At 40.0% G+C, this 144,179-nt stretch overlaps 3 protein-coding genes and 2 non-coding genes across 9 annotated transcripts; 2 read left to right on the top strand and 3 right to left on the bottom strand.

Moving 5' to 3' along the window:
• Positions 1–13,719: 13,719 nt before the first annotated feature.
• CDKL3 (cyclin dependent kinase like 3) lies at positions 13,720–47,242 on the bottom strand. Of its 2 annotated transcripts, none has more exons than XM_065918559.1 (12): positions 47,078–47,242; positions 43,371–43,565; positions 33,064–33,242; positions 31,698–31,810; positions 27,809–27,948; positions 23,245–23,333; positions 21,007–21,160; positions 20,572–20,900; positions 19,102–19,192; positions 17,586–17,748; positions 16,451–16,548; positions 13,720–13,779 (listed from the first exon to the last, which is right to left on the bottom strand). In XM_065918559.1, exons 1-12 carry the CDS (start codon positions 47,240–47,242, stop codon positions 13,720–13,722), a joined length of 1,776 nt encoding a protein of 591 aa, XP_065774631.1. The 2 variants fall into 2 exon arrangements, with proteins under 2 accessions (XP_065774631.1, XP_065774632.1); XM_065918560.1 differs by lacking the exon at positions 13,720–13,779 and adding an exon at positions 14,456–14,509.
• On the bottom strand, positions 43,627–43,734 carry LOC136156736 (U6 spliceosomal RNA). The gene has a single exon (XR_010661220.1). It is a non-coding gene; the product is annotated as a U6 spliceosomal RNA (small nuclear RNA).
• Positions 47,243–48,005: 763 nt separating the features above from the next.
• UBE2B (ubiquitin conjugating enzyme E2 B) lies at positions 48,006–64,895 on the top strand. 2 transcript variants are annotated; one of them, XM_065918555.1, is made up of 6 exons: positions 48,006–48,026; positions 53,592–53,672; positions 55,489–55,514; positions 59,631–59,720; positions 62,218–62,306; positions 63,582–64,895. In XM_065918555.1, the coding sequence occupies exons 2-6, from the start codon at positions 53,647–53,649 to the stop codon at positions 63,708–63,710; spliced, it is 360 nt and encodes a 119-aa protein (XP_065774627.1). In that variant the 5' UTR covers positions 48,006–48,026; positions 53,592–53,646; the 3' UTR covers positions 63,711–64,895. The 2 variants fall into 2 exon arrangements, with proteins under 2 accessions (XP_065774627.1, XP_065774626.1); XM_065918554.1 differs by lacking the exon at positions 48,006–48,026 and adding an exon at positions 51,346–51,505.
• A 7,438-nt stretch (positions 64,896–72,333) lies between these two features.
• CDKN2AIPNL (CDKN2A interacting protein N-terminal like) lies at positions 72,334–78,998 on the bottom strand. Of its 3 annotated transcripts, none has more exons than XM_065918557.1 (3): positions 78,729–78,998; positions 77,330–77,429; positions 72,334–72,696 (listed from the first exon to the last, which is right to left on the bottom strand). In XM_065918557.1, exons 1-3 carry the CDS (start codon positions 78,965–78,967, stop codon positions 72,685–72,687), a joined length of 351 nt encoding a protein of 116 aa, XP_065774629.1. In that variant the 5' UTR covers positions 78,968–78,998; the 3' UTR covers positions 72,334–72,684. The 3 variants fall into 3 exon arrangements, with proteins under 3 accessions (XP_065774629.1, XP_065774630.1, XP_065774628.1); XM_065918556.1 differs by lacking the exon at positions 72,334–72,696 and adding an exon at positions 72,718–73,677; XM_065918558.1 differs by lacking the exon at positions 77,330–77,429.
• Positions 78,999–90,822: 11,824 nt separating this feature from the next.
• Positions 90,823–90,929, top strand: LOC136156662 (U6 spliceosomal RNA). The gene has a single exon (XR_010661152.1). It is a non-coding gene; the product is annotated as a U6 spliceosomal RNA (small nuclear RNA).
• The last annotated feature ends 53,250 nt before the right edge of the window (positions 90,930–144,179 follow it).

Consider the following 144,179-nt stretch of genomic DNA (forward strand, 5'->3'; position numbering starts at 1 on the left):
TCATGTTTTCTTCTATTATCTTAGAAATTGACAGCAATAAAACAAAATCTTTGACTTGTCAGAGTTTAATACAAATTGCTACTATCACTATTTCTCTGATAGTACTAACTGTAAGGAAAGCTGGGAAAACTAGTTTTTATTTCAGGCATTCATGTGCTCAAACTGAAACCTGAGAAAAACTTCAACTAAACACTCCTAAAAGCACATGGAACTGTGAGTGTTCTGAAATTTTAAAGAACTGCAACATGACATCATTAACTACCATCCCAAAATTCTTCTGACAAGCTTGGTCTGTGACATCCATGTCTCATATTCTTACTGATCAGTTTTGACATCATCCATTGATTGTTCAGCAACTCTCCAAACTACCAAGGTCATTTTGAATTTAAATTATTTGTTCCAGACCTATCAAGGTACATAATTATATGAAGGTACTGGGGGTAGGGTGTTCAGGTGCAAAGATATAAATCAAGAGGTAACTAGCATTATAAAGCAGGATGTGAAACATATAAATTTGTTTACATATATGGTATAAGCAATAAAAATGGAAGTCTATTCTTCAAGGTGTTAAATATATCAAGGTGCTTCCTATCGCTGGAATGGTATCCTGTGTTCCTTCTTCCAAATGAAAGGAGATGAGTGCCACACAGCAGCAACCTGCTGAGCTACCAGTTGTAAACCCTTCCATTTATAACAACTCCACTTGGCCAAAAGACTGGAACCAGGATTCCTAATCATCACATGAGTATCTACTCAACAGATTTCAAAACCTGACCTGGTTGACTGCCAATTCAGCTGCCACTGCCTCTGCCTTTCCCACTTCACAGTGACTTTTGGTGGCCACAGAACCAGGTAATGGCAACCCTATCAGCAGAGGCATATATGCCAAGAAGTCAATAAAGTCCTCTCCCTTGTATAGGTGCCTTCCAAGGCCATGAGAACAGCCCTAACAATTTCATAATTGCAAATTTGTATTGTTCTTTTCCCTCAGAAGGGCCTCCAAATCTAAAAACTTCAGGCTTCATAAAACCTTCATCTCTTTATATTAACCCGTAACTCATCTACTCAGCACCCTACCACAGCCACAACTGTAACATCAACTTACCTACGCCCATAATGCACAAAGACTCTGAGAAAATCCAATGTAGGCTCAAAGGAGAAACACTAGAAACTGCAGGTCTTGACTTGGTTTTCCCAGGATAGAACAGAACTGCAATACCCCAGGTGGCTCAGTGGTAAAGAATCTGCCTGCCAATGCAGATTCCTGGGTCAGGAAGATCCCTTGGAGAAGGAAATAACAACTCATTCCAGTATTCTTGCCTGGGAAATCCCATGGACAGAGGAGCCTGGGGGGCACCAGTCCACTGGGTCTCCGAAGGGTCAGACACAACTTAGAAACTAAACAATGATGCTAGTATCTCCCCTGACATGGCAAAACTCTAAACAGTGCTACTGAGTCAGCAGGGACTGACTTTCTTCCTACCTCCAAAAGGTTACACAATTCTCTTTTAAAACTTGAAATGCCATGTTTATTCTTGTATTTAATGTAACATTTTATACATGAAAAGGACCGATGTATTTGTCATCTATGCCAATTTCATATCTAAACAAATGGAGACCAAGGTACAGATCCCCCCATAAATCTCACAGATGGGGCACAATAAGAGTAAGGGGCACTTATAGACCAATTTATTACCAAAGTAAATGAAGTCAGGATAAACTCAGACAACTTGCTCAAAAGAACCACGATTAAAGACCATCATTCTAGGAAATTCCCTGGCAGTCTAGTGGTTAGGACTGGGTACTCTCACTGCTGTGTGCATGTGCTCAGTCACTAAGCTGTGTCTGACTCTGTGACCCCACTGACTGTAGCCTGCCTGGGTTCAATCCCTGGTTGGGGAACTGAGACCCACCCAACCGAGGGTACAGCCAACAAACAAAACCGTAATTCTGCATCTTGGAAGAAGACAACTAAATTTCATCAGTATAGTATAAACTCAATATGCCCTGTGTGTATTAAACCTTATCTTAGTAAGTCCTCACAATATCTCCATGATTTAAGCTTTTCTTGTCTCCATTTTCCAACTGAGGAAAACTGAGGCAACAAAATACCACACACACACTCTGCAGTAAAGAAGTGTGTAAAAGTCCTGATTCTATTTTGGGCAATCAGATGATAATCTGGACTCTGTTATACTATGTGGCTCGTAATAAAAATTGAATATTCATTCAACAAACATGTTTTTAAATGTTTAATTGGAGGGTAATAACTTTACAGTGTTGTGTTGGCTTCTGCTGCATCACAATGTGAATCAGCTACAAATACACACATATCCCCTTCTCTCTTGAGCCTCCCTCCCACCTGCCGCCTCTCCCATCTCCCAGTCTCACCCCTCCAGGTCCTCACAGAGCACCAGCTTGAGCTTCCTGTGTTAGACAGCAACTTCCTACTAGCTATCTGTTTTACACATAGTAATGTATATATTTCAGGGCCACTCTCTCAGTTCATCCCACCCTCTCATTCCCCTGCTATGTCCACCAGTCCATTCTCTACGTCTGTGTCTCTATTTTGGCCCTGCAAATAGGTTTACAAGTACCATTTTCCTAGATTTCACATATATGCATTAACATACAATCTTTGTTTTTCTCTTTCTGACTTACTCCACTCTATATAGGCTCGAGGTTCATCCACCTCACTACAACTGACTAAAAATTCATTTCTTTTTATGGCTGAGTAATATTCCATTTATATATGTACCACAATTTCTTTATCCACTTATCTGTCAATGGACATCTAGGTTGCTTTCATATCCTGGCTATCGTAAATATTGCTGCAATGAACACTGGGGTACTTGTGTCTTTTGAATTATGGTTTTCTCAGGTATACGCCAAATAATGAGATTTCTGGGTCACATGGTAGTTTTATTCCTAGGTTTTTAAATAATCTCCATACTGTTCTCCACAGTGACTGTATCAATTTACATTTCTAGCAACAGTGCATGAGGATTCCCTTTTCTCCACATCCTCTCCAGCATTTATTGTTTGTAGGTTTTTGATAGTGGTGATTCTGACCACGGTGAGGTGATAACTCATTGTAGTTTCAATTTGATTATTTTTCCAACAATGAACGATGTTGGGCATCTTTTCAGGTGTTTTTTGGCCATTTGTATTTCTTCTTTGGAGAAATGTCTGTTTAAGTCTTCTGTCCGTTTTTTGATTGGGTTGTTTGTTTTTCTGATATTGAGGTGCATGAGCAGATTGTATATTTCGGAGATTAATCTTTTCAATATTTTTAAAAAGAGAAAAGCCCCAGGAGTTCATAGATATAGTTTCAGTAAATATTCTGATACCACTGGATATTGTTTGAAGGACAGTAATTAAGGAACCCATTTTCCAAATTCAAATCTATCGAACAACAAATCAAGGGAAACTACTGGTGGCAGAATTTTTTTAAGGTTGATGCTGGGAAAGATTGAGGGCAGGAGGAGACAGGAACAACAGAGGATGAGATGGTTGGATGGCATCACCAACTCAATGGACATGAGTTTGAGTAAGCTCCAGGAGATGGTGAAGGACAGGGAAGTCTGGTGTGCTACAGTCCATGGGGTTGAAAAGAGCTGGATATGAGTTAGTGACTGAACAACAACAAAGGTTTTTCATGAGGCATCAGATACTTTAAACAGTTTAATAATACTGATAAATGTACTATTAGTAACTAAAAAGAAATTACTCAGAGACATCCAAGAGAAGCTGCCTGAAATGTATATAAATAATCAGGCTTGATCTGAAAGGTCTTAAGACTTTGGAGTCATTCATCTGAGGAAACTCAAATCCTAGCATGCATTATTTCTTGCATTTCTCATCCTAGGGAGCAAAAGCCACTGATTTAAGAGCAAAAAGCACTGCCTCATTAGGACCCCATCTTCATACACTAGGTTCAGTCCAACATGGAACTGAATGACTTGTCCTGTTAGACCAGGGTAGACAAAAAGCTCCTGGTCCTGAAAATGATGGCTATTGAGCTCCCTCTGGAGGAGGTTAGGACTAACTGACTTGAAAGAGAACTGGAATCTTTATTTTTTAGCAAACCAGGCAAAAGTCTACATAATAGCCATTGAATGCCTGTAGTCTCTATACTGTTATCCATTAAATAAAACATCAGTTGTAAAGAGCAAGAATCTTAACCCAAAGTTAGTCTGAAAATAAATGTGAGGGACTTCCCTGGTGGATGGGAATCCACCAATGCAGGGGACACAGGTTTGATCCCTGGTTGAGGAACTAAGGTCCCATATGCTGTAGGGCAACTAAACCTGCATGCCACAACTAGAGAGTCTGTGGGCTTCAAAGAAGAGCTGATACAGCCAAATAAATAAATAAACATTCAAAAATAAGAGAAAGTAAATCTGAAGCAAATTTTGTTTTATTTATCCCTTTACGTTATACATCTTGTTTATACTTTCAATACCATCCAATTAAGCAAATAAATCACTTTGCTTGTTCTAAGCCAAGAGTTACTTGAGAGACCTGCATAACACTGAGACAGTACTCACACAATTTTTCACTCTACGGGAAGCACTAAGTATATTAATTTAGGTCTCCTGATACATAGTTACTAGAGAAACAAAAATATGGTCACTTTAGGTGGAAAATCTAAAATTCTGACCCATATACTGTAACTCATATGCATAATTCTGAACCATATACTGTAGAGCATTATTTCTTTTTACCCTTTCACCTGTCTTATCTGAATTTCCTTGTCTCTAAATTTTGAGAAACAATTTTTCTTACTTATCCGAGATTCCTCTGAATTCCGTTCCTAAAAAGCATTCTTCAAGTTTTATCTCTAAAAGTACCTAAGTTTCAATTCCTCCATTAAAATGCTAACAAGCTGGAAGTTTACCTCATCTCCTTCACCTTTAACCTCCATGCTGAATGACTGTTACTCATTCAGCTACTTGACAACGAATAATAACATGATATAGAGAGCCATTCTACCACATCAATAAAATTATCTCATAGTTTATTCTTTGGTTTTTTCAAGTGATTACTATGTAGGTGTTTAATAAATTCATTAATTCATTAATTCACAAGAAAACGTTATTGAGTGTCAATATATGCTAGGCACTATTCTATGCTGGGGAATATAGCAACAAACAAAACATTAATTTCCCTGTTCTCATGTAGTTCATAGTTTATTGGAGGGAGACCATTAATAAATAAATTTTGTCAGATAGGGAATGATATATAAAGAAGTCAAGCAGGAAATGGGAATGAGAATGGGGAAAGTTGTCATCTTAAGTAACCTGATAGAGAAAGCTTCATATATGAGTAAAAGCCAGTAAGGAGATTGTTCTGAACAACAGGAAGGAGTTAACGGATGGACTCTGAGGAAAGATATTTCTCATCAGAGGAAACAGTAAGAACAAAGGTTCTGAGGCAGAAGCACAGCCAGGAACAGCAAGGAAGCCAGTGGGCTTGGAACAGAATGAGTAATAGGAAGAGGAATAGCATCAAAGAGAAGGTAGAGGCAGGCTGTGTAGGGTCCTGGAGGTTGTTGTAACGTCTGCAGCTTTTACTCTGAGTTGATAAGAAACTGAAGGTGGAACAGTGTTAAAGCGGAAAGATCAGGTACCAGAAGACTAGTACAAAATCCAGGCAAGAAATGTTGTAAGTAACAGCAGAGGGAGGAGAGCAGTCACTTCTTAGAAATACTTTAAAGGTAGAGCTGAAAGCATAGGTTACAGATATAGAGATGAAGAGAGAAGTCAAGGATTACTCCAAGATTTTTCTCCTGAGCAACTGGAAGAAACAGAGTTGCCCTTAACCAAAATGAAAAAACATGGAGGAGCAGGTAAGAGGAACACAAGAGTGGGGAAGAGATCAGGACCTTAATTTGGGACATAAGATATCTATTATATGCTTTAGTAGAACTACTGAATGGACAATTGGAAATCTGAATCTGGAGTTAAGAAGTCAAGTCCAGTCTAGAAAGAGAGAATTAAGAGTCATCAATATATAAGTGATATTTAAGGCCATGCACCTAGATGAGCTCACCTAGGGAGTGTAGAGAGAAAAGAGATCTAAGAACAGAGACCAAATGCTTGTTGATTACTTGAACTACATAACTATTATATCCCTCGCTTTCCCTTTGCTTACAGGACTCATTAAGTTATTAATAGACCACAAATAAGTTCATAGTAATTATCTATTGTCCAACTCCTTGGGCAGAGTTGATGAGAGGGATGCAGGCATGGAACAGAAATAAATTAAACACAGAAATCAATACTGTATCTTCTCTGGGCTCCATCTAATGTCATCATTTTCTAGCCACCATGAGACATTTTCAGGGTTTTTTTTTTTTTTTTCAGTTTTGATGGAAGCAACCCATTACCTCAACCAATTGCTTTTTAACAAATGTTTACAAGTTAGATTCATACATGGAAAATGAAAATAGGCCAGAAATACAACTCAAACACACTTGTCTGACTAACATCTTTTGACAAGTATTATCAATCAATAGACTATCCATCCTACCTAACTATATCCACTGCTGAAGTTCCGTTGGCAAACCTCATACTTCAAACTTTCATATTATTGGCAAAGAAATCACAGAATAAATGAGGGTTTCAATAACTGAATAAGAACAACAAAAAGAACAGGCAAGCCGTTACAAATTCCTATCCACATATTCACATCCTTAGGGACAGTCTTAAACTAAAAGAGCACACAATCAATCAGGAACATTTTATATAAGACAGAGCCAGAAATTTTGGTAATGACTCTAAAGGTTATTCCTTATTCACAACTTTGACTAGATCTTCACTTTCAGAATTCTTTAAATTTCTAGTTCCAGGCATCATTGACTAATAGGTATTGGCATTACCTTAAACAATGATAAAACTGGAAAAAAATAAATAAAACAACTGTTTTCACACAATGGACAGCAGAATAAGGTCAATTTCATCAGAAATATAATAGCCCTAAATACACATGCATCTAGTAACAAAGCTTAACATGCAGAAGCCAACCACAACTAGAACTGAAAGGAGAAACAGACAAATCTATCATTACAGTTGAAGATTTTAATAAGCCTCCCTCAGCAATTAATAAACTAGCAGACTGAAGATTAGTAAAGATACCTAAATATCTCATTGGCATAAACTCAGGTATGGGTGAAAGGGGTTTATTATGAATAACAAAAGATGCTCCTCTCCTCAGTCAGGAAATTATAAATGTTTTGGGAGCTCTGTGTCAGGAAAAGGAGACAAAGACCTAGAATTTGTATTTGTTACTATATCACAATATCACAAAGAGCAAATTAAGCCCAAAAGAAGAGCATAAATCAATAAAATAAGAAACAAACAATAGAAATAAAACCAAAAGTTGGTTCTTCAAAAAAAAATTAGGAAAGTTGATAAACCTCTAGGTAGACTTACTAAAAAAATCCCCCACGAATTACCAATACAAGAAATGATAAGCGGGATATCATTTCTTAAATGATAGCAAGGGAGAATGGTAAGCAATGTTATGCCAATAAAAAATCAACAAATTTCATGGAGTAGATAAATTCCTTGAAAGAGGCAAATTACCAAAACTGACACAGGAGAAATAGCAAATCTAGATAGCTCCATATGTATTAAATAAATTTAAGGAAATTGAATCTGCATCTTAAAATCTTTCCACAGAGGAAACTTTAGGCCTTGCTGGCCTCACTGGTGATTTCTAACAAGTATTTAAGGAGAAAGTAAAATAGATCTTGCACAGATTCTTTCAGGAAAGAGGAGGGAAAACTTTCCAACTCATTTATGAAGCACTGTAACACTGATATCAAAGGCAGGCAAAGATAACACAAGAAAAAGAAATGGACTGGTGGGGGGTGGCGCAAAAAAAAAAAAAAAAGAAAGAAAAAGAAATGGACTAAAATCCCTTATTAATGTAGATGCCAATATCTTAATAAAATATCAACAAATTGAATTCAATACAATACATAAAAAGGATCAAGTGGATTTTAACCATAGGAATGTGGGTTGATTTAGCATTAAAACATCAATTAATATAATTCATACTAACAGAAATAAGGAGGAAAAATCATAAATCATCTCAGAAGGTACAAGAAAAACATTTAACAAAATGTAATACCTGCTCATGGTAAGGACACTCAACAAACAGAAACAGAAGGAACCTTCTTCAATCTAATAAAAGTTATCTACATAAAACTTAAAATTAACATCATACTTAATGGGAAAGGCTGAATGTTTTCTCTCTGGTATAGGAAAAAAGGCAAGAATGTCCACTCTCACCACTTCTGCGCAGCACTGTCACACATCATAGAAACACTGGAAAGGAAGAAGTAAAACTATCTTTATCTACAGATGTTATAATTGCTTATATAGGAAATCCTAAGAAATAAACAAAAAAAAAAAGAAGGAAGGAAGGAATGAAGAAAACCTACTAGAATAGGTCGAGTTTAATTTAGCAAGGTCTCAAAACACAAGATCAATATAGAAAGACAAATTGTACCTCTGTACTACTAGTAACAACCACCTAAAAGATATTTTTTAAAATACCATTTATAATTGCATCAAAACCCAAAACACAATGGAGTAAATTTAATGAATGATGTATAAGACTGCTACAAAATACTACAGGAAAAGTTTAAAGATCTAAATAAATGTAGTGCTTATAGCATGCTTATGGATTGGAAGATTCAGTGTTTCTAAAACATCTATTCTCCTCAAATTGATGTATAGATTTTAACACTGCTGCTGCTGCTACTAACTTTAATACAATCCCAGTCAAAATCCCAGCAGGCATTTTTGTAGAAATTGAAGGAAAAAAAAGACAATCCTTTAAGAATCAAACATCTACTTCTGCTTCATTGACTACGCTAAAGCCTTTGTTTAGATCACAATAAATTATGGGTAATTCTTAAAAGAGATGAAAGTACCAGACCACCTTACCTGTCTCCTGAGAAACTTGTATGTGGGACAAGAAGCAATAGTCAGAACTAGACACGGAACATGTGACTGGTTCAAAATTGGGAAAGGAGTATGACAGGCTGTATATTGTCACCCTGTTTATTTAATTCATATGCAGAGTACATCATGCGAAATGCTGGGTTGGATGAATCACAAGCTGGAGTCAGGATTGCCGGGAGAAATATCAACAATCTCAGACATGAAAATGATATCACTCTTAATGGCAGAAAGTGAAGAGGAACTAAAGAGCCTCTTGATGAAGGTGAAAGGGGAGAGTGAAAAATCTGACTTGAAACTCAACATTCAAAAAACTAATATCATGGTATCTGGTCCCACTTCATGGCAGGTAGATGGGAAAAATGGAAGCAGTGACAGATTTTATTTTGGATTGGAAGATTTTATTTATTTGGATTTTGGACTGGACTCCAAAATCACTGTGGATGGTGACTACAGCCAGGGAATTAAAAGATGCTTTCTCCTTGGAAGGAAACCTATGACAAACCTAGATAGTGTATTAAAAAACAGAGACATCACTTTGCTGACAAAAGTCTGTATAATCAAAGCTATGGTTTTTCCAGTAGTCATGCACGGATGTTAAAGTTGGATCGTAAAGAAGGCTGAGTGCCAAAGAATTGATGATTTTGAATTGCGGTGCTGGAGAAGACTCTTGAAAGAACTCTGGACTGCAAAGAGATCAAACCAGTTAATCGTAATGGAATCAACCCTGAATATTCACTGGAAGGTCTGTTGCTGAAGCTGAAGTTCCAACATTTGGCCACCTGATGCACAGCCAACTCATTGGAAAAGACCCTGATGCTGGGAAAGACTGAAGGCAAAAGAAGAAAGGGGCAGCAGAGGATGGGACAATGACTCAATGGACATGAATCTGAGCAAACTCCAGGAGATAGTGGAGGACAGAGGAGCCTGGCATGCTACTGTCCATGAGGTTGCAAAGAGTCGGCCATGACTTAGTGACTGAACAACAAGTAGGCAATAGGCAGACTTATATTTATTGAATCTACCACGGGAATACTTCTTAATTTCTCTGGAGGAGATTAGTTACTAAAGTTAATAGGGAGTCTGTTAGAAAGATACACACACACACACACACACACACATACATATTAATCTCAGCTGTTAATTTTTTTAATCATTTAAAAAAATATATTTATTTATTTGGTTGTGCCAGGTCTTAGTTGTGGCACATGGGATCATTAATTGCACATGTAGAATTTTTAGTTGCCACATGTGGGTTCTAGACAGAATGATCTCTGTTTGTTTCCAAGGCAAACCATTCAACATCACAGTAATCCAAGTCTATGTCCCAACCTGTAATGCTGAAGAAGTTGAAGTTGAACAGTTTTATGAAGACCTATAAGACCTTCTAGAACTAACACCCAAAAAAGATATCCTTTTCATTATAGGGGACTGGAATGCAAAGTAGGAAGTCAAGAGATACCTGGAGTAACAGGCAAATTTGGCTTTGGAGTACAGAATGAAGCAGGGCAAAGGCTAAGCACACACTAGTCCAAGCAAACACCCTCCTCCAACAACACAAGAGAAGACCCTACACATGGACATCACCAGATAGTCAATACCGAAATCAGATTGATTATATTCTTTGCAGCCAAAGATAGAGAAGCTCTATACAGTCAGCAAAATCAAGAACAGGAGCTGACTGTGGTCAGATCATGAACTCCTTATTGCCAAATTCAGACTTAAATTGAGGAAAGTAGGGAAAACCACTAGACCATTCAGGTATGACCTAAGTCAAATCCCTTACGATTATACAGTAGAAGTGACAAAAAGATTCAAGGGATTAGATCTGATAGACAGAGTGCCTGAAGAACTATGGACGGAGGTTTGTGACATTGTACAGAAGGCAGTGATCAAGACCATCCCCAAGAAAAAGAAATGCAAAAAGGCAAAATGGTGGTCGAGGAGGCCTTACAAATAGCTGATACCTTTGCAAACGGCAAAGGAGAAAAGGAAAGATATACCCATTTGAATGCAGAGTTCCAAAGAATAGCAAGGAGAGATAAGAAAGTCTTCCTCCATGATCAATGCAAAGAAATAGAGGAAAACAATAGAATGGGAAAGACTAGAGATCTCTTCAAGAAAATTAGAGATACCAAGGGAACATTACATGCAAAGATGGGCACAACAAAGGACAGAAATGGTATGGACCTAACAGAAGCAAAAGATATTAAGAAGAAGTGGCAAGAATACACAGAAGAACTATACAAAAAAGATCTTCATGACCCAGATAACCATGAGGGTGTGATCACTCATCTAGAGCCAGACATCCTGGAATGTGAAGTCAAGTGGACCTTAGGAAGCATCACTATGAATAAAGCTAGTGGACGTGATGGAAATTCAGTTGAGCTATTTCAAATCCTAAAAGATGATGCTGTGAAAGTGCTACACCTCAATATGCCAGCAAATTCGGAAAACTCAGCTGTGGCCATAGGACTAGAAAAGGTCAGTTTTCATTCCAATCCCAAAGAAAGGCAATGCCAAAGAATGCTCATGCTACCGAACAATTGCTCTCATCTCACATGCTAGCAAACTGATGCTCAAAATTCTCCCAGTGAGGCTTCAACAGTTTGTGAACAGAGAACTTCCAGATGTTCAAGCTGGATTTAGAAAAAGGAGAGGAACCAGAGATCAAATTGTCAGCATCCGTTGGATCACTGAAAAAGCAAGAGAGTTCCAGAAAAACATCTACTTCCGCTTTATTGACTATGCCAAAGCTTTTGACTGTGTGAATCACAACAAACTGTGGAAAATTCTTAAAAAGATGGGAATACCAGATCACCTGACCTGCCTCCTGAGAAATCTGTACTCAGGTCAAGAAGCAACAGTTAGAACTGGACATGAAAAAAAAAAAAAAAAAAGAACTGGACATGGAACAACAGAATGGTTCCAAATCCGGAAAGGAGTATGTCAAGGCTGTACACTGTCACCCTACTTATTTAACTTATATGCAGAGTACATCATGAGAAATGCTGGACTGGATGAAGCATAAGCTGGAATCAAGACTGCCAGGAGAAATATCAATAACATCAGATATGCTGATGACACCACACTTATGGCAGAAAGCGAAGAACTAAAGAGCCTCTTGATGAAAGTGAAACAGGAGAGTGGAAAAGTTGGCTTGAAACTCAACATTCAGAAAACTAAGATCATGGCATCTGGTCCCATCACTTCATGGCAAATAGATAGGGAAACAGTGGAAACAGTGACAGACTTAATTTTGGGGGGTTCCAAAATCACTGCAGATGGTGATTGCAGCCATGAAATTAAAAGACACTTGCTCCTTGGAAGAAAACTTATGACCAACCTAGACAGCATATTAAAAAGCAGAGACATTACTTTGCCAACAAAGGTCCATCTAGTCAAAGCTATGGTTTTTCCAGTAGTCATGTATGGATGTGAGAGTTGGACTATAAAGAAAGTTGAACGCCAAGGAATTGATGCTTTTGAACTGTGGTGTTAGAGAAGACTCTTGAGAGTCCCTTGGACTGCAAGGAGATCCAACCAGTCCGTCCTAAAGGAATCAGTCCTGGGTGTTCATTGGAAGGACTGATGCTGAAGCTGAAATTCCAATACTTTGGCCTCCTGATGCAAAGGGCTGACTCATTGGAAAAGACCCTGATGCTGGGAAAGATTTAAGGTGGGAGGAGAAGGGGACAACAGAGGATGAGATGGTTGGATGGCATCACTGACTCAGTGGACATGAGTTTGAGTAAACTCTGGGAGTTGGTGATGGACAGGGAGGTCTGGCATGCTGCAGTCCAAGGGGTCACACAAAGAGTCGGACACGACTGAGAGACTGAACTGAACTGAACTGAACTGGGATCTAGTTCCTCAAACAGGGATCAAACCTGGGCCCCCTGAATTGGGAGCATGGAGTCTTAGCCACTGGACCACCAGAGAACTCACTGCGAATTTTAATCAACCGTCTAATAAGTCAAAAAGAGATCACTATCATAGAAGAGAAATTATGTTTTCCTTTGTTTTTCTAGTCTATTTGGTAAATACAAATCAGGCAGAGTCTTGGTAAAATACCAAACAATCTCATTTTGCTTTTTGAATAATATGACAACCAAGAATTTTGGTAGTGTTTCTCTTCTGGGTCATACATAAATAGAAAAAGTTTGTACTACATAAAAGGCACTATCAGATTGAACTAGGAAACTGAAAGAGTGCTGGCAGTTGTTTAAAGGAATTAAAAAATTAACATTTAATACCATATAAATTTGACACTTTATAAATATTATAAATGCTTTTATAGCTAACTAACAGGACATATTTTTTAATCATGTAATGGACTACTTTTTAAAAAATGTCAGACATTTCATTAAGAACTCACTTCAGGAAGCTAGAGCATTCTAGAAAAAAACTGACACTTAGATTATATGACTAGCAGAGGGCAGAGATCAGTAGAAATACAGTATGAGTCATATGACAGGATGTGTTACCTACTCAGTAATCATGGCAAGTAAAAAAGCACATAGAGGGGAGATGACTTTATAACTCCAAATCAAAACATCACATCAACAGAATTTTTAGAAGAAAGAAAGAAGAAAACTATGAATGGTTTGCTAACAGAACAAAGTTGGCTGATGCTACTGTGGACTAACTGCTGTTGTAACAGCTCATGTTATGTTCCTGTTGTATATAAAATTAAAGGGAAGACTTGCCAATTTGTATTTTTTAAGATTTAAAAGAAAAGACACTACCAGAAAAAAAGTCTGTTCCTCTTCAAATTCTTCCCCTTACAATGTCCATTTCCATCCTAAAATCAGAAACCAAGCCAACAACCAGGGATAAGAATATAAATACATATTGCCAAAACTTTGATTATATTAATGTTAAATTATACAGAACAATATATTCTATATAAACTACTAAATGACATGCTGGTCAAGCCAAAAGACTTCCTTCAATACTTGACTCAATTTCCATCGTTTTAAACATGTTTCATGATATGTTTAATTAAATACTGCTCCAGAATGTCCAGTATAAAACCAAACCCATGTTTCATGCTTATCAAGTATGCTTGCTTGTTCAGAAATGTCTGGTGCTCCCAGACGTTGGAATCTCACGTTACTACACATTTAGAAATCTTTCTATCTATAAAGTTCTGAACCAAAGCTAAGAATGACCAGTAATCAAACATGACTGAGATAACAGGTCATCAAATAAAATTATATGACCAAACATAAGCTGTAGTTTTACTAGGATGTACCAGTCAGGCAGTTTTTATAAATTAATGTTCAAATTAAGAAAACATGAAAAATTTATAGATTAAAACAAATTTAGATGAGTTTACATGTAACTACACAGGATTTATGATCTATCTGTAGAATTCTCTAGTCAACATTTTTGTGTACGTAATATTAATAAAAAGGATTTTTTTTAATCATACAGTGTGATTCTGGGGTTCCCTGAGTTTTCAGCTGCTGCATTTTCTACTCTACATCTGGCAGGTTCTTCTTCCTTTCAGTTTGTGCATTTCCTGTATTCTAAAAAGTAAATAGAAACAGGACCTTAATTGAGGAAACCGTGAGTCTTTGACTAAGGAAATACAGACACAGATAAGTACTTGTACTTTGCACCTGGGGGCTATTTTATAAGGCACAGGGAGACTATTTAGCAAAGGAGTCCTTATTATCATCGTAAGACAAAACTGAAGGCGGCTTTTCTGTGGACTCTTGTTTCTTGCCTAACTCACTCAGCAGTAATTGGAATTTCTCTCTAGGTCATAGAATCTATTGAATATATGTCTACACTATTAACTGGGAAGTGCCTGGATGTGATTTAGTAAGCCAGAAACAAATCTGTGACGAGAACAAATAAGCTGCCATTCCCTGTCTTAAGTTTTTAAACACATATCATACTCTCTCATGCTCTACATTAACAACCTATCAACTTGAAATTTAGGACATTTTCTTAATTCTAACATTAACTTACTAAAAGCATTTGAACCAACCTCATATGTAATTTCTGTCACTTGTCAGAACTGCATTTGAATGATTAGTGTTGGGTTGGGTTTTTCCTTACCATCTTATGGAAAACCCCAAACTTTTTGACCAATCCGATACATATAAACTACAATTATCATTGATGACTTCTGGATATACAACTGTTTCACTGATATATAACTACAACTACAACTGTTTCACTGTTACTCTTAAAAAGATCATCTTTTTCAGGAGTTCTACATCATATGCACAAAAAGGGATTTTCCCTTCCTATTACGTATTTTTAAAACGTCAAAACTGTCTTAAGAGTTCCTTTCTTCCTGAATTAAAATGTAATTTTAGTTCTGAGGGCTTTCACAGTACAGTAGGACAAAACACATGTAGCACATTACTAGTCTGCCCAAACTCAAGACACTTAACTCATCTAATTATTCAAAAATTGTGCAAATGGTGTGCTGTTCAACATTCTGTGACATCAGTAAGTCACCCAGATTCAAAAGCTTGAAGTTATCTTATTCTTTTTTATAACAAACTAAAAGATGACCATTAATGCCTTCCTTGTTCTATCTAGAAAATATTTCTTCTCTGAAAAACTGATTGTGGCATTGTCAACAAGTTCAAGGCCAGGAATAAGGCATAAATGTCACTGTGAAAATGTATCTAACAGTGTCTGATAATTCTTACCTGAATGTTTTAGAAATTAATAGACTTAGTTAAAAATACCTTCTTACATAGTTTCAGATGATAGTTTCTATTTTTATAAGTTCCTCAAATTTCCTTAATAAGTATGTGCTAATTTTATCACAAATAAAAATGTAGTCAATTTTATTTAGAAAATAAGAAACCTAGATAACAAAGTTGATGACCTCACAGGTGTACAGGATAGAAGGCTGTTAACATAATTTAATTCAGTGAATGCTCAGCACAATTCCTTTCCCTTAAAAGAATACCTTTAAAGAGTATTAATTTATAATAGATACTGATGGTTTCAAGATCCCCAAATAAAATTCAAGATCATCTGATACTTAGCTTAGAGCATATCTTTGTGAAAATAGGACAGTAGTTAGAAAGCAGAGATGGGGGAATAAATTGGAGGAAAAAATAGGAAGAAAAAGGTTAAAGACAAAATATACATGTTCTTGTGGCCAGGATAATCATATGTTTATACCACTATTCCTTTCCTCTGGCATGGTTTACCTACCACCAAGTAGTATACATAACAGACATACTATTTTCTCTGGGTAGTATATATTCAATCACTCAACATTCAAATGAGGGTTCAAATTCACTACCTTCAAAAAGAAAACCTTTTTAAAAACCTTTATAATTATTCTAGGAAAATATAGTTCTGTTTCTAGAGGTCAAAGATTAGAGAATTTTGAAATTTTATCTAACTTTCCAACAGTAATAACTAAAATTATATACTAAGTCAAGTATTCTAAACATCATTACTTAGTAAAAGCTATCAGTAAAAAGTTTTACCTCTTGTTTTTCTTGATATTGATCTGCATTAAGTAAAGTTGGTATTTTAGATGAATCTGCTCTCTTTAATTCCCTCTTCAACACTTTTATCTGTTTCACTTTTGCAAAAATATATATGAGAACTTGTTACTCTTACCTTGAAATTTAACTTTCCTTTTCAAGAGTTTCAAATGGAAATTCTGATATCCACTAAAGTCAGTTTCTCAGTTTATTATAAAGGAGCTAAACAAATCATGAGCTGTAATGGTGTAAAATATCAGCCACAGATGGTTTGTTATATAATTTTACAAATAGCCTACCAGTCTGTCTTCTAAATAAAGAAGACATTTACTTTTAAAATTCTGAGTATTACTGTTAAGTGGATCAGATAATTCCTCTTGAGCTATGCAAGTACTATTTTCTTGCTATTATATTGTCTTTTCACAAGGTGTCACTGTTCTTCAAAGAAATGACTGCAAAAAAATGAGTTTCATTTTATGAGCTCAATACATGTTATAAAATCTTAATCGACTAAATCCTTGAATGCATGAAGCACACATACATCATTCCTGCTATTATATGGGCAAGTTATCACAGAAAAACAAAGGAAACTGCAATTACCCTAGGTCATATACTAAACCAAAAACATCTTCCTCAAATACTATTTCAACAAAATTGAGCTAATAAAACTTTTACTTTTTAAAATTTTCTTAACCCTTCTTTAAAATTATCTCCTTTAAGTCTTGCCCTTTATTTGACTATGGAAAAAAATTTTTTTCATCAGCTGAAAATATTTTGCCTAGCAATATACTCCATCCTGGGGCTTCCCAGGTGGTACTAGTGGTAAAGAACCTGTCTGCCAGTGCAGGAGATGTAAGAGATTTGGGTTCGATCCCTGGATTAGGAAGATCCCCTGGAGAAGGGCATGGAAACTCACTCCAGTATTCTTGCCTGGAGAACCCCATGGAGCCTGGAGGGCTACAGTCCATAGCGTTACATGGAATCGGACACGACTGAAGGGACTGATCATGCACGCACACACACACACATACTTCTTTCTACCTAAATCATATTATAAATGTAAGTTATATTACCAAAAAAGGTTTTTTAAAATATTCTATCTGGAGATCTGTAAAACTATGTGACAAATGTGTACCTTCGATTCCTTTCATCTCCTTTGATTGTATTATGAAAGGCAATTCTGGGAAATGGAATTCTTTCCGGTCAGATCTGGAAAAATTTAGCTTCCTTTTGTTTCCATTTGCCATTTGGTCAGTTTGGCTGGTTTGCTCATTAAACACACACTTCTCCATTTGGCTCTAAAAAAACCCCAAATAAACAAGAGTTAATTTGAAGAAAGGTGTGTAACTACTTACTGGATGAGGAGCCAACAAATTCCACCCTTTTGGATGGTGTAAGATAGGCATAAAAATTAGTCTTTGAATAGGTTATTTTAATAATTAAGAAGTAGAAGAGAGGGCTTTCCCTGGTGGCTCAGTGGTAAAGAATCCGCCTGCCAACGCAGAAGACAAGGGTTCAATCCCTGGTCCGGAAGAGTCCTACATGCCACGGAGCAACTGAGCTGGCGCACCACAACTACTGGGCCTGTGCTCTAGAGCCCAAGAGCCGCAACGACTGAGCCCGCGTGCTCTAGAACCCGTGCTCCACAAGAGGAGCCACTGCAGGGAGAAGCGCTACAACGAGACAGTAGGCCCTGCTCGCCGCAACTGGAGAAAAATCTGGGCAACAGTGCAGTCCCAGCACAGCCAAAGATAAAATAAATCATTTTTTTCAAAAAGAAGTAGAAGAGAGTATCATCAAATATATAAATGGATCAAACGCCAATAAAAATTTCATAAATTTTTTTTAGCTTATTCAATATTCTGAGAATAGCCTTGATCATGAGAACCACAGCCTCAACTTTTAATTTTTTATCCTACTCATTGCACTCTGATTTTGAACAAACTGCTCTGGTTCATTTTATTAATAACTTATTTTTCGATTTACAAAATGATGTACTCTGGACACTGGGAAAATCAAACAGAAAAATTACTTGTGAACTGAGCATTCTGGAAAAACTTTTGTGCTACCTGTTTTTGCTTATTTTACAACAGATGATAGAAACTTTCTTAGGTTAATGAATACTTCCACAATGTAATGCTCAGTATCCCATTATGTGGATATACTCTAACATATTTAACCAGTCACATGTTCTTGGATGGATGTGTTGTTTTCAATGACTTATTATTACAAATAACACTGTTTCAATTATAAAGTAAACTATTTTCCTATGTGAAAAATGGGGAAATGAATGACACCAATTATGTTTTCTTGGGAAAAGTAAGATGTATTTATTTCATAGTTGCTCTTATTCTATAAAGTAAGATTAAAATCATTTTTTAGAAGTAAAAAACCAAAAAGTCTTGTGATTTTTAAAGGAAAATCTTACCTTTTTTCCCCCAAGTCACTCATTAAATACACAAATCATGTTATAAGAAATTAAAACTGTGAAAGCATTAAGGAAATGATGACCTATTTTCACTCCAGGGTAAAAGGGAAAAATAAAAGCACATTAAAAAAAAATGTTAGAGCCCTACAGCAAAGAAAAGGACACAGGGTGAGAGGCTAATGCTGAAAGAGGACGTAATTTAATGATGAGGTTCTTGCCTTACTTGAGTGGAACCTGTATCCTCACGCCTGTTAGATATAACTTGTCCAATAGATTGTGAAGACGTACGTCTCTTTTTGGCTCTTTCAGTTAACCTATTATTTAAAAACAAATGAGAAGTTATTCGAACTCCTCAGAAATACTTGTTTTAGCTTCAATAATGATAAGTTATACCATGGTAGTCTACTGCTTGAATATGTGTCAAAATTCAATTGTTAGTCCTTAAATACTTTGGCCACCTCATGCGAAGAGTTGACTCATTGGAAAAGACCCTGATGCTGGGAGGGATTTGGGGCAGGAGGAGAAGGGGACGAGAGAGGATGAGATGGCTGGATGGCATCACCAACTCGATGGGCATGAGTTTGAGTAAACTCCGGGAATTGGTGATGGACAGGGAGGCCTGGCATGCTGCGATTCATGGGGTCGCAAAGAATTGGACACAACTGAGTGACTGAACTGAACTGGACTGAACTGACTGAAGTACCAACTGCTCTAAGAGGTAAAAACAGGGCACAGAACAACTCACTCATGGCTAACATCAGTGGGGGCACCATGTTGTGGGTGGGGTTACTCGAGCTGGCCTACTTGGTCCTTTCTATCTGTTCTGAACCTGAATCTCTTAACTACTGGGTTCATGAATTTCTGAGCTTTTGAACAAGGCTAGTTTATAATTATGGTTATTACAACCATGGTTTGGGAGTTACCTCAATAAAGACTGACACTTGCTGTCTGTAGTTGCTGTATAGACATGTTCACTTGCCACCTCTACAGACCACTAAGCTTCACAACTTACAGCCCAAACCAGTCTGCTAGGATTGAACTAGTCTTCTAGGACACTGAACCAAGCCTCCTTCTCCATCTAGAGCCATAGCAGTTCCCTAAATTTAGAACTGGCCCTGATGCCTTGCTAGACAGACTCTTGCCATCCATCCATCACACTACCCTTGATTAATCAGGTTCATGGTACCAGTGTCTCAACTCTGTAATAGTAGTTGAATCTAAAATTGATCCAATGTGTTGTTTTTTTCCCAAAATATTTAACCTTGAAAAGCTATCTGACTACATAAGATTATTTTCAATTATCTTTTTTCCATTTAGATAATTTGTTACAATTGGAAAATAAAGCTTACTTTGCTATATGAAGGCACATCAATACCAAAAGTGAGGTCACATTACATTTTTCTCTTCAAATGGGAAGTAATTTTTCTGAGGGCCTTTTTTTCAAAATGAGGTTTTTGCAAACTGCATTAGTGAAAAACCACACACCTAGAGCATAGCCAAGAAAAGTTAATTTCTTCTATTGCATTTATAAGAAGAATTTAGTAATGGCCCATTATGTGATTATAATTTCAGTACATCTTCCAATTCAGTTTATATACAGACATTACAAACTTGCTTCTTTGAAATATCATTATATAAAAACATTATAAAACTTAGGTCCATTTCCTTCTGTTTATTTCCTGTTAAAACTCACCTTGAATTGGAGTGGGAGAGATTTGAATTGGGATTTGAAGCCATCAAGTTGCTGCTAGTTAGATTGATGGGTGGCATCACCATACTACCTCCAGCACATGGATCATCTTTCATGCCTATAGAGTTAGTGCTGGGATTGACAGGGTTTGGTGGCTCACTGACTACAGGTTTTGTACCTTGAGACATAGTATAAACAACTTCAGCTGCAACCTGTTGACAATGTCCACCTTCACACACACTCTTTTTTGGTTCTAAGATACCTCCTTTCCCTCCTTTAACTTTAGCAACTCTGACTTTGATCTCCTTGGGCTTTTTCTCTTTTTCCAATTCCTAGAACAGATACATCCAAAATCTGAGTCAGGAGAACAGTTATTTTTATCACTAGAGTACTAACTATAATACAGTTATATTGGCTAAAAATAAGACCAGTTTTTACCTTTCCCCAAACTGAAGGACTTTGCAGTGTATTGGTATAAATTGTTTTTCTTTCATCTTTCATAAAGTAATTTTCTTTAGAATTCTCTTTTGGTTTTATGAATGAATTGACTTTTGCTTCTTGTAGCAATTTAGCTTTCAGTTCTGGTATGAATCTGATAAAACAAGCAATATCAAATAATTTTATTTATGTAGATAGCATTTTATCTTTAAAAGATCTTTTAATCAATTAATTTACATTTGAGCTACAGCATAAATAAGCTATCAGTAATGCATGCCAAGAGATGGCATAATATTTACCTAATACAGGTTGTTTCCTAGTAAAGATACATCTTTCAACAATTTCTCCATGGTAATTTACTATTAATAAAACTTTCACAAGATAGACATATGAATTATATTTCTTTTGTGATGTAAAGCTTACTTAATAAAAGCATTGCTTTCAATTCTGACAAATGTACTATTTACTTCAAACATGACTCAGGCCACTTTGTCCCTTTTAAGTCCTGTTCTTTTAACAGGACTTAAAAGATGAACTAGTTTCTAAAATCTTGCTCTAGAGAAATATTTTTGAAGTATAATAGAATACATCAATATTGAAGCAAGATTGTTTTGGCTTTAGGTTGGCGTAAAAATATATATTTATTTATTTTTGGCTGTGTTGGGTCTTCATTGCTGCACATGGGCTTTCCCTAGTTACCCTTCTAGTAGAGAGGGGCTACTCTCTAGTTGTGGTATATGGGCTTCTCTCATTGTACTTGCTTCTCTTGTTGTGGAGCATGGCCTCTTGGGCACACAGGCTTCAGCTGTTGTGGCATGGAACATGGGCTCAGTTGCCCTGCGGCATGTGGAATCTTCCTGGACCAGGGGTCAGACCCATGTCCCCTGCACTGGCAGGCAGATTCTTAACCACTGGATCACTAGGGAAGTCCTAGTTTGGCTTTTTAAAAGTCATTTTAATAGACAGTCCAATTTGTATGGCTCAGAACTCCAAAGGTTATACTGAAAAGTCTCCTTTCCACCCTTCTCCCCAAGCTACACAGTTTCCCTTTGTGAAGCAGCTACTGCTACCAGTTTGAGACTGAATAAGTTCTACCATGAATGAATTCTTCCCTAGAATTATAGTAAAAGGGTAAGTGTGAGATGAAGGGAAAAGAAACAGTGTGATTAGTTTGGCTGAATAAGAAAATGGCACATTTCTGTTAAAATTTCCTTGCCTTGTGGAATTCAAGAACTTTCACCCTGTGATAGTAAAATCCTAATAGCTAAATACCCAAGAGAAATCAAATGAGTCTATATAGAATTGACAGGAAGCAACTCTTTTATTCAATAACTGATACTTCTCATCAATGGCACTTTTATTTATTTTTTATTTTTGGCACTTTTAATATATCTTCTCATTTTCTGTTTTAGAATAAAATTCTTGAAATGCTTCAAGTTCTACTTACTCTCAACAATTACCTTTTCTTGGGTTTTTCTACTTCAGTCTATTTTCGAAGGAGGTCCTGGACTTTCCTATGCCCGATCTTAACTCCAACACATTTAAAATTGATATTTATGTTTCTGCTTCATACTCCAAGGCAAACTGAATAATTTTGCAATTAATAAACTTTTCCTGTTTCTTTCAAAGCACAAATAGAAAATGGTGTTTTTTTTAAAGAAGCATGGTTGATTTATGAATCCACATTGTTAACATATATATTTTAGATACAATGTGGGACAGAGAAAGGCTTTAAGAGCCATGGCCCCTGTCTTCAGGGAACTTCCAGTTTGGTGGGGAGAATAAAGCAACAGGAACTGCAACAGATAATAAGTAAAGCAGAGGAAAAAAATCATCTGGGAAATGAATGCTAATTATAATATATAGGTCAGAGATGCTATCAAGAGGAAAAACTGGACTATTCTGAGTTGGGGGTCTAAGTGGAAACAAGGTTAAAAAGTATTGATGGTTTATTTAATGCTATCTCTGCCCTATAGTAAGAATTGAAAAATGCATGTGAAGAGCTTAGCTCACTGTCTAGGACATAGTAACTGTGTAATAAATGTTAACTGCACTATTTTTATTATTAGAATTTTCACCATGACACCTGTAAGTCTACCACATATCAATACAAAAACTCAGTAAGTTTTTGATAAACTTAATTCTTTGGTGTAACATTAACCTATGTAGCAATTTTCATGCTAGTAAAATTTCCTAATACAAAAAACAAAAAAGTCCACACTCACTCAAAATGCTTACTTTTCAATAAATCCATCTCTAGTAAAATACTCATGATGCAAAAGATCCGTAGATGACATCCTCTCAGCAGGATCAATTTGTAAACAAGCCTAGAAAATGAAAAAAGATTCCATGTTAAACAAGCTCTTAACATGTCTCCTTAAGGTAAATGTTAAAATTCACAAATGCAGGTATAATTAATTACCCAGAGCTAAAAGAGTTCTTGAAAAGATAGAATTAGACCTCAGGAATTTCTTTTTTTTTTTTTTAATTTTTCAGTGGGTTTTGTCATACATTGATATGAATCAGCCATAGAGTTACACGAATTCCCCATCCCGGTCTCCCATTATTCCCCATCCCGGTCTCCCATAGGAATTTCTGACAGTGAGTTCTGACCACTTGTTTCCCTAAGAAATTTGTACTTGTAAAACACTACACGTTAAATGTCCTATTTCTAGCCAAAACAGAACTCAGTCTATTTCTGCTGGAATTAGTAGGAGTTAATTAGCTCATTTTGGTCCTCTCAATCCAGCCCTGTAAGGAAGAAAGTTCATGAATTATCATTTCCATTTTATAGAGCTAGAAGCATGTTTAGTAATTTGCCAAACTAGAATTTTAACTCATATTGTCTGATACCTAATTCAATGCTTTTTATGTGGCATAAAACAATTTCACAAATATCCAAGCCCCCAAATCCTTCAATAACCCATTATCAGAACAGCTATTTTCTGCTTCCCTTCACTTGGGATTACTTCAACTGAGAACCAAAAAAAACCCCACAAAACAAAGAGACAGTGAAGTAAGAGTATCAGAAAAGAAGTTTGTACATAATGAATCTACATATAATTAAATAATCATAATTAGAATACATTAATGCAAATATTAAAGACATAATTTGAATAAAATCCATTTGCCTGATAATTTTCATTCTTCCTCCAAAAGAAGGCAAAACATACTAATAATAGGTAACTTTTATTTATGCTTATTATGTGTTTGTCATACAACACTCTATCTAGTCTTTTCCTATTACCTGATCCCAACAACCCTACAAGGTAGGTAGTACTACTGTCCTCATTGTACAGATGAGTACACTGAGGCCAAAGAAGACAAGTAATTGGTCTAAGATCTCATAAATGGAAACAATATCCAATATCCAATATCCAACAAAATCCAGAATGTACAAAGTAATTGCATATAATATTATACTTCTCATTATTTCATAAAGTCTATGTTTAAATTGATTCACAGAAAAAGTTATAGAGACCTGCTATACAACAATTTGCATATAATTAACAATATCATACTGTACATTTTAAAATTTGGTTAAGAGGATAGATTTTATGTTATGTGGGTTTTTTTTAACCACAATTTTTAAAAATCAACTCATAAGGTCTATTATCATCTTTATGATGTGAGAATAGTCATATCCTTAAGACTGGAACTAGCTAAAAGTATGTGCTTATTTTAGAACGTTAATAGTTATCCATCAGTAAAACTTAGGAACAAAAATGCTAAAAGGTCACAGCCAATTGGAAGCAGATAAATATTCCTTCTGCAAATAGTATAACTTACAGAATTTAAATGTCTGCCCTAGTTTGGAAAATGTAAATATTACACTTTGAGAAACAGACTGGCAATTCTCCCTCCCAAAATAAAAATGCACATCTACACAAAGACTTCTAAGTGAATGTTAAAAGCAATTTACTTGTAGTAGCCAAAAAGAGGAAACAACCCAAAAGAGGGAAAGAGATTTTTTAAAAATTGGGATATAGTCATACCTGGAATATTACTCAGCAATAAAAAGGAATAAACTACCGATACACACAAAAACATGAATTGAATCTCTCGACTATAATGCTTAAAGAAGACTGACATAAAAGAGAATATACACTGTTTGATTCCATTTACAGACTATTCTAGAAAATATAAACTATAGTGGAAAATAAATCAGTGATTATTTAGGGACAGAAATGAAGGGAAAGATGGATTACAAAAGGATGCAAGGACATTTTGGGAAGTGATGGAAATCTTAGGTATGTTGATTGTAGTGGTGGTTTCACAGGTATGTATACATCTACCAAAACTCATCAAATTGTACATCTGAAATCATGTAGTTTACTGTGTAGAAATTATCCCATTATAATGTTGTTTAAAAAATTTAAATCTAGGGGGAAAATACATGCTCTACACCAGGTATTAAGATGTATTTTAGAAAATTCTTTGGTGGTTCAGTGGTTAGGACTCAGCTCTTTCTCTTTCACTGCCAGGGCCCAGGTTCAATCACCAGTTGGGGAACGAAGATCCCACAAGCTGCATGGTGTGACCAAAAGAAAGATGTATTTGAAAGTTATAATAATCAAAATTGTACTTGTAATAGAATAAGGAGAGAAATCAATGAATACAAATATACCTCAGCATGTACAAGCAATCTGTCTATGATAAAGGTGGCATTCCAAATCACTGGATTATTCAACTTGAAAAAAGTATTTAGAACATATACAACAGGACACTAATTTGATTATTTGGCAAATCAATGTAAAAATATACTTTAAATCACAAATAGTTTAAGGATTCTTAAAATAATAACTACAAATGACCAATTAATGTCAGTAACATGTCCAACTTCCCTGTAATGAAGGAAGTGCAATTTAAAAAAATATACTTTATTTCTAGTTTATTAAGTTGCAAATATTTTTAATATTGTAATATTCAATGTTAGATTGAGAATGGAGATTTATACCCAATGCTACTTGAGTATAAATCTATGAAATCTTTCTGGAGGAAAAAAATAGCAAGATATACCAAAAGTCCTAACAAGTATAAACTCTTTGGTCTACCAGTCACACTTCTAGGAATTTATCCTAAGCAAATAATACCACAAGTTCATGCAGACATATAAAAGATGTTTACTGTAGCATCTTTACCAATAAGGAAAAAACCTGAAACCTAATGTCCAAAATCGCAAGATAAACTATAGTATAGTCATACAATGAAACACTAAGCAAGCACTAAAATTATGACACAGCTCCATATTTACTGACATGGCAGTATGCTTAAACTATAATGCTAAGTGAAAATAAACAGGTTACATAGCAGTGCGTAAAGTAAGACAGAGCTTCCCAGGTGTCTCAGTGGTAAAGAAACCACCTGCCAATGCAGAAGATGCGGGTTCCATCCCTGAGTGGGGAAGATCCCCTCAAGAAGGAAATGGCAATTCATGCCTGTATTCTTGCCTGGGAAATCCCATGGACAGAGGAGCCTGGAGGGCTACAGTTCATGGGGTCACAAAAGAGTCAAACATGACTTAATGACTAAACAACAATAAAGTATGATACCTTTTAAAAAGCATAAACTGTTATGCATGTATTTGGTTGGGAAAAGTATATAAACCAAAACATCAATAGTAATTTTTCCTGGATTGTGGAGGTTGGGAAAATGTTAACTTCTCTATCAAGTATGCTATTTTTTTATGATCATTATGTATTCTTTGTAAAATCAAAACTATGACATGGAAAAAAAAAGAAATTAAAGTGGAAAATGTAGCAAAAAAACTGATCCTTTAATAAACTCTAGTTCTTTAGTTACCAAAGAAATAACTTTCTTCCTTTGATAAGTCTTTAGATATTACATGTCATGTTTAGTTTTATCTAAAAGACAGCAACAACAGTTAACATTAACAACATCTGTTGACAGTTTATTCAAGGCTCTGTGCTAAGAACGTTTCTACCATTAACTCATTTTATCCTCCAGCTCCAGAAAATAAATATTGTTAATGTCGTTTTATAACTCAGTAAACTGAGGCATGGAGATTGACTTGCTCAAGTTTACAGAGCTAATTAGTAACAGAGCTGGGTTTTAAAGAAAGTCCATGTGAATTCAGAGCCCCCTCTCATAAACACCATGCTATACTGGCTTTGAAATTAGATTACCACTTTTTTTAAGGGCTGTACATTAGAAATAAGACACGCTAATTGACCCTGGGAAAGAAAATTGGCTGGGAAGAGAAAATAAACAGAAGCGAGTAGCTCTCTCACTTCTTGAATTCTATTCTAAGTATGCCGGTACATTTATTATGCAGTTCAAAATAAAATTTAAATTTTAAACTAATTTAAAAGTGCTACATAATGTTTTTGTTTTCTCCAGATCAACCTGAATTTTGGCACTGGTGTATCCTCAAACAACATTACAACTATAGCTGCCAATGTCTTGACATACCTTAGAATATCACTGTACAAGGAAGAAATCTCTTGGGTAGACTGCTGGGAAGACTGGCTGTTAAGAGGTGTTGATCAACATGGTAAGTACTTAACATTTTTCAGTTTATCCTTAAAATTTTTCAGTTTATCAATAAAATTGGAATTAACAAAAAAGAATAGACCAGATTATCCCAGGGGCCTTTCAATTCTAACAGTCTGTGACTTTTAACTTCTCTGAACTAAAGACATAAACACAGAAGAATATAGTAACTTTGAACAGTTAACATTACTCCATGAATCCTTTTGTAATTTCATTAAAGTCATATCTTAAAACTGTATTATAATTTATGCAAATTTCCAAGAAATAAGCCCTTAATCTCTCAACATACATGAACTATGTCAGCCAACAATCCATTTAGCTTTGGGTATTTTTTTCTTGCATTTTTGGGGTGTTGAACTTGAGGGAGGACCACACCAGCAAAAATGGGACTCTTAGAAAAGATATACTGCAAGTGAGGTGTCAAATTGCCTGAAAAGAGAAAAAAATATATACATAAGAAAACAGGGATATTATTCTATAATCAAAATAATCAAATTGTTATGTGGTCTGCATTAAATTAGTAAAAGAAAGAATAACAATTAAGTTCTCTTAATTTTTTAAAATTGAACAAGAAACTATCTTCTGAATATAGCATAAGGAACTATCTTCTGAATATAGCATAAAAAAGTGAGTTCCCCAGTAATCTGTTGATAGCACATAGGCAGCAGAGACTAAAAAACCACAGGTGTATTTTCTTTTTTCAAAATACCAGACATAATATATAATGCTATTAGAAAAGGCACATTCAAACTTTTATGTATTCCCATAAGGGTATCAAAATGGTTTATCTAGCAAGTGTTCATCAGCAAAGTCTTATTTAAAACAGCTAAAATACTAAAATTATATAGAAATAGGAATATTGCAAAGAAAAAACAAGGCTATAAATTAGTAGCAAAATGTAAAGAACTATAAAGAGGAGTGGAGAGAGCAAAGTTCTACCACTAGTTTTGCTCTTAACTAGTTCTGTAACCTTGGGCAAATCTTCCTTTTCTGTATCTTGGTTTCCTCATTTGTAAAATGACAAAACTGATCCCATCATCTCTACTCTCACCATCAATCTCATAGCCAGAATTTTAAATATGACAGAAAAAAGGATGATATTTTAAGGCTCTGAACTGTATCTTAACCAATATGTATCCAGATTCACAGTTTTTAGAGTTTTTCAAAGTACTTTCCTCATGATCCTGTACTTATATGTTTATGTATAGCTTTCTCATCACAAAATAGGTTGCTTAAGCTCCTCAATCAAAAATATATATAGATAGTCTTTGAAACTCCATGAGCAACACTAACCATGAAAATGTTTGGGTAGTCAAAGCAGATAATCAAATAATTCAGCTATCATCAAAAATATTTTTGAATAAGATATTTAGCTATCTGCTTATCTACAGTGGTTAATAAAAGTTTTCTTAGTAAACAACTGGTTTTCTATTTCCAAGCAGCTTAAAAGAGCATCAAAAAATAAATAAATAAAAGAGCATCAAAATAAAAATCAATTCTATTACTTAAAAGTCCTCTTTGAAAGAAGCAAATATTTGTAGAAGCCAAAATTTTATAACAACTTTCAGACAAACTGAAGTAGGTTCCTATTTTACTATTTTTCTTAGTATCAACCATCAACATGGTACAGCTATTTGCATCCAGGCAGAAAAAAAAATGCTATTTTTTAAAACAGAGGGAATTTTTCTACCTTTTTTAATTAATTTATTTATTTTTATTATTATTTTTTTTTATTAGTTGGAGGCTAATTACTTCACAACATTTCAGTGGGTTTTGTCATACATTGACATGAATCAGTCATGGAGTTACACGTATTCCCCATCCCGTTCCCCCCTCCCACCTCCCTCTCCACCCGATTCCTCTGGGTCTTCCCAGTGCACCAGGCCCGAGCACTTGTCTCATGCATCCCACCTGGGCTGGTGATCTGTTTCACCATAGATAATATACATGCTGTTCTTTCGAAACATCCCACCCTCACCTTCTCCCACAGAGTTCAAAAGTCTGTTCTGTACTTCTGTGTCTCTTTTTCTGTTTTGCATATAGGGTTATCATTACCATCTTTCTAAATTCCATATATATGTGTTAGTATGCTGTAATGTTCTTTATCTTTCTGGTTTACTTCACTCTGTATAATGGGCTCCAGTTTCATCCATCTCATTAGAACTGATTCAAGTGAATTCTTTTTAATGGCTGAGTAATATTCCATGGTGTATATGTACCACAGCTTCCTTACCCATTTGTCTGCTGATGGGCTTCTAGGTTGCTTCCATGTCCTGGCTATTATAAACAGTGCTGCGATGAACATTGGGGTGCACGTGTCTCTTTCAGATCTGGTTTCCTCAGTGTGTATGCCTAAGAGTGGGATTGCTGGGTCAAATGGCAGTTCTATTTCCAGTTTTTTAAGAAATCTCCACACTGTTTTCCATAGTGGCTGTACTAGTTTGCATTCCCACCAACAGTGTAAGAGGGTTCCCTTTTCTCCACACCCTCTCCAGCATTTATTGCTTGTAGACTTTTGGATAGCAGCCATCCTGACTGGCGTGTAATGGTACCTCATTGTGGTTTTGATTTGCATTTCTCTCATAATGAGTGATGTTGAGCATCTTTTCATGTGTTTGTTAGCCATCTGTATGTCTTCTTTGGAGAAATATCTGTTTAGTTCTTTGGCCCATTTTTTGATTGGGTCATTTATTTTTCTGGAATTGAGCTTCAGGAGTTGCTTGTATATTTTTGAGATTAATGTCTTTTCACCTTACTTATAGTTTCCTTTGTTGTGCAAAAGCTTTTAAGTTTCATTAGGTCCCATTTGTTTATTTTTGCTTTTATTTCCAATATTCTGGGAGGTGGGTCATAGAGAATCTTGCTGTGATTCATGTCGGAGAGTGTTTTGCCTATGTTCTCCTCTAGGAGTTTTATAGTTTCTGGTCTTACATTTAGATCTTTAATCCATTTTGAGTTTATTTTTGTGTATGGTGTTAGAAAGTGTTCTAGTTTCATTCTTTTACAAGTGGTTGACCAGTTTTCCCAGCACCACTTGTTAAAGAGGTTGTCTTTTTTCCATTGTATATCCTTGCCTCCTTTGCCAAAGATGAGGTGTCCATAGGCTCGTGGATTTATCTCTGGGCTTTCTATTCTGTTCCATTGATCTATATTTCTCTTTGTGCCAGTACCATACTGTCTTGATGACTGTGGCTTTGTAGTAGAGTCTGAAGTCAGGCAGGTTGATTCCTCCAGTTCCATTCTTCTTTCTCAAGATTACTTTGGAAGCCTTTGACAAAATTCAACACTCATTTATGATTAAAACTCTCCAGAAAGCAGGAATAGAAGGAACATACCTCAACATAATAAAAGCCATATATGACAAACCCACAGCAAGCATCACCCTCAATGGTGAAAAATTGAAAGCATTTCCCCTGAAATCAGGAACAAGACAAGGGTGCCCACTCTCACCACTACTATTCAACATAGTGTTGGAAGTTTTGGCCACAGCAATCAGAGCAGAAAAAGAAGTAAAAGGAATCCAGATAGGAAAAGAAGAAGTGAAACTCTCGCTGTTTGCAGATGACATGATCCTCTACATAGAAAACCCTAAAGACTCTTCCAGAAAATTACTAGAGCTAATCAAGGAATATAGTAAAGTTGCAGGAAATAAAATTAACACACAGAAATCCCTTGCATTCCTATATACTAACAATGAAAAAACAGAAAGAGAAATTAAGGAAACAATACCATTCACCATTGCAACAAAAAGAATAAAATACTTAGGAGTATATCTACCTAAAGAAACAAAAGACCTATACATAGAAAACTATAAAACACTGATGAAAGAAATCAAAGAGGACACAAACAGATGGAGAAACATACCATGTTCATGGAAATGAAGAATCAATATTGTCAAAATGGCTATTCTACCCAAAGCAATCTATAGATTCAATGCAATCCCTATCAAGCTACCAATGGTATTTTTCACAGAACTAGAACAAATAATTTCACAATTTGTATGGAAATACAAAAAACCTATCTTTTTTTTTTATCAGCCCAAAGCATCCATCTACTTTCATCTACCAACACAATATGCTTCCTTATTCTTATAAAGATATACTAAATTTGAAAATCAAGCAGAATTTATCTGAAAACACTTATTTAGGCATTTGACAGTAAATTTCAGTAATACCTACCTACTTTTAAAACAATTTTATGAAGTAAATCCAAATCAGAGCTGCTAGGAAGATAGGGATTTCCAGTGGCCATCTCAATGATCATACAGCCCAAAGCCCAGATATCCACAGGTCTGAAACAAACAAGAATAAATCACTCTTTCATGGAGAAATATATAAAACATCTTTTCTAAAAAACACATTTTTCTTTGGCCATGCTGTGTGACTTGCAGGATCTTAGTTACCCAACCAGTGACTGAACCTATGTCCATGTCCTTATCTTACACCACTTATAAAAATTAACTCAAAATGGATGGAAGACTAGAACTAGAACTAGAACTAGAAACCTCTTAAAACAGAGGAGTTTCACAGTTTTGGATTTGGCAAAAGATTCTTAAGTATGACACCAAAAGCATAAGCAACAAATAATAAAAACAGATAGAATGAACTTCATCAAAATTAAAAATTCTGTTTCTCAAATGACACATACCATCAAGAAAATCAAGAGACAACTAAATAAGAGAAAATATTTGCAAATAAGTATCTGATAAGGAATTTATATCTAGATGTACAAAGAATTCTTACAATTTAATAATAAAAAGCCAGTCCAATTTAAAAAAGGGCTAAGGATCTGAACAGAAATTTCTCCAAAGAAGATATATAAATGATCAATAAGCACATAAAAAGATCAACAATTAAGTCAAAATATCATTAGTTATCAAGGAAATGGAAATCAAACCCATAAGGAGATATCACTTCACACCCATAAGGATAACTAGAATCCAAAAGTCAGATAATAACAAGTGCTGGTGAGGATATGGAGGAATTGTAACCCTCACACTCTTGATGGTGTCTTTATGTTCTTCAAGCTTCATTATTTGTTTATTAGATTGTTGTATCCTATACTATTTTTACTGATTCACAATAGACTGAGGCATTGTTACTTTTTTAAATATCTAGTACAATTTAAAGATTATTATTGGTCAGTCTTCGCAAAGACTGTGCCATACTCAGGAACTAGGAAACTTGTGGTAACACTGGCAGAGTAGATTTTTAAATCGCTGCAGAATCTAGAGTCTACAGAGAAGTAAGGAGGCCTCTCTGTAAAGGGTGGGGCACAGCTTAAGGCAAGCATGGATGGCAGCCTGAGAGGTTTCTGCATAAGTTTCCTGGGGCTGGGGTCACTCAGCTCCAGGGGGCAAGTGTGGTAACATCAATAGCAGCAGGGTAGATGTCTAGGGTCTCTCTGCTCTATTTTGGGGTGTCCCTTTTCTATCCCAAGCCCAGATGCAGAAGGCAGAGTTTGTCAGTAGTTCTGGTGACAGATACACCAAGGGAAAAAAGAGATGGCTAGGAAAGGCCAGGCAGAATCCCCAACTATACATACTTTCCATAAGAGGTATCTTTTAATACTAATTCTGGAGCTCTATACCAGCGTGTGGCCACATAGTCCGTATAAACATCTCCAGGAGCTGCTAGCGTTCGTGCAAAACCAAAATCACAGAGTTTAGTAATTCCTGATTGGGATACTAAAATATTCTCAGGTTTTATATCTCGATGAATGATCTAAAAAAACAAACAGAAGATGTAATACATTAAAATGACATTTCATTATCTAGAAAATTTTTCAACAATTAAGAGAAAATCTAGCTAATTAAGACGGTAAAGTTATTTTCTTACCACATGCAAAGAATTAACTACACAGTGCAAAAAGATGTAACTATAATAGTTGTGTGTGTGTACTCAGTTGTGTCTGACTTTGTACGTGACTGACTGTCATCCACTAAGCTCCTCTATGCACAGTACTTTCCAGGCAAGAATACTGGAGTGGGTTGCTATTTTCTACTCCAGGGGATCTTCCCAACCCCTTGAAAAGATAATAATGAAGGTAATACTGGAAAGATAAATCACATTCCTAAAAGAAAAAGTAATCAAAAAGAACTTAATGGAAAAACTTTAACTTTCCATTAACCCCATGTCACACTCCAGGTACTGTCCTTTATCTCATTTCCTTCAGAGCTAAACTTCTTGAAAACATTATTTTTACTTATTCACTTTCTGATCACTCATTCACTGCTCAAGTGGAAGGTGAGCAGTCTGTCTTCTGCTCCCCCATTCACACTGCCCTAGCAATTCTATTCAATGCTCTACAGAGACCTAAATGGGAAGGAAATAAAAAAATGTGGGAAAATAAATATGATGCACTTTGCTGTGCAGCCAAAACTAACTCAACAATTTAAAACAATTATTTGCTTAGTCCCTTGTGTCCAATTCTCTGTGACCCTATGGACTGTAGCACAGCAGGCTCCTCTGTTCAGGGAACTTTCCAGGCAAGAATATGGGAGTGGGGAGCCATTTTCTACTCCAGGGGATCTTTCTGACCCAGGGATCAAACCTGTGTCTCTTACATCTCCTGCACTGGCAGGCGGATTCTTTACCAACTGTGCCACCTGGGAAGCTTGCAAAACAACTATATTCCAATAAAAATTAATTTTAAAAAGGGTCCGGGCCAAAGTCATCAACAACTTCATTGTTGCTACATCCAACAGACACCCCTCAATACATATCTTGCCAGATGTGAAGTGAAATTTGCTCAGTCGTGTCCTACTCTTTGTGACCCTCATGGAGTATATATAGTCCATGGAATTCTCTGGGCCAGAATACTGGAGTCGGTAGCCGCTGTTCCCTTCTCCAGGGGCTCTTCACAACCAAGGGATTGAACCCAGGTTTCCTGCATTGCAGGCAGATTCCTTACCAGCTGAGCCACCAGGGAAGCCCTCACTAGATATCTTAGTATAAAAAAATACAGGCAGCCACTCCTTCATTCCTGACTCCTGGGACCAGTTTCCTCCTATGGCAGTTTCTTTTTCTCTGTCTGTAAATGTAGGCTTCTGGTCTTAGGCTTTTCTTCTCATGCATCTTGTTTCTTGCACAATCTCATCTACCTTTTTTTTTTTTTTTTTTTTTAGTACTTTCTTTACTTCGTTATGGGAATACCATATTCTTTTGGGCTTCTTCCCACCTATTGGCTGTTTTATCTCAATCTCACCTACTCTTACAGGCCTTAGTAACTATCTATTTACTAATGATTTCCAAATTTCTATCTCTAACCAAGATATTTCTCTTGATTTCCACAAGAAGTGGAAGCCTGCAAGAAGGCTGACCTACACACTCCCACAAACTCAGATAATTAAAAACTAAATGGATTATCTTCTCCCCCAAACCCATTTGTTAATAGTCCTTCAGCTCAGTGAATGGAACCAACATTGACCTCATGGCTCAAGTCAGGAATCAAGGCACATTTCTGCCTCAGGTCCCATATTCTCTCCATCCACGTCTCTCCCTAGTTCAAGTTCCCTAAGCTCTCTCATCAAATTATTACCTTACTAAATGATTTCCCTGAATTCCCTCTGATCCCCTCCCATTCATTGCCCACAATGAAATCTGAGTATTATTTTAAAATCATGTGTATAATTGTGTCACTCCTTCAAGGATTCCCCATGCCACAGGACAAATTTGAAGCTACATAAAATGGCTGGTAAGGACTTACAGGATTTGGCCTCTGCTCACATTCTCAACCACTCTTCCCTAGCCTATAGAATATTAGTTTCCAAATTTGCCAGGTTTGTGTCATCATTGTTTACATTTGCTAACGCTGTTCCAACTGCCTAGAACACTGCCTCACCAACTATTTCCTCATGTCTCAGCTGAGATGTCTGCAGTAGAGGTACCTTTTATATATCATTCTACACTTCCTCCTCCACAGTTATTTGTCATGCTTTATTATTTGCCTATGTACTTGTCATTCCCCTTAGATGGTAAGTTCCATGAGGGGAAGATGTGTATCTGTTTTGTTCAGGCTATATCCCCCGTGCCCAGTACAGTGCCTGAAACAAAGAAGGCATTTAAAAACTTTATCAAATGTATTAAGCATATTCTCATCACCAGCAAAGTATCACAGCACAAGTGAAAACATCTTGGTGACAGAGTTCTGGGATCTTTCCTTTTTTATATAACTTATTGCTATAAGCTTTTGGGATTAGTTTTTGTTCTGCCTCAAGTCTTCCTCCTAATTGGCCAAATAATTATCTTAGAGTAATGAGTCACCTTAAAGGCACCATCTGTAAAACTTTGTTAGTCCCTTTTTACTTTCACAACTTTTACTGAGTGACTACTACATGCCGGGTACTATATCAAGATCTGAGAATATAACATGAGCAAAAATAGACATGGAAAAGCACTTTAAAATATCACTTTACATATTCTGCCTACTACACAGCCATGACCCTCCGCCTTAGTGCTTTAAACATGCATAAAGATGCACTCAGTTGACACCCTAATATGTTCCCTCTTTTTAACAGTTAACACCCTGACTACATGCAGAATTTTGTTATCTTTGAGAATCAAGCACTCTCTGAATTCCAATTTTAAAATTGTGTTTTAACAACATCCCCTTTGGTCTTCCACAATCACACTGAGACCTCTATAAACATAGTATTTTTATGTATTTAGATTTTCTTTAATTTTTCTCATCAATGTTTAATAGTTTTCAGTGTATAGGTCTTATTTTCTCTAAGTATTTTATATTTTTGATGCTATTACAATGGTATTTTTAATTCAGTTTCCCATTGTTGCTAATACACAGAAATACAAATAATTTTGGTATATTGATCTTCTATCCTACAATCTTAATAAACTTACAGCTTAGTTCTTTTAACTTTACTGTAGATTCCATAAAATTTTCTACAGAAATGGTCATGTCATTTGTGAATAAATGCTCAAAAGAAAAAAAAAGATACCACTTCACATCCCCTGGAATAGTGATAATCAAAAAATAATAACAATACTGGGAGGACACAGAAAAACTGATACAGTGTTGGTGGGGATATAAAATGGTATAGCCCCTTTGGAAAAAAACAGTTTGGCAGTTTCTTCAAAAAGTTAAAACATAACCTCACCATATGATCCACTGATATTCTTAAGTTATCCTATTTCTATTCCCCACTCCCCAGTTCCTGGTAGGTTTGTAGACCAACAGCTCCCAAATCATGGTGAAAACTAGCAGCCTAGTGGCCACCAGAGGAAGCTGTATCTCCTAGCTATAGGGTTGGACCTCATCCAAAGCCCCATTCCCAGGTAACAGTCATTATCTAACACGTCTGTCAGATTACTGGAAAATTCCACTAGAAGTCTTGTCTTCACTGACCTAACTCAGAGCTTGCTGGGGGCAAATGGCCTTTGTCAGAAACAATTAGCAGCTACTAAATAACATTATAGCCACCTGAGGGAGCTATAACAGGACAAACAACAAGCTGACCAAAATACTTAACTAAAAAGAGAGGCTGGGAGTGAGATGTCCATAAAGGATTTGGAAAGTTCCAACATGAAGGGTACATGCCCAGCTGTGCACACACTGGGAAAGACCTGAGATTGTCCCTAAGCTCTCAAGTCTGGTGGAATTTAGGTTCTACACAAGCAAGAAGGGCTAAGTTGTAAACTCTCTGCCTAAACACTGAAGATATGCCCCAACACAGAGAGAGAAGGAGCCCTCAGTAAATACCCAGTAAATATGGCTGAGAGATTTATTAGTTTCAAGAGTTTAAGGAAATCTCTGTTCAAACATTAGCTGACCATTAAACTAACTAGGCAGAGATTTCAGTGGTCACACATGACAAAGAATACAGACTTCACAAATTAGTTCAGGAAAATAACTAACCAACAGTTACAACTGCAAACCTTGAGACATGGGAAATTCTGATCTCCAGATTGCCACAATGTATTATTTTGCATGTCCAGATCTCAACAAAAAATTACAAAATTTCCACACAAAAAAAACCCCAAAAAGGTGTGCAAAGAAAGATATATGGTCATGCATGAGGGGAAAAAGCAGTCAATAAGAAGCTTTGCCTGAAAAAGCCCATACATAACCTGCGAGAAAAAGACTATTCCGTTCATTTCAGTTCAGTTGCTCAGTCACGTCCGACTCTTTGAGACCCCATGAACTGCAGCACGCCAGGCCTCCCTGTCCATCACCAACTCCCAGAGGCTACCCAAACTCATGTCCATTGAGTCGGTGATGCCATCCAAGCATTTCATCCTCTGTCGTCCCCTTCTCCTGCCCTCAAGCTTTCCCAGCACCACGGTCTTTTCGAATGAGTCAGCTCATCACATTAGGTGGCCAAAATATTGGAGTTTCAGCTTCAACATCTGTCCTTCCAACGAACACCCAGGACTGATCTCCTTTAGGATGGACTGGGTGGATCTCCTTGCAGTCCAAGGGACTCTCAAGAGTCTTCTCTAACACCACAGTTCAAAAGCATCAATTCTTCTGCACTCAGCTTTCTTTATAGTCCAACTCTCACATCCATACATGACCACTGGAAAAACCATAGTCATGACTAGATGAACCTTTGTTGGCAAAATAATGTCTCTGCTTTTTAATATGCTATCTAGGTTGGTCATAACTTTCCTTCCAAGGAGTAAGTGTCTTTTAATTTCATGGCTGCAATCACCATCTGCAGTGATTTTGAAGCCCCCCAATATAAAGTCAGCCACTGTTTCCACTGTCTCCCCATCTACTTGCCGTGAAGTGATGGGACCAGATGTTAGTTTTCTGAATGTTGAGCTTTAAGTCAACTTTTTCACTCTCCTCTTTTACTTTCAAGAAGCTCTTTAGTTCTTCTTCACTTTCTGCCATGAGGGTGGTGTCATCGGCATATCTGAGGTTATTGATATTTCTCCTGGCAATCTTGATTCCAGCTTGTGCTTCATACAGCCCAGCGTTTCTCAGGATGTACTCTGCATATAAGATAAATAAGCAGGGTGACAATATACAGCCTTGATGTACTCCTTTCCCTATTTGGAATCAGTGTGTTGTTCCATGTCAAGTTCTAACTGTTGCTTCCTGACCTGCATACAGGTTTCTCAAGAGGCAGGTCAGCTGGTCTGGTATGCCCATCTCTTTCAGAATATTCCACAGTTTATTGTGATCCACACAGTCAAAGGCTTTGGCATAGTCAATAAAACAGCAGAAATAGATGTTTTTCTGGAACTCTCTTGCTTTTTCAATGATCCAGTGGGTGTTGGCAATTTGATCTTTGGTTCCTCTGCCTTTTCTAAAAGCAGCTTGAACATCTGGAAGTTCACGGTTCACGTACTGTTGAAGCCTGGCTTGGAGAATTTTGAGCATTACTTTACTAGTGTGTGAGATGAGTGCAATTGTGCGGTAGTTTGAGCATTCTTTGGCATTGCCTTTCTTTGAAATTGGAATGAAAACTGACTTTTTCCAGTCATGTGGCCACTGCTGAGTTTTCCAAATTTGCTGACATATTGAGTACAGTGCTTTCACAGCATCATCTTTTAGGATTTGAAATAGCTAAGCTGGAATTCCATCACGTCCACTAGCTTTGTTCGTAGTGATGCTTTCTAAGGCCCACTTGACTTCACATTCCAGGATGTGTGGCTCTAGGTGAGTGATCACACCATTGTGATTATCTGGGTCGTGAAGATCTTTTTTGTACAATTTTTCTGTGTATTCTTGCCACCTCTTCTTAATATCTTCTGCTTCTGTTAGGTCCGTACCATTTCTGTCCTTTATTGAGCCCATCTTTGCATGAAATGTTCCCTTGGTATCTCTAATTTTCTTGAAGAGATCTCTAGTCTTTCCCATTCTATTGTTTTCCTCTATTTCTTTGCACTGATTGCAGGGGAAGGCTTTCTTATCTCTCCTTGCTATTCTTTGGAACTCTGCATTCAAATGGGTATATCTTTCCTTTTCTCCTTTGCTTTTCGCTTCTCTTCTTTTCACAGCTATTTGTAAGACCTCCTCAGACAGCCATTTTGCTTTTTTTGCATTTCTTTTTCTTGGAGATGGTCTTGATCATGTCTCCTGTACAATGTCACAAACCTCAATTCATGTCCATAGTTCATCAGACACTCTATCATATCTAGTCCCTTAAATCTATTTCTCACTTCCACTGTATAATCATAAGGGGTTTGATTTAGGTCATACCTGAATGGCTTAGTGGTTTTCCCCACTTTCTTCAATTTAAGTCTGAATCTGGCAATAAGGAGTTCATGATCTGAGCCACAGTCCACTCCCAGTCTTGTTTTTGCTGACTGTATAGAGATTCTCCATTTTGGCTGCAAAGAATATAATTAATCTGATTTTGGTATTGGCCATCTGGTGATGTCCATGTGTAGAGTCTTCTCTTGGTTGTTTAAATATGTTCAAGGTAAAAGGAAACCATATCTAAAGAACTAAAGAAAAGTATCAACAGAATGTCTCACCAAATAAACGATATCAATAAAGAGAAAGAAATGATTAAAAAAAACTAAGCGAAGGGGGGAAAAAACAGTATTAAGCAAAAAGGCAACCCAAAAGAGAAAATAATAGCAAATCATGTATCTGACAAGGATCTTCTATCCAAAATATAGAAAATACAACTTGACAATAGGAAGATAAATAATCCAATTTAAAAATGGGCAGAGAACTTGAATAGACATTTCTTCAAAAATAAACAAATATAAACTTGTTTTAGATATGACATCAAAAGCAAAAGCAATCAAAGAAGTATGCTCAGTCGTGTGCAACTCTGGGACCCCATGGACTGTAGCCCACCGGGCTCCTCTGTCCATGGGATTTCCCAGGCAAGCATACTGGAGTGGGTTGCCATTTCCTTCTCCAGGAAACCTTTCCGACAACCCTGGTACTGAGCCCAGGTCTTTGCATTGGCAGGCAAATTCTTTACCACTAGTGCCATCTGGGAAGCCCAGACAAATTGGACTCCTAAGTATCTGGAGACAAAAATGCCTCTTCTGAATTTTTCATTTAAGTGGAATTTATACTTATGTGTTTTTTGCATTTGATTTTTTCAACATGTTTTCAAGTTTCACTCATTCTGTAGGATGCATCAGCAATCCATTCCTTTTTGAGGCTGAATAAATCCCATTATATGAGTATACTTCATTTTGTTTATCCATTCATCAGCTAATATAATTTGTTTCTACTTTTCAGCTATTTTGAATAATGCTTATATGACATTCCTGGGTATGTTTTTATGTGAACATATGCTATCAATTCTCTTGGATAGATACCTAGGAGTGAAATTGCTGGGTCATATGCTAATTCTATGTTTAACTTTTTGAGAAACTGCCAAGCTGTTTTCCATAGCAGCTGCACCATTTTACATTACCACCAGCAGTGTATAAAGGTTCCAGTTTCTCAGCTTCCTTGCCAACATTCGTTCTTGTCTATTTTTTAAATTACAGCCAGCCTAGTGAGTGTGAAATGGTATCTCACCGTGATTTTTGATATGCATTACCATAATGACTCAAGATATTGAGCATCATTTCATGTGCTATTAGCCATTTGTATATCTTCTTTGGAGAAATGTCTACTAAGATTTTAAATAAATATACTTGCTATTATTCTTTGCCCATTTTTAAATTGGGTTGTCTATGTTGAATTGTATTTTATATAACCTAGAAACTAGTTGCTTATCATATATGATTTTCACAAATATTTTCTCTCATCTGTGAACTGTCTTTCTACTTTCTTGTGTCCTTCAATGCACAAAAGTTTTTAACTTTGATGGAGTCCAATTTGTTTATTCTGATTACTTTTGCTTTTGATGTCATATCTAAAGAATGATTGCCTAAAAAAAAAAGAATTATTGTGTAATACATGGCCACACAGATTACCACCTATGTTTTCTTCTGAGTTTTATAGTTCTGGCGCTTACATTTAGGTCATTAACCCATTTAGAGTTAATTTTTGTATATGATATGAATTATCAAATTTTGGATTCAAACAGTGAGTTTGATTCTCCTTTATTTTGTAGTGAAATTCTCCCAAAATACATAGAACTCCATATTACAATGATAATAATTCTGCTCTATTAGCTCTATGTGCTTGAACTTTTTTGATTCATTTTATTAGTTTCAGTATCATTTACATTTTTACTCCATTTTGATTCTATTAAGCCATTTTTGTTTGTTTTAGTGAACTATAGTTGAATCAAAATATTGTGTTAATTTCAGATATACAGCAAAGTGATTCAGTTATATACATATTATTTTGCAGGTTATTTTTCATTATAGGTATTACAAGATATTAACTATAGTTCCCTGTGCTATAAAGTAAATCCTTGCTGTTTATCTATTTAACATATAGTAGTTTGCATCTGTTAATCCTACTCCCAGTTTAGCCCTCCCACTTCCCCTTTGGTAACTGTAAGGCTGTTTCCTATGTCTGTGAGTCTGCTTCTGTTTTGTATATAGATTCATTACTATTATTTTTTAGATTCCACATTTAAATGATATATTTATCTTCCTCTGTCTGATTTAACTTAGTATGATATTCACTAGGTCCACCCATGCTGCTGCAAATGGTGATGTTTCACCCTTTTTCATGGCTTAGTAATATTCGTATGTGTATCAATGACATCTCAATTGTCTCTTAAGCCCTTGGGTTGTTTCCCTATGTGCCTGAATTTAAACACCTAAGTTCAAAATTCTTACTTTAATTTTACCTCCTCTTTGAAGTTTTCTGCTCTCAGACTGGTGTCACCCATTATTCAAGAAATGTTTTTAGTCTACTACAGGCAAGACACTATAGGGATAGAGATAAGTATATCTGACTCCCTATCAGCACTGTTTATTGAGCACTTAAAATATACCTAACACAGTGCTAAACACTATGTAGCTATTACTTAATTTGATCTTTACAAAAATATCTGTGAGGTACTATAGTATTATTTTACAGATGAGGAAACTGAGGCTCCAAAAGGTTAGATAATTTTCCTGGGGCCACAGAGTATCGGGACTACCTTTCATTATGTAACTGTGAGCTACACAAGTTGTGTGGTTATCTGTAGATAAGCCACTAGGTAAAAATCTAGCATAGTCTGATTCCAAAGACTGTGTGCTGTTAACTATTACATTATACTGCCTCCCCTTGGATCCATTTGGGCAAGGAAATTACAATCTGAGTCCTAGATGCCATTACAACAAAGCTGCAACAGGAGATGCACTATTACTGAGACAGACTATTAGAAATTAAGGTATCTGAAAAAGCTTAGGCTATATAGATGTTATGCCTAATATCACTTACTATGTCTAACTTTACAGAAAGTAGAGTTCATGTTGGGAACAAAGTATGTCCATAAAAACCTGCTGAAATAAACAGTAACTAAACAATGTTAAAAGGCAACACTAAAAATCAAAACAGTTGATCTTTTTTTCTTTCTTGATTTAAAAGACAAGGCTCTTACACTCCTCAGCCACTTTCTCTCCTTTCTTTCCCTAAAGGCATCCACATTCTCTTGCCATTCCCCTGGCTTAGTCTCCAATTTCTACTTCCAGACCTCCCATCATCTGGGCTGGCTTGACTTTTGATGTCTTAATATACTTTCACTAATAAAAGACGCCAGAGTTGACTGCTGACTTTTCTATACCTCTTTAGCATCTCAGAGTTGGTCTGCTTTATGGTTACAATTATTGTGTGTTCAATATGGTTTTTGGTTTTGTGACTGAATTATAAGGTAGTAATTCCCCCAACCTTCTTTTCATTTTCACAATGTCAATATTGTACAGAAAAATAATTTTAACAACTTTCATAAAAACAGAACAATGTTTAAAAGGCACTTACAATTCACAGTTTTCCTATAGTTTGGGTTATTTTTAAGCACTTACATTATTATTGTGAAGATATTCAATTGCTCGAAGAATCTGGAAGAGGTATTTTCTAAGTCGTTTACTCTCTAATCCGTGACAATAATGTTGTAACTCATCTAAAACTGTGTGGTCAATAAATTCAAACACCAAATGAATTTTCTTTTTCTGTCTAAAAACTTCAATCAGATTGACCAGGTTTTCATGATGAAATTGCTATCAACAAAGAAATGGATTTTTAATACGTATCTCATGCACCATAATTTGCACATATAAGACTCATATAATTTTATTTTATTATTTTTTTTTCATCCTTGCGCAGGGGCCATGCTAATCTTCTCTGTATCGTTCACAATTTTAGCATATGTGCTGCCGAAACCAGCACAAGACTCATATAATTTTAAAAAGAGGAATATTCTCAGTTTCTTTTCCTCCATGCATTTCAATAAAAAATTTGTTGATTTGCTTACATTCCTATTTTTTAAATGTTTATTTATTTAATAGTTAATATTTATAGAACAAAGGGAGATATATTGCTTTACTTCAAGTTGACATTTGGTTGCTTTCTAAAATAATTCAGAGTTAACATGCTGAAATGTAACTTTGTATTCTGCTAAGAGATATTGCCCTATCCTTTAAATTGGTTGTGATTAAAAGGTCCTTATGGTTTCAAATGAGCATGAATTCCAGTGCCACTGAGCATGTAATCAGAATTTATAGAAATTAATTACTGAGTTTGGTCCTGAAGTCTCAAGAGTAAAATGCTAAGTTCCAGGTGGAGGTTATAAATTCATCACACTGTAACAAAAAGATATAAAAATATCTAGAAACTTTTCATATATGTGAAATACCCACTTACATCCATAGGAAATTTATATAAATATACAATTATCTGTGGGTACATTTTTGCTCATTGTAAGATTCTATCAAGCAATGAAACACGTTTTTACATTGGTAAGCACTCACTACAGGTAATTTCAAAATGTCAATAATGGAATATATCATCTTAGAAAACTAAAAGAGGTTTAACATTTTATGCTGCTTATTCTATTTTTTAACACACTGACTTAATTACAATCAATTCTCAAATATTTAACTTTTTCAAATTACCAAAAATATTTATTCCTTTGGTTAAAAATTAAGGGGTATATTTTCGATGTTGAATTCATCAAAAAGTTAACTTGGATGAAAAAAAATTTGCCTTTATTCCAATGGCACAATATCAATTTTTCTAGTTATCTGTACTAATATATAAACTAAAGTCCTCAAAACATGACTAACAGAGAAAAACATGCCAAAATATAATGCCAGATTCCTTTCCTATTTTTGCTCCAATTTCCCTGGTTGGTGGGGTGCCAGAGTGCTATAGCAACAAGCTGGCAGTAGCAAAAAAAAAAAAAAAAAAAAGACTGCCTTTGGATACTACAATATAATCCTTCAACTATGGAAAATTACTGTTTTCTTGTCCAGTTGTAATTTTAAAGGCAAAAGCAGAGAAGGGTGAGTGCAAGTTAATAAGCATTAAGGAACATCCATCCAGGGGTACTGGAGAAGGAAATGGCAACCCACTCCAGTGTTTCTGCCTAGAGAATCCCATGGACAGAGGAGCCTGGTTGGCTGCCTTCTATGGGGTCGCACAGAGCTGAACATGACTGAAGCGACTTAGCGGTAGCAGCAGCAGCAGCATCTAGGGATAAGGGATCAGTGACTTCCTCAGATAAACCGTGAAACCCCCAGAAATACTCCACTGTCCTTTTTCAGGTTGTTTATTTTTGTTTTCTTTTATAAACAGAAAACTTTTCTACAGATATTCCCACTAGTTACTCTAACTTATTTAATGAAATTCTAGAAGATAAAAATTTAGTTATAATTAAGTCATTATGGCTGTTGTTTTTAGACTAAGAATGTTAACTAATCCAAAAAATGTCTCTTGTGGAATTAGATTTGATTAAACTAAAAATTCTACAAGAAATAAACCAATGGGAAGAAAAGTTAGGGTATCTCAAAATAGCTTGAATAATTACAATAGTAAATTGTCAAATTCATCTCTGTGTTCTTGCCACATATCAGTTATTTTTACAAAACAATCAAGAAGGGGGAAAAAATCTGCTTAAATGCAACAAAGGTGGAAAAAAAAGAGCAAAAGATATTGCCTGGGAAAAGGTCTCCTAATCAGATTTCACTTATGGTGCACAAAGTTGCCTTCCAGTATTATTATGTTTTAGGTCATCAGGATAAGGACAGGTATCTCTCACAAAATCATAACATCTCTACTGACTTTAACTTCCCTTTTCATTGTCTAGAAATGGAGCAGTTCCAATGATCCACAGATGCCTAATATATTTCTATTTAGAAAGCAAATTGCTCCATCATATCTAATACAGACTTACAAAGCAAGAAAAGAATATTACTTTAGTATCAGATAAAAATGAACAAGAAGCTGTTTATTTCATCATATAGACATCTAGACTATGAACCTTAAAGCATTTAAATTCCAATAAACAAAATACATATGTATATATAGATATTTTTTAAATCACTAGTTTTGTACCCAATCCTCTAGAAATGTTAATGCTCTTTTCTTTACACTTCTTAAGTCTTTCCCTTGGGTGGATCTATCATACCTACATGAAATTCTACCTTGTCCCCTGATCACTCCTTATATTGTTCCCCATGTCTAAAAGCCTACTGGTCATCTTTACTGATTTCCTGTCACCTCGAATTCAACATTTTTAAAACTGAACTAGTTCCCAAACCAGGTCTCTTTTGAGTCTCTGATATTTCCACCAATGGTAGCAATCACTGAACCTCAAAGATACCTTTGATTCCTCCTCTTTGTTGCCTTCTACACTTTCATGTCTTCTTTAGTAATATATTACTACTTTCAATTCAAAGTGCTGCATTCTAGCAAGGTCCCTCACATTTAAGGATTCTTGAATTAAGGTCAGAACACATTTCCCTATTTTTACTTTCTCAGTCCTCCAATCTATAGTCCTCTATTCTAAAAAAATAATGCTAGATTAATATTAACCACTTCTTTACTCTGAATTCAAAATCTCTCGGAAAAATCAAGTTTTGATTTCTTAGCTTAGAAGACTTTAAAACCTATCTCCAATTTACTTCTCTCATCTCACTTCTTTCCACTTCTGTATAAGAAACTCTACAGGCAAATGCTCTTTGTCCACTCTGCTCTGCTCTTGGTTCTTTGTCTTGCTTTAGGCTCTCGAGCTTATGCTGTTTATGTTTCCTAAATCCTACATACCCTTTAAAGCCCAATTCAAGTTCCACCTCCTCCAAGAAATCTTCCCTATCCAGTAGGACTTTGTGTTAATCACTGGCTTTTACTGTGAGTTACTTAAAATTCACTGTTATTTTAATATGTCCTCTTGTCTTTCTGATTAAATAATAAAAGTTCTGAAGAGCAGGTACTGTCTCTCACCTCATTATAGTCACAACATCTGGCACAAACACAGACATTTTTATTAAGTGTTATAAAACTAAATAATTGAATAATTATTTCACATTTGGCAGTTTTTGTTACATTATACACAAGCACATTTATCTACTACCACTGTAAAATTACAAAATGTACACAATAAGGTAAGCTATCACACTTGTTTTTCTATTCCAAATACCTATGTTAACTGAAATATTCATTATATAAGTTTTTATTTTATAACAATCTCTTTTTTGACTTACAGAGAGCAATTAAGGTAAAAGAAGCAAACCTTTAGAAACTTTATTTCCCTCATTGCAATTTTGTTGACAGACTTTTCTGGTTTCTGATAAAATATCTTAATGGCCACTGTCTGCCCAGTATCCTTATGTTTACACTTCATGACTGTTCCATAACTTCCCTCTCCCACTTTTCCAAGGGTTTCATACATCTCCATTTTGAAGCCCGGTTTTTTCTTTATGGAAAGAAAGGGGGGGGGGGGGAGGGAGAAGATTAAACATTCATACCTTTATTCAACGTGGATAGTGCAATATCACAATAAACTAATACTTTAAATTACGGGAAAAGGAAAACTAGGATTCTTTTCCAAGAGTCGTGTTTGTCTCTGGGAACTCTGCCAGCTCGGTAGCAGGGCGTCTTTATGTGGCTTCGGCCACCACCAGAACTTGGGGGAACTTGCTACTGTTTCCATCATTCCCACCAAGCTTTAAGATGCTCTCACTACATGTCACCTATTCATCATGGGTAGGGTTCCCACACGTCTCGTCAAGCCCCATCAAATATAAGTTTTCCGCAAAGCTGCAGTCACCAACAGATCAGGCCCCGGGACCCAAGAAAACCTCGGTCCCGCCCGCTCCTCAAACCAGGAGTCTTAGAGTCCCAGACCAGTGCCGCGCCTCTTTCCCCACCGTCGACCTCGTCCGGGCAGCCGCCGCTGCCTCAGCCCATTCTGTGATCCTGCAGCCTGGCTCAGTGCAGTCACAGCGACTCCCACCCTACCTAGCCTGCTAGCTCCCGGCTGCCTACTACCATAGCAACGGGGCAGCAGGTCACTGGCTTAGGGTCTACTGCGCAAGACCGGAAAACCGGCCAGGCCCGACCCGGAAGGGAAAATGGAAACGCGTGGACAAGAGTTCCTGTGGGGGTTAACTGGAAGCTTCCCTGCGGGTGGAGGTCGGTAATACGAGCAGCTGTCGGTCAAACTGGGGCCACTACATAAGGTTGGTTCTGAGCCGCGACAGGGGAGGATCATACTTTGGCAAAAGCTCGAGAAACTGCAAATCCTCTAGGGAAGGGGAACCGGGGTGGAAGTTTATCCGACCTGCATCTTAGACGCTCGCAGGCCCGAGAACACTTGCTTCTTGTGCTGGTTCCTAAAAGGATGCTTGGTGTCACAGGTAGAGACTTCTTGTAAAACGAGACTTCCAAGGAAGTCTTGTAAAATTATAGTTTTCTAAGTTACCTAATTATCTTAATGTTACATAATCTGTGTTTAACCTCAGCTGTCGACGTTCATCCTTAAAACAGGGATAAGACGATTCATAAGAACATTTCTTGAACACCTCTTACATGCCAAAAAATTTTTTCCCTGAAGTCATAGTAATTCTCTTTTAAAAAAATTCCCTTTCTACACTTCAAAACTCGTAAAAGGCCCTCTTTGGAAAAGCAAATAATTCAAAGGGCTCCACCACAAAATAGAGTGACATACAAGGCACCCCAAATCTTAATCGTCTAAGAACTAGACATGGGGTTCGGATTGAGTGACAGCCTCCAATGAATAAAAAGAATATCACTGGAAATGCCCAGGCAGTGCTGTTTTCGTTACGGCTTTCATTTTCCTGCTAAAAAAAAAAGTTAAGCGTAAGAGGCCAAATCTCACTTTGCTTCTGAATAAGAGAAAGCATTATTATTATCCAATAAATTCTAGTCCAGTTGGTCTTACCCCAACATGCACATTAAAATCACACCTAGAAAAAAATAAAAAATAAAATCACACCTAGAGAGTTTGTTAAAAGGCCCCAACCCCAGAGATCCTGATTTAAATGAGTTAGGGTAAAGAAATTGGTATTTTAAAACATTCCTAAGTGTTTCTATGCTGCGACAGCTTTTATTGAGAGACGGAGGGGAAAGAGAGGTAGTTATGGTTTTTGCTTATCACCATAAAAATATTCAAAATTGTCTTTCCTTTTGAAAAGTTTTTCAACTATGTTATATTTTCTATGAGTATCACAGTAAATCTTATACTGGACCCAGACTTGTAAAGCACATTTATTAAATATTTGTTGTTGACTTATAATGTTGCCAAGGATCAAAGCATGAATCAGAGTCCCTGCTCTCAGTGAGCTCACAATCTAGAGCAACTGAGTCTACCCTGTAAAATTATAGCCTTAAATCTATCCTTTCTACAACTAGGTTATGACAGGGTTGGTAACCAGGACAACGTATGATTCTTGCTTATACAATAAAGCTCTCGGACTTTAATGAAACTTACTTGATTTGATCAAAAGCATTACTTCATTCTGGAAAACCATGAACTGTAGATTTCCAAAACAATTATAATTGCTAAACAAATGACATGACAGATTTTTTTTTTTTTTTTAATTCTCTTTAGCATTTCACTGTAGGGTAACCCTAACAGTATGTCTCCATCCTTAGCTATAGGAAAGTTAAGAATTGCTATGTTACTGCTGCTAAGTCACGTCAGTCGTGTCCAACTCTGTGCGACCCCATAGACAGCAGCCCACCAGGCTCCCCTGTCCCTGGGATTCTCCAGGGAAGAATAATGGAGTGGGTTGCTATTTCCTTCTCCAGTGCATGAAAGTGAAAAGTGAAAGTGAAGTCGCTCAGTCATGTCTGACTCTTAGCGACCCCATGAACTGTAGTCTACCAGGCTCCTCTGTCCATGGGATTCTCCAGGCAAGAGTACTGGAGTGGGGTGCCATTGCCTTCTCCGAAAGAACAGGAAGGAAAAAAAATGAAAATAAGAAAATAACTTTTTGACTTAGGAAATTGCATTTGTCAAGGGGTATCTATCAAGTATTAGATCTGGCTAACCTGATCACCAAGGCAGTTAATAAAAGCAAGAGAAAGAATTCAGGGGTTGAAGGAGAGGTACCAGAAAAGTAGGGGAAATTAACCTTTTCTAGTTCAATGAAAGTATGCCAAATGCCATATTCCTCATTTTCTCTTCCTGTAACACCTTAGGTTGAGGAATCACCCAAATGGACTTAAAGAGCTCAGGAGAAAGTCTTAAAAACAGAATTGGAGGTGATAGAGGAAGGGAACTCAGTGACTAGAAATAATGTCAGAAATCCAACGGCCAATATCTCTGAGCCCTGGTGGGGGACATTTCAGGCCATTAACTTACTAGTGTTGCAAATCTGAAATAAGTTACTCAGGTTAGATATACAACCCCTATCCACGACTGCATGATCTCTCCCCCACATGAGTCAACTTTTTAGGTTTGACAACCAGTCACCTACACTCCCTTTATACACACTCTCTATGATCAAACCCGCGCATTGCTTGACAAATACAACGGTACTCCAACTGTAGACAAATCCAAAGACTCTGACACAAAGCCTCAAGTAAGAGCAGACTCATAAAGGAAAAACAAAATTCCGTAATCCTGTGGGGATTGTAAACAAACATTAAACAATCTGCACACCGTTCTTTCATCTCTGCCCAGTATTGTCAACCCTGGAAACACACTGCAATGCTCATACAGTAATATTTGGTGGCCCTCAGGAAGCATTTCAGGGGATTTCGCTTTGTATGGGCCTCAGCATTCAGCTGAGGAAAAGGGAGGTCCCTTCACTTTTCCTCAGATGCCAGATTTGATAAGCCATTGAGCCAACCAGAGGGGAGTTTTAAATCCAAATTATTTGGGGCTCTTTTATTTATTTATTTATTTTTTTTGGGGGGGGGGCTCTATTTTAAAGATTTAAGAAGCAAGACAAATTACTGCTTCCGACACAATCTCATCAATAGCTGTTCACAGGACAAACTGGAGGAAAAAACTAATAAAAGTGCATACCAGCCCTCAGCCCGTAAATTTTAACTACCGGGCCGATAGACTTGGGTGAAAGTTAGATCCAGGCGACGTTCTCACGTGATCTGTCCTAATGGCGTCATAGGGACACGTGGTTCTAGATACTTCGTCCCCTCCCCCTCGGAGGTGGATTGTTGACAACGCCGCCGGCAGTCACGTGACCTTACGTCATCCCACCTCCTTTCCCTGAAATCTCTGGCCCCGGATGCGTCCCTCTCTCCCCACCCGGCTGAGCCTAAACTAGTGAAAGAGGGGGAGACGGGTTGGTGTTTGTTTCGGTACTTCCTAATCACACCCTCCAGTCTGAGCATAGAGAACAGTAATTGGTCGATTCGTTCAAGGAGACAAAAAGGATAAGGTCCCTGCTGAGGGGCTCCCATAACTAGCTCTCCTACGTCCCGTTCCCTTCTCCCCCACCCCTCACTGCATGGTACCGGCGGAGGGCGGAGGGATCTGGAGGCGGCGGAGGGAGACGTCATTGCAGGGTTGTTTGTGCAACCTCGGCAGCGGCGGTGACCCACAGTGATTCGGCCGCCGCGCCGGGGGGTGGGGGGGCTGCGCGGGACTCTTTTCTTTCAGACTGACCGCGGGGCTGCTGGGGAGCATGTCGACCCCGGCCCGGAGGAGGCTTATGCGGGATTTCAAGCGGTAAGGGCCTTCATTTTCGCCTCAATGACGACTCCTCCCCAAAGCTACGGGGCTAGGGTGGGGATCCGGGACACCTTCCCCTCTTGACCCTAAGAGGGCCACTGTGGGCCCAGGGGGACAGACGGAAGCCCAGTTCTAGCTCCGTTTTAGCACTCTCTTTTCCTTGGTTGTTCACTTGTCCTACGTAAGAAATGTTGATACTTCCTCACCGCCACCCTACCCCCACAAAAAAGTAAAAAGATGGCTATGGTCTGTCCTACGATTCCCTGCTGCCCATTGCGGCCAGTTGCCTGATACCTCGCCCTAGCTTTCAAACCTCATCCTTCGCCTCTGCACCCTGCGGTGCCTCTCCTCTCTGCCCTCAGAGCGAGCCCTTGCAGAAGCTTTTCCACCGCTAGCTACACCAGTCAGCTTTGTTCGATGGCCTTGCCGTCTTTCAGACTGCCAGGGTTGGGGCCAACCCCCGCCTGCCTCCCCATTCTTTCTGCAGCGAGGGTGGGGTCTGATGCGCGAGGGCCGGAGGTTGTTAACCCATCCTCCGAAACCCGACTCTTTTCCCCCCCGCCCGCCTGAAAGGACCTTGAGAACTGGCTTAGAGGGCTGGGAGTCGGGCTGGCAAACCCGGCTGCCAGTGCTTTCTGGAACTCAGCTCTGTGGCCTGGTGTATAAAGACCTATCTATAGCCTCCAAAGTCTGGAAAAATGCCTTCCTGGAGGCTGGCGCTAACCTGATACTCCCTGAGCCTCCTTTGTAACAGGGTTTTGTTAGGAGGTGTTAGCGTTGATGAGGAGGAAGTGACTCCCCCCCCCCCCCCCCCAATTTGTTTTCCTTTGAATGCTTACAGGTACGGAGAAGAAAATATCCAAGAAAACTTAGCGTTACGCTCCCGTGCGCATTTTTAAGTGTTTTTCTAGGGAGACCTGCCCTGCTTGAGAGAAAAAATCCAGTGTAAAAACTTGGATTGGCTTATCAGGAAGTAACCTCTCAGCTTCATTGTAAACCTTTAAATGAGGCACTTGGAAGCCATTGTTTGGGGCTTTGCCCAGTTTGGCCTTGAGTGTATTGGTAACTCAGCCTTTATCTTTGGTGGGCGGTATCACGCAGCGTATCTTCCAAGGGTTCTTTTCGTCCTGACTTGTACTGCTTGAGGTTGATTTAAAGCCATTTTGGGGGGATTAATTCCAAAAATCATATACCACATGACGGTGTGTTTGTGTATATGTATATTTAGTGTCCCGTTTACTTTTTTTTTCCCCCTGAGATGACAGTTTTTAAAGGAGATACTCCTTTTGGTGCAAAGTTCGGTTTCTACAGCTTGAAACCATAGATTTCAGATTAGCTCCCATGAGTGAAATTCCAATAATTTCGAGGTTCCTGGCCTTTGGTACCCTGATTTCTCATTGCAGCTCTCTGCTTGATTCTGAGTTGTGTGCTTGGCATCTTCGGTAGTTTTCCAAGGGTCTTCGTTTGCAAGAATTTGTGACAGGTATTGGAAGAGAGCTTTGTATATGGACGCATGATCTGAGAGATAAAATGCAGTATTGGTGCAGAGCTTTTAAAATAGGGACTGAGGGAAAACCTAGCCAGAGCTCTGCCTACTCTAAAAGCTACTAACTAAAGCGAATGGAATAAAGTAGCTCTACTGTGCAAAACTAGTTTGCTGATTAAACTGGATGCAAGTGTTTTTCAGTCATTTAACGTTTACACTGAGGTGGGGTCTTTATATTTTGTTTGGGGGAGAGTTTTTTTGGTGGTCATGTTGCCCAAGTAGCTTTGGTTAGAACACACACAGCCTTTGCGTGTTTACAACAGCAAAATTGATGGTTGATAGTGTTTTTTTGCACTTGAGGTTTTTCCTTTGTTGTTATTGTTAAAAGTAGTTCTTGAACAGATATCTTAATCTTGGTGATATTTGAAGAGGGATGACTCCCAAGCCATTTAAAGTGGTATGGTTTATTCCAGCGCAGCACAAGAACAAGAAAATGGATTTAGTTTGTTTCTCAAAGTAGATGGTTCAAAGATGTTTGATTGGCCTTCTTAGTGGCCATAATGTTCAACTTTTAAAATTTCTAATCTGGATTTGTAGATTGCAAGAGGACCCACCTGTGGGTGTCAGTGGCGCACCATCTGAAAACAACATCATGCAGTGGAATGCAGTTATATTTGGGTGAGTTGAAAGAAATAACAAATGGTAGGTATGGTGATTCTTTTAAGAAATTGAATGTATAACAGCTAGGAAAGGGAACTGAGACAGAAACTGTAAGGTAAAAAAAATTCTGATAAAGAGTTTTGGCAGTGAGGTAAAATTTGATTTTATAATCACTGGGTTTTATTTGATAAAAATATCATTTGAGACTACAGGAGAATGATAAGTTAGTTTGTACAAAATGTGCCAAGCAAATGTTTAGTATGCATTCTACTAGAACTGTGAAAAGAGTAGGAACCAAAAATATTGATAATTTCCACCATAGTAAGAATTTATTTATTTATTTATTTATTATTTAAAGTGTTTCACAGCTTAATGAGAAATAGCTGAATGGAGCCTTTTAAAGTGCAGTTTTATATTTTACATATATATTGCACATAGGCTTATTTGTATAAAAGCATTATTTCTTCATGCTCTTTCTTTGGTTTTCCTGAACTGGATTTTATTTTCTTTCACTCTTTAAAAAAAATTTTTTTCTTTATTATTTTTTGCTGTGTGTGGATTATCTCTAGTTACAGTGCCCTGACTTCTCATTGCAGTGGCTTCTCTTGTTGCAGAGTGAGGCCTTCGAGCTTCAGTAGTCGGAGCACACGGGCTCGGTAGTTGTGACATGAGGGCCCTAGAGTGCACGGGTTCGGTAGCTGTGGTCCGTGGGCTTAGTTGCTCCTCTGCTTGTGGGATCTTCCCAGACCAGGGATGGAACCTGTGTCTCCTGCGTTGGCAGGTGGATTCTTGACCTCTGGACCTCCAGGGAAGTCCCTTTTGTTGCTCTTTTTGTACTAGCGTTTTGCACTAAAACTTAAAAGGAACACTTCTGTAAGCAGAATTCTGAATTGCCATTGACTCCATTTTAAGAGTCTACATTAAAAATTAGTGGGAAAATGAGCGTGGTTCACCCTTCTAAAGTAAAGTGATATTAAATTCAGGCTGTTAGCATGCTGCTTTGAGATCTTGAATGTACCTTGCAAATAATAATTAAACCTTACTGATCCAGCTTTGTAAAGCAATTTAAAAAAAAAGTAACCTTCATGTTGCTGCTCAGGAAAGATGAGATAGGGATATGGTACAATGAAAAGTTGTGGGCAAAAGAAACTGGCAGTCTTGGTGACATCAGATAAATTTAGTCTAGTTGAAGGAGAGCTATTTCTCTTTTGAAAAGCAGGACACTTTGGTATCATAATTGCCTTAAACTAAAGGGTATTGACTTCCATCTTACTGATATATATTGAAAATAGGAATTTTTCTGTTAAGAATACATATATTTACAAAAGGATTGGTATTTTTAAACTGAATTCTTTTTGTGCAAAAATTATGGCAAGTTTCTTTTGTTTTTTATAAAACCATTCTAAAAGGAAAACTTGGAAAATGAAGTTACTATTTATGTCTTGCGTTTGTTAGTTGCTCAGTTGTGCCTGACTCTGTGACCCCATGGTCTGTAGCCCGCCAGGCTCCACTGTCCGTGGAATTCTCCAGGCAAGAATGCTGGAGTGGTTAGCCATTCCCTTTTCCAGGGACTCTTCCCAACCCAGGGATCCAATCTGGGTCTCCCGCATTGCAGGCAGATTCTTCACTGTCTGAGCCACTAAGGAAGCCCCTTTTATGTGTATATAAATAAAAATATCACCAGGGCTAAGGTGATATTAAATTAACAAATACTCCACAAATTATCAGAATGAGCTCCTCTTTCTCTTATTTGAGTTTATCCTTTCTACTCTTTGAAACTCAGGAAAAAGCAGAAATAAAAACTTTTTTTAATCAGAAATCTTCTTGTTTTCAGACCAGAAGGGACACCCTTTGAAGATGGTAAGTCATTCTCAGTATGTTTTCCATAGTATTAAGAGGCTTCTTTTAAGTAGGAAATTATAACACCAATCTGTCTAGTTAAGGCCGTTTTCTATTAATAATAGATCAGATTAAAACTAAATAATGCTACTGAGAATTCATAGTTTACAAAGAACTTTCTTCCCATGTCAGCTTGATCACCTTCATTGCTAATTCATTGTTACTTTTATATTGGCTCTTGAACTCTGGCCTATGTGGTGGGGTAAATTTAAATGACCTCATAGCGTGCTAAAGGTGTCCCTGAGGTAGACATCAGAAGAGTAATAATCATGTATTTTTAACTTTATGTATGTTGATCAGTGCTCTTAATTGTGTATAACTGCCAGTAGTTTCACTTAACAGCTAGCTTTTGACACCTGTAAATAGTTAGCATTCTACAGAATCTTTTGCATCTTAAATTCAGTATTTGACCAAGAGCCAGAAAAAGGGAAAACTTGTTCTAATGTGTATTTATAGTTGAACTTATTAAATTGACTTTAACCAGATAAAGTTTCCCTAATATAGCATGAATTTTTAAAATGTGTTAAATAGATTTGTCTTAGCACAGTGGCTCCAGAATTAACCCATCAAGGTTATTTATATAAATAATGATTGCAGAAGTATTTTGAAGGAGAAAACCTGAATGTTCAGTAGAAGAAATGGTTAAGCAAAGTATTAAATATCTAGACTGTAGAATATTATGTACCTATTAAAGAATAAGTAGATCTGGTTGTATGTCTGAGGAGACAAAAGTTGCAGAATATATGTTATAATACCACAGTTTTACTGACTAGCATACATGCAAGTGTGTGTGTGTGCGTGTGTTTAAAGGCTTGTATACCATACTGCGCTCAGTGGTTACCTCTAAATGGGGGTGGAGCGTGGGTAAGGAGTTGAAGAGAGGTACTCAAGGGGTTCAGCTTTTTACTCTATACCAAGGATTCTCAAGGGTGGTCCACAAACTCAGGAAAAAAGTTTCCTGAGACCTTTTCAGGGGTTCCCTGTACAAAACTGTCTTCATGGCAATAGTAAGGCTTTTTTTAACCTTTTTTATTGTATTAACATAGCACTGATGGTACAAAAGCATTAGTGACTAAAACTGGCCCTAAGCAATTTAGTGCCTTGGCACATACCAAAACAGTGGCACCAGACTGTGCTGGGAGTCGTATTTTTTGCATTTTTTTTTTTTATAAAAGATGTCAGTTTCACATTAAAATGTTCTGATGAAAAAGTGGGAATTACTAATATTGCTAAATTCTGACCATTGAGTATGCTGCTTTCTGATATTCTGCTTGGTGAAGTTGGAAGTATGCATATGGCACTTCTCTTGCATACCAGTTTGGTGGTTGGAGGGAAAGCAGATTCTGCAATTGTTTGAGTTGCAACTTGAATTACTGCTATTTTCATGGAACATTTTTACTTGAAAGAATGACTGACAAACTGTGGTTATTTAAATTTGAGTATGTATTTGGTTGCCATATTCTTAGTGAAAGTGTCAGTTGCTCAGTCGTGTCTGACTCTTGGTGACTCCATGGACTGTGGCTTGCCAGGCTCCTTTGTCCATGGAATTCTCTAGGCAAGAATACTGGAGTGGATACCCATTCCCTTTTCCAGGGGATCTTCCCGACCGAGGGATCAAACCTGTGTATCCCACATTGCAGACAGATTCTTTACCATCTGAACCACCAGGGAAGATTTTAAATTAAGTTGAGGAAAGTGATTGACAGGATTTGTTGCTGCTGATAAATTATGGTTTCCCAATTCTTTTTTCTCTGATGAGATTAGTAGATGGTATCACCGGTTGTGACTTTGTTTTTGATGGTGTATCTCTCTCTCTCTTTAGTCGCTAAGTCATGTCTGACTCTTGCGACCCCATGTACTGTAGCCTGCCAGGCTCCTCTGTCCTTGGTATTCTCCAGGCAAGAATACTGGAGTGGGTTGCCATTTCCTTCTCCAGGTCATCTTCCCGACCTGGGAATTGAACCCAGGTCTCCTGCATTGCAGGCAGATTCTTGACTGACTGAGCTATGAGGGAAGCCCTGGTGTATACAGATATATACAAAATAAAATATGACAACATTTAGATGATTTGGATAACTCAGTGAACTGGTATTTTCCAAATGGCCAATGCGTTAGAAAATTATGGATGGATAAAAGATACATGCAGTGTGCAATAGTCATTAATATAAATGATGCAAAAAGTTTATATGGCTTCAAATTTTATGTTGCAGCTAACCTTTAAAAACTTTACCATTTCTTTTATGTAACATCAAAAAAGAATATCTACCTTTTTCTGAAAAGGCTGTGAAAATACTCCTTCCTTTTTCCTTTACATATTTGGAAGAGGCCTGATTTTCTTCATGTATCTCAAACAGAACAGCATGTTGCAACAGATTGAATGCAGAGACACCTGAGAGAATGCAGCTGTTTTCTATTAAACTAATCATTTAAGAGATTTGCAGATAAATAGTGCTACATTTCTCACTAACTTGGTGGGGGAAATAGTTATTTTTGTTAAATGTTACTTAGGTTAATGTGTAATGAGTTTACAGTTAAGTACTTTAAGATCTCCCTGAGTAATCATTTCTAACACAACAAGTATCAACAGTTGCAGCACATGGTGTGCTGGAGACAGTTTATACCAGTTGTGAGAATGGATTGTTTAAAAATTAAGGGAATTTTTTTTTTTTAATTAGGGGAATTTGTACCAACCAAAAAGTTGAAATATTTTTAAATGCTATATATGGAAATGCCATAAAATGGTGTGCTGTTGCATGCATCTCTTCCCATCTTCACGTTCAGTGACCTCACATTTGAAGCTTGGTATGATTGGCAGTAAGAGTATATAAAGAGGTCCAGAGACCCCATAAATAAGAAGAAAGCAAGCTTAAAGCTGTTTCATATTTGTGTTTACCTGAAATGTTTACATTGTACATTTTGTAATGAAGAAAAATTAAATGTAAAAATATATAACATTAGGTATTAAAAATATATTAGGTTATAAGGCTCTTTGCTAATGAACTATACATTTCATAGAAATTCTTAATATATGAGAATGTGAATTAAATATCACCTTTGATTTTGTTTGTATCTTTGGCCTCCCTAATCCCAAATTTCCAAACAACAAAAAATTTAAAGAGGTAGAGGTTATATATTGAATATATGAACAGTGAAAATAGAATGTTAAATATTTTACTAAATACATGCCTCTGATCTTGGTAGACTGAAGTCATGAGTTTAGAATTTAGGTTGAGAATTTTTTTTTTAATTGATAAAATAAGGAGAGAAGCTTGTGGAGACATCTTGAATGGTTTAAACTTTTATTGACTTCATTAGGAATAGGCTTCAACTTACTGAGTAAGCCCACAGTAGGCTTACTGTTGGAGCACCTATCCAGCCTTCAGGTGTATTTCCTCAAAGTAAAACGTCTCTGGATAGTGAATAAACACATAAAACTATATTTTAATGGTGGTTGTGTCTGCTAAATAGATTTGTAATTTGAGTTGAGAGCTCTTTGTACACTGAACAGATTGACTTTGTTACAAATGCATAATTTTTTTTTTTAATGCCTGTCTCTTGACCAGCAAATAATGATTTAGGCTGACCAAAAATGTACCGTATTGGTTTATAACCAACAGTAGACAGTTACACTAATGCTTCCTGATTCTTGATGTACTTAAATGATGGGAACAGAAAAGACTTTTTCACATTAGTGGCCATACCTCCAGTCTGAGTCCTTTGTCATATGATGGTTAGCCCCTCTCAAAATCATTTGGCACCTCCTTCTAAGTTATAGTGAATTATCTGTAGTTACTCAAATGTGCATTTAAAAGTTTGGTAGCTAGGGCAAAATTGCCTGCCAAAAATATGACAATGTTCTCACCAGTAGTGCTTGTACCCCCAAATGCTTGCCAATGTTGTATATTATCAATACATAAATAGAAGTATATTTAGTATGTTTTATATACTAAACCAAAATTGATATTACTTTTTGTGTGGTTGTGCAAAAGCCAGCGTGGGGTTGGGAATTCATTGGTGACAAGATAGAAAAGTTATACTTGTCATTACTGTAATTATTTTGGTTTGTTTTCTATCTAGGTACTTTTAAACTAGTGATAGAATTTTCTGAAGAATATCCAAATAAACCGCCAACTGTTAGGTTTTTATCCAAAATGTTTCATCCAAATGGTAAGTAGCATTTTACTAGCTTTTGCAAATGATAGGAGGAAGAAAGCATTGTTTCATCCTTTTAGTTGTTGCCCATGCTTTTCATTATTAGGGCCCAGCTCTCTATGTTGCTTCCATGTCAGTATTAACCATACTTTTTTAGTCTGGAATCTTACCAAGGTTCCTGATTTGAGGAAAGTTTTGTTTTAATAATTTCTGATTTTTAAAAGTAATACCTATTTATTTGTCAGCATGTGAAAGATACTAAAAAGAATTTGTAGCTTAAAGTTTAGCTGTAAAACTACACACAAATTTTCAAAATTGAGATCATGTTATATGTAAAATTAAGTAAATATCCTTTTTCTTTTTTTCTGGGGGGCTGAGCTGTGCGGCATGTCGGATATTAGTTCCCTAACCAGGGATGGAACCTGTGCCCCCTGCATAGGGAGGGTGGAGTCTTAACCACTGGATCACCAGGGAGGTCCTTTGGTTATTTTTGTTATACCTCCATATTATAGCATGGTTTCCCTTTTTTCCCACTATGAGTGGAAAACTTCATTAACTTCCTAGTTTACTTTTTTTTTTAAATCTCTATTATTAAAAGATTCACATACTGTGCTATTCACCCATTTAAGTTGTACAATTCAATGGTTTTTAGCATCTCGACTGAGTTGTACAGTCATCACCATAATCAATTTTAGAACATTTTTATCACTCCCAAAAAAATCCCATTCCTGTTAGCAGTCACTCCCCATTCCTATCCCCCTGCCTCCCTGCTTCCCAGCCATAGGCAACCACTGGTTTATTTTCTCTATGTAGGTTTGCTTATTCTGGACATTGCATATAAATGGAGTCATATAATATATGTGGCCCTGGTAATTGATTTCTTTCAGCTGGCATAGTTTTCAGGTTCATCTCTTGTAACACATAACTGTACTTCATTTTATTGCCAAATTATAATCCATTGTATGAATAGACTACATTTTGTTTATTTATCAGTTGATGGGATGTTCGGTTTCTAATTTACTTTTGGATTACTTCTCAAAAATAGTTACTAGTTCAAAACTTTAAAATGATTTTGCATTCTTATGGGTTTTACAGAAGTGATGATTTTTGCTCTGAACTTGCTAAGTTTGATGTTCCTCTGGGGTACACAGTAAGCAATTAACTATACTGCTTTAAAGCTGAGAGTTAAATCTGGTCTAACGCTAACAATTGGAAATACCTAGCACATAGATAGTAATTGAGGCCATGAATAAAGTTGCCCCCAGAAGTTGTGTAAAGGGTATAGATGGAAGAAGACCAAGGATAGAGTCCTGAAGAATGACAGTATTAAGTGTAATTTACCTCCTCTCCCCAAAAAGGCCTCACTTACTCCTGTTTCGATGTAGAGTGATCAGACTTGTTCTGTGAAGCCTTCTACAATTTGATAGTCGATAATATTTAAATGCACTTATTCTTTGTCAACACAGTGATTCTATTTTTGTAAATTTATTGTACATATACATAATCTAGCAAGTGGATAAACATTTATGTTCATTGTTTGTATTCTCACATAGTTCAAGAGGGGGAAAAAAATCCACTCTCAAATGTTAGACTTTTAAAACAGTAATCACTTGATTCTTATTTTTATTACGAGAAGAATGCATACTTATTGGAAAAACAAAGTACAAGGGAAGGTAAATAAGATCCTTCATAATCCTGCTATTTACAGATATCTGCATTTTGGCATTGAGTTTTACAAATGTTTTTGTGACTGCCTGTACTTCAAATTAAAGTATTTGTAAATGATTCTTTACAAGAAATGGAATTATATAAGTAATTGGAAACTTATTAATGTAATATATTAGGGATGTCGTTCTACATTAACATATGGTAGATGTGTATCGCTTCTGGCAGCAGTATTGGTATGTGCCATTAATAACACACTGTTACTTAGCCAGTTCCCTCATTGTGGACCACAAATTGTTTGCAGTTTTTTCATTTCTGTAAAGAGTATTATAGGGAACATGCTGTAAATAAAACTTTGCATATGCATCATTATTACTTTTAAAGTAGAATTGCTATTTCAAAAAATTAGCTCCCCCCCCAAGAGCTTTATTTGGGAATATTTAGAAGTGTGGAATTTAAACAGATTTGCTATATGTTATTGGAGAAGGAAACGGCAACCCACTCCAGTGTTCTTGCCTGGAGAATCCCAGGAACGGCGGAGCCTGGTGGGCTGCCGTGTATGGGGTTGCACAGAGTCGGACTCGACTGAAGCGACTTAGCAGCAGCAGCTATGTTACGTGTTGAAAAAATTTAACTCTCACTCAGCCTCCTCATCAAAAGGTATGTTGTAAAGAGTCCTTAGTTTGAGACTGATTTTCCTGTGAGACAGAAAGTTTTAGTTATAAAACAATGTTTAAGGCTTCTGACTGAGCCAAGCATTTTGTTTGTGGTAAAAAAAAAAAATTACTGTTTAATTATTAGATAAGATCAAGTTAACATGTAACCAATTGTAGTGTTGTCTTTGCAGTGTATGCTGATGGTAGCATATGTTTAGATATCCTTCAGAATAGATGGAGTCCAACATACGATGTATCTTCTATCTTAACATCAATTCAGGTAAGCATGTGTTAGAATGCATCTTAATTTTTCAAGATTCTATGGAATATAATTGATTCTTTTAGTATCAATTTAAAGGCCAAGTGAACAAACTAACCTTCCCAACACTAAGGTTACCAGTGGCAGACCTCATACAAAATCCTCAGGATTTTCATACAACTGATCTGCGTTTTGATTAGTGACCATGTTGGATCAAATCCATGATAATTTTCCTGATAAAATTAAAGTATAAATTGTTCTCACAGATCAAGTGATTTTGTTTTGTTTCTTTGGGTTTTTTTTTTTGTTTGTTTTTTTCTGCTGCATCTTGAAGCCTTGGGGTCTTAGTTCCCCAACCAAAGATAGAACTCGTGCCCCCTGTGATGCAAGTGCAGAATCATAACCACTGGACCACCAGGAAATTCCCTCACAGGTCAAATATTCATGCCTAGAAAGCATAGCCAGAGGTTATGGAAAAAGATGAAAAAATCTTGGGGAGAGAGAAAGATAATTGTTTAGTAAAAACAGAGAGGCATCAAGAAGCTGCAGTGCAGAGAGGCATCATTTTGCCCCATCCAAGAAATGCTGTTTCAAAGGAAAGTAATGTAACTATCCACCAAAGCACTCTGGCAGAATATTTCAGAGTTGACCTTGAATGACAGTTTAGGGGGAAGGTTTGGGGTGGAGTCAAGTTTTAGTTACATGCATTTGAGAGGAGCAGATGTGATATTTTGGTTTGTGGCCTTCAAGTTTTTCTGTCACACTTCTGTTTTAATTTGAGTCATAAACAGTATTTTCAGCCTTCCTGTTATTAATATATTCCCTTGCTCCTAGGTGTGTATGTTTTGTTGATTAAAGGAAGTAAGGTATACTACCTAACTTACTGTCAGGAATTTGCAAACCTATCACAATAATAGAGTTTAACTTTGGAAAATGTTAGTTGCTGAGCTATTTTATAGACATTGTATATTAACCAAGTCAAATTGTTTAGTTCCCGTTTAATAGCGCAGTATGCTGAAGAATATTTGTTCTTTTCCAGTTTCTTTGAAATTAGAGGTCTTAAGGCAATTGAGAGCTACCTGTTTTGAAAACTTAAGTTTTGTAGCAATAGGAAACTTCTTCCTGTATTTATCAAACTATTTCTGAAAGTGTTTAGATCTGAAAATACATGAGACATACTAATTGCTTTCATTAAGTAATTTCTGTTTTCTATAACTTTTGTGCTCCATATCTGACCCATGTTAATATAAAAAAATAACTCTACATATGTGTTTTTTCTTCTCTCTTTCCTTCTAGTCTCTGCTGGATGAACCGAATCCAAATAGTCCAGCCAATAGTCAGGCAGCACAGCTTTATCAGGAAAACAAACGAGAATATGAGAAAAGAGTTTCGGCCATTGTTGAACAAAGCTGGAATGATTCATAATAGACAACTGGTCTGTTAATCTTTTTCATCATTGTTGTGTATAATTTACCTCTCAGTAGAAAGGCTAACAAATTTTAAGTGCCACAGGTTTTAAGGATTCTGCAGAAAAAAAGTCCTTCAGTTTAGAACCTACAAAAGCTTGTGTATCTTGATTAATGTACTTTTTATTGCATGGTGTGAACTAAGTTATTGCTTACATAAATTTGTAATATATCCTGTTTGTATTTTTTTCCAAGTGTATAATGTTGGTGTGGAGTTTTCATGACAGAATATACACATTTTGTAAATCTGTACTTTTTTCAAATATTGAATGCCTTATTTTTGAATTCTTTAGATTTTTAAATTGGAGAAAAGCACTTAAAGTTTTTTATATATGAATATTACATGTAAAGCTGTTAAAATACATACTTCAGTGCAAGAGACTTTGTCACTTATTTCCTTATCTAAGTAGAAGGGGTTAATAAGTCTCTAGCTCTCTATCAATTGACAGTTTCATTTCCAATTTCAAAAGAACAGATTTATATTTTATCAAGAAATTCAGATTTGATTCTAAATACCAATTATAATCTCAAACTTTATTTTGAATGTACCTTTATTAGTTTTAGTTGAGCAATTATAACTGGTTTAATTCTGTCCAACTCTGTATTTAGGCCACTTATTACTGTTTCTTCATGCACTACTTACTGCTAAAGTGTACCCATTGATTTCACAACTCGCACCTCCACCATGGGGTATTGGCACCTCTACCTTGAACAGAGAGCTTATGCAACTTACTTTGCTGCTTGATAACACTGTAAAAGATTTTTGATAATGAAGAAAGTAAAATGATCAACATTTAACAAAAATCCATGCCCTACAATTAACAATATAAGAATTTGTTGCATTGGTTTGAACAAGGCAGATACTTGGAAGGAATCTTAGTGTAATTTAAATATTTGAAAACTGCCTTTTAATGCAATTGCCTATCTGTTTATTCTGGAAAAATGTTTTAATACCAGGGCCTGTTGAGTTGCTTTCTCTTGTGGAGATTTTTTTTTTTAATCTCCTAAGTTGTATAAAAACTGTACTGCATCTTAGTTTACTGGATAAACTTAAAACACAGTATTTGTAGAAAGCTTATTCCAAGCTATCTTATGCCTTCAAATAGTATAGAAAATGGAAAATATACAAGTAAATTCTGTTGAACCACCTGTGTAGTCTTTATAGTAGTTAAAACAGCTTATTTCATTAACCCCAAAAGTTTCTTACACATTCATACTAGCTTAATTAGCTAACAGCATCTTTTCTATTGGAAGTTGGATTTTCTTTTCTACTGGAAGACTTAGAAGGGCAATTTCTATAGCTTCTATTAAGCAGAGCTTAGGAAGAAGAAGTGCTGATGTTTCCCTTTAAAAGTTAATACTTGGGAAATTTGGGGATAAGTGTATGATCTCAGGGAACTTTTGATACAATTGAGAGTTAACTCACTGGAATTATTGCCCTCCCCCCCAAAAAAAAAGACATTCTGTTTAAAGGTAGTTTTTTGTCATATCAAATGTGTGATACTTTTATATTCAGCTCTAAAACAAATCAGTTTCTTTAGACATTTAATCCAGTGACTGACTCTTAGATTAAATGTGCAGTAGCTTTGATAGTCTCCCCTCTTAATATATTAAATGCTATTTGGATAATACTTCAAAATTTATTTTCATCCTTAACCTGTTTTCTTTCCCCTGTTTCATTCTGTGCTTCCAGTACAGGGGGTGCAGGTTCAGTTTCTGACTAGGTCACTGAAGTCTCACATGCCATGAAGCACAGCCAAAAAGTAAAAATAAGAAATTTCAAGTACTGCTAGATAGTTATAAGGAAATTATATCTTACTTTACAAAGAGTTAATAAGCTCTAATTCCTAAATTCAACACATGTGCATAAACCTCATACCTAGTCCCCATTCCTATTGGAGAAAATTCTTAGGAACGTTCCACCTTTCAATTACTCGGGTTTTTTCTTCAGCTTTGGAACAGATTCCTCATTTGGTTGAATACCAGATGTACTTCAGTTTACAAAGTCATGTTATACAAAGAACGTTTACTTTTAACATTTACTACATAAAGTTTATAAATGTATGGCAAGAGGCTAGAACTAATTTATTCATTTTAGTACAAAGTTGGATTTCATGTTAATGTTTAAGTACATTTGTGATGGGTAATTCCTCTGTAACAGTACTTCTAACACATAACTGTGCAAGGCACCATTCTAAGCACTTTAATGTGATCACATTTCAAACTCAAGTAATCTTATGAGGTGGGTATTATTGTATTACAGATAAGAAAACTAGATACAGATCAAGTGACCTTCTCAAGGCCAACCAACCAGTATGTGATAGAGCTGGGATCTGAACCCAGGCAGAGTCTGATCTTTTAGCCAGTAACAGTATTCCTTAAGAAATACTAAGGGATTGAGTTTAGTTTTAAAAATTGTACTGAAATTTAAATAGTCATCCCAGCTTGTGAAAATTCATAAGTTAGAGTTTTGTATAGACTTGTATCTGTCCAGTGAAGAGGTTTTCAGCATTTTCCACCTTTTTTTAAAATGTAAAAAAAGTCTGAATATAGGAACACTATCTAGTCTCTGATAGAAAGCACTTGACTTACAGACCCAATTTTTTCCCCTTTGTAGAAATATCAAGTCTGTGCAGACATAGTCACACACACCCCCCCCCCCAAATTTAAAAATTCCATAAGTATGAATAACTTTTGGAACTGATCTAAAAATTCTTTTTCATGGTGGTGGAAGGTAGCGAAGAAAGTTACTGAAGATGACTTATTTAGTTAATAATCTGTTGTATGCCCAGTAAACAAGGTACCTGTCTTAATTTATTCATTTAGTACTCTTTTTAAAAGAGAAGCCTGGTGTTCAAAGCACAGTTATGTTATGAGGTATTTTGATCTCTCAATCTTCCAGGTTTTAAGAGAGAAAATTTTCAGGTTTCGGCAGTGTTTATTACAATTCCTTTCTGCTGCATTCAGCATTGCTGAGTCCCAAAGGAACCTGGTATGTGGGGATTATGTATGTAAATAGAAAAGTCAATAGGTGGAAAGCTGTTAAAGAAACTGTCCATCGGGCAGGGGCCTTCTGCAAAGATGTAGCCCTGTCACTCCATTTACTGTCTAGTTAGGGAAAAACTAAGCTATTGTCTGATAAGGGGAAATTTTAGTTATCTTGTTACTCTAGTATATGATATAGAGCACAAAGATATATTAGAAACAAAATTTTGTTTGAAAGAATTGAGTTTATCCTTTGAAAAAGTACACAGATGCGTGTGCTGTTCTGAGTTTCCTGTTCATAGCCTGGACTGGACTTTCTTTTAGTTGGGCCCAAAAGCTGAATAAGATGCACCCTTTGCAAATCTTTCTTAGCTCAGCAACATTAGCTGGTTGAAATCAAGAGCCCTGGAAGGAAAGGCTCCAAGCTTCCTCTCTGGCACATGGGGACTCAGACTTGGATTAGAAGCCTGCATAGTCTGTCAGGAACTCTGCCATTGACGTAGGGCTAAAGCTTGGCCACAAGATGCTTTTGTTTACCAGTGACTTCTGGAATCATGTGTTTGGGAAGACTAAATAGTGTGTCCTCTGCTGAGTAAAAGGAAATAACCTTTTAGCTAGAGAGGTCTTTAATATGGTGATGGTCTTGGTTTGGTTACAAGTGTGATGCTTCTGTAGTCTTTTGGGAGGATATTATAACTGATCTAAAGTCTTACCTGGAAGACTGGGATCTTTACCACTGGGTTAGGAATTTTGTCTAGAGGAGACCAGAGCCTCTCTCTGAAAGGATCCACTCATCAGCCTGATCTACTTTAGTTGTCATTCTTCCTAGAATGCAGGAAGAGTATCTGTGGTGTGCTGAATGCTGCCAAAGTGCAAACACAGCGCACTTAAGGTAGACTTCTTAATGCTGCTTCCTATCTGAAGCCGCCCTTGCGCTTTCCCCTTTACAAAGAAGGCCTTATGCCAAGAATCCTGCAGCCCACCAGCTGAATTGGACTAGTGGCACTCTAGAACAGAAGAATGCAGATGCAGAGAGTGCAGCTCTTTGGCTAGCCTCTGTGTAAAGTCATCCTAAAAAACGTGAGTTGGGAGATTTTCTGTTTTTGTGTTGGTAATACAAAGACAACAGGAAGCTTCTTGTTCGGATAACCATCCTGGGCAGAGAAGAGGAAAGAATCCAGAGACTTCAGCCCATATCTTAAGCGTTGCCTAAAGGCTTAGAATATGGCCTCCAAAGAAAACTAGATTAGTGACCTTGCTGTATTTAGTGACTGCACCTGCATGAGCACATAAGGCTGCGGTTTCAGGTGGAGATTCTGGAATATCAGCTGGAAAACTGCCTTCAGAAGACAATCCCAGGGATTGGGTACAGGAAATATTTTGCAAGTAAGAAATACGGGTGAGGGCAGTCCTGGGGCCTGGTGGTGAGTGGATGATACCATCTGTTAGGAAGAAAGTTTCCTTTCTAGCTCTTACAGATTGGTTCTTTGACAGGGGCTGGGCATTGTGCACAAGGGAGCTTGAGGACAGACCACAATCACCATGGCACCCTCTGAAGACTGAGGTATCAGGCTGAGCCATAATATAAGTACCATAGAGTGGAGCTAAACACTCGGAACTGCTTTCCAGATAACTCTGACAGTATGTGCACAGGCCTGGGCAGGCCAACAGGACAGCAGTGAACCTCCAGGGTCCATGCTGTGAATCTTCTGGGAACACTTTTTAATTAGTGGCTTTCTGGTTTTTGTTATAAAAGTAGAACATTGTCATAAAAAATAGTAAGCACAAAGGAAGCATGAGTCATTCTCACCACCTGAGAAGCTGAAAACAGCTGGCTTAAGGGGAAGTGAGGACTGTAGGTGTTGGTCTAAGACCAAATTTTTCCAGTTGTCTGAGGCCCAAAATTCACACCCAAGAGTGATAAGGAATCTAGGCAATTTACCGTGTGATACTCTAGGGCAAGACGTCTGCCATTCAGCCACTACTAGGGCAAAGTCCACATTAATGGAGAAAGGAGCATGTTCACAGCCTTTAAGAGCCCCAGACCCCTAGATGTAGGGATTCCAAGGCTGGCCACGTGCTGACCCCTTTCCTCCCATCCTGCTTCTGCCCACTATCCAGAACAGTATGGTATTTGTGCTGTACTGTTCAATGCCTGCTGCTATTTGTTATGTCAACATGTCTGCTGATAATGCTGGCACCTAATGCGTGCTAGGTCGCATGTTAGGTCCACCCTTTTGCAACTTTGGGGATGAAGCCTGGCATGGAGGGGTGATTATGGGTGTTTATTTTTATCTTATGTAAATTTTAGTTGAAACATTTCATATCTTCCCACCAGGACCTCAAAGGAAATGCAGGGCAGAAATGAAACAGTGGGAGCTCACTAAGGGCCAGGTACTAATATAGTTTTTCTATGGAACCCTCCAATTAGAGTAGGAATCATCCTAACACCGAGGAACTCAAGAGGAAGGAATTATTACCAGTCCACAACTACTAAGGATAATTAAACATTCTTAATGTCAAAGAAAAATGTAGCCCTAGCAGCATGAGGTTTTGGCACTAGCACTGACAGGAAAGCAACGGCTTTAATGACTAGGCCCATGCAGCCCAAGGATGACTTTCCTGTTAATTCCCCCTTCACTAAATCACAGGTGAACCAAGACCTGTCTCAGGCTCCTAATAGCATCTTTCTCCCAGGGAAATAGGTTGAAGGGCCTTATTCAAGGATATTTTTGGTTTGCTAACCTACTTTTACTTGGTTGGGAAAGGATAGGACTTGGGCTATGACTGCCTGGATTATGTTCTAAAGAGGCATCCTTGTCTGACAGCATGCCAAGGTCTAGAACAGGTAAGAATTTGCTCCACCTAATGGGCACTCTTAATAGTCTCAAGTTTAGTCTCTGATTTCCAAGAGAATCTGCATACATGATGTAGTCTTGTTACTCCATCTCCTCAGCTGAAACTCTTTATCTATGAGCAAGGCTTCAGGCCCACCTCCATCTCAGGTAGGAGCACATGCGAAAAGTTCTGCCTCTACTGCTTGCAGTGTGAAAAAGCCTTCCAAACCAAAATGAGAAAGGCAGTGAAATATTGCTGTGCCTTGCCCCAGGAGTCTTAACTTTGAAGAGACAGAGTAAACTTTGGGAAAGAAACAGAACTTGCTTGGCTTGCTTTTCATTTAAATAAATAGGTTCTCTGGCTGTTTATTGATTTTAATGAAAAACAAGCCAGGTAAGGTTCTGTTTCTTAGGGAATGTGTGTGTATACTATCCATGAGGGCAGGTTTTTCTTGTTTTTTTCAGCATGTATTTGTTCATTGAAGGAAGCTATTTCCATATGATCACAAACCTTTTAAGTACTAAAATTCTTGCCTCTTAAGGATTGTGTTTATTCTTATTACTACAGAACTGAAAGGTGTCCCTAACCTAGTCAAGAATGAGAGACAGGCCTATATGACAAGGTGACTTTCAGTCGCCTTCCAGACATAAGGGTACCCAGGCAGAGACTTAAGAGCTGGACAGTTGGGAAGCACGGTAATATATGTCATGTCAGATACCACAATGTGTATTTTCACACTCATTTACTACAGATAGCAGAGCAACAGAGGATGGGCAGTGACAGTTAATGTGATTCCACCCAGTGCCCATAGAATAGGTAAGCCACAGATCCAAGTGGATCCTGGAAGAGCTTAGAGGGAATCCTTGCCTGTGCACAGGTAGAAGGGGATTGATCAGGTGGGCCAGACTCCGAGGAATGTTTCAAAAAGCAATTTTCTGGATAACGTGAAAGGGCACCCTAAACTGTACTGTTAGATGGCCCAAACACACGTCTGAACTGCACAGGTCCACTTACACATAAATTGCTACCAATAAACAAGGACCTGCAGTACTACATGATCTGCAGTTGACTGAATCCATGGGTTGTTCCTCTGTCAATTGTAGTTGCTTCTCAAAAGGTCTTGAAACTTGGGTCTTTAACAGATGAGAACCTCTCCTAGTCATTACTTGCATACTCTACCATGTCCCTTTGTATAATCTCTCTTGATCCTCTCTCCATTTTGTGGGCAAGACTATATATGAGGAGACCAGTAGCTTGCAGCTTGTATCTTACCTGTGAGCACCTGTTTCAGATCTAAAAGTGGGCCATTTTACTTATGCTACAAGGAGTGCTGCAATGCAGAATTTTAGATTTCTATGCCACTTTCTATTCCAAGTAAAACAAAGGATAAAAGTCTAAATATTGATTAATTTTATAGGGGATATAGCCAGAGGTAAAGGTAAGATGAAAAACAGGCAGCTTATTCTGGGGAGAGTAATGGGATCTTGAAACAGAAAAAGGATATCAAGTAAAAAAGAAGTCTCAGTGAAGCATGGACATTAGTTAAGCGTGTATCAATATTGACTTGTTAATGATAACAAATGTACCATACAAATGTAAGATGCTAATAATAGGAGAAACTGCAGAGCATACAGGAACTCTATAAACTATTTTTACAAGACTTCCTGTAAATTGTTCTAAAATAAAGGTTTTTTTTAAAACGCAGTTTAAGCTGAGGAAGTAATGAGAGAAAATCCACTAGAAAATGACATCAGAAAATTTGATTAACTGGTGAAGTCTCCAAAAATAAGATGAATTTGCAATGGATGTGCTCCTGATAGGATACTGTTATTGACTATTTTATGGGGGAATTATATCTTGTAGAGGCCGGGGCTAACTGGCTCTTAATCCTTGTCACAGGTCTTTGTGGTAGCTATTTCTATGATGATGATTTTCCAGGAAAGGCCACAGGAGAAAAGTGGCTTGTCAGAGGTCCCAGGGTCTTCACTTGGCCCACCCTAGTGGTCACTACAGATCAGAGCTGGAAGCTGCATAGAGATGTGGTGTGCTACTTGGCCTCAGCCTCAAATCATGGGTGAGAGTCGTCCCCCTTCTCTGCTTCCAGGCACCAGGCTCCCAGTCACTCTCCTCTTTGACACTTCAGTGTCCTGAGTTCACCAGCAGATTACGCTCAGGCAGGCCCCTATCATATCTTGCCACTATCCCCAGTACCAAGCACAGCGATAAGGGAATCCTGCCGTGACTGACTGTTACACTGCTGTCCCTACGTCAAGTCCCGGCATTTATGCCTAGAGATAAGCATGTAAGAGTGGGTACTAAATAAGAAAGAGGAACGGGGCGGGGGGTAAGAAACATACATCAACTGAAAGGGAAATTAATGAGAACTTCGGAGCAAAGCAGCACTGCACTAAATAAGTATTTCTTGAGGGACTGTACAAGGCAATTCCTCAAGTCTAGAAAACCAAACCTCAGGCTCCCTCCAGGAAGAAAGAATATGGGCTTTTTACTCAGCAGCCTGGAAGGCCTTACAGAGACCAAGCTGTGGAATCTTGTTTCAATGAGGGTTTCTTTTTTTTTTTTTTAAATAAGGCTGCCTCTATGAGCTGGTAGATAACCTGAAGCCCTATGATTTTGATTTTCACTAATCTCTAAAAAAGGTGAAATCTGTGTGGAAACGGTATATGGATGGTATAAACTTCAGCTAGAAATAAGGGATATGATTTGCCTCAGTCAGCAGAGAAAAAAGACTATAAGCAAAATCACACTTAAAGGTACATTGTTGAAAAATCCAAAGTGTATAATTCATTACCTGCCATTTTTACATCAACATAAAAAAAAATAGGCATTTTAAACATTTTGACCAACAAAAATAAGAGGGCATGATTTATAAATACATAAATACCCATGCATACTTTTACAATGATAGCTACTAGAGAAATGAGAACTTTAAAAATGCCAATCCAGACAAGATTCCCTTTCATTCCAATTGCCTCTTTCCTACATGTTGTTAATACCAAGAGTCTTAAGAGGCCGCTGAGGTCAATGTTGCATTCATGCCAGCCTCCTTCCAAGCCTGTAACTGATGATGAAAATGTGATGAATCTTCTGCCTTAGCTTTGATGCTAGGGAAAAAAAGAAAAAGTTAGTAGCCACTTAGTCTAATGAATCAAATTCATAAGTAAAAATACAGCAGTGATACAAATTTTATGTTCTACCCAGATGGTATGTAGGTAGACTCAGAAATTATTAAGATTTTACTGTATACAGAAGATAGAGCAAAAAACTGACCATACCATCCATTTGGAAGCCAGATTTTTTGTTTTGTCACCTGTGATCTGTTAATGTTCACAATTTACAGTGATAACAGAAATACTTAAAAAATAACTTTTTCTATGGCATGCTCTGCAATGAAGGCTTAAAAACAGAATCACACAAACCCTTTACTGTTCTAAATTAAAATCAGTTGAATCCAGGTAGTAATTCACAACATTTCACATTGACTCAGGATATTTAGAAGATGTAAAGGTTATGTGTTTCTGAATTTCACACTATTAGAAACTGTAAACGCATGTCTGAAGCAGATACATTCTTTCTGGGTACTTTCTAGCACCTTTGGTAAATTTAAACTTGGCTTTAGACAACTTTTGCGCAGGGTGTAAAGAAATCATTTTGGCTGTCACGTATCTGAATGGATTTCCTTAACATTTAGCAGTGCAAGTGAGTCAATCAGAGTCTTTTTAGCAATCAGTTTTCAAGGTATGACCTATTTCCTGGCATAAGCCAGTCATATCAGTCTTTGAGAAGTGAAGAAGCAAAATTCCTCAGCAAGAGCAAAATATAAGAGGTCTTTCTCCTTTGAGGAGAATGCAGTTATCACCTAAAGAAACCACGTTTATTCCAAAGGGAAAGAGAATCCCGTAAGCCCTCTCTTCAGTTTCCAATGGGACAGACCAAGACTACAGCAGCAGCAGAGCTGCCCCTGGCGTTGGCTGTTTCAGATCTGCTCTTTGACACTAGTGTTGGCAGGCGATTCACTCATGCTGGGCACCAGGCAACAGACTGGCCCGTAGGGTCAGACACAGCTCTTCTGGCTGGTTCCGTTTCTGTGGATAAAGGGAAAAAGAAAGCTGGCCCCACAGAGCATTTATCTTAGGATCCAAGACAAAACCTGATTTAACTACTCTGGCAGGCTGAAAAAAATCTTTTTAATACTCAAATACTTCCCATCTTACTAGAATCACATCTTCCATCAGTGGAGTGGCTGCTCCATTACTTTAGAGCTTGCCAAGACTGGATATAATGTACAAGAGAAATTCTTAGAAAGGCAAGCACACTTTTCTAACTTCTCTTATACATTTCATATTTAGTCACTTTCCATACCGCCATTTTCCCTCTTGGATAAAAATGTTCTCAGGAAAAATGGAGTTATTAAGTGGACAGATTCTTTCTTTGGCCAATAAGGATAACTTCCTAGTCAATCACTGCTTTTTCTCCTTAAGACAATGCCTTGGAAATAATATAAATAGTAACAACACCATTCCTGAGTGAGGGGCTGCACTTGATAAATTATTGCTCATTAATGGGTGAACTGGTCGATCACAAAGTTCTGCTGGTAGGTACCTTGGGAGGGCCGTTAGATAATTCAGATTGTTCAATATATTTGTGTGTGAATCCCCTTTTTTCCAAAGAAAAATCATACACTGCAACTGTCTTGACAAATACCACCTGTCAGAGTGCCACGCTCATTTCTTCTTTCAGATTTGCCCACACTGCCCCCTCCTTAAAAAAAAAAGCTGGACAGACCTCAGTTTTACTGGCCTTAAAAGTGCCAAACAGCCATAGAGTATTTTTTTTCATCTTACGTCTCTAAGTAATCTTCACTATCCAGTCTCTGGATACCAATGATACCAGGCGATTCATTTCCACTTGGTAGCTAGCTTCAAAACCCAACTAAAACTCTTAGAGCTAAGAATCAAGTCTGGGCAGAACCATAACTGACCTTTTCAAGTGCATGGCTCAACATCAAGGTTCTTCGTTTTGTTTGTCTCTGGGCTGGCAATGGTGCTTAATGTTTGCCAACCTCTATTACATGCAAAAACCTCAGGCAAGACACACAAACTGCTGCAAAGCCCCCAGGCCTCTCTTTCCAGTGGGCATGCAGGGTGGCTTTCAGAAGAGACGGGACAGCCTTCAACACACCACAGTCTGTCATGGAACAGGTGAGATGACTCATTCACAGGACAGGCTTATCTAAAAGACTCTTTACCAACTGGCAAAACACTACACATGCTCCAAGTATCTCACTTTTCAGAATCTACTTAGCTTCATTTTTAGTGACACTGACAGTCTAAAATTAAACTCGGTTACTAAAAAAAACCTAGGTTTTATTTGAAGGAAGTTCAAACATACATAATCCAAAAGTGCTATAGAAATGCAGCTACCCTGAAGGCTTCTTCCAGGTAACTAGGTGCCAGTGATTAGTCTGATGGCAGAGCTGGCTTCAGGGATGCCAGAGTTCATCTCTGAGGACTCTACTCTGGAGGCTGATACTGTGCATTAAGTGTCAAAAATGAACAAGGGATTCAAAAATGAACCCAGGACAGGGGTTCCCTACATTTTTGAGGTTCCAGACCCCTTTACAAAATGTTTTAACAGTTTAGAAATTCTTCCCCTCACCACACACACATACTTCTTCACTCTGGTCTATGGATAATGTTAGGGACATGCTTGTTAATTACAAAAACTCCTTAGTCTCATCTGGAGTCTGAAACCCAAAAATCATGAAGTGTTATGACCTCCAGTATCCCAGCATGACTGTAAAGAGAGAAATATAATATTTATGAGAAAAAAAGATCTTGGAGAGGGCAGACCACCTCTTAGGAGCAAAAAGTCAAGGAAAGAATTGCCATGAGCAGTCAGGAAATGAAAGCTCACCCTATGGAGAAGGAAATGGCAACCCACTCCAGTATTCTTGCCTGGAAAATCCCATGGATGAGGAGCCTGTTGGGCTACAGTCCGTAGGGTCGCAAAGAGTTGGACACGACTGAGTGACTTCACTTTGCATTTGCAATCTCTCAGTTTATCCCTCTCCCTCTTCCCCCATATTAACCATAAGTTTGCACTAAGCATAATCACAGGCAGTAATAGGTACTGTCATGAAATCTTAAAGCTGGTAGAAAGCTAAGTCAGAGAAAGACAAATTTCACATGATATCATTTATATGTAGAATCTTAAAACATGGTACAAATGAACTTATTTACAAAACAAATTGAGTCACAGGTGTAGGAAGCAACATTTTTTTTTTTTTTTGGAAGCCAAAGTTTTTAAATAAAATTTTTAAAATTTAAAAAAAAAAAAAAAAAAAAAAAAAAAAAAAGAAAGCTCACCCTATTCCCTGCCTGCCCTAACCCATGGGGTGCAATCAGGTGGCCAGAAATTATCTAACTGTCCCATGCCTGGGCCCCAGGAACCTCATGACCTGGATACTAAGGGACTTACCCCAGGTTTTGTTGTGTTGTTTTTAATATTTTATAGAATTCCAAAAGTCACAAATTCCCAATTCACAATGGCTCCCTGGCTACAAACAGTGGCCCTGTTAACAGCTGATATGAAAAACAAAATAGCCCCTTGAACTCAACCTGAAACTTTTGATTCTAGATGCAGGTGAAAAACAATACTTTTAAAGGGAAACTATCTGAAATCAAGTGGGGTTTGCTGTTTGGGGCTGAAGTACGTTCGGGGCAGCTGAAGATTTGATTAGTTCCCGAAACCCACACTGAAGGGAACCTTTTTCTATGCCCTGCTTCCCAAAACAAGACCCAAGTGGGGTGAAGCAAGCGTTTGCCTGTGTTTCTGAGATGAGAGCTAAAAGAGGCTAGCAGTCTTCGCTCTTTTGGTCAATTTTGTAAGCATTTTCTGAGCACCCTCTCTAGTGTATGCCTATATCAGGTTTCAGAGTTAAAAGGATTAATATCTTAAGCACCATCTCATCTCTCAAGAAGCTTACCATGTGCCCTTAACCCACTGAAATGTTGTAAAGTGATTGGCCTCCAACTAATAAAATAATATTTAAAAAAAAAAAAAGGTCTGGGTGAAGTGCTATGGGGGATGAGGAAACAATTAATTCCTAAGGAGACCAGGGCAAATAAGAAAAAGCCTATCTTGGGAGACAGTAGAAAGCAGTTGGTATCCTCTGAGCTTTCTTCTGCCACACTCTATGGCCCCTGCCCCCACAGGCAAATAGAAGGCTTGTTAGGCAACAGCTCACTGTGGAAAAAATTCACAGCCTCAGATCAGACCAAGCCTGGCAGAATAGGAAACAGTTATGATGTGTGGATATCACACCATCCACATTTCCATCAACAAGTCAGAGGCCAAACAAGTCTGGTGGTGTCCTCAACCACTGGGGTAAGGATAAGTTAATGTTATCAATAAGATTTTTTAATAAGTGGGAAACTGTAGCACTCTAACCAACATTTTCTTAAAATTCAAGCAAAAAGCTCAAAAGAGAATGTTCCTAAAGGAACTAAAGAGGTTGAATTTATATGTTACTCCACCCACAATGTGTAATTTACCTACTGAGTTGTTATCTGGTTATGAAAAGGTTTATACCAGTTACAGAGGAATAAAATCAAAGGGCTTAGATTGGGGTAGTAAACAAGAACATTCAGAAAACAATACACTCTAATACATCACCATAAAGGCAGGGGCCATTAGCTCTATACCATTTCAAATGCACTTGGAACTCCTGTTTACCTTTTTCATTAATTCACTTCTGGTAGTAAACTGTGGCAGGTCTTCCACTTCAATCCCATCAGCCATTTCCATCACCTTGTCTAAAAGGTCTTTGTTGTAACTGCACAATAAAAAGTAGTAAGATAAAAACCCTGGAAGAATTATTGTCACTGTGGGCTAAAAAGAAATTGCAGGTAGCTGGACTATAAACTCAACTCTCAGAGGAACAATTTGATGCTACTGGGGAAACCGATAGATGTTCAACATCAAGTTAGAAAATAGTTCTTCCGCATATGGCTACAGAAGCAGCACTAGGAATGCCAACAGAGCAGGTGTTGTAAGATTTACAAAACAAGACTTACAAAAATACAGGCACTGTACATCTGGCAGTACGTATTCATGGATATGGTATGAGGGCCAATTTTTTTTGGAACATGTGGAATACTGATCTAATGAAAATAACATTACTTTTTCATTTGTCCAATATTCTTACTTTTGCCTAATCTTGCATCTTGATAACTAAAATTTACTAGGGGCACCTGGAAGTCAGAGAAACGGGAGGGATGCAGCAGGCACTGCTTCCCCAAATTCTGTTCCAGCAACTCCCCAAATCTGAAAGCAAAAGCAAGTGGCTTAGGACTTGAGGGCCATGTGACCACACAGCTATAAGAAGCACAGAGACCAGAACTAAGTCAACTAAGTCATTTCATTATCCTAACAGAATTTCAGGAAATGCTAAATAAAAGGATGGAGCCTAAAGATTTGCCACCCGCTTCATGGAGTGGTAGAGTGCCATATCAAGCATTTCAAACACAGTTCCTTGAAGGCATTTATTATTTTCATAAAAGGAAAGGCAGAGAGGCAAAGACTGCTCCTGCTACTGGGTCCAGCAGACTAGGATGTGAGAGAAAAAGCCAAGGGCCACAAACTACATCCTGCCATATATGGTAAAATCCACCAATCCAGCCAGAAGCTGCATGGTCCTAGGTAAGTCTCTTTCCCTCTCTTTAGCTGCTTATGTAAACTGGGGATCTCAGTTTCTGTCCCTGCACGTTTGCCACGTGGAAGAAAAGAGCTAATTAACTTAAAATTATGCACTCAGAGGATGGTTTAAAGTAGTTACAGTAATAATACAAACTATTACAAAATAATACAAACTCGAACGCCTAGCATGTATAGGGCTCTTCTTGCTAGATGACAGCCTGTGCTAAGTGCTTTTCATCCTTTAATACTGTAGTCACAATTCATTTTCCAGATGAGAAAGTCGAAGCTCTGAGAGGTTAAGTATCTTTTCAAGAACTGGCTAAAGTGGGCCTCTGCCTTAGGCCTGGCTAGTACGGTTGGAGACTGGGGACGGGGTTAGCCCTGGGGTTAGGGCTGCGGGTTGGGACAGGGTCAGTTAGCCGGCAGGGGTCCGCACCTGCAACCCAGGAAGAGGTGGTTGGCCCAGACCATGGAGAGGGACAGCAGCTGGTCCAGGCGGCCGCCGCCGTCGGGTGGATCGCGATAGTCGGGCAGGTGGCGCAGGATGAATTCCATGCGGGCCTTCCATTGCTTCTCGCTCTCCGAGTAGGAGCGGAACTGCTCAGCGAAGTCAGTCGCTCGCCGCACACCCGAGATCAGCTCCTCCACGGCAGCGGCCGCCTCGCCACCCACCATGGCGCCCTCCACCGCTAAAGGCTGGACCCGCCCACCGCCTTCCCGACGTGCACTGCGCCACCTCTCTGCGGCTAGAGGAGCACGGGCGACGCGCGACTGCGCAGGAGGATTGGTCTGGAGCGCCCTCGGCGGGCGTGGCGGCCTCACCCAGCCCGAACCGGCTCCTCAGACCTGCAACCGGCGCCTCTGGAGTGGCTCTACCTCAGGGACTCAGGGGCAGTTCTCACTGGACCCGGTGGGAAACCAGTAGGGAAACGGAGGCCTTCCCAAACACAGAGCAAGAACGGCCCTCTCCCATTCAGCAGCTGGATGTCAGTCAGGGCTTTTACTGCGTCCTTGACCTGGGCATTCCCCGAGCACCTGGCCCGCGGGACCGTTGCCCACAGTTCCGAAGACTTACAGGTGTAGCTGCTCAGGGTCTACTTTTATCCATTCCCAGAGGCCTTGACACTCCACCCACCTTATGGCCTGCTTTCCTGAAACCGGCCAGCTATCCAGCTGAGTGCTTGCCAGGCCCTTTGCTAGGTGCTAGGATGGTATGAGAGCAAACGAATGGGCTCCTCTAGTGAACTTTAGTCTGCTGGGCGAGATAGACATTATTAGTGAATACTTAATAATTGCTCAAGGGAAGGTTTTCAGCCTTGACAAAGTTTAATAAAAGAGAGACTCAGAGTGCCAGGAGCATGAATAAGCAAGAGTCCTGATGCAGACTCGGGGGTCAGGGAAATGATACTGGAGAGCTGAGGAATTTACAGGAGTTAACTACACGTAAAAGAAGTAGGGCACCGCAGGAGACCCTGAACTGGTGAGAGAACTGCAAGATCTGTATGACAAATCCTAGAGAAGGGGAACAGTGGAGGAGATAAGAATACAAAGATCACCAAGGACAGTAGATCATGGAAGGAGTTGTGGTCTAGGCCCTAAAAGGAATGGGGAGCCACTGAAGGATTTTAACCAGGTATTTCCAAAAGATGTTGGCAGGAGCCATAATGAATGTGTCTGGAGGAAATGAGCAGGTGAGTTAGCCTGACTCTGCTGTCAGTTCTAGGGTCAGGTAGACCCACTGACAAACGAGCTCATAAATGCTGAATTTCACATCTCATTCAGGTATAGGAACTGGGAAACCATTTGCACTTCCATCAACCTGGGGAAGTTATTGAGCTAATAGGCTTCCCCATCTTTCCCCATCAAATGTGGGTTAGAGTACAGACCTGAGCCTAGAATCCAGGATCCAAGGCTTCAGTGTGGGTCCAGTATTGTGAGGCTTAGGAGCAAAGCAACCAATGAGTTGTCTCCTGCTTCTGCAGCTTGTGTTGAGACTTCAGGGCCTCTAGCAGGCAGAAAACAGGTATAGAATGGAAATATCAGGCAGTCTCACAAGTGACTGTGCCTGCAAAAACCAGCACCAGGCTCAGTGATGTCCATTGTGGTTAACAGTAGGGAGGCATGCTACTCTTACCCTGGTTATTGGGAAGAATGTGAACAGACCTGTGAAATCAGACAGACTCAGCTTCTTCACATCAGTCAGCAATAGGTGCCCAGAGCTGGGGTTCCCCGAAATTAAGTGTAGATTACATCACCTGAGGAGCTTGTTAAAATAACAGATTCCTTAAGAGTTGCCTGGTGGTCCAGTGGTTAGGATTTGGTGCTTTCACTGCCATGGCCCAGGTTCAGTCCCTGGTCAAGAAACTGAAATTATGAAAGCTGTGAGACGTAGCCAAAAATAGCAGAGTCCCAGGCCCATAACTGGATTTTGCGTCATGGCTCCAGGAAATTGATTCCATCTGCAGCTGACCAAACTTTGAAAAACATTGATGAGGGTTCTTGGGGCCAAATTCTTGGTCACCTGATTGTGTGATGGAGAGGTTGACCCAGAAATAGGAACCTGGACTTTGTGACCAACAACTGCAGCTACATAGCTAACTCGTGTACAGGCTAAGAGGTCATCTGGCAACTAGCTCATTTAGAATCAACTTTAATAATGATGAGACATATGCATATGTGTACCTACATATAGACATGTTCATACATGCATGCAGGTTGTAAGAACTCAAATGTACAGAAATAGGTATTCTTTTTTATACTATGATCTTGTTAACATTATACTTTCAAAATGTAAAGTAGCCTAAAAATGTTAGTTAATATTAACATTTTCAGGGCCCTGTGGCAAGTCCAGTCCCTGCCCAGGTTATTGTTTCTAACTCATTTCTGTGATTCAGATTTTCTTAAAGTGTAGTACTTATATAGACAAGTACAGTTTTCCAACCTTATCTTCTTTTTAAAACATCATTGTGTGTGTGTGTGAAAGTTGTTCAGTTGTGTCCAACTCTTTGCGACTCCATGGACCATAGCCTGCCAGTATCCTCTGTTCATGGAATTCTCCAGGCAAGAATACTGGAGTGGGTACGATTGAGTATTTTAAATGGATGAATTTAGTGGTTTCAATATATTCACAGATTTGTGCAACCATCAACACAAATTAAATATAAAACATTTTCATCACCCCTAAAAGAGACTCCATACACATTAGCAATTGCTGTGCACTCCCTCAAGCCCCTGGCAACAACTAATCTACTTTTTATCTCTATAGGTTTCCTATTCTGGGCATTTAACATTAGTGGAATCATAGTGTGTGATCTCTTGTGACTAGCTCTTCACTTACATAATGTTTTCAAGATTCATCCATGTTGTAGCATGTGTTAGTATTTCATTCCATTTTTATGGCTGAGTAACTTTCCATCATATGGATACACTTCATTTTGTTTATCCTTTCATCAGTTGCTAGATATTTGGATTGTTTCTACACCTTGACTAGTATAAATAATGCTACTGTGAACATTCATGTACCGCACTTACAAGCTAAAAGTTTCCCTTGTTGTAGTTTCAGTGGATGCTGGCAAAATATTTAAGACTCCTAAGACAGAGACAAAGAATTCTGTGAATCACAGTACAGCAAACAGCATAAGGTTCATGTTTGCATTGGCTCCTCTTGTCCCTTAAGTCCCACAGGGGTTATGACAAAAGGTCAGCAGTGGATAAGGTACAAAGAGGTACAGGCAATGGATTTGTATGACTGCTGAGGAACCCCAAGTTTAGGGAACATCAATCTTTTATAAGGGCTTCCCAGGTGGCGCTAGCGGTAAAGAATCTGCCAGCCATGCAGGAGATAAAAGAGACAAAGGTTCTATCCCTGGGTTGGGAAGATCCCTTGGAGGAAGACGTGGCAACCTGTTGAGTATTCTTGCCTGGAGAATCCCATGGACAGAGGAGCCCGGTGGGCTACAGTCCGTGGGGTTGCAAAGAGTCAGACATGACCGAATGCACACACACAATCTTTCATAAAAGGCTGCAAGCAAACCTGCTCAACATTTGTCTTAGAGAAGTACATTATCTTTTTTATCTGGACAGTAAACAAACTGACCCTTTATTTTGAAGATAGACACTATCCCTAGACTGCTTCATGGACAAATATCCTTGAAAAGACAATCTGTAGCTAAGGGGCAATTAGTGTCTAACTCTAATGGGAATGACTAGAATGGGAAAGACTAGAGATCTCTTCAAGAAACTTAGAGATACCAAGGGAATATTTCATGCAAAGATGGGTTCGATAAAGGAAAGAAATGGTATGAACCTAACAGAAGCAGAAGATATTAAGAAGAGGTGGCAAGAATACACAGAAGAACTGTACAAAAAAGATCTTCACGACCCAGATAATCACAATGGTGTGATCACTCACCTAGAGCCAGATATCCTGGAATGTGAAGTCAGGTGGGCCTTAGAAAGAAAGCATTACTACGAACAAAGCTGGTGGAGGTGATGGAATTTCAGTTGAGCTATTTCACATCCTGAAAGAAGATGATGCTGTGAAAGTGCTGCACTCAATATGTCAGCAAATTTGGAAAACTCAGCAGTGGCCACAGGATTTGAAAAGGTCCGTTTTCACTCCAATCCCTAAGAAAGGCAATCCCAAAGAATGCTCAAACTACTGCACAATTGCACTCATCTCACACGCTAGTAATGCAATGCTCAAAATTCACCAAGCCAGGCGTCAGCAATACGTGAACCGTGAACTTTCAGATGTTCAAGCTGGTTTTGGAAAAGGCAGAGGAGCCAGAAATCAAATTGCCAATATCCGCTGGATTATCGAAAAAGCAAGAGAGTTCCAGAAAAACATCTATTTCTGCTTTATTGACTATGCCAAAGACTTCGACTGTGTGGATCACAATAAACTGTGGAAAATTCTTCAAGAGATGGGTATACCAGACCACCTGACCTGCCTCTTGAGAAACCTGTATGCAGGTCAAGAAGCAACAGTTAGAACTGGACATGGAACAACAGACTGGTTCCAAATAGGAAAAGGAGTACGTCAAGGCTGTATATTGTCACCTTGCTTATTTAACTTATATGCAGAGTACATCCTGAGAAACGCTGGGCTGAATGAAGCACAAGCTGGAATCAAGATTGCCAGGAGAAATATCAATAACCTCAGATATGCCGATGACACCACCCTTAATGGCAGAAAGTGAAGAAGAACTAAAGAGCTTCTTGAAAGTAAAAGAGGAGAGTGAAAAAGTTGACTTAAAGCTCAACATTCAGAAAACTAAGATCATGACATCTGGTCCCATCACTTCACAGCAAGTAGATGGGGAGACAGTGGAAACAGTGACTGACTTTATTTTGGGGGGCTCCAAAATCACTGCAGATGGTGATTGCAGCCATGAAATTAAAAGACGCTTACTCCTTGGAAGGAAAGTTATGACCAACCTAGATAGCATATTAAAAAGCAGAGACATTACTTTGCCAACCAAGGTCCGTCTAGTCAAGGCTATGGTTTTTCCAGTGGTCATGTATGGATGTGAGAGTTGGACTGTGAAGAAAGCTGAGCACTGAATAATTGATGCTTTTGACTATGGTGTTGGAGAAGACTCTTGAGAGCCCTTTGGACTGCAAGGAGATCCACCCAGTCCATCCTAAAGGAGATCAGTCCTGGGTGTTCATTGGAAGGACTGATGCTGAAGCTGAAACTCCAATAATTTGGCCACCTCATGCGAAGAGTTGACTCATTGGAAAAGACCCTGATGCTGGGAGGGATTGGGGGCAGAAGGAGAAGGGGGCGACAGAGGATGAGATGACTGGATGGCATCACCGACTCAATGGGCATGAGTTTGAGCAGACTCTGGGAGTTGGTGATGGACAGGGAGGCCTGGCGTGCTGCAATTCATGGGGTCGCAAAGAGTCGGACATGACTGAGCGACTGAACTGAACTGAGTGTCTAACTCTTAAGATGTGCAGATATATAAGACACCCATGGAAAATTGTTTCCCAGCATAGGTTGTTTTTTCTTTTTCTTTCTTTGCATGTGGTAGTCTAATTGATCCTGTTCAATTTGTTGAAAAAGACTATCTTTTTTCCATTCAATTATTGTACTTTAATATCTTTGTCAAGAATTAACTGACCATCTATGTGTGAATCTATTTCTGGACTCTGTTCTGCTCCATTGATCTATGTGTATATATTTTTACCAATACAATAGTGTCTTGATTACTGTAGCTCAAAGAGCAAGCTTTTTCTGTAAAGGGTGGGCTATTATAGAATTCCTGTTAGATACTTTCCTTTGTTTCTTTTTTCAATTGTTTAAAAACATGAAAATCATTTTTCGGCAACTCCTGCTGTAGCTTTATGGTAAGTGTTTAGATCATGTCATTTGAATTATTCAGCTGTGTTCTTTCACAAAATTGTTTTGGCTATTTTAGTCTATTGCTTTTCAGTACAAATTTTAGCATCATGGAGAAGGAAATGGCAACCCACTCCAGTATCCTTGCCTGGAAAAGTCCATGGACAGAGGAGCCTGGCGGGCTGCAGTCCATGGGGTTACATGACTGAGCATGTGTGCACAAGGGTGGAGGGAGATGGGTTGGTAGCAATAAAGTGGTAGAACTAAAAAAAAAAAAAATTAGCATCACTTTCTCAATTTTTAGAAAAACAAAGCTGCTAGGATTTTAATTGGGATTGCATTGAATCTTTGGATCAATGGGGGAGAATTAACATCTTAGCAATATCGGGTCTTCCAATTCATAAACATGGTATATACTTCATTTATTTAGGTCTTATTGTTATGGTATATTTTAAAATCTGTTGAAACATTAAACACTTATTTGCTACTTTACTTGTTATTCTTCATTCATTCTCTACTTCTTACTTTCCATTTGTTTCACTTTTCTTTTACCTGAAAAATTTGTTAACATTTCCTTTAGTCTGTTAGTGGCAGCTCACTTTTTGTCAAATTTAAAATTTTTGTTTTCCTTCTATGTTCATTGTTTGGCTGAATATAAATTACCCCCAAACCTAGTGACTTAAAACAATAACTGTCTATTGTCTCACAGTTTCTGTGAATTAGGAATTACGGCATAGTTTAACTGGGTGGTTCTGGCTCAGGGTCTCTGATGAGGTTTCAGTACATTTGCTGGTTAGTGCTTTAGTTCTGTGAAGGCTTGGGTAGGACCACAGGAGCCACCTCTAAGATGGCTCCATCACATGCCTGTCTCAGGGCTCCGTTTGTCCTGACACGGGCTCTGCAGGGCTGCTCGTGTGTCCTCACCTGGTGGAGGCCTTCCTTCAGAGCAAGCAAACCAAGGAGTACGGGAGAGCGGCAATATCTTATATGACACGGACTCATAGCTTCCATACCATCACTGTAACTTAGAAGTAAATTATTAAGTCCACTACATGTTTGAGGGCAAGATTATTTTAGGCTCCACCTTTTAAATAGAGTGTCAGAGAATTTGTGAATGAATTTTAAACCACTACATTTTCTTTTATTTAAAATTTTTTTTCTCTTCTCTTGTTTTTCCCTTTTCTTTCTTCTCTTTCTTCCTCTTCTGACTCTTTCTGCCTCTCCGCTCTCCTCCTTCTAAGATTGTTTTCTAGAATATTCTTCACCAATTATTTTAATTGTGGGCCTAGAAACTTTTAAGAGAATTCTAGAAGATACTTTAGAAAATACTCTAGAATACTTCTATTCAATTCTTTTACTGCTGATAGAATTTAAGCTGTTTTAAGTAGTTCAAAATGGAGTCACAGTGGCCAATGTGAACTTCCATATTAGTTGTTTTGAAATGTCTGATGTAGAATTGTGAGTGTCTTAGTGTTAGAAATTAAGAGTGTTACTTTAGATAAGAATTTTGTTTGGTAATCTGCAGAAAGACTTCATTGGAACAGAAGGAACACTGGATAGAGACAAGACTCCCTGTGGTGTAATCATTATACCCTACTGGTGGACTCCTTAAAATAAGACTATAGATCGTCTAAGCAGGGGATGCAGGTTCGATCCTGGTCAGAGAATTTAGATCACATCTGCTGTGGAGCAGCTAAGCTCGCATGCCACAACTAGAGAGTCTGTGCACCATAATGAAAGATCCCATGTGCTGCAACTTAAGACTTAACATAGCCATATAAATAAATTTTTGTTTTTAAAAAAAAGGTTATTGAGTCAGGTGAATTGAAAGCTCTTTGCTGGAAGACTGGATTCTAGTCTGCTGAGAGCTGTTCCATACCAAAACTGCCAGAGACTGTTGGAGTAGAGGGTGACTGCTCACTCAGGCTGTGAGACCTGTTGAGTGATTGGGGATCACTGCTGAGATGCCTCCTTCTGGGGACTTCCCCTTGGAGTGGTTCGTTACCCTTTTCTATTTTTACTACTTTGACTGAACTGTGTTGTGTGTTAATTGTGTGCAATAGACCAAATTATTATGCATTGAGTATTGGCTGTGTTTCGTACATCTCCAATCCTGTGTTCTTACCTGGCCTTACCGCTGGGCCCTGCCACAAGGTGTCTTTGTCTAGATGTCCTTGCATCTCTATATTGTATTATATAGAGAAAGTTCCTGCTGTGTTATTTGGTACATATTCATAGTTTAAATGTTCATGATGAATTTCATAGCCTTTGGCATTTAAACATACTTATCTTTATCTTGTTTGAAACTTTTTGTCCTGAATTTTGTGTTGTCAGATATTAAGATTTTTAATGTTTTTATTTTTCTGGTATGCTTGTCTTTACCCATCCTTTCATTTTAACCTTTCTGAGTCATTTTGTCATAGATGTATGTAGCCTAGAGTTAGATTAGGCTTTGCAATCTATTTTGAAAACCATTCTAAAAATAGATGAGTTAAACCCACTTATATTTATTGAATTGACAGATATATTTGGTTTCAATTCTGTCATATTACTTTATGTTGTGTTTTCATTATGTATTTTTGTATTTGCCCTTTTTCTTAATGTAATTTTGATACTTAGGAAGGTTTGTATTTTTGCTCTAAAAGTTACTTTTTTTAAAATACCCTGGATCCACTCTTTCTGGGGACTGTATCTTGATTCTCTACTATGAGCAACAATAAAATTACCTTTTAATTTCACCCTCTCTGCCTCAAGCCTCCTCTGCCATTCAGTCAATAGAATTAGTGTTTATGTTGAATATGATTAAGCTTCTACTTGATTTGGAAACATTAAATACTATCCTTTGAATCAAATAATTTGAGGTGATCAGTAAACTTATTCTTACTCCTATTTTCCCTTTCTTTAATTTTTTATTAACAATGAGAAATGTCTACAATATTAAGTAAGGCATGTAACATCTGCATTCTGATGTCACCCTAATCTCTGTATTTGTTTTACTCTTATTTCTACAATTTAATACAGCCAATGCTCAAGGAAGTTCCTTTTATCCTGATTTCCTCAGGCTTGCTCAAGAGTGCTGCAACTGCTGTCCCATGGTTCTAGCAGGTGCCTCTGAAAAGGCTCATGAGAATAGTATTCTCTGATTTCTTACAGATTTTTAAATGTTTGTCTGCAGGCTGTGTACTTGAAGATCAGTTTGGCTGGACAGAACTCTTGGCCTATACTTTCCTTTCTTTGAGAGTCTTGCAGGTTTGGGTCTACTGTTTATAGTAGTGCTTGTTGCCCTGGAGAAGTGGTTGAAATGTGGGGCTGGAGGAGCTCTCTGTTGCCAGTGATGAACTTCTGATATGGACCCTTTGAGAAATCACCTGTCCCCTGGATTTCAGAGCTTGGTTCAGGAGAGCTTCTGTTTCTCAGATTTCTTTACAGCCTTTGTCTCTAGGAAAATTGGACCCACATTTTAAAGGTTTTGTGTTTTTTTTAACAGTGCTTCCCAAGACTTTTCAATGTCCACAGCAATTCTGTTTTTTTCAATTTAGAGCTTGTTTTCATAGTTCCTTTTCATAGTAGAGTCCTCTCCTTCCAGAAGGGAATCATTGCTGAGATTTCTGAGCTCTCTGAGGCTATTCATCCCCTCTTTACTCAAGGTTTTCACCAGATTTCCTGCTCATTTTCACCTCTGGAAGGTCTTTAAAAACACTTTGGAGGTTGCATTTTTCTCCTGGTTTCACCAACTACGTAGTTGCCAGGTCTGCTGTTGTCCTTGTTAAGTATGGGACAATTCAGAACTAAACTGTTCCTTCAGAAATGGAACATTTTCCTATTTTGAAATTATAGTAAAAATATTATTTCCACTAAGACATTTTTTCAGCTAAACCTCTGTGGACATCAGGGTTTTTTTTCCTGCAGACAAACTCCTAAAAGTGAAATTCCTGGTTCAGAAGAGCATGCACACTTTTACTATGCCAAAGTATCCCCTAGAAAGTTTGCACCTGAGTTTCCATATCTACCAGCCACAGGCTTCCTCTTTAAAGCTGGTGAACAGTTTCTGCAATCACTGCTTGGCACATTCTAATGTTTCCAGAATCTCTTGAGCAAAACCTCCCTTCTCTTTGTGCAGGCTCCCACTTTGTGGCTGGTGCTCTGTAGAAGACCCCCCTGCCTAAAGGCCATGGCATGGAGGCCTGAGACTGGAAAAACAGCTAGTCCTTATTTACCTTCCAGCACTTTCAGCTCTTCTGTTCTGATTTTGGTCTTGAATAGGGAGGCCAATCCAACAGGTGAAAACACTCCTGGAAATGGCTCAAGGCCTCCTAGTGGGCGGTCTGATGAGACCACTGAACCAGGGACTCCAGGGCTTCCTTTTTCTCAGCAAATAACCTAAATTTGTAATGGTCCTGGAGGTATCAAATGAAAAAACATGCTTAGTTTCCCTCCATACGTGACAAAACTATTCCAAAATAGCCAAATGGTCTGGAGAAACAGCTTTATTCTTACCCGTCCTGCTTTGGAAAAGTTGACAATGAAGGTGCCTTAAAAATACCGAGTGGAGAGAGCTCTTGGATCTGGCCTCTCAAGCCTTTATAGAGAATGGTTTTCCCAGCCAAAGCTGGGAAACATTAAAAGTTTTGAAACTCTGGGATCCACGGCTATTAAAGAAATATCTAAATTCTAAATATTTTTCTCCCAGGGCTTCTCTGGTATCCTGCCTAGCCAACAGCAGAAGGCTCTCAGAGAGACAAATAATATGCACAACTTTTTTTAGCCTGCTTATGATAATTATCTCAAATTAACATCACAAGGCAGTGAAAATTACATTCCCCAAAGGCTTCCTACTGCAGGAAGTTACTCTGCTCCTTACTGCAAAGGTACTAAAGATTAAAATCAGGTTAGCTTCTGTTGTGCAAAAATTCGTTAATCCATTATTTATGTTCATATAAGATGGTGGGTTTTTTAAAAATCAAAATCGTGAATGCTTTAACCTGTTTAAATGTAAGCTTAACTTTTTTTTATGTTGAATTAGATTAGTCTTCTCTCTGATAGAAATGTTAAGATTGGTATTCTTTTTTTTTTTTTTTTTTTTAAGATTGGTATTCTTAAAACAGCAGTTGAGTGGCTGCTTTAACCTACCTGAATGGACGTTCAGCTTTAAGATCACAGAAAGTTATAGTTCCTTGCTATTTTGTACGCCTCAGGGCATACTAGGAGTTGAGTTTGCTTTATTTTCAGCACAGCACTGATGAACTGAAGTGCTGACATGGAAGGAGGTGGAGGAGGGAAGTCGGAGACCAGGTTACACGGGAGCAAAGGACACCGTTGGAGAGGCCCTAGGACGGTCCTCCTGTCTTTGAAGCGCTGTTTTGTAAAAGATGGTTCATTCTTCGTTGCTTTTTGAGGTAGACATAGGACCAAAGAGTGAGAACTCTATATTAGATTTCATCTTTAAATAGAAGAACTTTATAAGAGATGTCTGAAAAATAAAAAAAGCTTCCTTGACTCGAACCGAGCTCCCAGTCATCGCACATCTACAATAAATTCATAATTGAACCAGATACATAATTAAATATTTCACAATTTAAAAAAATATGATAGGAAGAGCTCAAAATGTCTTTTAAAAAGCAAATTCTCTTGTTACCTGTTAATTTTGCAGAATAGGACACTGTGACTGATCATCTTAATCCCAGTTGGAGTTCTGAAACCTGGTTGCCTCTGACATCTACTCACATAAGGGCTACTCACATAAGGTATAATTAATAGCAAAAACTTAATAATGCTTTATATTTGCGTTCTCCCTCATTTTAAAATATCCAAATGTTAGCTCTTTCTCTTTCTCTATATACATTTAGGTATGTGTATTTCCAAATTATGAATTTATATATTCCAGAGATAATTTTAGCTTTCAGGAGGACTCACATATCCTGTGTATTAATTCTGTTAACCCCAAAGAACCGTTTCCCAACATTCCTACTATTGGTCAGTGGCGGAAGAGGATTTCCCCACAGTTCAAGAACAAAATTCTCCATGAGAGTGAAACTCTTAAGTAAGCACATAGTACACTTTTTGGGTAAGAAATTTGCTGAAAGCAAACAACCCATCAAAAAATGGGCTGGAGACTTAAATAGACATTTCTCCAAAGAAGATATTCAGATGGCCAACAGACTTGATTAAGAAGATGCCTCACGTGCTCGCTTCGGCAGCACATATACTAAAATTGGAACGATACAGAGAAGATTAGCATGGCCCCTGCGCAAGGATGTCACGCAAATTCGCGAAGCGTTCCATATTTAAAAAAATAGAAAAGAAAAGATGCCTCACATTGCTAATTATTAGAGAAATGTAAATCAGAACTACAGTGAGGTATCACCAATGTGACACCAGTCAGAATGGACATCACCAAAAAGTCTACAAATAATAAATGCTAGAGGAGGTATGGAGAAAATGGAACCCTCCTACACTGTTGATGGGAATGTAAATTGGTGGAGCCACTATGGAGAACAGCATGGAGATTCCTTAAAAAACTAAAAATAAAGTTGCAATATATCCAGCAGTCCCACTCTTGGGCATATATTCAGAAAAGACAAAAACTCTGATTCAAAAAGATCTATGCATCCCAGTGTTCATAGTAGCATTATTTACAATAACTAAGACATGGAAGCAACTTAAGTGTCGATCAACAGATGAATGCATAAGTATATAATATATGGCACAATGCAGTATTAGTCATAAAAGAGAATGAAATAATGCCATTTGCAGCATCATGAATGGACCTAAAGATTATCATACTGAGTGAAGTTAAGTCGGAAGTAAGTCAGAGAAAGACAAATATCATATGATAGCACTCATATGTGGAATCCAGAAAAATGATACAAATGAATTTATTTATAAAACAGCAACAGACTCACAGATATAGAAAACAAATTTATGGTTACCAAAGGGGGAAGGGGAGAGGAAGGGATAAATGAGGAGTTTGGGATTAACAGATACACACTACTATATATTAAATAGATAAATAATAAGGACTATATTTTATAATAATGTATAATAGAAAACAAGGATCTTTAACTTATAATGGAGAAGGAAATGGCAACCCACTCCAGTATTCTTGCCTGGAGAATCCCATGGACTGTATCCTGCCAGGCTCCTCTGTCCATGGGGTCGCAAGAGTCAGATGTGACTTAGTGACTCAATCACTCCCACCACCATACCTTATAATAACCTATAACTGAATCTCTTTGCCTTACACCTGCAACTAACACAACATTGTAAATCAGGTATACTTCAGGGACCTCCCTGGTAGTCCAGTGGTTAGGAATCTGCCTACCAATGCAGGGGACACAGGTTCGATCCCTGGTCCAGGAAGATCCCACATGCTGGAGGGCAACTAAGCCCAGGCGCCACAGCTGCGGAGACCAAACACCACAACTACTGATGCCTGCATACCCTGGAGCCTGTGCTCCACAACAAAAGAAGCCACCACAGTGAGAATTCTATGCACCACAACAAAGAGTAGCCCTGACTTGCCACAATTAGGGAAAAGTTCACATGCAGCAACAAAGACCCAGCACAACCAGAAGTAAATAAATAAAGCTGAGAGATTGAGATTATTCATCATATAAAAAATTGTACTTCAATAAAAAGGAGATAGTCTTTCAAAAAAAAAAAAAAGGAGATAGTTTTTCAATAAAAAGCAAGAAGGGGCAATTCCCTGGTAGTCCATTGATTAGGACTCAGCACTTTCACTGTTGGGGCCTGAGTTCAGTCTCTGGCTGGGGAACTAAGATCCTGCAAGCCACGTAGCCTGGCAGGAAAAAAAAAAAAAAAAAACAACTAGCAATTTTGGTTTTTTATTTAAAAAAAAAAAGGCAAGAAGGGATGATATGAATGTGGTTTTAATCCTGAATGTAGCTAAAATAGGTTTGTTTTTTATCTTGCCCTGTCTCTTTGCAAGAAAGAAAATGCAGCAAAGGGATGGTGATGAATGCAAGAGCCCTGGGCTCATCACTTATGTCCTGAGGGACAGATAGAGGCAGGTTGCCAGATGCTGGGCCCTGGGGTGGACACAGCTGCCAGTCACAGGGCAAGAACTGCACTTTATAATACTTTGGACTCACCAAGACTGGCCAAGGACTGGTTGGCACCATGCCGTAACTAGATACCAGATTGCTTCTCAGCATCTAACCAGGAAGTTTTGTCACATGCTGTGTCCTCTTCCACACTGTGACTATTAAGTGCAGACAAACTTTCTGGTTCCACCCTGTCTTTAGCCACAGTGTTAACTTGTGGGGTTAATGGAAGAATCACATTTTAATGTGCCAGATTTAGCACACACAGAGAAATACCGAAGCTTGGTTAAATTTGGATTTCAGATAAATGATTTTTTAGTATTAGTATATCCCAAATGTGTTCTCTCTAGCAACCTACTGCATTTTTCCAATCAGTATTTAAGACTTTGAAAGGAAAAATGAATGAATGAATAAATGAATGGTAAGGAAGAGCAATAGGACCGAAACAAATCACAGAGGTGTAATTAATGAAAATTTAACACTTAAAAAAATAGTTTGTCTATTTAAAATTTTGTTGTTGTTCTTCAATTGCTAAGTTGTGTCCAACTCTATGCAACCCCATGGATTGCAGCACACCAGGCTTCACTGTCTCCCAAAATTTGCTCAAATTCATGTCCATTAAGTCAGTGATGCTATCTAACCATCTCATCCTCTGCTGCTGCCTTCTCTTTTTGCTTTCAGTCTTTCTCAGCATCAGGATCTTTTCCAGTGAGTCAGCTCTTTGCATCAGGTGGCCAAAGGATTGGAGCTTCAGCCTCAGCATCAGTCCTTTCAATGAATATTCAGGGTTGATTTCCTTTTTGATTGATTGGTTTGATCTCCTTGATGTCCAAGGAACTCTCAAGAGTCTTCTCCAATACCACAGTTCAAAAGTATCAATTCTTCAGCGCTCAGCCTTCTTTATGATCCAACTCTCACATCTATACATGATTACTGGAAAAACTATAGCTTGGACTATATGGCTCTATGTTGGCAAAGTGATATCTCTGCTTTTTAATATGCTGCCCAAGTTTGTCATAGCTTTTCTTCCAAAGAGCAAGTGTCTTTTAATTTCATGGCTGCAGTCACCATCTGCAGTGATTTTGAAGCCCAAGAAAATAAAATCTGTCACTGCTTCCACAGTTTTCCCATTTATTTGCCATGAAGTGATGGGACTGCATGCCATGATCTGAGTTTTTTGAATGTTGAGTTTCAAGCCAGCTTTTTCACCATTCTTTTTCACCTTCATCAAGAAGCTTTTAGTTCCTTTTCACTTTCTGTCATTAGCGTGATATCATCTGCATATCTGAGATTACTGATATTTGTCCCAGCAATCTTTTTTTTTCCTCCCAGCAATCTTGATTCCAGCTTGTGATTCACCCAGCCTGGCATTTCTCATGATGTCCTCCGCATATAAATTAAATAAGCAGAGTGACAATATACAGCCTGTCGTTCTCCTTTCCCAATTTTTAACCAGTCCATTTTTCCATGTCCAATTCTAACAGTCACTTCATGACCTGCATACAGGTTTCTCAGCAGACAGGTGAGGTAGTCTGGTATCTCTTTAAGAATTTTCCACAGTTTGTCATGATCCACACAGTCAAAGGCTTTAGCGTAGTCAATGAAGCAGAAGTAGATATTTTTCTGGACTTACCTTGCTTTCTCTGTGATCTAGTGAATGTTGGCAATTTGACCTCTGATTCCTCTGCTTTTTCTAAACCTAGCTAGTACATTTGAAGTTCTCAGTTCATGTACTGCTAAAGCGTAGCTTGAAGGATTTTGAGCATTACCTTGCTAGCATATGAAATGAGCACAATTGTACTACAGGAACAGTAGTTTGAACATTGTTTGGCATTGCCCTTCTTTGGGATTGGAATGTAAACTGACCTTTTCAAGTCAAGTGGCCCTTGGGTGAGTTTTAAATATTTAAATTTAAAATATTTCCTATTGATTTTTCTTAATCTAAAAAATTTATTTATTTTTAATTGAAGGATAATTGCTTTATAGTATTGTGTTGGTTTCTGCCAAGCATCAACATGAATCAGCCACGGGTATACATATGTCCTTGTTCCCTCCCTCTTGAACCTCCCTCCCACCACTCTCCCCATCCCACCCCTCTAGGTAATTTTTTTAATTTTCATAAAAATAACACATACACTCCCCCAAATTAAAAAATCGAATAGAACTAAAAGGCACATGGTGAAAAATAGTAGCCTTCTATCCCACCCAACCCTAACTCCCTGCTTGATGCCCAGCGGTACCCAGTTAAACTCTTTCAGGTGTTTCTTCCAGTTTTAACCTTTCTAAATCATATATTATAGTGTTCATTTGTTGATTTGTCCATTTTAAACGTTACCCATTTATTTGTAATTATGGAATATGAAGACTGATTTCTTCTACTCTCTTCTACCTACATCCTCCTTCCCTTTTCTCCAGCTTCCCAGTACTGTACATCACAGATACTGATTAATCAGTAATCTGTGTTATTATAGCTCTGTAAATTGTTTTGTGTTGCCTTTATCTTCTTTTACAGTTTAAGTGTTGTGGGTTTATAGGTAGGTAGCAGTTGCCTCAGACATTTTTATTGACTCAGTTTTTGGTAAACTTATTGCTAATTCTTGCAGCCATCTAATAGCCCCTGAACATAATTTCCCACCTCTTCACACCTGTTAGGTAATCCATCTGGCCCATCTGGCACCAGATATCCTTCACCATCATCCTGAGAATGCCTCTGCCCTCTCCTGGGTGTGTCTTGCTCATTCTTGGACTGTTCTCTTATTTGGGTGAGAGAGTATAAGGTATTTCATTCTTCTTTTATCTGGGTGGAGAGCTTCCTAAGAAAGGGAGCATGAGATGCAAATTATTTGTGATCTTCCATGTTTTCAAGTATTTTTTGTTCTACCATTTCTGTTAATGGTTTAAGTTTAGATTTTTTTTTTTTTTTTTTTTTTATTAGTTGGAGGCTAATTACTTCACAACATTTCAGTGGGTTTTGTCATACATTGACATGAATCAGCCATGGAGTTACACATATTCCCCATCCCGATCCCCCCTCCCACCTCCTTCTCCACCCGATTCCTCTGGGTCTTCCCAGTGCACCAGGCCCGAGCACTTGTCTCATGCATCCCACCTGGGCTGGTGATCTGTTTCACCATAGATAATATACATGCTGTTCTTTCGAAACATCCCACCCTCACCTTCTCCCACAGAGTTCAAAAGTCTGTTCTGTACTTCTGTGTCTCTTTTTCTGTTTTGCATATAGGGTTATCATTACCATCTTTCTAAATTCCATATATATGTGTTAGTATGCTGTAATGTTCTTTATCTTTCTGGCTTACTTCACTCTGTATAATGGGCTCCAGTTTCATCCATCTCACTAGAACTGATTCAAATTAATTCTTTTTAACAGCTGAGTAATATTCCATGGTGTATATGTACCACAGCTTCCTTATCCATTTGTCTGCTGATGGGCATCTAGGTTGCTTCCATGTCCTGGCTATTATAAACAGTGCTGCGATGAACATTGGGGTGCTCGTGTCTCTTTCAGATCTGGTTTCCTCAGTGTGTATGCCCAAGAGTGGGATTGCTGGGTCATATGGCAGTTCTATTTCTAGATTTTAAGAAATCTCCACACTATTTTCCATAGTGGCTATACTAGTTTGCATTCCCACCAACAGTGTAAGAGGGTTCCCTTTTCTCCACACCCTCTCCAGCATTTATTGCTTGTAGACTTTTGGATAGCAGCCATCCTGACTGGCGTGTAATGGTACCTCATTGTGGTTTTGATTTGCATTTCTCTCATAATGAGTGATGTTGAGCATCTTTTCATGTGTTTGTTAGCCATCTGTATGTCTTCTTTGGAGAAATGTCTGTTTAGTTCTTTGGCCCATTTTTTGATTGGGTCATTTATTTTTCTGGAATTGAGCTTCAGGAATTGCTTGTATATTTTTGAGATTAATCCTTTGTCTGTTTCTTCATTTGCTATTATTTTCTCCCAATCTGAGGGCTGTCTTTTCACCTTACTTATAGTTTCCTTTGTTGTGCAAAAACTTTTAAGTTTCATTAGGTCCCATTTGTTTATTTTTGCTTTTATTTCCAATATTCTGGGAGGTGGGTCATAGAGGATCTTGCTGTGATTTATGTCAGAGAGTGTTTTGCCTATGTTCTCCTCCAGGAGTTTTATAGTTTCTGGTCTTACATTTAGATCTTTAATCCATTTTCAGTTTATTTTGTGTATGGTGTTAGAAAGTGTTCTAGTTTCATTCTTTTACAAGTGGTTGACCAGTTTTCCCAGCACCACTTGTTAAAGAGATTGTCTTTTTTCCATTGTATATCCTTGCCTCCTTTGTCAAAGATAAGGTGTTCATAGGTTCGTGGATTTATCTCTGGGCTTTCTATTCTGTTCCATTGATCTATATTTCTGTCTTTGTGCCAGTACCATACTGTCTTGATGACTGTGGCTTTGTAGTAGAGTCTGAAGTCAGGCAGGTTGATTCCTCCAGTTCCATTCTTCTTTCTCAAGATTACATTGGCCATTCGAGGTTTTTTGTATTTCCATACAAATTGTGAAATTACTTGTTCTAGTTCTGTGAAAAATACCGTTGGTAGCTTGATAGGGATTGCATTGAATCTATAGATTGCTTTGGGTAGAATAGCCATTTTGACAATATTGATTCTTCCTAACCATGAACACAGTATGTTTCTCCATCTGTTTGTGTCCTCTTTGATTTCTTTCATCAGTGTTTTATGGTTTTCTATGTATAGGTCTTTTGTTTCTTTAGGTAGATATACTCCTAAGTATTTTATTCTTTTTGTTGCAATGGTGAATGGTAATGTTTCCTTAATTTCTCTTTCTGTTTTTTCATTGTTAGTATATAGGAATGCAAGGGATTTCTGTGTGTTAATTTTATATCCTGCAACTTTACTATATTCATTGATTAGCACTAGTAATTTTCTGGAAGAGTCTTTAAGGTTTTCTATGTAGAGGATCATGTCATCTGCAAACAGCGAGAGTTTCACTTCTTCTTTTCCTATCTGGATTCTTTTTACGTCTTTTTCTGCTCTGATTGCTGTGGCCAAAACTTCCAACACCATGTTGAATAGTAGTGGTGAGAGTGGGCACCCTTGTCTTGTTCCTGATTTCAGGGGAAATGCTTTCAATTTTTCACCATTGAGGGTGATGCTTGCTGTGGGTTTGTCATATATAGCTTTTATTATGTTGAGGTATGTTCATTCTATTCCTGCTTTCTGGAGAGTTTTAATCATAAATGAGTGTTGAATTTTGTCAAAGGCTTTCTCTGCATCTATTGAGATAATCATATGGTTTTTCTCTTTCAATTTGTTAATGTGGTGTATTACGTTGATTGATTTGCGGATATTAAAGAATCCTTGCATTCTGGGATAAAGCCCACTTGGTCATGGTGTATGATTTTTTTAATATGTTGTTGGATGCTGTTTGCTAGAATTTTGTTAAGGATTTTTGCATCTATGTTCATCAGTGATATTGGCCTGTAGTTTTCTTTTTTTGTGGCATCTTTGTCTGGTTTTGGAGTTAGGGTGATGGTGGCCTCATAGAATGTGTTTGGAAGTTTACCTTCTTCTGCAATTTTCTGGAAGAGTTTGAGTAAGATAGGTGTTAGCTCTTCTCTAAATTTTTGGTAGAATTCAGCTGTGACGCCATCAGGTCCTGGGCTTTTGTTTACTGGAAGATTTCTGATTACAGTTTCGATTTCCTTGCTTGTGATGGGTCTGTTAGGATCTTCTATTTCTTCCTGGTTCAGTTTTGGAAAGTTATACTTTTCTAAGAATTTGTCCATATCATCCAAGTTGTCCATTTTATTGGCATAGAGCTGCTGGTAGTAGTCTCTTATGATCCTTTGGATTTCAGTGTTGTCTGTTGTGATCTCTCCATTTTCATTTCTAATTTTGTTAATTTGGTTCTTCTCTCTTTGTTTCTTAATGAGTCTTGCTAATGGTTTGTCAATTTTGTTTATTTTTTCAAAAAACCAGCTTTTAGCTTTGTTGATTTTTCCTATGGTCTCTTTAGTTTCTTTTGCATTTATTTCTGCCCTAATTTTTAAGATTTCTTTCCTTCTGCTAACCCTGGGGTTCTTCATTTCTTCCTTCTCTAATTGCTTTAGGTGTAGAGTTAGGTTATTTATTTGGCTTTTTTCTTGTTTCTTGATGTAAGCCTGTAATGCTATGAACCTTCCCCGTAGCTCTGCTTTTACAGTGTCCCATAGGTTTTGGGTTGTTGTGTTTTCATTTTCATTCATTTCTATACATATTTTGATTTCTTTTTTTATTTCTTCTATGATTTGTTGGTTATTCAGAAGCGTGTTATTTAGCCTCCATATGTTTGAATTTTTAACAATTTTTTTCCCTGTAATTGAGATCTAATCTTACTGCACTGTGGTCAGAAAAGATGACTGGAATGATTTCAATTTTTTTGAATTTTCCAAGACCAGATTTATGGCCCAGGATGTGATCTTTTCTGGAGAAGGTTCCATGTGCACTTGAGAAAAAGGTGAAGTTGATTGTTTTGGGGTGAAATGTCCTATAGATATCAACTAGGTCTAGCTGGTCCATTGTGTCATTTAAGGTTTGTGTTTCCTTGTTAATTTTCTGTTTAGTTGATCTATCCATAGTTGTGAGTGGGGTATTAAAGTCTCCCATTATTATTGTGTTGCTATTAATTTCATCTTTCATACTCGTTAGCATTTGCTGTACATATTGCGGTGCTCCTATGTTGGGTGCATATATATTTATAATTGTTATATCTTCTTCTTGGATTGATCCTTTGATCATTATGTAGTGTCCTTCTTTGTTTCTTTTCACATCCTTTATTTGAAAGTCTATTTTATCTGATATGAGTATTGCGACTCCTGCTTTATTTTGGTCTCCGTTTGCGTGAAATATTTTTTTCCAGCCCTTCACTTTTAGTCTGTATGTGTCTCGTGTTTTGAGGTGGGTCTCTTGTAGACAGCATATATAGGGGTCTTGTTTTTGTATCCATTCAGCCAATCTTTGTCTTTTGGTTGGGGCATTCAACCCATTTACATTTAAGGTGATTATTGATAGGTGTGGTCCCGTTGCCATTTACTTTGTTGTTTTGGGTTCACGTTTATACAACCTTTCTGCATTTCCTGTCTAGAGAAGATCTTTAGCATTTGTTGAAGAGCTGGTTTGGTGGTGCTGAATTCTCTCAGCTTTTGCTTGTCTGTAAAGCTTTTGAATTCTCCTTCATATCTGAATGAGATCCTTGCTGGGTACAGTAATCTAGGTTGTAGGTTATTGTCTTTCATTACTTTCAGTATGTCCTGCCATTCCCTTCTGGCCTGGAGGGGTTTTATTGATAGATCAGCTGTTATCCTTATGGGAATCCCTTTGTGTGTTATTTGTTGTTTCTCCCTTGCTGCTTTTAATATTTGTTCTTTGTGTTTGATCTTTGTTAATTTGATTAATATGTGTCTTGGGGTGTTTCGCCTTGGGTTTATCCTGTTTGGGACTCTCTGGGTTTCTTGGACTTGGGTGACTATTTCCTTCCCCATTTTAGGGAAGTTTTCAGCTATTATCTCCTCGAGTATTTTCTCATGGCCTTTCTTTTTGTCTTCTTCTTCTGGGACTCCTATGATTCGAATGTTGGGGTGTTTCACATTGTCCCAGAGGTCCCTGAGGTTGTCCTCATTTCTTTTGATTCTTTTTTCCTTTTTCCCCTCTGCTTCATTTATTTCCACCATTTTATCTTCTACCTCGCTTATCCTATCTTCTGTCTCCATTATTCTACTCTTGGTTCCCTCCAGAGTGTTTTTTATCTCATTCATTGCATTATTCATTTTTAATTGATTCTTTTTTATTTCTTCTAGGTCTTTATTAAACATTTCTTGCATCTTTTCAATCTTTGCCTCCAGGCTATTTATCTGTAACTCCATTTTGTTTTCAAGATTTTGGATCATTTTTTATTATCATTATTCTAAATTCTTTTTCAGGTAGATTCCCTATCTCCTCCTCTTTTGTTTGACTTGGTGGGCATTTTTCATGTTCCTTTACCTGTTGGGTATTTCTCTGCCTTTTCATCTTGTTTAGATTGCTGTGTCTGGAGTGGGCTTTCTGTATTCTGGAGGTCTGTGGTTCCTTTTTATTGTGGAGGTTTTACCCAGTGGGTGGGGTTGGACGATTGGCTTGTCAAGGTTTCCTGGTTAGGGAAGCTTACGTCGGTGTTCTGGTGCGTGAAACCTGATTTCTTCTCTCTGGTTCACAGAGTTACATGAAGAAGAGGAGAGGGAGGAGGGAGATAGAGATGAGCAGAAGGAGAAAAAGGGGGACTCAAGAGGAAAGAGACAGATCTACACAGTTGTCTGTTCCCAGAGTGTTCTCTGTAGCCCAGACACCCACAAAGATTCACAGAATTGGATTGGGAACAGAAGGGGAAAGGAGGAAACAGAGGTGTTCTGAGGTAGAAAACAGAGAGTCAAGATTGGGAGAGAATAATCAACACACTCCTGAATAAAAATGGAAACTGAATATTGGATTCTTAAATGTTCACAATTTATATCATATACTGAAAAACAAAAATTAAAAATCTAGAGTAGACGTTAGACTCTTAAAAATACTATATTAAAAATAAAAACCAAAACACACACAAAAAATTTTAGAAATGTATATGAAGTTCAGTTTAAAAATAGGGCTTCTCTTCTTTTTTTTTTGTAAGGTTATAGTGTATTGAAAATGAAAATTAAGGAGTAGTAGAGGAGTAATAGAGGACTTTAAAAAGAAATAAGAGAAAAAGAAAAAAAGAAAATAGAAGAGAAAAAGGAAAAAAAAAGAAAAAAGAAGAAAAAATTTTCCTTAATTAAAAAAATCATAAAAATCTATGAAAATGAAAGTTAAGGAGTAATGGGGGTGTAATAGGGAATTTTAAAAGAAAATAAAAGAGAAAAAAGAAAAAAGAAAAAATTAAAAAAAAAATTTTTTTCTTACAAAAAAAAAAAAGTAAAAATATATCTAGGAATTTCTCTGGAGCTGTTGCGGTCAGTGTGGGTTCGGCTCAGTTTCAGATAGCTCCTCGTTCCAGCTTACACTTCTCGGTATCTACAGGCCCCTTCTGGTGTAGTCGGTGTTACCTACAGGGATTTTAATCTGTTGCACCTGTACCTTCTGAAGCGGTTCCCTTAGTTTATTTGGCTTCTGTTTGCCGGTCTCTTCAGTGCCTCATTTCCGCCCTGACACAGGCGGGCGGAGGTGGTCTCTTATTCATGTAGCTAGTTCCGTTGCACTGCGAAGAGGGGCTGGCGCTGCTTTCTCCGTCTACGCTGCTCAGGCTCCCGGCTGCTGTATATGGAGCGCTCCCCGCGCTGCGCGCGGTTCTAGCCCTCGGGTGTTCCACAAAAGCTTGGAACAAACAGCTGCGCCTGCTTTTTGTGCCTTCCCCGTCAGAGCGGTCCAGGCAGCCAAGGGCTTGACGGGAACACTCTCCCCGGGTGCGGCGCGCCCACTCCCTTCCACGGTGCCTGTCTCAGTTTCCACCGGCGCCAGTCGGGTGTGTGCGCCTTCTGCCCTCCGCGTCCCCAGCCCCAGTCCCCGCCCGCGCCGGTGGGGTGCCTGTGCCCTGTGTCTTGCCGCGACCCTACCGGCAGATGTCGACCATCCAGAATCTCAGGAGGTCTTTGATTAGAAACTGGAGGCCTGTTTGCAGTGTGATAGGGGATGCAGTCCTTGGGGCTGAGCCTGCCCCTTCCCCTCCCCCCTGCCTCCTGCCTCCGGCGGGGCTGGGCTGGTCTGCAGCCTGCGAGGTCTTCTCTGGACTTGCTCGGTCCCTTTGTTCTGCGAACCGCCGGCAGTGTGTTCAGGCCGGTTAATTTTCTCTCTCTCTTTTGCTGACCCACAGTTTAAGTTGGTAACTCACAAAAGCTCCTTCTGATTGTCCTCAGGGCACTCAGGCCCGGTCCTTTGCCGCCCGCTCCTCTCCGTTCCGCCCCCACTTGCTGGTGGCGGATGCGGGTGTCTGGGGTACTTTTCTGCTGGGAGTTGCTTTTAGGCTCATAATCTGTGGGTTTTATTTATTGTTCCCCTCCCAGTCAGGTTGCCCTCCGAGATTCAAACACTTCCCCCAGACCCGCCAGTGCGAGGGTTTCCTGGTGTTTGGAAACTTCCTCTATTGAGAGTCCCTTCCTGGGACAGATCTCTGTCCTTAGCTCTTTTGTCTCTCTTTTTATCTTTTATATTTTGCCCTACCTCCTTTTGAAGACAATGGGCTGCTTTTCTGGTCACCTGATGACCTCAGCTAGCGATCAGAAGTTGTTTTGTGAAGTTTGCTCTGCGTTCAGTTGTTCTTTTGATGAATTTGTAGGAGAGAAAGTGGTCTCCCCGTCCTATTCCTCTGCCATCTTGGCTCCTCCCCCCCAAGTTTAGATTTCTAAGCTAAAATAATTCTCATTCAGAATTCTGAATCTGTGACTCCATTATCCTCCAGCTTCCAGTGTTGCTACTGAGAGGTCTGGTGTTGTTCTCATCCCTGATCGTTTCAACTGACCTGTATTTCCTTTCTGAGTTCTTTTGGAGCCTTTTCTTTATCCCTGGTGTTTTGACATTTCATGAAAGTGAGTCTTGAAATAGAAATCTTATTTTCTCTCCCTGAATATTTCATAGCATTTGTAAAGCTTTCTTCTCCTCTCTAAACATATGCATTCTTCCTCCCTCCCCAACACCTACCTTTCATGTCTGAGGCTTTCATTAAATGTCTGGGGATCTTGGCTCTCTGATCATATTTAGGAACTATGTGCTGAATAGATGATTGGATGGTCAGTATGCATGGGTGGATCTTGTTTGTCAGTGGACTTCCCTGTAGAGGGTGGCTGGTCACGAGCTGGCTCTTTTTCTGGGGGTCTGTATCCATATCATGTATGTATCTATAGGTCTTTCCCTTGAGTGTGCTGTTTCTTCAGAAAAGAGTTCTTGAGTCTTCAGTCTAGAGTATGCCTGTTTATCAAGCTTCCTAGAAACAGGATGAGAAAAAGGGGCTGGCAGTTTACCTCTTAGTTTCAGAGTTTCCATTTATTTTCCCCATATTTTCAGTTTTGTGCTCCATACTCACCTCCTGCAGTGTCTGAGGAGCTGACCCAAGTTCCCCCGTGGGCACTTCATGCTTCCTGCAGGAACAAGCGAGGTGTGACCCCACTGCCCAGTGGGATTTGTGCCCTCATGCAGTCTCCACCATCCCCTCCTGTGTGCAGCCCTGCCCGCCCTGTCCCAGAAACCTGCCCACTTCTTATCCGGAAGCTCTCTGTAGGCATCAAGGCCTTCAGCCTCCCTGTGCCACCATGTGGCTCCCCACTGCTTCCTGCCTTTCAGAAATGTGCCCAGGCACTCCGTCTGCTGCCACGTCCTCCCCTATTTGCATAGACTTGTCAATATGTAACTCTTTTTATTCCTTTATGCTTGTTTGTAGTAGGGCTTTGGGAGGGAGCAGACAGATTCTTGAGAGATTCTTCTGTCATATTTGTTCAGAAGTTCTTTAGAGTCCCTTTTCACTTTGAATTACTTGGGGGGAACAATTTCCAGCCATATTCTGAAATAACTTCTGCTGTCAGTCAACACAGTCACCTTTTTAAAAATTGGAATATAGTTGCTTTACGTTGCTGAATCTGTTTCTGCCATACAGCAGAGTGAGTTACCCATACATATACATACATCCCTTTTTTGGATTTCCTTCCCATTTAGGTCACCACAGAGCACCAAGTTCCTGTGCTATACAAAAAATACTGTATATAGTAGTATATATATGTCAATCCCAATCTCCCAATTCATCCCACCCCATTCCCCAGCATAGTCATTCTTTATTTTATTTTGAGCTAGGTGTTTCTTTGTGGGAAATGGAACAAAGTCCACATACACACATTGTTTAATCATGTTAGTAAGACACTTTTGACCTTTTGAACAAGAGCCAAATGTTCTCTGCTTTTGTCTAGGAATGGGGTCAGAAAAGCATGAGAGGCAGTTTGAAATGTGGCCTTGGCACCAATGCTTCCTGGACCTGCTCTGTCTTTTGGGCTTGAATAAAAGCAGGGAGAATGCTGAAATACCATCTTCTTTGAATTAATCATGAGCCCCACCTTTCCTGCTATCTTGTGTTTATACATTACCGCTATTGTGTTATATCTGCTGGCGGATCTCCTTTCATCTTCTGGCCATACAAAACCTTCTTCATTTAAAGCTGCATGTGTGGCTCTTGAATTAACAGGGCATTTTAGCAATAATTCCTCACTCCTGTTATTGAAGGGCTCAAAGTCTTAGGAAAGGATCACTGCTGTTTCAGTGTGCTGTGCCAGCTGACATCCTAAAGTCCAGACAAGGAGAGAGAGCAGGGTCAGGAGGGTGTTACAGGGAAGGATGACTCTGTGGACGGGGCAAGGGTTAGCAGAACATGAGTAGATCAGGATGTAGAGGCTTTTGAAGGCCACACTAAGGACTTTGCACTGTCCTGCAGGCAGGTGGGAGCCACCCAAGGAATCTTGAGCAGGAGAGTGACATGAGACAAACTGAGCTTTAAGATAATTAAGCTTACGGGACTTCCCTAGTGGTCCAGTGGTTGAGAAGCTACCTTCTAATTCAGGGGACACCAGTTCAATCCCTGGTCAGGGAACTAAGATGATACACACCAAGGGGCAACTAAGCGTGCATGTCACGACCAGAGAGAAGCATGCCCACCACAACTATAGAAGCCCATGTGCTACAGGGAAAGATCCCACATGCTGCAAGGAAGATCCCAGTGCAGCTGAGACCAGGCCCAGCTAAATAAATAAACACCTTTAAAAAGGAAAAGAAATTTAAGCTTATAGCTGTGAGTGCGAGGGTTTGGAGCAGGGAAAGGTTGGAGTCTAGGTGGCCCTTTAGACAAACGGTCTCTTAATCCTGCTGCATAGATGACTGGAAGAGCGTTATAAAAATGCGTACCCTAGCCTCTACCCTGCCGGATTTTGTTTCATGTGGTGTAGAGAGGGGACTAAGGATATGTGTTCTCAGTACATTCATCAGGTGCAGCACTGAGCTGGAAGACTATTGAAACAAGCCAATAAAGGGCCCTGGACCTCAAATATGGGGCTGTGACTCTGGGAGGTGAAGGAGGACACAGACTGGCGGGAAGCTGCCCTCAGGGTGGGAAGTAGGGGGAGAGCAAAGGGGAGGGATGGAGTCCCACCTGACCTCTGACTAAGGCCTGAGGGGAGGGAGGCATGAGGAATACCATCAAGCTGGGCCTCAAGAGCCAAATGGAGGCCGGGCCCCTCCGGCAGGAGAACCTAGAAGAAGATCACAATTAGGAGAAGATGGCGATGGGGGACGTTCGTGATGCCAGAGAGGCCTGGGACTTGGGGGAAGATGACTACGAGCATCTGGCTCCTACTATAGTCATGGAATATGTGAAGCTGGGAAAAGGAGACTATTGTTCAGATCCTTCTGTTCGCACATGTGCACGGACACATGCATGGCTACACGTGAACACAGAAGTAGACACACAGTCTTCCTCTGCAGGAGGCAGAAAGTGTGGTGGTTCAGAGACTGGACTCTGGAATCCAGCAGCGCTGTCCCTGAGACTCTGGGAGCCTCAGCCTCCTTACCAATAGAAAGCCAATGCCACTAGCAGTTAACTCAATATGGTTGTTGTGATGACTTGATGAGACGCTGCATGCCAAGGCTGGGCACAGAGCCTGGCACGCAGGGAGCACTCCATAATGGTAACTCTGAGTAATACTAAAAAAATGTGATCTGACTTCTGAAGCCAGGGAGCCATAAAATATTTCATTCAGTGTATCTCACTTGTGAAGCTGGAGAGCCATAAAGTATTTCATTCAGTGTTAGGAGACGAGTCCACAGGAAGGCATGAAAGCTCTCATTTCTTGCTACCCACTCCGGGTGGCTTTCTCTGGGTGTGTGTTTGGTGAGTCCTTTGCCTTTTATTTCTAGGACTTCTGGAGAAATGACAGTCCCTTGCTACTGTGTTTAATTGGAGAGGATCTCAGAGATCCGAGATTATAATTATGACGCCCTAAATGCCGAGCTCTTCAAAAGTCTGCCATTGCCCTTGCTGTCACCCTGAACAGCTCTGAAAATCCAAGCCCTGCAACCCCCAGAGCATGCCCTGGGTCTCTCAGCCACGCCTCACCTGGGAAATCTGAGTGATGGTGACGTGCAGGCAGCAGGAAGACACGCAGTAAACCCAGGAGCCTGTGATGAGCTCAGAAGAGGTGAGTTGATGATCTGCTATTTATAGCCCCACTAAGAGGCTCTGGCCGCCAGCTCCATGTGAGGCTGGGTGGAAATGATGCCTTAGCAGAGCTGAGAGCACAGAATGAAATTGGTGATTCATGGGCAGCAGTCACTTGAAATACAAATGCTCCTATGTCCCAGCCTCACCAGCCTTTCAGATGCCCACTTAGGAAGCATGTAGACAGAGTTGTTAGTCTACTGCCTCCACTCTGCATGCCTTTGGGCAGGATGCGCGGACAAGCATGTTCTGCCTCAACAAGGGGCCTGAAAAGGGCAGCAGTGCTCCTCAGAGTAGTGCAAGAGCCTGAGCCTGCCCCTCCCAGGGCCTCAGCCAGAGCCCAGGTCAGGACTGAGTAAGAGGCAAGCCCTGGGCTAGCTGGAGGCCTGCGGGTCAGAGAGAAAAGACAGTTCCTGCTCCTGCCCTGTCTCCAGGGGCAACGCTGGCCACAGAGCAGCTTCCTGGTGACTCTTGTTCTGCTGAACATGCAAATATGGACTTTGAGGAAATCCTGATAGCTTTTGTCTCCTCCCAATTCCATAGCCCAGTACCTGTCACCTGAAATAGCTGTTGTTTATTTTCCTTGGTAATATCATGGCTTCCAGGTCAAAGTCTACTTGGAGGCTCCAACTCAACTCATAATCTATGAGGAATGTGGTAGGGGGTCTCTTAACTTCCTGCAACCAAGACTGGATTGAAAGGGTCAAACCAAGATAATGGGAACACAAACCAATCGAGCTCTGGAGCCAGACTGTCTGGGCTCCAATTCTGTCTGCACATGTACCAGCTTCGAGGCCACCATCACATGCCTCTCTTAGACTCAGTTTCCTCCTTGGTAAAGTAGAGATAATAACAGAACCTGCCTCACTGGGTTATGGGGAAGATGCAAAGAAGGAACATATGCGAAGTTGTCAGCGCATCACCAGGCACTCGGAAAGGCTCAGTAAGTGGGAGCTGCCGCTGCTGCGTGCTCATTCTTGCTGCATCATCTGGGCCCCTACAGTGACACCATCCTCTGCTCACAGCCTTTGGCACCAAGATTTCTCGTGGAGGTGATGTCCTGAGCCTCAAGAAACTCTCTGTGCATCACAAGCATCCCCGGCTTCAGGCTGCCCTGCATGATGGAGCTCACCCCCAGGCAACTTGGCTTTGCATGGCCTGCCCCTGCCCTTGCCAAGGAATCAATTGTCTATCTTTGGTTTGGGCCATGCCTGGGCATGACCACTCTACTGTTTCTCTCCTCTGGGCCTAGGGTGTCCCTTGGGGGATTAACTATCACACCCCAGTGAAGGACTTCACCTGAGGGCCCCAGGTGTTAACTCGAGGTTGTAGCCAGCAGTTTGCCTACCAAGAGAGGGCCTGGGCAGTAGGCAGGTTGGGCCCACCTCACCTACCAGTTGGACACACAGCACAATCTGCTGAGTCATGAAGGCCCATGAGGCCTTGGCTGTACATTCTCTCATCTCTAGCTGTCGGCCAAAACATAATTGTAGTTGTCACTTTGGCAGCAAGATGCTGTGATATGTCCTAATACAATTGCCTCTGCTCCACAGCACTGAGCTCTGGGGAGGTGGGAGGAATCTGCAGCTGCTCCTGTGGAGAGAGCCATTCTAGAGAGTGGTCTGTGTGATGTTCAACCAGGTGCAGCCTCAAGGGTGGTGTAAGCACCAGGGTAAGGCCCCGCATTAGAACAGGCATTGGCACGCCTGCATCTGCATCTGTATAGTGTAATTCTGATGACATCAGTTAATAAGAGAGAGTCTGTCTTTGAAGTGAGGCATTTGGGGCAGCTACGAGGTTTGGAAAACAGCCTTTAGACTTATGCACAAGTTGGACTCCAGTGTGCCTGAGCTGAATGAGTGGTTAGACAGTGGGGTACGTGATGTCAGGAGATGGTGCCAGAAGTATACCTGGGTCCAGATTGCAAATCTAGGAACCTGAAGGCCAGGCCATGGAGCTTGGACTTGATCCTGCAGGCACTGGGGAGTCACTGAGGGCTGAAGGGAGAAAGTGATGTAGTCATATGACATTGGGTATCTGGGCTCAAACATCCCAAGTAGTTAGGAGTGAAGCTCACCCTCCCTGTGGCAGTGGAGGGTGTTCTGGAGTGCCTGGAGCAGCAGCCCCAGGATTCAGGGGTGACCATGATGCTGTTCTTAGTAGGTAGTATGGGAAGGGTCAGCTCTGGTCAGGCCAGCTGCGAGTGTACAGTGAGTGAGAGGAGGACTGGGCTCCTGCCTGCCTTCTTCCTCAGTTTTCCTAGACCAGAGTTCAGTAGCAAAGCACCTGTGTGCAGATGTGCCAAATGCAAGGGATGGCACACACTCATGCCAAAGGTTAGGGGCTTAGAGATGGTCCCACTGCCTGTGGGTATTGCCTCTTTCACCACACACACACTAAGAGAACAGCAGAGACAAACATCCAAGCCTGGAGAAATTCCTGGAAGGAAGCTTCTATCTTCATGAACTTAAATGCCAGTTTATATGTTGGTTAATGAAGACAAAAGAATGTGAAGCCATTACTAGTGGATGAACCTCCCTTGAGCGTGGAAGTCAGATTATATCTGGACCATCATGTAAGTCAGGAGGAACACAGGATTCAACTGACAAAAATTGTGTGTACCCTGCTCAGAAGCGCATTGTTGTGCAAGCAGTGGTTTGGCAGTGATTCTTTCCTTCCAGTGGCCAGCCAGGGAGGGCGGGATGCCTCTCAGTTGTCAGGGGAGGAAGGGGAGGGAGAAGAAGGAATGTTCCCATTCTGGCATGATCTTCCATCAGTGTTCCCTGCGTTGGGCTGCCAAGAGAGTGAGAGGGAGGGGACGCGACAAGTATTGAACAGTGAGGAAGGTCCCTCTCCTGGACAGCCCTGACACAGAGTGTGTGTGGAGGGAGGGTGCCTGGAGCCCTTTGACCTGTGGGTGTAGCCTGAACCTTATCCTCTTCCCTGAAGACAGGCAGTACATCATAACCACCACTGGCTGCCCAGGGCTGGCTTGGAGCAATATGCCAAGATGTAGTTTTTCCTTATTTGATTTGCTTTTCCCTTTAAATTTTAAAGTATCAGATTTTTTTTTCTTGGCTGTGCCTAGATGTGGCATGCAGACTCTTATTTTTTTCATATTTGTGGCTTGTGGGATCTAGGTTCCCCACCAGGGATTGAACCTTGGGCCCCTGCATTGGAAGCACAGAGCCTTAGCCACTGGACCACTGGGTAAGTTCCAACAAGTATCCAATTTTTAAATTTTAAAATATAACATACAATCAGCAAAGTTCAAACAACCATATGTACAGCTTAACAAATAACTATAAAGTTAATGTTATTATTTTTTTATAGGGAAAAGTTTAAAAAAAGAAAACAGATGACCCTTAAACCTTTGCCTGGCTAAGGCAGCATCCACTGAAATTCTTATAACACAATTTAAAAATTAAAATAGTACAAAAAATATAAAATGAAAAGTTAAATGCCTCTACCCTCCATTAAAAGAGGATATAATCATGCCTGTCCCATTATATAAAATTAACATGTCAAAGATTTAGTTTAACTCATTAATTAATGACAGAACCACTAAAACATTACAATCAATTCAAAGGAGAACTCACAGTATCACACAAGATAGTCAGATACGGAATGCTGAAATCATTTCAGAAATAGAAGCAAAATTGGCCAATATGCACAAGGCAATAGTCAGTTGTCTTCCACTAGACAAATTGTGTAGACACAATTTGTATTACTGTGAGCAGGAATTATTTGCATTACTATCAAGTTTTACAACTTCACTTCCATCTTTAGAGCTGAGAAATGTCTAGTCAAAGACAAACAAAAGCAGAAAGAACCTAGGTGGGTAAGTTATTCAGGATACCCACTAAATTCAACATCTTTCACAGTTTTCGCTACACTTGTAATTGGCTCCCTCCCTACTTCCCTCCTTGGAATTCCCCTGCCAACAACCCCTGTTGCCCTGTTTGTACCAACTGATGTGTTGTATGTGTTCCAAATTATGGGCCAGGGCAGAAAGGCTAGCATGAGAGGACCAACAAGCACCCAGGCTGGGCCAGCCAAGTGCTCCCACAGCCCTGACACTGCTTCTTTGGTGGTGGGCCCTGGAGTTGTGAGTCAGGCTGACTCAGAACCGGTGATCATATTGGGTCTTGTAAAAGATGGCTAAGGGTTTTGTGAAAAAGGGAAGAGATTAGAAATGCAGGGAGGTCCATTTCTCCACCAGCCTGGAAGGATGTTGCGGTTGAGCCGTCGAGAAGAAAAACTACCATGTCCACTGCTTTGGCAAAACCTCAGATGCGTGGCCTCCTGGCCAAATGTCTGCGATTTCATATTGTTGGAGCATTCATGGTCTCCCTGGGGTTTGCAACTTTCTATAAGTTTGCTGTGGCTGAATGAAGAAAGAAGGCATATGCAGATTTCTACAGAAATTATGATTCCATGAAAGATTTTGAGGAGATGAGGAAGGCTGGTATCTTTCAGAGTGCAAAGTGATTTGGAATATAAAAAATTTCTTTGGGTTGAGTTCCTTGGAAGTTTGTCACTTTCCTGTGTTCCTGAACTATGAAACTATGACTATCTGGGGTGAGAAATAGTCTCTCAATAAATAAACAATTAACAAATAGAAATGCAGGGAAAAAGGGCCTGTAGTACAGCACTAAAGATGGAATGGTTGTCTAATGAGCTTCCAGTTCCTGAGATGACTGTGCATTTGGATTCTGTGAGAGTCCTCTTTATACTGGAGTCAGCTTGGGTGGGTGTCTGTTCCAATAATTCCTTACCCAAGGGAATAGCTGACATGCAAGATATATGATGACCGAAGGAGCTGAGGTGGTGTCTGAGGCAGTTTCTCATAGAGTCCAGGGTCTGTGTTGGCACCACAGGGCTTTACGTCAGCAGAGTGGGTCTATGACATGGTGGAAAAGAACGAATTCCTGCCTCACAGTAGAAAAGGACAAATACCCTTGGGCAATCACCTCATCTCCTATGAACAGTTTTTCTTATCTTAAAAGTGGGAGGCCATGCTTCTTTCTGGCCTTCTCCCAGGATCTCATGAAGGTCCAGTGGGAAACATGAGTGTGAGCCTGTTGCCAAGGCCAGTCATGTGGTAGGAAGTGAGCCCACAGTGCTCCCAGGACAGGAGGAGTCAGCCCCTCTGTGCAGAGTGCTCTGGGAGGAGTGCTGTGGGCAGATTTGTACTGTAGAACTGTCACTCTGGCTGCCATGGAGAGTGGTTGGAGGGGAACAGACTAGAGGCATAAATACCTGTTTGGCAGTGGCTCCAGGCATCTGAGCAGAAGTGATGACCTGAACTGAGGAAACAAGTGGAGGGAACTGAGTCAAGAAATGTTTTGGCCAGGATTTAACCTGAGAAACGAGACAATGATGACTGTCATGTTTTCAGCAAGAACAACTACGTGGTTAGGGTGTCGCCATCTCAGAAGAAAGAAACCACAGGAGGAGAAGCAGATTTGGGGGAGGGGGAGAAGCTGGACATTGGTGAGTTCAGTTTGAGATGTGGTGAGTATGAAGGACCTATCTGCATGTGGGTAGGGGCATCCAAAGGCAGATGGACACACACAGGTCTGAAACCTAAGGAGCGGGTCGGGCTGTGAAGCTGGAGGGAATGTGGACATGGACAAATTTATATGAGTGTGGCTGGGCAGGATAGGGCAGGGGAAGGAGTGGAGAGGCATCATGCCTTCAGTCCTAAAATTCACAATTGTTGAGAATGCAGGTTGGGGAGTGGCTGAGGGCAAGGAGAGGATGTTTGGAACACCTGTTAGGGGAAATAGCAGAGAATCTGACCCAGGCCTAGCAGTACAGGGGCCCTGGTGGCTCATAGAGGTCATAAATCTGCATTGATGTTGACCTATCCTCCTTGGGGTTTTCTCCAGGACATGGAAACCAGGAAGGTAGGTCGGCCTGTAGTTCCTGGGCTGCAGTCTTGCAAGGCAGTTGTGGAAGAAGGTTTACTTCCTTCTGAGTGTATAGCCAAGAGAGCTAACTGTTCACACAAAAAAACCCAAAAAAACACAGTATATCCCTTGTCCTTCCATAGAACAGAGCTGAAGCTAGAAAGGGGCTTCCCAGCAGGGGCTACATTTCCCAGCATACACTGCTCCCCTCACATCTGCTACATCTGAGAGGAGTCAAGTGACACATTCTTGCCAGTGAGATGTTGATCAGGGACAACATCTGTGATCAGTTGTTGATCAGTGTATTTTCCAGCCCCAAATAGTTAAGAAGCAGATGTGCCTTCTCCACCCTTCTTTTCTCCTTTTAGTTTGAGGTCCCCTTGGAAATCACATGTTGGAGACAGCAGAGCCACAAGGTGGAAGGATCTTGGTCCCTGAATCATCACTTGGAGGACAGACACCACCAATTAGAAACACCTATGTGAACTGAACAAGAAATCAGTGATATTGTCTGAGCCAATATACATTTTGGAATTTGTTTGTTATAGCATCTAAGCATTACCTTAACTAGTACAGGGTTTAAGAAATTTATTGGTTGTTCAGATGATTCTCCAGACCAGACTGGAGAATCAACTGAAGCCCCTTGAGACAGAAGCTCTTTGTTAAAGTGCCAGAGCAGGAGTGGAGAGCAGACTAGAAAAATCTAGAAAGCCAGAGATCAAGGCCTCTGGTAGAGGAGGCTAAAATTTCAGAAAGAAGGTATTCCACAGTGTGGCAAGAGCCAACGGGAGAAGGTGAGGAGTCTTAAGCAGGTCTGGGAACCATAGTGCTGGGGGTCAGGGATCATGTTGGGTACTTAGTCCACTTGGGAATTGTGATCTCTGATAAAGCAGGACACTGATAAAGCAGGAGAGGGAATGTCAGAGGACTGACCATTGTCTTGCAACCAGGGCAATGAGAAGTGTTTTAGTTAAAAACTAGGCTAACAGGGCTGACATCACTCTGCCCTGTCAACTACCATGGTTGAGTGGATCTGAGCAGGGTGTCTCATCACTGGTGAGAATTTGTTCAGTAGGTCACGGAGATGCACACCTGAAAGCTGGGCCATGAAAGCAACACCTGTAAATTCTGAGGCAGGCTGGCTCCATCCAGAAACAGCCAGACCCACAGCAAGAGTGCTTTCTTCAGTCAGTAGAGCAGCTTGTCAAGCCCCGGATTGCTTATTTACACATATTTTTGAGCCTCATGGATATCCCATATAAAGACAGTGTCTCTCTGCCAGGTAAGGTCACCAAAGTGTTAAATAAGTGAGAGCACTCAGGAGGGGGTGGAGCCAGGGTCTCCTCATCCTTGGCTAGTGCTTCTCATTATAAAATTTCTTTTACAGACATTTTTAGACATTAACTACCCATCATCTTGGGAAGATTTCGGCCTCAACATGCCACTAGCAGCAGAAATGACGGGGGTGGCCTCCGAAGGCACTTTCAGTTAGCAATTCTTAAAAGAGTCTCTGAATGAGTGATTCCAAAATAAAACTAAGAATAGGAATGACAGAAAACTCAAGATAATAGCTGTGAAAATAAGAGAAGTTTATATCTCTTCAAAAAACATCAGAGATAAATGTAAGGGTTGCTAAGGCCCTCCACTGTTTTGTTGCTCTCCTCTATTGTAGTATAAACAAATTACCTCAAAACTCAGTGGCTTAAAACAACAATAAGCATTTATTATCTCACAGTTTCTGTGTCAGTAATTCAGGAGTGACTTTTCTGGGTGGTTCCAGCTTAAGCTTTCTCATAAGGCTGTAGTCTAAGGGAGCTGTGATCACTTGAAGGCTTGACCGGCACCGCAGCATTGCTGGCAAATTGGTTCTGGCTGTTGGCAGGAAGCCTCAGTTCCTCACCACCTATAATCCTCCATAGGGTTGCTTGAGGGTGCTTACAACATGGCAGCTGGCTTCCACTAGCCTAGAGCAAGTGATCCAAAAGAGAATAAGGCAGAAGCTACAATGTCTTTTATGAAGGAATCTCAGAAGTCACACTATCATTTCTGCAATACCCTATTAAGTACATGTCAGTCCCGTTGAATATGGGAGAGAATGAAACAAGGACATACCAGAAGTTGAGAATCACTGGAGGCCATCTCAGAAGATAGGCTACCATATCTGCCATCTTCACAGAGTGGTTTCATCCTCATGTTCTAATGTGGCTGCTCTAACTCCAGCTGTCATATCACAAAAGGTGATTTGTGGCTAGCATGAAGAAAGTAGGGTATGCCTTTCCCTTTAAAGATACTTTAGAAGTTGGATATACCATCCTACTTATATCTCATTGACCAAAACTTAGTCATATAGCCTGAAAAGGGGCTGGGAAATGTAGTATTTATTTTGGATGCCATGTGCTCAGCTAGACCAGATATCAGGGGACACATGGCAGTCTCTCAGCAATGTTCCTGTGTATATATAGTTCAAAGGATGGAGTGGGAAGGGGAGCATATAGAACATCACTATCTTAGGTTACTGGCATGGTTAAGGACTTCTGACCCATCTTGTCTGGGAATCGTGTGTGTGAGGGATAGGGGAGGAGTGCATATAAGTGCTCTACCCTGCAATTAGAAAATTTCAGTTTCCAGAGGAAATAGTCCTTAGAAGAACTCAGGAGACAAATGAGCATTAAAAACAGACCAAGTCCTAGAAACCCAGCCAAGAGTGGTCCCAAGAATTAGGATGATCCAGAAAGTGAGGAGATTGTCACAGGAGATGCTGTGAGAGCCACCTTACTCTACACCCAGACCTGCAGGTTTAAATAAATTCTAAGCAGCCCAATTTATGATCCAAATGCAGAAGCACAGATGGGTAACTCTACCAGCTGTGTTTTTAAAAGATCATATGATTCCTGATCAATGAACCGAAGAGACCAAATGCAAATGTGTTTAGTGCTGAGCTGCAGATTTGCCCAGAGACCTCTTAGAGACCAGAGCCAGGGCTTGAGCAGCCAGCTGGGTGCTGACTCAAGTTGGGGGTGAGCCCAGCTTTGGAGCCTGGCTAAGCAGAAGATGAGCCGTCAGCCAGCCAGAGAATTCTAAGGCTTGAGTAGCCCACAGAAAGCTGCCCTGGCAGAAGGAGGGCAAGGCTCTGACTTGGCCAAGTGACCAGTAACAGAGGGCACTGGCATTCTAGAGGAATGCAAAGTCTGGAGCAAGAAGCCTAGAGCTGGGGCATCCAAGGGGGCAGCTAGTACTGCCAAGGGCCCTGTGGCCAAGGCTGGCTCTCTCCTCACTGCCAAGGCCTGCCTGGACCTTGGATCTTTATCTTGAGGGTGGAAGAGATGGATCGGGGATTTTGCTTCATGGAGGGTGGCTGCGGTCTTCTACCTGCCTGGTGAGCTTCAAGTGCCCTGCCCATTTCCCAAGCTGGATACTGTCCTGGGTCCAGAGTCTACTTCCAGATGGAGTGTCAGGACACCCTGAGTAGACAGCATGCTCACTTCCCCTGGGCCACAGCCCATGGGCTGTCAATCATCTCCACACTGCTACTGCACAAGGGTCAACCCCCACAGCTCCAGCCTTCCCCTCTGCCTTGGTCCGAGTGCGAAGTTCACTGAGAACTTGCCGGACCTCTACAAGTCTGAGGACCTTTTCAGGAAAGATGTCTCTAGGTGCGACTGACTAATATCCAGTTCCAAACTCGGGTTGGGGTAGAGAGCTGTTGGAGGCTAAGGGTAACTGATAGGGGGTGGTGAGGAAGGGTAAAGCATCCCCAAGTGGCCTGGAATTGGCTTGGGAAATCTAGGACTGTGCTTCGTGGCTCTGTTGCACCAATGCTTGCTGAGTTCCTGCTCAATGAGGCAGACACTAGGCTACCCACTAGGGACCCAGAGCAGAGGAAGGCTCACATGACATCACACCAGACCATAAATAAAGCAAAACAGCAGAGGGTGCAATATGCAGTGATAGGCTAAATACAAGACATGGAAACAACGGAGGAGGGGAGCGTGCTAGTAGAGTGGTAATGGAACGCTTCACTTCACAGAAGAGGTGATACCTTTCTGAAAGAGCAGGAGTTCCTCAGCCTCTGTGGGGCCAGGTGAGAACAGGTCTCCAGGCAAAGGGAAGAGCAGGCCCCAGAGCTCTTAGCTGAGAGACCACCAGAGGTAGAGGAAGAGGTTTTCCTAGCCTAATGTGTTCATTAGACTCTGAAGGGTCTGGGCCTTTCGGGTTGCAGTGGCCTTGATCTCTTTCCACTAAGCACCTCGGAGGAGTCAGAGAAGGGAGAAAGTGCTCTCTCTCTGTTCATTGGGTTTTCTTTCAACTTTGAATCTTTGGTACCTGGTCATAGAAGTGGGAGAACTATAATTATGAAGAGGAGAAGGGAGGGTTCTTTGATTTTGAAGAACCTGCCCAAGGCCCAGTTCATTCTGTGTAGGTCCTTAAGTGCCCCTGAATGGCCCCTTAGGCATGATTGTCCCCAGCAGCCTCTGATGGAGCAGGAGGCAGGGCTGGGAGGTTCGCAGAGTGGGGGACACTAGCCTACCCTTCCTGCTGTCAGACCCAGTCCCTTGAGGTGTCTGCGCCTCTCTGGAACCCTTGGGAACCCTCAGCATTGCCAAAGCACCTGACCTGCCTCTTGCAAGTGACCCTCCAGTGTGAGAATAGTCATCTGGCTCTAGTTGACATATACTAGTAAATTTTTTGGTGGTATACAGGCTTGCTTTTCCTCTGGGAAGCAGGGAAATGTGATATGCAAATGAATCACGAGGTGACCCAAAATCAAACAGCTGCTCTGGAGTTCTTCTATGAAGGCAAAAGGAACTAGAGGCCCCCCGAGGTCCAGTTGGCACCACCTTCTTTCCAGGTGAGTGTTGGTAAGTGAGACTGAACCAAAGCTACACTGAGACGTCACCTTGTCTCTAGCCACAGGGGAGCCAGGAACCTCAGGCAGAGCTGCAAGTGCCCAGCAAGGCTTTGGGAAGATTTGTGGTGCAGGTAGAGGCTGGGTCCTCAGTGCTGAGATTCTGAGCCCAGTTTATTCATCCAGAAACCTCTTTCCCCTGATTGTTGCTCTTCTCAGTGGGCAGTACAAATAGCCTCCTGACAGGTCTGACCTTTCTCCCATTTTTGCCATTTCCAGGCCCAAGGCCTAGCTCAGGTCACATCTGTCTGTTTCAGAAGCTCCTTAATATAAATTATTGGTCTGGCATCCAAGACCTTACATCCTATAGTGCTAATTCACCTCTCATAAGTCTTCTGTAAACTCCTCCTCCAGCCCAGTGTATGCCCATCCTTTTTTGTCCTCGGCTCCTAAAGCTCTCTCATTTTTGAGCCTTGCATCTTGCCTTTCCCTGGTCCAAAGTCCCCCTAGCTGCTGCTGCCCTCCTGACCAGGCCCAGCTCCAGTGGAGTCTCACCTATCAAGTCTTCCTTTTCACACTCTGAACCTATAGCCTATGGGATGAAACTTTTTACTAGATTTGTAGCTTTAATTATAGGAGTCATCCATGCTTGTAAAAACATTCCCCCATCGTAGAAGTGAGTGTGTGTCCTACCAGCTCTCCTCTCCCTAGAACTCACCCCAGTCAACAGTCAGGCAGGAGATAGAGCCTTTGAGAACCTTCCATCACCACTTGACATGGTGGTGGCAGGGTGGTGGTAGGGAGGAGCAGAGGTGGTGGAAGTTTTCAGAGAGTGGTGACTTGTGTTGGCTTTGGAAAAAAGTCCTCAAGGTCCGACTCTGGGACCCCTTGATTTCTTTAAAAGAACAGAGCCCCAGGGAAGCATTTCTCATTCACAGGCGGATATTCATTCTGTTCACCCAAGGGCCAGAAACTCAAGTTCAGAGGCAAACAGGCTGCTGGAGAATCCTCTTGGCCTAGCACAACCTCCACTACAAGGCCAGACTGAACTGAGCAGGAAGTCAGGCAGTTTTAATGGCATGGTCTTGGTCAGATAGAGGGGCCTTCTTTTCTCCAAACTGGTCCCTTGCCTGACCCCTGTACATCCATGTTTTGGCTGGTCAGCCTGGAACCCCCCCCACCTACCCTGGGCCCTGCTCACAAAGCAGTGTTTCTCCTGACAGTGTGACTCAGGAGACGAACCTACCAAAGGGACTTTCATCCTCCTTAGAGTAGGAGCTAGAGGAAGAAGCAGGGCTGTGCTGGCATCTCCTTCTCCAGGGGTTCCAGCCCATGTTTCCAGGCAGTTTGAGGAACAGGGGGTAGATGTCTTCCCTAAATGACCCTAGGTATCACATTTCCACCCAACACACTCCAATTCAAATAAATGTTTAAAAAAGAGAAGGGACTGGGGCTCACCAGAGTGGGACTATGTGTGCGTGTGTGCTAAGTTGCTTCAGTCGTGTCTGACTCTTTGTGACCCTATGGACTGTAGCCTGCCAGGCTCCTCTGTCCATGTGGTTCTCCAGGCAAGAATACTGGAATGGGTTGCTGTTTCTTCCTCCAGAGGATCTTCCCAACCCAGGAAATGAACCTGAGTCTTTTATATCTCCTGTATTGGCAGGCAGTTTCTTTACCACTGAGCCACCTGGGAAACCCTAAGGTATGACCACCTAACGTCAATTTAAGGATGTCAGGGAAAGCTCCAAGATACTGGCATATAAACTGACACTTGAAAAATAGGCAGAAGGTGGTCAGGTGAAGGTGAGAAGAGTATTCCACAAAGAAGGAACACTACTAGCCAAGGCCTACCAGTGAGAGGGAGCATGACTTTCGAGAAACTAGAAATTCACTGTGGCTGAGCCTAGTATGTGAGAGGGATGTGGTTGGAGAAGTCAACTGCTTGGGTGTGCAAACCTCAGGGCTTTGTCCCAGTGGCCACAGGAAGTTAAGGAAGGGTTTTAAGAAGATAAGTGACATTTTAGACAGATGACTCATGGACCATGAGCTGGAGGTAATAAGTTTGCAGGAAATGAATGCCTTTGGGTGAGCAATAATGGTAGCCTAGACTAGGGCAAGCACAGGGGAAGATGAGAGGAAGTAGAATTCAACACAGCATGTGGGGGTGAGGGAGAGGAAGGAATCTGGAGCTCCTCGCACACATGTAAGGATTGAAGGCCAGTGGCCAGTGATAAGCTCCAATCTGGCCATCTAGCCTGCTGACATCAGTGCAGACGTGATTGGGCCCCCAAATCTTGATTCAGGCATATCGTGTACACACAGAGGCTGGCAGACACCATAATCCTGAGGAAGATACCCCAGGTCCACAGATGGGTACTCCCAGCCAACCCAGTGCTCACCTGACCTACAAACTAGATATCCCCATCAATCAGCAACACTCAGAAATCTTTCTTTGAATAAAGAACAGAGATAGTTCAGAAACAACTCCATTTCTCCCCCTTCTCCAACCTAAACTGCTGGAACAGTGTCTCTGGCAGTAAAACTCTTCTATTTGGCACTCAATCTTTGGCCTCTAGTCTTAACTAGACTTAACCAGAGGCTTTCACAAACCACAGGGACCTGAAGAGGCTTCCACAAAGTTGGATACACCTATATGTTCTTTGCACAGTTCTGATATTCTACACTCTGTGGTCTGTCTTTAAGTTCTCCTGGGCACTTGGAGAGCAGCCCAATAGGGGCTGATAGTGTACCTGAGGCCATGACACTGGGCAGCATTGAGCTGTAGGGAATAGTGGAAGAATAGTAGGAATCCCAGACCAGTTGGTTATGGTCTCCAGCTCCCCAGGTGACCCTTCCTCTTTGGGTCTGTCCCTCCAGTCCCCAGGCCTTTGCACATGCTATTCCCTCTGCCTGAAATATGCTTCCTTTCCCCTTTGTCTGTTTGACTCATCCTTCAGGTCTCTGCTTTCTCAGGGAAGACCTCACTGATTTCTCAATCCAGGTCATATTCTTTAGTTAAATATTTCCCTGGAGTCATGTTTTATTACTTCTTTCATGAGGGGTTTTTGTTTATTTGGTTGTTTGCTACCATCTGCCTCCCCCAGCAGACTGTGCCTTCCATGAGAGAGAGGCTCTGTCTTACTCATTGTTGTATCCCCAGCCCCTGGCAAGGGACCTGACCAGTAGTAGGCACTGAATGAATGCATGAATTAAGAGATGGCTAGATTTCACTTGGCAAAACAAAAACTGAATTGGGTGAGACCCTTTCTAGCACTGACAAAATCTTCTAGGCCTCTATCATTTCACCTCTGAAATAAGAAGACCGTTCCCTGCTTGCTGCTTTATTTCTGTATCTAAAATGACTCCAGATAGCCTGATAAAGTTTGGGATGCTTTAAAAACAACTAGGATAAAGGTTCCCATTTGGCTCAAGGACCTTATTTTCTGACCCCTAGTCATACATATATGAACCCTGAGACAGAAATTCAGGCTGTGCCAGAAACGCCAGAGCCCTCTGTCAGAGCTGAAGTTACACAGCCCCTTCCAGAGGGGAAGAGTTGCCAGAAGCCCCATCCATGCCTCCTAGAGGTAGGGCAGTAATGGCTCTCCTATGTGCTGATGGCCAGCAGGCAGGGTGAGTGAGTGTCACAACTCAGAACTAGGAACTAAGCCCCATTATGGGTTCAGAGTGCTCCCTACTCATTTATCTATCTGTTTGTCTTCAGTGATGGACTGAGTGTAGGAGTTTTTCTGAGGCAGAGCCAGAGATAAGGCTTAGGACCCAGTGAGTCATCTCCCAAGAGTCTAGGCTACGCAAGAAGGCTGCCTGCATCCACCACTGCTTTCACTGCTGCAGGTGGACCTCACCTGCTGAAGTTTAGATCTGCTTATAAAGATGCACCAGGATGAGGAGACCACCTCTATAATCTTCACAAAGGTATCCTCAGCCGAAAGGTAGCCTAGCCATCCTCTCCCCAGGGGCTCAGAACTACCCATTCTTATTCTCCCCAGTCATGAGGACACATGCTCCCTCTGGAAGGGGTAGCTGGCTGGACTAGAAGAATGAACTGGTCAGGGGTTGGAGTGACCCAGCTATATCAAAATTAGTGCTAATATCTCTCAGAGCCAGGATAGGGAGTTCCAGGTCCTAACAGATTAACAAGGTTGTTCAGGAGCTGAAAAACCTAAAGGAGGAAAAGGAGGAGCCATTTGATTCTAGAGGAGCCATTTCAGTGGCTTAGGAATGCAATGCCCATTATACAGATGGGTAAACTGCTGCCATGGAGACATGCCTCTGATAGAGGCCTAGGAGGGGTCAGAAATTTTGGTATTTTAGAGAAGAGTAGCCTCTTGCCCCCTCTCTTCAATGTACTAAGTCTGTGCCTTCTCCTTCCGCTCGGACCACCATTCATTCTTACTGCACTGCAGGTTCCTGGCCACACTGGGATGCCTCTAGCTAGCCTAGGCCCTACTTAAAGTCACAAGGGTCAATATAATCACTGTCAAAATCTTGACACTGTTTTTTTCAGATATAGAAAAATCCATACTAAAATTCATGTGGAATCTCAAGGGATCCTGAATTGCCAAAACAATCTTGGAAAAGAACAAACTTGGAGGCCTCATATTACTTAATCTCAAAACTTACTTCAAAGCTATAGTAATCAAAAGAGTGTGGCACTGGTAGAGAGGCAGACACATAGACTAATGAAATATAATAGAGAGCCTAGAAATAAATCTTTGCATGTATAGTTGGATGGTTTTTGACAAAGGTGCCAAGACACCCTTGAAAGGAAAGGACAGTCTTTTCAACAAATAGTTTTGGGAAAACTGGATATCTACATTTATTTATTTATTTATTTTGGATATCTACATTTAAAAGAATAAAGTTGGATCCTTACTTTACACCATATACAAATATTAACTCATAGTGGATCAAAGACCTAAACATAGAGCTAAACAATAAAATTCTTTTTCTTAAGAGTAAAATTAAACTTTACAGTAATTTGTTTCTATATACAAAGAATTATAGTTTATGCTTACAGGGACTCCTAGCAAAGGGCACCCCTCTTTTTCACTAAGAGTTTCACTTACTGCTGAATCTATAGGGGCAAAGCGGGGACAAAAATGTTGATTGAACTCACCTGACATGCCTTCTACCCCTTTCTTTAAAATATGAAGACAGGTCTCTATTGTCAGCTTGTTTTTTGCCAAGACTTAGAAAGTTGCTCTTCTATGAGGTACTATGTGCTACACTCGCCCGTCTTCAACCCTCTCACCTATATGCACACACAAGCAGTACCCACCTCAGACCTGGAGACCACATTAAACTATAAAACTCTTAAAACATAAGGGAAAAGCTCCATATCACTTGGATTTGGCAATGATTTCTTGCAAATGACACCAAGAACACAGAGAACAAAAGGAAAAATAGATAAATTGGGTTTCATCAAAGTTAAAAAACTTTTGTGCATCAAAGGACAATACCAATACCAATATAGTGAAAAGGCAACCCACAGAATGGGAGAAATATTTGCAAACCATATAAAGGGTTAATATTCAGAATATAAAGAACTGCTACAACTCAACAACAAAAAACAAACATATAACCAAATTTTAAAATGGACAAAGGACTTGAACAGACATTTCTCCAAAGAAGAGAAACAAATGAACAAGGTATTCAGTATCACTAATTATTAGGAAATTTAAAAAAATAAAATCACTGTGAGATACTACTTCACACCATTTGGATGACTGCTATTGAAAAAAAAAACTAAACAGAACAGAAAATAGCATGTGTTGGTAAGGATGTGGAGAAATTGGAACCGCTGTGTATTGCCAGTGAGAATGTAAAATGGTGCAGCTGCTGTGGGAAATGATATGGCAGTTCCTCAAAGAATTACCATATGATCCAGTGATTCCATTTCTGGGTATACTCCTAAAATAACTGAAAGCAGAGACTTGAACAGATGTTTGTACACTTGGGTTCACAGCAGTATAATTCACAATAGACAAAAAAGTGGTAACAACTCAAATGCACATCAATGGATGAATCAATAAACAAAATGAGGTATGCACATAAAATGGAATATTATTCATTCTTAAAACAGAAGGGAATTCTGACATATATGACAGGACAGATGAACTGTGAAGATATTATGCTAGGTGAAATAAACCAGACACAAGAGGACAAATATTGTATGATTCCACTTGTATAAGGTACCTGGAGTAGTCAAGTTCATAGAGACAGTAGAATGGTGGTTGTGGGCTAGTGGATGATGCTAAGGTATGCGGAATTATTGTTTAATGGGTACACAGTTTCATTCTGGGATGAGGAAAAAGTCCTGGAGATGGATGGTGGTGATGGTTGTATAGTAATGTATATTTACTTAATGTCACTAAACCATTGTTGTTCAGTACCTAAATCACATCCAAATCTTTGCGACCCCATGAACTGCAGCATGGCAGGCTGTCCTTCACTATTGCCCAGGGTTTGCTGTAATTCATGCTCATTGAGCCAGTGATGCTATCTAATCATCTCATCCTCTGCCACCCACTTCTCCTTTTGCCTCCAATCTTTCCCAGAATCAGGGTCTTTTCCAATAGTTCTGTGCCACTAAATTATACACTTTAAAATAGTTAAAATGGTAAATTTTATGTTACATATATTTTACCACAATAAAAAAAGAAAAAGTTGAATGGGAGTCAGGCACCTAAATCTTCAAGTGTCCTTTTTTGAGAGCTTACTTCTGACCCTAGGAGATAGTGGGAGGGGTGGGGGCAAAAGAAGGGGGCTGTCTATTCCCCACCTCCACCCCAACCACCCTTCATTTCTACCTCGCTAACTTGTGGTCGTTTTGTATGTCTGTTATGTGTATGTTATCTCGATTGTGGCTGTCATTCTGAAGTAGGTAGACGCAAGAATAAAGAAGTGTGACAGTAGGAGGTGACAGGTGTTGGGAAGATAGATTCAGGTTCAGCAGAGATTCTCAGAGCCTTGGAGGTGGCTGGCAGATCAAAAAGTCTTCCTCGTCTTAGAAGATGAATAAGTGACAGTTAAGAGGTCAGAGAGATGGGAGAGTCATAGTCAAGCTAGGGGCACGCAGAATAAGGCCACTGGCAACAGAATTCTGTGGTCAAGATAGCAGGAGGTGAGGCTGGAGTCATATTGGGTAGGACATTTACCCAAGGGGACCACAGCTCCCTGGAAGGTCTGTAGTAGGAGAGAGATCCATTTGACTTACATTCTGAGAAGCTCACTCTGGCTACTGGGTGAAGAATGAACAGCAGGTGGCATGGGTGGGAGCAGGCAGACAGTGAGAAGCTGCTGCAGACATTCAGAAGAGAGATGGTGGTGGCTTGGCCTAGGTGGTGCCAGTGGAGGTGGAGGGCTATGGACAGATTCTGGACAGTGTCAGGAGGAAGAGATGCCAAGACCTGCAGCTAGATTGGCCATGGGGCTCAGGGGCTCGCTGCCTCTGGGATGTGGGTGGCTAGGTGGGTGGTAATACCACTTACGGAGATCTAACCAGTTTCAAGGACAGGTTGAAGGGACAAGGCTGGCACCTGGTTACTGAGAGTTGAGGGATCAGTTCACTTTTGCTGATTACATATCACAACTCTTATACTCAGAAAGTTCTCTGAGTCTAACCCTGACCTTCCAGTTGTAATTGGAGCTCCAGCCATTCCAAGCTGCCCTTGGTGAGTCTGCTTGGAGCTGAGTGGGGCTGAGGCATGGGCTGGCGGCCAAGGGCTTGGGTGGCAGGCATGCCTCTTGCATGACCGCTAACAAGCATGCCAACCTGCAGTGCCCATCAGACTCAGACCCAGGGAGACCTGCCAGGGTGCGTGGGCCGGGGGACCCAGTGCAAGAGCCTCCTGCCCCAAGCACTTCAGGTCCACACATGCCCTTCATCCTGCCCCTGGAGTCCTCTCTCAGATCAGAAGCATCCCCCAGGGCCCTCAAGAAAGGCTCTTCTTCATGAGTCCTTCAGAGGTAGGAGGTGGAGAGCAAAACCTCTGATCTTGATGCCAGACACAAACTCCAAGAAATTACTCACCAGAGGGCAAAGCTTCAGAACCTCGGGCAAGGGGCCTTGCCCCGTAGTCTGATCCGAATAGCTGATCTGCATGGGCTGTGGCTCTGGGGGCTCTCAGAGCTGTGCCAGGCATAACTTCTTCCAGGGCTGGGCTGCCCTACACCTCATCTTATCAAACTGCAACTGGGGACTGGGGAGCCATGGGCAGAAGCCCCCTTGGATCTGCCCCCCAGCTGGCCAACAGGGACCCTCAAAGCCCACAGACCTACCCAAGGCTGACTTGCCATGTATTTGGGGTCTCATTAGCAGCTTCCTCATCCCTAATCCCTATCATGCCCTTCTGGAAAGTGTTAATCAGTGCTGCAATGGCCTCCATCCTGGAAGCCTGCTCCCTGACACCCACAGGGAAGGGTCCCAGTCCTGGCCTTGCATGAGTTTCCCATTCCCAGAAGCTGGGATCAGATGACCAGCCTACTCAGGTTTCCCACCCACTGCTTAGCTCTCCTGGGCCCGGCTCACAGGGCCCATGGCCACAGGCCATGTCTGGTGTAGTCATAGGCCTGCCGAAGGGTAAGGGGATGAGCACTGGGAAGGGACGAGGTGACCTGGGTTCCAGCTGGCTGGGACCGAGCCAGGGAGCTGTCCCAGGAGAGATGACATGGTGGGAGTCATGAACTCTGGAGGAGCAGCATGGATTCCATGGCTTCTCCTGCAGAAGCTTGTGTGATGCAGCCTTGAGAGGCAGGTCTCTAGGGGACTAGCCCTGTAACAGGGTGCTCCTTCCCCCTGATGCCTCCTGTTCCATGCTTTCATGGCTTGAGTGGTGAGGACACCTTCCTTATAGGAGCGGGGTCTCCAGGATCTTCAACCCCGGGCCTGGTTCTGCCTGTAAGTCAACACAGAAACACCTGTCTTTGACCACCTCTCCACAATCCTGTGAGCGCCTTCAAATCACTCTGCTCCTGGCTGGGCTCCTTGATTTGCTCCAGAGGGCTGCATGGGGGTAAAAGGGGCCCACAAAGTGTGCAGGGTCCACTTCAGGCAGGGGCTGGGCCTGGCCATGTGCAGAAATGTTGTAGGGAGTGAGGCTTGCCAGGGACCAGCGAGAGTGCTAAGAGAAGGACTGATGGCTACAAGGTTAGGTCACCTGGGGGAGACTCAGCCACAGTGTGTTCTCCCAGCAGCCACCTCTGATGGCTCCAAGGGCTCCCCCACATCCTAATCACTTTCATCTCCTGCCTCAGCCACTGCCAAGAGCACTAGACTCTCGAGGGTGAGCAAGCAAGTGAGCTAGCAAAGTCGAGACTGTGCCCTCCTTTCCTGTCATCCTTCTGCCCCAGGTTCTAGGCATAGGATAGAAGTGCCCATCCCTGCATGCCATCCTACTCTGTAGTAAACAAGGCAACCCACACGCCAGGCCCCTCTGCTCATGATATTGTGTCCTGTGACTCTCCTGGGGGAGATTAGCGCTCCCTCTATTTCCATGTCCATACAGGGACACTGGCCAGCGTGCCCTCCATGCTTAGGGAACCCCTCAGGAATTTTCAGCGGTCAGGCCATTTGTTTCTCTGTTCCTGGTAATGCCCTGAGACAGGAAACCCACCTGCCTGAGGAGGAAATGTCAGGCAATGACGAGAGATGGAGAAGGGCATATTACTGTGAAAAGGAGTGATGGGAAGGTGAAGACCCTCTCCCCTTTGCCCCTTGTTTACCACCCCTCTCTGGCCAGGTGATTCTCCCACTTGCCACCACAGCAATCTCTTGGAAGAAAGAGGCTGAAATCTCTCGGGGCTCTGGATATTTGGAAGATGGGGTCAGGGATAGGAGGACTGCTAGAAGAAACCCCCAGGGAACAGCTGTGACCTAGGAAGGATTCCTCATGGGCCTATCAGCTTGCTCTAAAACTGCATGGTAGGCAGCCTCCTTAGGATCTGAGGGACCCGCACCCTCCCAAAGGAGCCTGAATTTTGCTAGGTCCTGCAGGGTCAGGTTAGTAAGCCAGGTGCAGCCTCCCACGCTTTTAGATGAGCCCTCAGAGAGTCGGACATCTGGGTCTCAGTGTCACTTTGGCTACTTGCCAAAGCTTCCTGTGTTTCTGCCCCACTCTGAGTCTCAGTTCATGCATCTATAAAATGGGTATCACCATTCCAAGGGCTCAAAAGAAATTGATTAAAAAAAAATTTTTTTTTAAAATATTTCCCTTTTCTGCCTGCCATTCATTCCAAAAGCCTACTCTCCTTAGCAAGTTTGGGTTAAACATTGCCTTAGTCAGATACTCTTGAAAGGTGACTGGGGACATAATGAGCTTCTCATCTTTGGGGGAGGATGCATTTTTCTGGTATCACTGGACCCTCCAGCCCCCTTCCTCAGACTGGCCATAAGTTGAGACCTGTAGGCAGCACCGTTGCCTGCTGCCCCTATGCTATGCCCAGATGATTCCAATCCAAGGGACTGCAGCCTGGGCAAAGATGTCAACACAACATTCCTCTGCTAATGGGAGCTTAAGCTTTCACTGGCCCAAGCAGGACTCTGACTCTCCGCCATGCCATGCTTGATATCACTGACACCTGTTGGCTGAGCTCTTATTTTGCACCAGGCAACTTGATAGGCTAGAAGGCAGACAGTGGGCAGAAAGGAAGGTTAGCCACGCTTCGATGGGTCCCCAGAGACCAGCGGTATCCTCATACACACGGCACTGAGGTTCCACGCTAGCAAAATCCTCAAGTAAGGAACTTTCCCTGAAGAGCCAGTCAAGGAGGGCAGGAGGGTTCAGCCAGGTCTCCAGGCCCCCTCACACCCTTAATGAGGTGGCAGTGCCATCAGGTATCTGGTCCAGCAGGCTGAACAGAGAGAGCAGTCCTCTCACACTTAAGGGAAAATAGGATGTTGGGTATGCTAGCAAGCTCAAAAGCAGAGAGCTGGCAATAAATCAAGAACTGAAAAGCAATGTCAGTGCTTCAAACTAAATTTCCGAGCCCAGGAAACAATTGTGCATTAAAATCCATTGAAAGGAAAAAAAATCTATTAAAACTTCAGGAGAAATGCTTTGCTATAAATTAGATTTTTCTGCCAACCAGGATAATTCAATAATTTCCCCTTGACATTCTCGAGATTGCTCTTTGGGGGGAATTATGATGCTTTGAAGTTGGGAGTGATTTGTTTCCAAGAAAAGATTAAGAGTCAACTGGGAGTGGAGGTAAGAGGGCAAAGAGGGGGCTGGCTCTTTTACTAAAAAGGAAGGGGGGGCCCTTTGGGCATTCCATGCCACTGAACAGAGATTATTCACAATGGCCAGGAGGACTGCAGTGTAGGGCTTGACCAGGGCATGTCCCAGGCCAGACATGACTCTGACAGGAGAGTGTGTGTATATGGGGGGGAGGTTGTTTCGGGAAGCTCTTGGGGTCCTCCAATATCATCTTATAGTTGGGGCAGCCTCAGTCTTAGGGCTTTCCTAAATGACTGTCTAAAACCGTCCTCAACCCTTATGGAACCAAAGTTGGTTTCAGGTGCCCAAGGTCACTTTTTTTTTAAACTTTTAAATTTTATATTGGAGTATAGCCAATTAACAATGTTGTGATAGATTCAGGTGAAGAGCAAAGGGACTCATACATATACATGTATCTTTCTCCCCCAGACTGCTGTCCCATTCAAGCTGCCACATAACATTGAGCAGAATTCCATGTGCTGTACAGTAGGATCCAAGGTCAATTCTTAGTTCTGGGTGCAGGGCGGGCAGAGGTGGCAACCTGCCTCCCTGTCTTCCTTTTCTCCGTTGCTGTGCAAGAGTAAGCACAAGCCAGGACCCCACCCCCATATCTTATTTATCTCCTGTAATTTGGGGCTTTGATCCTAGCCCCTGTCAAACCCTGATCTCTCTGCACAAGATCCAATACAGTCAAGATGCCAGCCTGTCTCTGGTTGGCCAGAGCCACTCTGACTGGACAAGGCAGCTGGCAGAGGAGGGTGCCAGGAAAGGGCAGGGATCTTGGAGGACTGGGCACAATCAGACAGGCCATGGGGTGCCAGCCTCCAAGCACCTATGGGTGAGGGGCAAGGGACCGGAGTCAGGACTTGGGCAGGACAGGGCTTCAAAGTCAGTCTGCCCGGCTGTGAATTCTGGCTCCTCCATTGGAAAGTCTCTTAACCTCTCTATGCCTTGATTTTGGTACCTGTAAAATGGGGTAATACTAGTTCCTACTTTATAGATAGAACTAAATGTGACAATGTGTATGAAGCCCCTAGCACCATGCTTGGCACACAGCAGGGATACTTAGGATTAATAGTATCTTTAGGACAGTCTTTCCCACTGCAGGAAATCCATCTCCTGCAGCCCTTTATTTAGGCGCCCTTCTCCTTTCTCTCCCACCAAACCTTGCCTGTCCCTAAGGATGTGCTAGTCGCTCAATCGTGTCTGACTCTTTGCGACCCCATGGACTGTGGCCTGACAAGTTCTTCTGTTCATGGGATTCTTCGAGCAAGAATACTGGAGTAGGTTGCCATTTCCTTCTCCAGGGTCCCTGAGGATTACCTCTTCAAACAGAACCACGAAGAATGATGTTTGCCTGTAAAGCTGGGCTGCCTGCTGGGCACTATCATACAGTCGTGGTTGGGAAAATTTTACCTATGAGCGGTCATTCATTGTTGCTACTAACTACCCTCACAGGAAGGTTGGTTGGTATTAAAATTCTCTCATTTGGCAGAGGCTCTGGGAGGTAAACTGACATTGTTCAAGGTCACATATCTGGGAGAAGAGATTGGAGTTGGGACTGGGGCCCACGTCAAACCAGTTCAACCATAGAGGACTAGGCATATTCATCTTAAAATTCATCTTTCTTTCCTTCTCTTCCTTCCTTTTCTCCATGAATCATTGCCTCCCAGAGCCCACGCAATGGCCACTGAGGCAGAGTGGCAAACTGAGGCAGGGATACGTGGGAGTCATTTTCTTTCCAATATTCTCTGAGTCTCCAGGAGGAAGATCACAGGCCCCAGCAGAAAGAGGTCAAAGGGGAAGGAAGTGGGAGAGTCTGGGAAAGTTTCCATTTGAGCAGCTGTCAGAACAAGCCATTCACTTGGACACTGCCTGACTCACAGAATAGAGGAGTTCTGAGTTTTAAAGGTCATCTCATCCCACCCTCTTTTTGAATCATGTCTTCCACAGGTGCTCCCCCACCCTAGATAACAGGGAGCTCACTTCCGCCCAGGGCCAGCCCTGGGGTGTTCTGTGCTCCTCCACCCCTTGTGGGGCTCGCACTGGGCTTTCTGTGGCACGGCCCTGGCCCTGACCCCACACAGGCAGGGACCAGCCAGCAGTAATGGGGTGCTGGGTGTCGCCTGCTTCTCACCTGGCAAGGCCCGACGTTTGGGGAGCTAATCTGTGAGCAAGGCAGGGCCTTTCCGGAGACCACATCTCTCCAGAGGAAAGGGCTGGGTGCTGGCAGCCCAGTGCTCCCTGGGGACCTAGCCCTGTGCCTAGGAGTTTCCCCTCAGAATGGAGGTCAAAGGGAAACTTAGGGGTGGGGAACTTTGCCACCACCTGAAACCAGGCTGGGAGCTCAGCAGATGCATAATCAAGACCACTGCATTTGCCTCAAAAATGATAAATATTTGAACTGAGTTAGACCCCAGGCCAGGGGATGTCCAGGGTTCTGGTTTTGCCTAGGAAAGCACCCTTAGGGACCCAGCTAGCTACCTGGAAGGGCAGGATATGAGAGACATGGGAGCTGGGAAGAGGCAAAAGGTGTCTGGGGGGGTTGGAAACTGGCCCTTACCATTCAGTAGCTGTGTGACCTTGAGCAAGTCTATTGGCATCTCTGAGCCTCAGATTCCTTGTCTTTGAATGGAGGTAATAGCGCCGGCTTCAGAGCTTTGATGGAGATAACAAGACAGGATGCCGGCGAAGTGCCGAACATATAGTGAGCGCTCTGAGAGTGCCAGCTTTTGTTACTATTTGCAGCAGACGGGGAAACCCGTGGGAAATCCGGGCGCATCTGGGAAGCTGGGGGCGGTGGGCCGGTCTTCCCGGAGCCCCGGGGCAGGGCGGGGCGGCGCGTCCCAGGTTGGGCCCCGCCTCCCCTGTCCCGTTCCTCTGGGCCGGCGGAGCCTCCTTGCCGCCGCCGCAGCTGAGTCACTGCGGCCCGGCCGGCCGTTGGCCTTATCTCAAGACGTGTCTACCCCCTGAAAGCCCCCGGCCGGCCCGCCCGGCTACAGCTAATTTGCGCCAAGTCCCTCCGGCAGTTCTGGAAAAATTCCCGGGCCAGTCAGTTTGGGGTTCTTAGGAAAGAGGGACCCTCCTTTCGGACTCTCTGGAGGTATCCAGGAAGCCCCCGGCCTAGAAAAATCTCCCTGTGCCTCCTGGCACAGCGCCTATCTTTCCGCCGTTGGCTAAACTTTCCTTGGGACTGTAAGCATTGACTGCTTCAGGCTTCTCTTTTTAAAATGCGCATTCCCACTCAGTGCTTTAGAGGGAAAACCAGAAGACTGGAACAGCGGGGAGGCTGGACCCTAGGAGCCAAGGAGGGGAGGGGTACTGAGGGGCCCGCCTGGGATTTGGCTGCCTCCTAGGCTCCCTCAGGCCCCGCCTGCCCGGCTCCCAGCCCCCAGGACTCAAGGGGAAGTGGTGGGAGGGGGAGGGGGAAATAGAGCTGACAGATTCTGTAAACAGAGCCGGTTTGGGCCTCCGCCAAGGACTGGGTGTCCTGGCCCTTGCTGGGTGTGAGGCCCATCCGCGGCTCTGCAGGCCGCCCCGCCCTGCCCGGCTGCCCCGGAGGTGCCCGACCCATAGGCAGCTCCAGCCAGGATGTGTCTTGAGTTTGGGGAAGTTGGCAAATTCCCACTTGGGAAATGTGTCCCGAACTGTGGGTAGGGGCTTCTTTCTGAGAACTGTCACTGATAGTTCATTCACCAAGTGCCAGATTGAGGCATGGAGACAGCCTCTGGTCCCTGCCCAGGGTAGAAGCTGGTACTGGGTTTTCCTCCATTCCCCCCTCTCCACCTCTGATCCTACCCTGCAATGTTCTGCTGCTGCCTGAAGCAGAATCTCTGTTAGGAGCCCGAGAGAGGAGGCTCAGGTTCTGAGAACGCTTCAAGACCCAGTCCTGCCCCTGTTGGCTTGTTGTCAAGTGTAGTATCCCCTGCTTTTGATCTCACAAGAGCACCCAGAGAGCAGCAAGAAATGACCAGGAAAGGAGGAGAGGGAAAGGACAGGCGTCCAGGGGTAGGGATACTCAAGGATGGAAGTAATAGCCAGCAGTGGATTTGTGGGAAGGTGGGGGGCGGGGGTCTTCGAGTGTTTAAGGAAACAGGTGGCTGAGGGATACCGGCACGCCAACAGGTGGGGACAGCTGTGGGCTGGGCCTTGAATGAGAAGAACAGGCAAGATGTGAAGAGGAGTCCTGGCAGCTGGAGAGGAGAGAGGTTGACCAATGAAATCTGTAGGGCAGGCTCCAAACGCCAGTCATAAGTTCTGGACTTTATCGTTAGGGCGATGTGCCCCTGGATTATAACGGGTGGAGTGGTCAAAAAATGAGTCCCATGGACAAGTACGTTTGGGAAGCAGTGTTTTCATAAAACATAAACACCATTCACTGCAGACTTTACCAGAGCTTTTTTTCATATGCTAGTTAATGAGCATCTTTGTTCTCTAAGAAAGGGACAAGGTATGCAGAAGACCCTCTGCCACCTTAAACCCAGCCCCATGGGACTTGGTGCTCTTCTGATACACACTGGGTTAACAAGTGTATCTTCCTTGCTGGCTGTAGCCCAGGTGGAATGGATGGCACATGTAGTCACCAAGGAAATCCTGGTCTTCCTAGAAACCCAGATTCAATGACCATCTCCTCAAAGTGAAGTGAGCCTGTAGAAGCTCAGACAAGGGGCCATGGTCATAAGAGAAATCTTTTGAGTCTGGCAGACTCACAAATCTGGGGTACAGGCTCCAGGCAATTTCCTGTTACCAAAATCAGGTCCCCAGGTTAACTTTGGTGAATCAGGGATACCTGGTCATGGTTAGGGAACCCCATGGCCTATGCAGAAAACATACTGACTAGAGGTTATAGGTTGTGGCATTAAGGCTGACTGAGGCTGCATTCACTGTAGTTCCTCCATTAAGACATATGCTGAGCTGAGCATTATATGGCCAACTGTCTGACTCCACATAAAGCAAAGGAGCAAAGGTAGTCCTAAAAAATTAGGCTTTCTCACTGCTTTAGTAAAGCAGTGGCATCTAAGCTATGCTGCTCAGGGACCCCTTTGACAAAGTGTAACCAACACAAAGACCTGCATCCTCACTGGAAGGTAGAGGGTGACTAGAAGAGATAGTGGACCTTGCATGAGACCTTCCTGGACATTTCAGAGCATTTCTTGGGGCTCCCAGAAATCCTTGGGGCACCAAGTAGAAGGCTGCAGAAACCTTGATTGAGCAGATGAGAATCAGGGATATATAAGCTGGAACCACGCCTGGGTCCCCTTTGTCCTCACAGGCTGGGGAAGCAGTGTGTGTACCTGTATCCTTGTTATACCTGCAAGTTGCTCCAATAACTGTTAAGACATAGTATGGTGATGACATTTTATGTGTAGTGTGAGAGCATGCTGAGAAGCAAGAGGTCCGTGGGAGCTAGCACCTCCAGGGAAGGGAGCTCCAAGATGAGGCAGGGTGTGGCAAGTCTTTTCAGATGGCTAAGTTATAGTGCTATAGAGAAAAGAGGATTGGCTTGGCCGCTCCAGCCAGCATCAAGATAGAAGGCTGGAGAGGCCCAGAGAGTCATCATCACCAACTTCTTTGAGGAACTGGATCTTAGGCTTAGAAATATAGTGTGTCTCATGAAGGCTTGCAAATCCTCTAGCCCTCCCCTGCACCGGACCTCACTCCTGCTCCTCATGAGCTGATGAGCCTCCCAAGTCTTCTTCATGTATTTTCCTTTCTTCCTTGCTCACGTTACTCCCTAGCCTGTTGCTTTCCAATACCCCAACATGGCACTGAAACGGCTTTGGCTGAGTATTACCAGAGTCCTCCTAACTGTCAGAGCCACTGATGTTTTGAAAAATAAACAACTTGATCGGGATCTAATTCACACACCATACAATTCAGCTATTTAAAGTATACAACTCAATGGTTTTTAGGATATTCAGAGTTGTGCAATGATCACCACAGTCAATTTCAGAACACTTCATCACCCTCCTCAAAAAACCATGCCCATTAGGAATCATTTTATTTGTCCCCTCATGCTCCACTTCTAGACCTAGATTACCACTAGTCTACTTTCTGTCTTTATGAATTTTCCTGTTCTGAATATTTCATTTAAATAGACTCATATATAATATGTGACTTCTTTCACTTACATAATGTTTTCAAGGTTCACCCATGTTGTATCAGGTATTAGAATTTCATTACTTTTTATGGCTGGATAATAGTCCATTGTATGGATATACTTTATTTGATTTATCCATTCATCAGTCGTGGACATTTAGCTTGTTTCTACATTTTGGATATTGTGAATAATGCTACTATGGACATTCACATATGACTGTTTGTGTGGACATATATTTTCATTTCCTTGGGTATATTGCTGGGAGTAGTTGCTAGGTTATATGGTGACTCTATGTTTAATGTTTTGAGGAACTGTCAGATTGTTTTTCCAAAGCAGCTGTATTGTTTAATGTTCCCATCAGCAGTGTGTGGGGGTTCCAATTTTTCCACATTCTTCCCAGCATTTATTATTATCTGTCCTTTCTTTTTTTAAAGATAGAGGTATAGTCAATTTACAGTATTGTGTTAACTTCTGCAGTATAGCAAACTGATTCAGTTATATATATATATATATATTTTAATATTCTTTTCCATCATGGTTTATCACAGGATATTGAATATAGTTCCTTGTATTATATAATAGGACCTTATTATTTATCTATTCTATATTTAATCGTTTGTATTTGCTAACCCCAAACTCTCACTCTGTATATGTCCTTTTGACTACAACTTATCATAGTAATATGACATAGTATCTCATTATAGTTTGATTTGCTTTTTCCTGATGGCTAATGATGTTGAATGTTTTTTCATGTGCTTATTGGCCATTTGCACTATGTGTTCTTTGAAGAAATGTATATACAGATCCTTCATCCATTTATTTAAACTATTTGTCTTTCTATTATTGAATTGTAAGAGTCATTTATATATTCTATATACAAGTCTCTTGTCAGATACATGATTTGTAAAAATTTTCTTCTATCATCTGGGTTGTTCTTTTTACTTTTTGATGATGCTGTCTGCAGCGCAAATTTTTTTTTTTTTATTTTGACATGGTCCAATTTATCCCTTTTTTCTTTGATTTCTTGTGCTTTTGATTTCATAGCTACGTAGCCATTGCCTAATCTAAGTAACAAATATTTATTCCTATGATTTCTCTTAAGAATTTTAGAGTTTTACATGAGACATGTAGGTCTTTGATCTGTTTTGAATTAATTTTTCCAGATGGAGTGAGATAGGGATCTGACTTTTGTGTGTGAATATTTAGTTGTTCCAGCACTATTTGTTGAAGTCTATTCTTCCCCTGTTGAATTGTCCTGCTACCCTTGTAGAAAATCTGTTGACATCAGGAAATTTCCTGGCAGTCCTCAGGTTGGGACACTGTGCTTTTGCTGCTGAGGACCCAGGTTCAATCCCAGTATGGAGAACTAAGATCCTACAAGCCATGTGACACTGTGGGCAAAGAAAAAAAAAAAAAAAAGTTGACCTTAAATGTAAGGAAGGGTTTATTTCTGAATTTTCAGTTCTGTTCTGTTGATCTGTATGTCTGATTCTTATGCCAGAATCACTCAGTCTTGTTGACTGTAGCTTTGTGTAATAAGTTTTGAAAGCAGAATGTGTGAGTGAGTTCTTTTTTTCCCTCCAGGCTGTTTTGGTTGTTCTTGCTCCCTTGCATTGCCACATGAATTTTAGGATCAGCTTGTCACTTTCTCCAAAGAAGCCCATTGGAATTTCATGGAGATTGCATTCAATCTATAAATTACCATCTCAACAACATTAAGTCTTCTGATCCATGGTTATGGGATGTCTTTCCATTTATTTAGATTTTCTTTAATTTCTTTCAAAAATACTTTGTAGTTTTCAGTATGTATCTTACAGTACCTTGTTAAATTTATTCCTAAGTATTTTATTCTTTGTGAATTTTTCTTAATTCATTTTTGGATTATATTGCTAGTATATAGAAATACAGTGGATGTTTGTGTATTGATTTTGTATTCTGCAAACTTGCTGATCTTATTTATTAGTTCTAATAGTTGTTTAGTGGATTTCTTGGGATTTTCTATATACCAGATCATGTCATCTGTGAATAAAGATGGTTTTTCTTCTTTCTTTCTGGTCCAGATGCCATTTATTTCTTTTACTTGCCTAATTACTCTGACTAGAAATTTCATTACAGTATTAAATAGAAGTGACAAAAGTGGACATTCTTGTCTTATTTCTGATCTTCAGGGGAAAGCATTTAGTCTCTCCTCATTTCTTAGAGTTTTTTGGTAGATGTTCTTTATCAGACTGAGGAAGTTCCTGTCTATTCCTAGTTTGTGAGTGTTTTTAGCATGAAGAAGTGTTGAATTTTGTCAAAAGCTGTTGATATTATCATGTGGTTTCTCTTCTTTATTCTATTGCTGTGATATATATATATTAGTTTCAGATGTTAAGAAAACAACTTGTGTTCCTGAAATAAATCACACTTGGTCATGGTTTATAAACCTTTTTGTATGTTGCTGGATTTGGTTTTCTAATATTTTGTTGAGGATTTATATATATATAGATAGATATAGATATATTCATAAAATATATTGGTCTGTAGTTTTCTGATTTTGATACCAGAGTAATACTGACCTCCTAATGTTTATATTTTTAAATGACTTGGTTTTCATATTGCAAAAATAAGAAAATACAGAAAAGTATAACTAAATTTAAAATTACTCTTAATCCCACAAATAGAGTACCATTGTTAGTATTTAAAAGTATTTCCTTCCCATTTTTCCTATGCTTATACATATTAAAATAAGAAATTGGCATCATGCTCTGTAGGAAGTTTGGAATGCTGTTTTGCTTTTTGTAAATGTTAAAATTACATTTGTGAGCTACAGTGGAGTGTTGTTCTTGTTATTATTTAGTTGCTAAGTCATGTCTGACTCTTTGTGACCCCATGGAACTGTAGCCCACTAGGCTCCTTCCTCTGAGTTGTCATTTCCTTATCCAGGGGATCTTCCCAACCCAGGGATCGAACCCGTGACTCCTGCATTGGCAGGTGGATTCTTTACCACTGAGCTACTAGGGAAACCCGATGTTATTCATCCATAAAAAGTAATGACAGTCTGTAACATGGATGAACTTTAAAAAATATAATGCTATGTGAAAAAGTCATATATTCTATGGTTCCATTTCTTTTGTGTGTGTGTGTGTGTGTCTCAGTATGGTTCCATTTCTGTAAGATAGCCATAAATTAAGGTAGATCCATAGAAACAGAATGCAGATTGGTGGTTGCCAGAGGCTAGAGACTGTGTGTGTTTGGGAGGTGGGAGGACTGTGGAATGGAGAGTATGGAATGCTTAGTGAGTACAGGGTTTACTTTTTGAGGTGAGGATAATGTTTGGAACTATTCAGAGGTGGCGGTTGCACAATGTTGTGAATGTACTAAATGCCACTAAATTGTTCATTTTAAAATGATTATCTTTATGTTAAGTGAATTTTACCTCAATACAAAAATACATTTGTGAGCTTTAGTGTATGTGATAAAACTCTTTAAAAGTGTGATTTTAAAATATTTTATTAGATTTAAAAAATTACAATATGTGCATATTTTGTTATGAAGTAAAGTAATAGTTAAGGTTTATGTGCAAATCTCAGAATCTCATAATAATTTCTTAGCAACTATAGAATATTTCATTAGAGATATGCTTTATTTTGTTATATATATATAGCTCTTCTAAAATTATTGTCATGTATCATGCTGTAGCCATAACACTCTTTCTTAGAAGTGAATTATTTCCCAAGTTATTATTTCCTGAACCAATTATCATTTACTTAAAATTAAATCCTGTAAGCGAGTGGGTCAAAAGGGAGGAATCAACATTTATAAGATTCTTTAAGTTCACTGCCAATTTTTTTACACAGTTTCAGCAGTTATTATATTTTAAATAAATCTTTGCTGAAAAAGGCAAAAAATAAAGTTTTATAAAATACTGTAGGGGAATATCTTCACAATTACAGAAGAGGGAAAAATTTCTTAAGCTAGACTCACTCAAAGAAACATAAAATTAATATGTAAATTGAATTATTCTCAAATTAAAGTTCCCTGTTCATCAAAATATTATTACAAGTTAACTAGAAAGATACAGATTCAGAGAAAGTACTGACAAATCATATAACTAATAAATGACTTGTATCCAGATTTTATCAAGAACTCCTATAAATTCATAACAAAAGAACTGAGTGATTGCAAAAATATTCTGTATAAAAACTTTAGAGTGTACCTAAAGTAGTATTTATGGGGAAATCTATAGCATTAAATATATGTATTTGAAAAGAATTGTTGAAAATATCAGCCAAAGATATATTTCAGGAAGTTATATTCAAAGAAAGTAGAAGAATGAAATAATAAACAGAAGAGGAGAAATCAATGAAATAGAAACCAAACATACAATAGAATATTTTAATACTAAACTTTGTTTTTCAAAAAAATAAGAAAATTTAAATAACTCTTTATTATGAGACTAATAAAGACAAAAGAGAGAATAAACAAATAATAGTAAGATTGAAGAAGAGGATATTACTAGAGAACCATACACATTTAGAGGATACTGGGAAGATATTAAAGAACAACTTAATGCCAATAAATGTAAAAAGTTCAAATAAAAAGGAAAAAATCTCTAGAAATAATAATTTAGAAAAAGTGACTCATAAAAAAGTGACTCATGAAGAAATGGAAAATCTGAATAGTCCCCTAAACATTAAAGAGATTGAATCAGTATCTATCTATATATTTACTTATTTAAAATTGAAGTATAGTTGATGCACAATTTTACATGTTACATGATTCACAATTTTAAAGGTTATATTCCATTTAAGGTTACTATAAAATACTGACTATATTCCCTGTGTTGTACAATATAACCTTGAAGCTTATTTATTTTATACATAATACTTTGTACGTCTTAATCCACTACACCTATCTTGCCCGGACCCCATTCCCTCTTTCCCCTGGTTGTTGTTCAGTCACTAAATTGTGTCCGGCTCTTTTCAATCCCATGAATTGCAACGCAACCAGGCTTCCCTGTGTTAACCACTAGTTTATTCTCTGTCTGGGAATGTGTTTCTTTTTTGTTATATTCACTAGCTTGTTTTATTTTTTAGATTCCACATATAAGAAATATTGGGTTGACCAAAAATCTGTTTGAGTTTTTCAGTTTTTACCATAGATATGATGGAAACCCCCAAATGAATTTTTTTGCCAACTCAATATCATACAATGCTTGCCTTTCTCTGACATTTCACTTAGCATAATATTCTCCAAGTCCATCATGTTATTGCAAATGGCAAAATTTCATTCTTTATATGACTGGTATTTCACTGTATATGTGCATTTAGACATTTGTCTATATGTATATATATACACACATACACACACATATATATATCACATTTTCTTTATCCATTCTGTTGATGGACACTTAGGTTGCTATTATGTCTTGACAATTGTAAATAATGTGCTGTGAACCTTGGGGGAGGTGCATGTATCTTTTTTATGTAGTGTTCTTGTGGTTTTTTGTGGATTCCGCTCAGGAGTGGAATTGCTGGGTCATATGATAGTTCTATTTTTAGTTTTTTGAGAAACCTCTGTACTGTTTTCCACAGTGGCTGCACTAATTTGCATCCCCACCAACAGTTACAAGAGTTCCTTTTTCTCCACATCTTCACCAATATTGTTATTTGTGTTCTTTTTGATGATAGCCCTTCTGACATATGTAAGGTGATGTCTCATTGTAGTTTTGATTAGTGTTTCTGTGATGGTTAATAATGTGGAGCATCTTTTCATGTGCCGGTTGATCATCTGCATGTCCTCTATGGAAAAAATGTCTATTCATGTCTTCTGTCCTTTTTTTTTTTTGATCTAGTTGTTTGTTTTTTGATGTTGAGTTGTAATAGCTATTTATATATTTTAAATATTAACCCCTTATTGGTCATATCATTTGCAATTATTTTCTCCCATTCAGTAGATTTTTTGTTTTGTCAATGGTTTCCTTTACTGTGCAAAAACTTTTAAGTTTAGTTAGGTCCCATTGGTTTAATTTTGCTTTCTTTTCCTTTGCTTTAGGAGTCTGATCAAAAAAATTATTGCTACAATTTATATCAAAGAGTGTTCTGCCTATGTTTTTTTTTTCTAGGAGTTTTATGGTTTCTGGTCTTATATTTAGGTCTCTAGTCCATTTTTAGTTTATTTTTGTATATGGTATTAGAGAATGTTTTGTTTCATTGTTTTGTATGTATGTGTCCACTTTCCCCTGGAGAAGGCAATGGCAACCCACTCCAGTACTCTTGCCTGGAAAATCCCATGGACGGAGGAGCCTGGTAGGCTGCAGTCCATGGGGTCGCTAAGAGTCGGACACGACTGAGTGACTTCACTTTCACTTTTCACTTTCATGCATTGGAGAAGGAAATGGCAACCCACTCCAGTATTCGTGCCTGGAGAATCCCAGGGACAGGGGAGGCTGGTGGGCTGCCGTCTATGGGGTCGCACAGAGTCGGACACGACTGAAGTGACTTAGCAGCAGCAGCAGTCCACTTTCCCCAGCACCGCTTATTAGAGACTCTTTTCTCCGTTGTATATTCTTCCATCCTGTGTCATAGATTAATTGATCATAAAAGCATGGCTTTATTTCTGGACTCTCTACTCTCTCCCATTGATCTATGTGTCTGTTTTTATGCCAGTTACATACCATTTGATTCCTATCACTTTGTAGTATAGTCTGAAATCAGGGAGCGTGATTCTTCCTTCTCTGTTCTTCCTCAGAATTATTTTGGCTGTTTAGAGAGTCTTCTGTTTCCATACAAATTTTAACATTATTTTTTCTAGTTCTATGAAAAATGCCCTTGGTAATTTTTTTGTCCTTGGTATTCTGATAGAAATTGCATTGAATCTATAGATTGCCTTTGATAATATGATCATTTTAACCATATTAAATATTAATTTTTCCAATCCATGAATACAGTCTATCTGTTGTGTGTTGTCTTCAGTTTCTTTCATCAGTAGTTTATAGGTTTCCAAGTACAAGTCTTTTACCTCCTTAGGCATGTTTATTCTGATATATTTTATTGAATCAGTATTTAAAATCTTCCCCAAAGAAAACTTCAAATCCAGATAGCTATACCTGTGAATTATAGTGAACATTCAAGGAAAATAAAATTTCATTCATACAAAAACTTCTAGAAATTTAGAAGTTTCTACTCCTCTAAAACCAAAGTTACACTCCTCAACTCATTTCATGGAACTAATATGACCCTAACCCCCAAATCTGACAGGATAGATATAGGAAAACTAAAGGGCAATAGCTCAGTGGTAAAGAATCTGCCTGCAATGCGGGAAACACAGGAGATGCAGGTTCAATTCCTGCGTCAGGAAAATCCCCTGGAGGAGGAAATGGCAACCCACTCCAGTATTCTTGCCTGGAAAATTCCATGAGCAGAGGAGGCTGGTAGGCTACAGTCCAAGAGGTCACAAAGAGTTGGACCCAACTCGGGATGTGTGCATACGTGTATGCATGGATGCATACATTTATGAACTTATGTTCACTTATGACATAGATATAAAAATGCTAACCCCCCAAAAAAATGCTAACCAAAGTATTATTGAACAAAATTTAGGATCATATAAAAAGTATTATTGGACTTCCCTGGCAGTCTGGAGGTTAAGACTCTGCGCTTCCAATGTAGGGGGCAAGGGTTCAATCGCTGGTCAGGGAACTAAGATTCCACATGCTGTGTGGCATGGCCATAAAGAAAAAAAGAGAAAAAAAATCTTTTAAAAAAGTATTATTAAAAAAATTAGGATCATATGACCAAGTTATAATTAATTCTATGAATATGTTTTGTTTAATATTAAAAAACATTAATATAATTTATCATTTTAACAGATTAAAGGGAAAAGTTTTATGGTTATCTCAATAGATAAAGCAAAAGTATTTAATAAAACTCAACATCCATTAAATCAAACGGTGAATAGTTAAAAAATTTTTGCCAAACTGGAACTGGGAAGAAAATTCCTTAATTTTCTAAAAGCTGTCTTTTGAAAAAAAAAACTAAAGCAAGCATCGTACTTAGTGGTGAAACAGTGAAAGTTTTTCCTTTTGAAAATTGGAACAAAACTAAGATATCCATTACTACCACTTTTTTTCAACGTTATACTGGAGATTATAGCCAGCACAGTGAAGGAAGAAAAGGAATAAAAGCTGGAAAAAGAAAGAAGACTGCCAGTACATATAGATGATAGGATAGTGTACAGAGGGATTAAAAAATAATCTATCAGTAGTTAGAATTATTAAAAGAGCTCAGCCAGTGTCCTGGACTTTAAAAATCAATGTACTTAATAGCAGCAACTAAGAGAAAAGTTTTGAAGGATAGCATTTGTGATATCAATTAAAATTGCCAAATCACTAGGAATAAATCTAATGAAAGTTAAGTAAATCTTCAGTGCAGAAAAAAATGAAAGCTTTTTATGGACAGAAATTAAAGATCTTAGTAAGTGGAGATATGATGTTCTTGGCTTGGAAGACTCGATATTACAAAGATTGTCTGTTCTTCCCAAAGTAATCTACAGATCCAATTTTATTTCTAATGAAAACTCATCAGGATTTTTTTTGTGAACTATAACACAAACATCTTTATATGGACATGCAAATTTATATGCAAAAGGCCAAGAATAGCTAAGTCATTCTGGAGGAAAGAACAAGACTAGAGGAATTGCTGTGCCAGATTACTATACAGTTAGAGAGATTAAGAGAGTGTGGCATTGAATCGTGTGCATGCTCAGTCACTCAGTTGTGTCCTACTCTTTTGTGATGCCATGGACTGTAGCCCACCAGACTCCTCTGTCCATGGGATTTTCCAGGCAAGAATACTGGAGTAAGTTGCCATTTGCTTCTCCAGGGGATCTTCCCAACCCAGAGATCAAACTCGAGTCTGCTGTGTCTCCTGCATTGGCAGGCAAATTCTTTACCACTGAGCCACCTGGGAAGCCCCAGGTATAGACAATTTTAATGGAATGCTTCCCAGGTGGTGCAGTGGTAGAGAATCCTTCTTCCAGTGCAGGTGATGCAGGAGAAGTGGGTTCGATCCCTGGGTCGGGAAGATCCCCTGGAAAAGGAAATGGCAAGCTGTTCCATTATTCTTGCCTGAGAAATTCCATGGATAGAGG

This window comes from Muntiacus reevesi, chromosome 1, assembly GCF_963930625.1.
Source record: "Muntiacus reevesi chromosome 1, mMunRee1.1, whole genome shotgun sequence".
Lineage (NCBI taxonomy): Eukaryota > Metazoa > Chordata > Mammalia > Artiodactyla > Cervidae > Muntiacus > Muntiacus reevesi.

Coding starts and splice junctions, on each gene's coding strand:
- CDKL3 (XM_065918559.1), bottom strand. CDS start 47,242: ATGGAGATGTATGAAACCCTTGGAAAAGTGGGAGAGGGAAGTTATGGA. Junction 27,949..31,697: donor TAAAATTGTTTTAAAAGTAG/GTAGGTATTACT, acceptor TTCTCTTTTCAG/GCAATTTGACACCTCACTTG. Junction 16,549..17,585: donor GGAGATGAAAGGAATCGAAG/GTACACATTTGT, acceptor TTTTTGCAAAAG/TGAAACAGATAAAAGTGTTG.
- CDKN2AIPNL (XM_065918556.1), bottom strand. CDS start 78,967: ATGGTGGGTGGCGAGGCGGCCGCTGCCGTGGAGGAGCTGATCTCGGGT. Junction 77,430..78,728: donor CACCTCTTCCTGGGTTGCAG/GTGCGGACCCCT, acceptor TTTATTGTGCAG/TTACAACAAAGACCTTTTAG. Junction 73,678..77,329: donor GAAGTGAATTAATGAAAAAG/GTAAACAGGAGT, acceptor CTTTATCCACAG/AAACGGAACCAGCCAGAAGA.
- UBE2B (XM_065918554.1), top strand. CDS start 51,462: ATGTCGACCCCGGCCCGGAGGAGGCTTATGCGGGATTTCAAGCG. Junction 59,721..62,217: donor CAAAATGTTTCATCCAAATG/GTAAGTAGCATT, acceptor TTGTCTTTGCAG/TGTATGCTGATGGTAGCATA. Junction 62,307..63,581: donor CTATCTTAACATCAATTCAG/GTAAGCATGTGT, acceptor CTTTCCTTCTAG/TCTCTGCTGGATGAACCGAA.